Genomic DNA, 144,179 nt, shown 5'->3' with positions numbered 1-144,179 from the left:
TAAACTGGGCAGAAAATAATTGCTGTCTTGAACATTCACATGTCACAATTGTTGTTATCATGTCTTATTATATGGAACCTTCTAATGAGATTCTGTTGTGTAGTGTAGACTAGATGATGTTGTGTAGTGTAGACTAGATCCTGTTGTGTAGTGTAGACTCAATACAGTCCTACACTGCCACATCTTACAAGACCTTTGGAAATGATAAAATACCTGTCGTAATCGTATGAAAATATCTGCTGGGGGAATCCTGTTTTTATCTTCTTCCTCTCTGGTGCTATAGATGTGTTGTGTCTCGAACAACTCAACACAGCCTTTTAGTTTAGACCATTTGACCATTTGGCTGAGAAAAGTGCAGAGATTAAACGCCTGCATGCGCTCAGGTGCGTCCTCAAACCAGCCATCTGTTGGAGGTGTGTGTCATCAAAAACAGGGCTCAGGGAGACATTAGAACATCCTGAGGTGAACAGACAACAAAAAAATCTGCAACCCCGGTCACAGACTCCGTGAGCAATTATGACTGATTATTTAGTTACGAAAAAGCAATAGATGGCCACCTATTAAATGACACACATTAATCACCCTTAGTCTCAAAGGCTTTTGTCTTATTTACAGTACTTCAATGATATGCATCCATATGCTACAGTTAACAAAATGGCTAGCTAGATTAGGAAAAAACAACAGCATTATAAATCTCATATCCATCGTCTTCTAACTTCATAGTATAATTTTATGATAGTCATTTAAAAGTTATTTCGTAATAATTCTATAGTCATTTCGCACACATCTATAACATGAATTGCGTTGCTTAACATATATTATTTGCCTACAACAAATATTATATCACCATGATGATGATTATACACTATTTCATATTCACGATATATGCCTGGCTGGCAAGTAGCTTGTGTGGCTATTTTAGTAGGCTCACGTTATATGGTGGATGGCTAGCTAGACGACCTGTGTTGCTGCTTCCCTAACACATGTGCAAGTCCTGGCTGAAGAAGTGATGGAGTTGAGTCTGAGGGTTGGTGATACAGCCGCTCCTCCCTCCTCTCTCTGTCAACCAACCAGACTGAATATTGATAATATAAATCAGCAAGTTAGCAGGTCACTCACATTATGCTGCTGTGGCAGTGGTGTTGATATTTAAACTAGCTAGGTAGCTAGCTAGCTATACACTCGACCAGTGATTGCCTCTCAAGTCATATATGTTTGGATACTGAACGTGGCGCATCCAACGGACAGTGGGTTCAGAACAACAACAAAACATCTTTGGGGGGAAATTATACCACCACCCAAATGGGCACTTTGAGACCCGATCTGTGTGCATGTGCACATGTAACTTTAAGTGTGAGCGCAAGTGTTTTGGGACAGGGGCAGTTCACAGATGAGACAGGTAATGAAAAACAAGCAGGGGAGCTCCCCTGCTCAAATTACCCACAACCTCCACATGGCCAATCAGTAGCATGTCATTGCATACCTGAGAGACAGCATTTTGATGTGACACACAAGGAGAAAGTGGGGGATGAGGAGAGGGGGTGAGAGAGGTGGAAAGGTCAACGAGGAGTTGGGAGCCGTCAGGCTGTGTGCACCTTTTCGTATGTACTGTACGTGTAAACACACAGGCACACTTTTTTTTTTACTAAACTCCTAATGGTGCGACATCCATGCAAACGTGGCAGTTATTTTTTCTGGCATGTATTTAACCATGCAAACACCCGGAACAGTGCACGAACTGTTGCATTCCAAACAATTTGTTCCATCATGTCCATCTGTGAGACCTGACCTACTGTCAAGCGTGACCTCACATCGTACGCCTTCTTTAAAAGACTCCCGACCTCGTCACCTGCAACACCTCACCCCTGAATTCATTGTGTGTGTTTGTCTGTGCGTGTTTGTGTCATGATGTACCTAGCATACTAATCCGCAGTTACTTAATAAAGACCAATTTTATCTCGCCAGACACCAGCATAATCAATTATTTTATGAATCAACAGGCTATGCTGGTGTTGTCTCAGGATGTTATTAGCATTACATGTCAATCCAGCAAAAAGATAATTGCTGAAAATGACAAGTTAGCTGATACATAGGAATACCGTTGACATAGGGAGTCCATATGTGCCTGTACCAGTACACGACCAGATATTGCTGAGGTAAAGACTATGACAAAGTGAGAAACTGCTAAACTTGAATATCACACCTCGTCAGACATGGATTTCGAGTCAAATCAGCCGTTGCTTAACAGAATAACATGGCTTGTCATGTGAAAGGGAGTGTGGAAAGCTGTGAAAAAAGAAATGACAGCTACTCCAGTGGTGGTGGAGCTAGGTTGGTGGGTCGAACTGCGTGAGGGTTGGAGATGGGTTGCTATGCAACTGCGATTCAAAAGGCACATGCTGCAATCTGGATCACGTTTCAAAGAATGCATCTGCTGGTGTGACTCGAAGTAACGACAGTTAAAGATTGGACTTCCACTTGAAATGTCGACTTTTCTCAAAGAACAATTTGTTATTATTCATTGTTGTTCCTGTGTGTTTACATCAAAACAGATTATTGACTATGGTTACATTGAATGTATGAAAAAGGGAAGATAGAAACACTGACATATGAAAACATGTTATGTATGAGGAAACCACCTTGAGTTTCCCACCTATGAAACTATAGGTTCTCTGTCTTGGTTGCATTGACTTACGGAGGTATACAGTGAGCTCCAAAAGTATTGAGACAGTAATACATTTGTTGTTTTGGGTGAGAAGGCTACAGACGCACAAATATCAATCCCCCCCAAAAAAATGTTAACCTCCCCTGTTATTGTAATAGTGAGAGGTTTGCATGTCTTGGGGGTATGATATTTGTGCATCTGTAACTTTCTCACTCATCATTATTCACGATTCATTCAAGACTATCCGTAATCATGGTAGCACCCACAGTAATGTAGAAGTGTTTAGAAACATATTCTATTCTTATTTACAATAAAAGTGACTCCAAAACGACACAATACATTATTTACCATCCATTTTTATTGGACACAAAATAATCTGAAACAACCAAAACGAACAGCAAATGCATCCAACAAGTTTATAGAGTCACAAGCTTGATGTAATCATTGTGTGCTAGGAATATGTAATCAAATACTAAACTTTGGACTACTTTAAGAAATATAAGTGAATTTGTTCCAATACTTTTGGTCCCCTAAAATGTACAAAAAGTATGTGGATTTCCACCCAATATGGATGGAAATACCCTCAAATTAAAGCTGACAGTCTGCACTTTGCATTGTATCATTTCAAATCCAAAGTGCTGGAGTACAGAGGCAAAAAAATAAACAAAAAAATCAGTCACTGTCCCAATACTTTTGGAGCTCACAGTATATCCCTTTTCAAGTTCCTCCATAAGGATGCTGTGTAACAGTACTGTGATGTCAGAAGCAGAAATTCCCTGTAGATGCCTTGCTAAGCCCCCTTTATTTATTCAATCATTCATCCATCCATCCACTCACATACACCCACACATGCAGATAGTCCATGTCTACATCCCATTCACATAATGTGTATGTTGTTTTATACCACCAAGGAACACAGTTATACAGGGAGCGGGAGAGATTTGATTACGGTTCACCAGTTCATTTGGGTGGCCAAGGGTCCGGCGAATGAATGGCAGCACACATGGCCGGCTAAGGGAGGAAAACAGGAAGCAGCACCACCACCAGCGACCCTCCCTCCCCACCTCCTCTCTCGACACTTCCTTAAGAATGTACCTCTTGTTCGCCCTCTCGGCTGGAAACTAGGTTTCATCTTTGTAAACATCCGAGGTCACGTAACTGCCACTTCCCCTAACATCCCGGCCCAAGGACCACATGAAACGACTAGTTGTAGCTACCTCTCGCTCCATGTATGCACGCACGCATACATATGCGCACGTAGACACACACACACACACACACACACACACACACACACACACACACACACACACACACACACACACACACACACACACACACACACACACACACACACACACACACACACACACACACACACACACACACACACACACACACACTGCACTTTTTATTGGAGACTTGTGGCTGAGGTCTTCTGGGAAAAGGTCACCCTAATGGGTGAGGGCAGAGGCTCTAGAGATAAGGTGTGACCCTATGACGTTGTGTGGCGTGCAGCGATGTAATGCTTGCTGAGGTGGGAGTAGGCTGAAGTTGCCCTCTTGACTCAGTTTTGCATTTCACCCACTAATGGTTCAAGTTAGGATTAAGGGAGCAGAAGCTGATCCTAGATCTGTATTAAGGGAAAACTTTACAGAGCAGCTGAGGTGAAATATGGACTTTCCTGAACTAGCAGAGACAATTAAAGGTGCAGTGTTGACAAAACAACAAAAAAGAAAGATCGCCCATAGGCTACTACTACTACAGTTAAATTCATTTTGGATATCATTGTGGTAGCCACTAGAGTGACTAGACAGACAGGGAAGGGAACTCATATTCACGGTGAAGGATGTTAAAAATGGTATTGGTTAACAAAATGGCTGCGAAAATTGGAATTATAGATTATTTTTAATCTGTCCTCTGGATGGCAGTATTTCCTGCTTCATCGATAACTCTACCACAAAGCGCTGTCTGCCATTCCACATACTTCCTAGCCTGACTTGCATCATTCTGGGAGGAGTGCTCACAGAACATCATACTGTACATCAGAAATCTAGGATCTACAAACTGAAATTTTCTGTCAGAGAAATTAGTTTTGGGACATCTTCCATAGCCACACAGTTCATCTTGTCATTCTAATTTGATTATGTCTCTTTTAATTGTCAATTATGACAATAACAATGTCAGACAAGTAGCTCTTGTTCCTAAAGGAGCTCTCTTAGCCCCTTTATGTTGCTGTCAATCACTTCAATGTAAGAGTCTGTAGCCAACGAACAGCTTCCATGTCTAGTCTAGACAAGGCAATTTGCTTAGGATGAAGTGTGTGTGTGTGTGTGTGTGTGTGTGTGTGTGTGTGTGTGTGTGTGTGTGTGTGTGTGTGTGTGTGTGTGTGTGTGTGTGTGTGTGTGTGTGTGTGTGTGTGTGTGTGTGTGTGTGTGTGTGTGTGTGTGTGTGTGTGTGTGTGTGTGTTTGTGCGTGTGCGCTCGCTTTCTGTTCCTCTGTGTGTGACTCAGTGCTGAAAGACTAGTGGGTTTGTAATCACTTACTTTATTTTCCAAGACCCTGTTGCTTATAATATATCCTCTACAATCTACACTGAACAAAATTTAAACGCAACATGCGTTACAGTTCATAAGGAAATCAGTCAATTGAAATAAATCTATAGATTTCGCATGACTGGAAATACAGATATATATCTGTTGGTCACAGACACGTAACAAAAAAAAATAGGGATGTAGATCAGAAAACCTCCATTTGCCTCTCCTTCTCATAGAGTTGATTAGGCTGTTGACTGTGGCAAGTTGTCCCCATTCAATGGCTGTGCGAATTTGCCATATATTGGCGTGAACTGGACCCCGCTGTCGTACACGTCAATCCAGAGTATTCCAAACATCCTAAATGGGTAAGTATGCATGTCTGGTGAGTATGCAGGCCATGGAAGAACTGGGACATTTTCAGCTTTCAGGAATTGTATACAGGTCCTTACGACATGAGACCGTGTATTACCATGCTGAAACATGAGGTGATGGTGGCGGATGAATGGCAAGACAATGGGCCTCATGATCTCGCCACGGTACCTCTGTGCATTCAAATTGCCATCGATGAAATGCAATTGTGTTCGTTGTCCGTAGCTTATTCCTACCTATACCATCACTCCACCGTCACCATGGGGCACTCTGTTCACAAACCACTCGCCCACATGATGCCATACACGCTGTCTGCCATCTGCCCGGTACAGTTGAAACTGGGATTCATCCGTGAAGAGCACACTTCTCACTGAGGTTGGTTACGACGCCAAACTGCAGTCAAGTCAAGACTCTGGTGAGGACAACAAGCACTCAGATTAGCTTTCCTGAGACGTTTTCTGGCCGTTTGTGCAGGAACTCTTCAGTTGGGCAAACCCAAAGTTTCATCAGCTGTCCGGGTGGCTTGTCTCAGAAGATCCCACAGGGGAAGAAGCCGGATGTGGAGGTCCTGGGCTGGCATGGTTACATGTGGTCTTCGGTTTTGAGGCCGGTTGGACGTACTGCCAAATTCTCTAAAATGACGTCGTTAAAATGTAACTATCTGGCAAAAGCTCTGGTGGACATTCCTGCAGTCAGCATGCCAATTGCAAGCTCCTTCAAAACTTGAGACATCTGTGGCATTGTGTTGTGTGACAAAACTGCACATATTAGAGTGGCCTTTCATTGTCCCTAGCACAAGGTGCACCTGTGTAACGCTGTTTCATCAGCTTCTTGATTTGCCACACCTGTCAGGTGGATGAATTACCTTGGTAAAGGAGAAATTCTCACCAACAGGGACGTTAACAAATTTGGGCACAACATTTGAGAGAAATAAGCATTTTGTGCGAATGGAACATTTCTGGTATCTTTTATTTCAGGTCATGATACATGGGACCAGCACTTTACATGTTGAGTTTATATTTTTGTTCAGTTTATGATAAAACCTCTGTGATCAACCACTTTTGCATACATATCAAATATATCTGTTAAAGGTTTGACTGATGTGTGCCAGGCTGCTTTGAACCAAATACTACATGGGAAATCAGAATGTTCCAGAAAAATTCAGGCAGGTCCACACTCCACACATCCGGACACCCTCTTTCTTCATCTCCCCAATGCCCCACTTTCAGCCAATAGCACTCTATAGCTACTGTAGTTCAATAGTCCTAATTTAGGACCATTTCAATATACATAATCTGCATAGGCACATCCATTGTTTCCTACAACCTTTGCTAAACCATGGTTGGTGCTCTATAAGGAAACACTGAGAACTGCAGGTTTTGCTCCTGAAAACAACTGCTCCGGACTAATATACTACAATGATGCAATGGTCAAAACCTTGCAGGTGTAAAAACAAAATAACACCACCTTTTGTTTTTGTCGGGAGACAGAATTTATGTAGGTATCTTTCGTTCCACTGCCTCAGGTGTGTCTGGGTTACCAAGATATGTCCTCTACTTTGTTTACTCCCAGAATAAAACAGGAAACCATTCCAGTGCTAATTAGAGTGGAACTGAAACAACAGAGAAGCTACATCCGTTCCACACACTATAATGGCATTTTTAAAATGACCTTTATTGTCAATTTCAACTGCCTCTGGACAGTAATGAAAGCTATGATCGTTAATAACTGGGATACAGTGTGTCCCTAGATGCTACAGTCCCAATTTGGCGGGGGAGACGTAATCACGAAGAAACATGAAGGATGTCATCAGGAGAAAAAATTAACTGCGTTGAACACGTATATTACGATCACACATCTCATTTTGATGAAATTTGATTGTGGGTGATATTAACAGTTCACTGGAAACAATCATGGGTCGATCAATAATGAGAGGACTGTGTCGCTGCTCTCATTTCTCCTTTTCACTACCTTTCTCTCTCCCTCTCTCGCACTTGCTTTTGTGTTCTCTTGCTCGTGCACGGATAGTACAGTCTTGAGTCATTTACACATTTTACACACCTTCACGTGCGCACATGCACACGAGCGCTCGTACACGTACGTGCACACACACACACACACACACACACACACACACACACACACACACACACACACACACACACACACACACACACACACACACACACACACACACACACACACACACACACACACACACACACACACACACACACACACACACACACACTTGTACAGCTAACCTTGTGGGGACATACAATTCAGTCCCATTCAAAATCCTATTTTCCCTAACCCCTTACCCTAAACCTAACCCTAATCCTAACCCTAACCCTAACCCAAAAACCTCAACTTTATCCTAACCCTATACCTAACCCTAGCTCCTAACCCTAACCCTACAACTAACCCTAGCTCCTAACCTTAATATTTAACTTAATTCTAACCCTAACACTAATTCTAACCTTAACCCTAAACCCCCTAGAAATAGCATTTGACCTTGTGGGGACTAACAAAATGTCCCCAGTTGGTCAATTTTTACTTTGTTTACTATTCTTGTAGGGACTTCTGGTCCCCACAAGAATAGTTAAACACGTCCACACAGTCTTCACACACACACACACACACACACACACACCTTCCTCTCTACTCATCCACACACACGCACACTGACACACACATTAGACTTGTTTTAGTCTCCGATGAATAGATTTCCACAGTTAATGCTTTGATCGTGAAGCATTGATTTCTGGGGAGATGCTGTGTTCCGAGTTGCCCCGGGCTACATATAAGTTCTATTATTTATCCTTGACTGTCACAAGGCCTAGGCAGTGGAAGGAGAGAAAAACGTCCTCCCAACCACTTTGATCCGCCTTCACAGCCGAGAGGAAAGGCCCTGTGTTCAGTCACTCGGAGAGGAGAATATCCCTACTGTATAAAATTTAGATTTTGAGATGTAAAAGTGTTTCCCCATTTACAGTAGTAGAATGTTTAATGTTAAGTTTTGGTCCGCACTATTCTAGATCTAGAGCCGTTGCTGTTGAGAATGGTTTGGCTGTTGTTATTCTGTTCATTTTCAAAGGCTAAATGGATAAGAGAAGGTGGAAACTTCTGGAACTCTAGAACTGTATTGCTTACTTATGACTGCTATGCAGTCCTCATGGCCACTAATGATGTCCCACAATTAAAGGGGTGGTCTGAGATTGTCCCATTGATTCCTGAAGACTATTAATACAACAACAAAAAAGTAAGTGAAATATTAGATTTTGTCTGAAGGAAATTCAAATCTAATTTGACCTATGCACTAACAAGACTTTTCAGCATAAGCAGCTTGACGACTGCCGGAGTAATGCAGCTTTATTGATCTACTGCACTTCGACAATAGATGTACTTACATTGGAAAGGTTGACTAGGATTCAAATCTTCTCTCAAACAGCTTAATACATACTCTTAGAGAAGGTTTTAACCCACCCATGTACTTGGGGATGTAAAGATGTTTTTTCATGTAAGACATAATTCCACTCCTCTAAAGATTATGGGGCGGTTTTCCTGGTCACAGATTAAGCCTAGTCCTGGACTAAAAAGGCAAGATCAATGGAAAATCTCCAGACAAAATGATTTATAGTCCAGGACTGGGTGTAATCTCTGTCTGCGAAACGGCTCTTTAATCCTACATTTGACCAAGCCTAATATATAAGTCTACTGAGACCAGATAGTTGACATCTTTTGAACATATTTAGAAGCTATACGTGATTTATGTTCCTGTTCTTAACAATGGAGCAGTGCAACCTTATATTTTAGGTTGTGATAGGGTAAGACAGTTGCGCTATGCTCTTGAGACAATTATACATTATAGTATGTAAAGGGTCAATTAGTGATTGCTTCATAAATGTTTAGACTTTTAAAGTTATTTACACAAACCCATTGATTCTTGAAGAAAATAACCTATATAATAAATGCTTCATGAGTTCAGTCCAATAATTGTCATACCCCATCAGAACCCAAAATACTTGCTTGTTCTACTCAATCGTTTGTAAATAATGTAATTTGAAACAAACAGTGTTTAGCCACTTTAATATGGTTAAAATTGTCACTTTGTATCCATAGCTCTATCGATGAATTTGAGAGTGGTCACACTTCTCCACCCCCAATTATTCAGCTTTTTACCAAAACACTGATGGGGTTAGGGCTTTGTTGTTGTTTGAACTGCAGATTGCCCCTTTAAGAACCAATAGCTATATATCACGATTATGAACATTGAACAGATTCCCAGATGGCAGATTCATGTAAAACACACATGCAAAAAAAACATGTTTACATCACCAAGTACATTAATGGGGTAAACCTACTCTAACATAATTTTGATCGGACTTGAATAAATTGAATAATGCAACTGTGTAGTGTGTTTTTTAACCCTTAATACGGGTTAAACAAATGTCCAATTTGGGCACTGATAAGCAGAACTCAGGCTCTGTTCTTCACAGCGCTGTATGGGTTTTGACTACAGTATGTTTTAATTATTTTCAGACGATCTCCAAACTGTTCCCTTTCAATTGATACCATGAATAGTCATATTTCTTCTGTAAGAAACATTTCCATTTTGCCCTACCCATATAAGCCAATTTCTACGAGTGTAAAAAGGTTAACCGACACTCCTGTGCCAAGTATGGCCTCAAGGCAATTTGATTATCTTATCAAAACTGTCTGGGGAAACGTCTAATATCACAGTGTGTCCTTAGGCAAAGTATACACATCTTTTAAATATGGGAGAAATTATAGCTTTTCTTATAAGTCATGATTTGAGAACATATTTCCCTATGAGCAAGGTAGCTCAACGGTTGAAGGTCAAGGTAGTTTGTACCAGTTTGAAAACAAAAAAGTTTATGGCATATAAAATTTCAAACGTTACTTAGACCAATGTTTCATCAGAACATTAGGAATTTCCCCTGCATCCAAGACAGTTAAGCACATGTGACAAGGTTGAGAATCTATCAAAACATGACTCTCCGCAGTCCAGACCCTATTCATTAGTGCAGAATCAACCACTAATTTGCTAATCTCTCGTGTACAGATCTCTGTGAACATAACTGGTACCGCAGAATCTGTCGGGAAGGAATGGGAGGGAGAGAACGAGCAGCAGTAGTTCCGGTGTTTGGTTATTTGGGGAAATCATGATTTTTGCAGGTGTTAGCATCTTTTGTAAGGAGGGTGTCACGCTGGCATGAATGATTCGGGAGACAGGCGCAGGAATGCGTAATAGTTGTTTTTATTAAGCCCAAAATACGGCGTGCCGTGTAAGGGCACGGGGACGAAGACCAGACAAACACGTAACAAAAACCCAGGGTTGAAACCCAAACAAAAGAGCAAGCGAGTACCTCAAATAAATACAGACACGCACAATGATTAACGCAAGGTACGAGACCCGTAATCATCTGCGCAATCTACAAGGGCACGAAAGCCCAAGACACAAAGCACCAACGGACATTGTAACAATAATCGACAGCACCGTGGTGAACAAAGGGCACATATATACAAGCACAATCAGTGGGAATAGGGGCCAGGTGTACACAATGAAAGTTCCAGGGGGATCCGTGACAGTACCTGCCCAAGCAGGCCCAAGCAGCGCAACAAGCGCAAGCAGCGCAACGACACCGGCCTCGAGGACGATCACAGGAACGCAGTGCTGGTCGATCAGGACACAATGCAGCTGCCAAAGTTGCATCATCGTCGGACGGGCCAGTTGCCGCTGCCAAAGTTGCGGCGGCGTCAGACGAACCAGTAGCAGTGGCATCGGACGGCCCGGTTGTGGCGATGTCGGACGGGCCAGTTGTAGCTGCTGAAGTTGCGTTGTCGGACGGATCTGTTGTGGCGACATCGGACGACCCAGTTGCAGCTGCCGAAGTTGCGGCGCCGGACGGACGAGACCCGTAATCAGCTGCGCAATCTACAAGGGCACGAAAGCCCAAAACACACAGCACAGGTACTCACACGCATCAACGGACATTGTAACAATAATCGACAGCACCGTGGTGAACAAAGGGCACATATATACAAGTACAATCAGTGGGAATAGGGGCCAGGTGTGCGTGATGAAAGTTCCAGGGGGATCCGTGACAAGGGGGGACATTGCATTGTATTGATCTCTGAGATCTGTGGAATGTTCTGCTCCCTGACTGGACAGACAGCAGGTATTTTAACAAGGACTGAAAATATGTTGAGGGACATAAATGGTCATATATTCCAGTTCTCCGAGCCTGCCAGAAGGTAGAATGGTGTAAACACCTGAGCCAAGCACAAAATAGATTCCACATCACATACTGTATTGGAGGCAATGATGTCATTATTTCACAGAGCTAAGGTCTCATATTAAAGAAAGGTTATTTGATAGATTTACAGAGAACTGCGGGTCTGATATCGCTGGTGCCTGTAGACTTACAGAGAACTTAGAGTCTGATATTACTCATGTCAGATCTAATGTATATAGTTTGGGGTCCTCTAACATAAAAATAAATATTTGAGATAGACTGTTTGGCATTCATGTCCACTGACAAAGAAAGCGATGTTTAAAACAGTAATATCTGCTCCACAGATGCATTCGTTTTGAAAGCCATGACGGGGGGGATGATCAAAAATGTGTTTTGCAAGGCCAGACAATTTGATTGGAGATTCATTACAAAGATATATCACCTATAACACAGAAATTCTGCAATTCAGAATTAGTATTCAAGGGATAGATAGAAAACAGTGATTATTTTTAAATGAACATGATTGGTAGTGCTGTATCGTAAGCTTTTCTTGTGCTCTATAGTCTTCAAATGAAAAAGCAGAAATCACATATCTTAAAAGTGGTTGTGTAACTTTATTGCCACTGAAATAGCCACTGGCTGCTAACCCTAGCTGATGTCCTGCCAGGCTCGGTAATGCCTTTAGCAAGCGAATAAGAATAAGTTGTTTATTTTTTAACTCTATTATTCCAACAGTGTGATCAATCGTTCTGTTGTCGTGGGGACCACTGTATTAGAAGTGTTATCAATTCTGAAATGGATGTGATGGAACATAAACAAAATCCATTAGTGTTTAGACCCTAGCTCTGGGGACAAACACTTATACGAGACAAGCATAAGGACTAACAGGTAGTTTACTATTGTCACCAGCAGGTAACATAACATACAAAGGCACAGATAAGGACAGAGACAAAGTCAATTTGAATATACTGTATAAAACCTACAACAACCAACAGGTTGCTATACCAGGTGTGAAGAGAGATATAGCTAGAAGATTATAGCCATCGTTATTGTCTTTAAAGGCTAGCCGTCTCGCTCGCGGGACAACTTCCGGTGAAACTGGAGGACGCGCAATTCAAATAAATAATCATAAACATTATGGATATTAAACATTTAGGTACATACAAGTGTCTTATATCGGTTAAAAGCTTAAATTCTTGTTAATCTAACTGCACTGTCCGATTTACAGTAGGCTTTACAGGGAAAGCATGCCATGCGATTGTTTGAGAATGGCGCCCCACATCAAAATATTTTTCCACCGGCACAGGTTTCATAAATTCACAAATAGCGATTAAATATTCACTTACTTTTTGAAAATCTTCCTCTGATTTGTCATCCAAATGGTCCCAGCTACAACATTTAGTGTCGTTTTGTTAGATAAAATCCTTCTTTATATCCCAAAAAGTCTGTTTAGTTGGCGCCATCGATTTGAGTAATCCACTCTTTCAACATGCAGAGAAAGGAATCCAAAAAGCTAAAATACGTTTCCATTTAATCCTCAGACACCCTAAAATGTAATTAAACTATAATATTTTATATGGAAAGAAGTATGTTCAATAGGAAAACAATATTAGCAGGTGCGTGTCCTCTTCGTCGCGAGCATACACTGATTTCCAAGTCTGTGTCCCTGTACTAAAACTATTATTCTTCCTCGTTTTGGAAGAAACAAGCCTCAAACCTTGAACAAAGACTACTGACACCCAGTGGACGCCATAGGAATTTCCTATACGTTCCATTGGAAGAGCAACGGCTCTCAAAAAACTAAAATCTGGTTAGTTTTTCTTTGGATTTTCTCCTACCATATCTATTGTGTTATAGTACCCTACATTATTTTTACAAACATATTTCTACTAACTTCAGAGTTTTTTCTTTCCAATGGTACCAATTACATGCATGTCCTGGCTTCAGGGCCTGAGCAACAGGCAGTTTACTTTGGGCACGTCAGTCAGGCGGAAATGGAGAAAAATAGACCTTAGCCTGAAGAAGTTTTAATTAATCAAATAACACTTCAGTGATGCCTACAGTGTAACATTGGCACTGTCAATTTGAAAAATACAGTCACAAGAAGTATTTGAAACATTCTTCACAGAAATAACCTTTAAAACCAATTAAGGTTCTGTGGAAAAGCCTGCCTTATTGCAACTCACATCCCTTGGTGGAGAGAGTTCATGAGCTAGCACCCACAATAGTACTAATACTGGAACATGGCGTTGGTCATTTTTTTGTTTGACATTTCAATACAGTGTTACGAAATGAATTAGCCAGACTTCAGAAAAAAATGACCCTCGTTATCTCATTATAGGGGTTCTAACCTGTCATTATAGAGGTTCTAGCCTGCCTAACTAGTCCCTAACCTGATATAAATGTGTGCATTTAGAGTGCAAGTAAGAGTAAAAAGACCAGTGTTGTCTGTGTATGTACCTAGAAGACAGCATGGTCAAGGGTGAGCTCTGTCCAGTCTCTTGAGTCAGCCAGCCCAAGAAGATTAAGGCCGTTCAAATGGTGGCAAATAGTGATATATACTACACTGAACAAAAATATAAACGCAACATGCTGAAACATGAGGTGATGGCGGTGGATGAATAACATGACAATGGGCCTCAGAATCTTGCCGCGGTATCTCTCTGCATTCATATTGCCATCGATAAAATGCAGTTGTGTTCGTTGTTCTTAGCTTATGCCTGCCCATGCCATAAACCCACTGCCACCATGGGGCACTCTGTTCACAACGTTGACGTCAGCAAACCGCTCGCCCACACAACGCCATGCATGCTGTCTGCAATCTGCACGGTACAGTTAAAACCAGGATTCATCCGTGAAGTGCACACTTCTCCAGCTTGCTAGGGGCCCTTGAATGTGAGCATTTGTCCACTGAAGTCAGTTTGCAGAACTGCAGTCAGGTCAAGACCCTGGTGAGGACAACGAGCACACAGATGAGCTTCCCTGATACGGTTTCTGATAGTTTGTGCAGAAATTCTTCGGTTGTACGAACCCACAATTTCATCAGCTGTCTGGGTGGCTGGTTTCAGACGATCCCGCAGGTGAAGAAGCCGGATGTGGAGGTCCTGGACCGGCGTGTAAGGCCGGTTGGACGTACTTCCAAATTCTTTAAAATTATGTTGGAGGCGGTTTATCGTAGAGCAATTAACATTCCATTCTCTGGCAACAGCTCTGGTGGACATTCCTGCCCTCAGCATGACAATTGCGCGCTGCTTCAAATCTTGAGACATCTGTGGCATTGTGTTGTGTGACAAAGCTGCACATTTTAAAGGCGCCGCGTGGTCAATCCGACGTCTCCATTGGCCGTGCAGCATCTCCATACGGCCTCTGCAGAAGTCAGGGCATTCATACTTTTTGCTCCCAAAAATAAATGAAATAAACATCAAACAAACAAAGGAAAAACCATAGCATGGTCAGGAGATTTCTCAATCTGTCTCTGCTCCGTAATCACCTGCCAATAATTCACACCTGTGAGCAATCACTCACCTTGCTGGTGCTCAAAGCACATGCCCCTGGCTGCTGCTCCTTACGGGTGGGATAGGTATAGTGGAAAATGGACAGACTAACTTTACCCTAACCACAAAACTAGTAAAGTTTTTTTTTTTTTTACTAAATAAACTTCAGTGTCATAAAAACATCATCTATAAGGAAGCATGAATGCAGCCTGGCAGTTAGTTAGTTGACCAACCAGATGGCTGGGTGTGATAGCTGATAGGCTATACAAATGCAATACCGTGCCTCATTTACACCTAGACATGCTTCTGCTGGAGAAAATCCCATACGGAAAACCAGTGCCTGTGTCCTCAACAACATGATCGTCATCCACGAAGGCATCACCGAGGACTTGGATGAGGACCGTGCTGTGGCACAGGCACATAGCATCGAGCCAGTCCCTGATCCTGCAGACAACAGAGTGGCCCTCCGGAACCAGGCTGTCCAGAAGAGGGACAACATAATGCACCTGCTCTACAAAAATTTATAATTGTTCGTGCACAATGGAGAACATTTTTCTGGTGTCCATTTTTTTAAATAAATAGCCCTTTCAATGGTTGAGATGCATGAAATAGAATGTAATAGAATAAAATACCTTAATTCCAGAAGGAGCAAAAGCAGAACTGCCAGGGAAAACAGATAGTGATTGTTTTATTATATTGCATTCATGAATAACACAAGACTATAAACATAAGAAATTTGATTTGATTGACTTTAAAATTGAGAAACATTACTCACTGCTGATTCCTAATACGATTGAATTCAACAACAATCACTGCTCATTCTAAAAACCATTTACTTTGATTGATAATCACTGCTCGTTCAAAAAACGGACTTACTTCAATTAACAATCGGTGCGCAATCACTGCTCATTCAAAAAAAAAACACATGTACTTCAATTAACAATCACTGCTCATTCAAAAATGTATTTCACTGTTCATTCAAAAAATGTTTTTTACTTCAATTTCACAATCACTGCTCAGTGATACTCTGTAAAGCAGTGGTGAACTTTTCCAAGAGAGTGTTGTGGTTGCACTTCTCTTGGCTGTGTTTGGGTTTCAGTGTGAAAAGGGTGAGGGTTTGGTAATGTACAGTACCAAGTCAAAAGTTTGGACACACCTACTCATTCAAGGGTTTTTAGATTCTTCAAAGTAGCCACCCTTTGCCTTGATGACAGCTTTGCACACTCTTGGCATTCTCTCAACCAGCTTCACCTGGAATGCTTTTATAACAGTCTTGAAGGAGTTCCCATGCTGAGCACTTGTTGGCTGCTTTTCCATTTAAACCATTCCATTTCCTTTTCCTTTTCCCTCACTCTGCGGTCCAACTTATCCCAAACCATCTCAATTCGGGTTGAGGTCAGGTGATTGTGGAGGCCAGGTCATCTGATGCAGCACTCCATCACTCTCCTTCTTGGTCAAATAGCCCTTACACAGCCTGGAGGTGTGTTGAACTTGGTCTATTACTAAATAGGGCTATCTTCTGTATACCACCCCTACTTTGTCACAACACAACTGATTGTCTCAAACGCATTTAGAAGGAAAGAAATTTCACAAATTAACTTTTAACAAGGCACACCTGTTAATAGAAATGCATTCCATGTGACTACCTGATGAAGCTGGTTGAGAGAATGCTAAGCGTGTGCAAAGCTGGCAAAGGGTGGATACTTTGAAGAATCAAACATTTAAAATATATTTTGATTTGTCTAAAACTTTTTTGGGTTACTACATGATTCTATACGTGTTATTAATATTGTTGATATCTTCACTATTATTCTACAAAGTAGAAAATATTAAAAGTAAAGAAAAACCCTTGAAGGAGTAGGTGTGTCCTAACTTTTGACTAGTACTTTTAGACCCTGATTCTTTCAAATGCCCTCCAGCGGCCTGTCAATGTCATTCATGGACTGCTTGAAGGAGTTGCTTGCATAACTCTCTTCACAGAGACCGTATCCCCTCTGTTTTACCAAGGATGCTTATTTCCATAGCAACCATATCTCGGAGGCAGCTTGAGGAGCAGCACTTTGAAACGTGGTCATGCCATCCATGCATAGCTGACTGTCAAGTATGCCTGTTTGATCATCTTAGAAACCACTCTCTTTGATTCCACTTGAATAAAAGCATTGTGTTACTACCTCTACAAAATAGCCTTCAGTAAATAGCCAACAACTTCTGTATTTCTGAAAACATTCTCAGGGCTGTTAAAATAGTGACCTGCTGTAATGCTGAAATGCTTTATTACACTGGTGTGCTGTAATGATGTAGTTCTCGTCAATTGATTTAATTAATCCTTGGTAAGTCTTTAAGTTTCTGGCGCGACAATAAATTCACATCCCTCTGATGTTATTATGGCCTTGATAAGATCTTCTGTCTAGAAAACTGGATGAGGTGGGTGGTAAAAGCACACACAAGGGGGCTGTATGCAATGTCTCTATGTACTTAAAATGGTTGCTTTTGGCCCTGCAGAGAAAAGTAAAGTACAGTTTTTATGCAGCAAGGTTATAGTATACTGTATGTAAGTGTTTAAATCATGACCAATCCTGCTCCCCTGATATGGACGCCCACTGCGGAGATCTTTCTTTCAAAACACAATGGGGGTGCAGCAGCTGTTGCACATGTCAAACTCTCATGGCCCAATAAGTCAAGGGTGTGGCAGCCTGCCTCAATGAGGTTGTTTGGATATCTTCCACAATGGGATATTCCTTGAGGAAATATTATGGTTTCAGTTGCAGATGTTTTCAGCGTTTTTTTGCAGGACTAGAATTGCGTTGTTGGGTTGGGCCTCTTTGATCTGAAATTAAAAGCACCACAAAGGATTGCAGCCCTGGGTCAGTCCAAGCTCTGGAGCTCGGTTTTGAGTCCGAAATGAGAGCGGTTCCCACAGATGGATTTTCAGAGTTCCCCGTGGACCGTACCTTCTGTGATCCGTGTTCCGGGAATGCCACGGCCCGTCACCTTGATCCATCTCTGCCTTGGCAGCGCCCGCGACCAGTTGGCAGCGCCCGTGGAAATGCTCTGACCAGTGCCAACGGTGTCCAACCACCAATGCCTGGTCGCTTCCTCTTGCAGAGTTCGATTTTACATTAGCTGCATTTTGTCAACAAACATTTGCATCATGTGTATCTATGGATGCATTTAGATAGGCGGCCCAATTCTGATATTCTTTCCACTAATTGGTATTTTGACCAATCACATCAGAAAGACCAATTAATGAAGAAAATATCAGAATTGGACTGCCTGTGCATTAATAATACTTTGAATTGTATATTGAAAAACTATATGTTGTAGAGATTGGTTATAAAGCACCCACAAATCCACAGTCTGCATTGACATAAACAATACAGTATAATGAAACAGCTATTCAGTAAAGAACACTCACACACTTTGTGCGCACAAAATGTTATTAGTTTCACAATAATTGGTCCTTATGCTCATTAAGTTCAAGTTCCATGAAAGCATTATAAATAAAAATGGCTGCATTGGGCCTTTAAAGAACTACACACCAAAACACTGCTACTAGAGAAGCTTACCAGCATCTGGTGACTAACAGTTTGTCATTCCCACAGCTTCCCTAATTCTTGTCAAAGCAACTGTGCGTGGTGTGTCTCTCAGTGGCCTTGTGGGGCCCTGGAGGGTGTGGTGTATATGCAACAAACACTTGACAATGCAAAATATGGGAAGATAAAACGTCCCAGTATTGCTCTTACATAGCATCACACATCTCCCCTAAACACACTCCAATCAATACTGATCGCAGCTTTGTTTAATTGCACATAATTAAGAGGATTATCAAAGAGGTATGATCTCAGAGCACTATATAGTATAATACTCCTGGGAAATCGTGTGTCCTTCATTAGCTATTTGTAATGCTCTCTAAGATATCTGAGGGAAATATGACTGCAAACTAAAATCAAATATTATCTTGCTAATTGTTATAACTAATCCCTCAAGAGTTCTTGTAAGACAAAAATATGATCCAGAGGTTTCCTTTCTTTCATGTCTATTTGGGTATTTAAATGTTCTTATATAACATACCGGTACTATAGTTCTTTAAAGGCCCAATGCAGCCATTTTTATTTCAATATCAAATCATTTCTGGGTAACAATTAACTACCTTACTGTAATAGTTTTCCAAGAAAATGGTAAAAAAGAAACAAAAATAGCTTTTTAGCAAAAAACTATTTCTCAAGCAATAATTTTGCTAGGACTGTCTGGGAGTGGTCTGAGTGGGGAGGGGGAGGGATATGTAATCTGAAAGCTCGCTGTTATTGGCAAAAAAGTTTGGAACCACAGATATACAACACTGATATATGTATATGTTTGGAACTCTCTTTGGTATTAGTCTATATTAACTTATACCTCCTGGTAATGTCAACAGGCAAGCCAAAACTCCACCCATGCAAAATCTACTGATTATAAGGTCTTCTGTAGATTATATTTTAAACTAGCAACTATAAGGAAATAACACTGATCCAATTTCTGCACACTTGTACAGTGTTAGTTTCATCAACTGTTGTACAATTAAATGATAGTGCCCGAGAAGCCAGTGTTTGGAGGATATGGGCACGGGTGTGGTTAGGCCCGAGATGAAGTCGAGTTACCAACATAAACATATTTAAATATGTTATATTTTTATTAAAAACATTATTTTTATGAATTTATTCATACTATTTCATCCTTCTATAAGTCACGACACAAATCTAGGGTTGCTCGTTCTATCGGTTTGGTTGCCAGTGACGTGACCGAGATGTTCAGTCATTTTGTTCTGTATCTATGGACGCGACCCAGTCGTTCGTTCTAAATGTTACATTGCCATACTGGCTGGCAACGTTCTTATCCCTTGCTTGGTAGCTAGCCAACTACAGCTAACTTACAGGCACGTCAAAAAGTGCAGCCAGAATAACAGCAAAGTAGCTGCATTTGCATTTGTTTAAGATGTTTTCTAGTGACATTTATTTGGATACATCCATAACAATGATCTAATGATTCACGATTTTGCCTGGCATAGAAAATGTGCTCACTGGTCAGGGCACTGTTGTTCAGAGGAGCTAGCCAACAACACAGCTAACACAATCACTTCAAACTGAAGCTGGAAAGACTGCAAACTAGCTGCATTTCGTTTGACCTGTTTTCTATTGATGGTTCTTTGTATATATCCATAAAAATGATGCTGATTCATGATTTCTACTGGCTGAGAAATGCTGCCTGCCTGTCTGTCTCATCCCGACACGTTTATTACTATGGGACAGCTGTGGATCGAATTTGAATATTGAAACAATGTTACACATGTTGGAGAGACAGATAGCAAGATTTATACAAATCTCCACTTTTGAAAACTAAATGTTAGTTTAAAATAAATGTGAGATAATGTCTAGATATGTTTTATAGTTGAGATCAAGTTTATACATTGCCTGGTTAGGCTGATGAGACAGTGGCCAGTTTTGGAACGGAGTAAATATGCACTTTAACGTCATAGATTTAGCTGGTGGTAACTTGTGGAATAGACACAGGCTGGAATGCACTTTTAACCAATCAGCATTCAGAATTAGACCCACCCTTTGTATAATATGATACAAATCACAGTAAAACCGAATTTTAACTGAACTGGGCCTTCAATTATTTCTGTGTCATATACACTAGCTGTCACAACTTTATTTATTCCATTCCATTCCATCAGTCTGGTCACACAGAAGGAGTTTCTCTTCACAGAATGATATGAGTCATGTCTTGTTGTCGTGACCACCCTCATCTCAACAGCCCTACACAAATGCATCTCTTGCTCCTTTTACAGGAACTATGATGTGGTGTCACAGCTGTATTTCTGAGGGTCACTGTGCACACTTAATCTGCCTCTGTTCAAAATCATTTCCTGTTTGGTTTGTTATATTGCCATTTATACCCACCATTTTGGAATGGACGTTGAGAAACAGAACACGTCTGGTCACTAATGTTCTCTCTACTGTATGTATGCTAACCTACTTCATCATTTACTTATTCATCCCTTCATATTTGTGTGTATAAGGTAGTTGTTTTGAATTTGTTAGATTACTTGTTAGATATTACTGCATGGTCGGAACTAGAAGCACAAGCATTTCGCTACACTCGAATTAACATCTGCTAACCATGTGTACGTGACCAATAAAATTACATTTGACCATGGTAAAATCATTTTAGCGTTGAAAATTCCTCCTGAAATACAGATGACAAGCATACCTAATTACGCTTATGCTATACAATTGTCTGTCATCTCCCATTTTCAAATAATGTGCTATGGAGAAACATATGCTGTATCCTAATACGAAACCCTCCAAACCTCTGCATTTCTGACTCTCATTGTGACCGTTGAGTGCAGTGCTCATGACAGTCAGTGACAGTATAGCAAATGGAGACTGACATTTTGAGAGGTAATCCCTTTTGTCATAATAACACTGGGTTGTGTATCTAAGCAGATACCCTCGCAGGTCCCATCTGAGAGTGGTACAACAGAGAGTGTGAAGTAAGGCCCCACCGGCCATCATCCTGAATAATCGTCAGGCTGACACACACATCACAAAGTGACAGGTTGAAAAGGATCTTATGTTGTGAACCTCGGGCAAGTTCATCTTCTAAATGTCTATATCTTTTTTTTTTTGTCAAATCAAAAAAAAAACGTAGTTCTTGATTTTAAACACAGCATTCAGATCTTGTACGCTTAAAACATGCGAACATTTCACAATTTGCTTGCTCTCTCTGTTTGAAAGCGACTCTCCACTTTGAGCTGATCTGTGACCAGCTAACACCTGCCCTTGTCAGAGGGGAATGAGGCAACCTCACAGAGTTACACACAGGGATGCTTTATTGACACACATCAGAAGTGGTAGTAGGAAAGGTAGTGTTTTTGTTTTTTAAACGCACAAAGTTTGTGTCTCTGAGAGATGGCTGTGAAATGGTGTTATGAGTCACCCACCGGAAGGGCATTTGTAACACACCCCACTGGGCACACACTGGTTGAATCAATGTTGTTTCCACATCATTTCAATGAAATGACGTGGAACCAACATGGAATAGATGTTGAATTGACATCTGTGCCCAGCTTTTAATAGCTTCAAAACCTAGATGATAAAAATACAGTACAGGGAAGCTTTTACACAAATGAGTAGAACTGGTAGCTCGCTGATTGAAACGGACCACAGTGACTGCTATAATGTAATTTCAGTGGTCCTGCGCCGAGCTCTAGGGTTTGTGTTAGTAGTGCTGCTTGCGTCATACGGAGATCTAAAACATGTGGGGACAAGAGCATTATTAATTGGTCAAAGGTAATTTACTGTAGCATGGTTAAAATGTTTACCAACCAACCCGCTAATTAAAAGTTGAAAGGAGCCCGGGACCATAAGCTATTTAAAATGCCATGAGCAATTCCAACTCATCTTAACCTCACCCTGAGCCAAGAACTAAGAGGCCAATAAAAAGATTGAGTCTAATTTAAACCATAATTACCTGCATTTAAGCCTCTGGTTGGTACAGGGCATATTCACCCCAATTTCACATGGATATAGATGTATTCTGCTGATTGGCAAAATTATTCTCATCGTCTGAAGCAATGGCCATAATTTGAAGTGAAACGGCGACAGTGCACAGTGTACTTTTCATGGTGAAATTTAAACAATTTACTATTGTGTCTGCAGAGCCGGCACGAGGTATTACTATTTTCAGCCCCTGTGGGATTGTGTTCCTTTCCAAAGGGCACTGGTGTCTAATTGCCTTGGTGCCAAGGTTAAAGCTGAAAAACACAACCTGCTTTGAGGACTATTTTCGCAACAGTTTATCTCAAGCTACTATAATGTCCCCAGTCAGAAGTCCCCATTTGGAACAGCAGGGCTTGTTGTGTTCAGATAACACACAGTCCATTTCTTTATGTAAAACAAAACACTTCATCTTTTTTAATGAAAGCGTCAGGCCAAGCACAGTAATATAAAACCATACCAGAAAAACAAGAGATGTTATAAACACAAATAATCCCACTGACAATACAGCATAGTAAATACAACATAAACATTAGAGATAATTTGGAGGAAAACAGTTAGACAATACAGTATGAACAGAGGGCTTGGAGAAAGTTCAGGAATCGAGTGCCCTTGCCAGAAAAGTGACCTCAATAAACCCGTCCAAAATGGACAATTTGAGTTTACCATGCTGTGATCCAGACCTCGTTGACAGCATCATCCACGGTGGAATGTTTCTGCAGACAGCTGGACAGTTCGATACGTGAAGAAAATCCAGAAATCCCGTCATACATACTGTAGGTAACATTAAAGACAATGCCCAGGGAGGTCAGAAGCCTTGAGGATTCATATGTTTCATAGGCCCCACCCCAGGTGGGTAACGTTTTTGATACGGTTTACATTTAGTGATTCCAGAACAGTTTTATATTGGAGCGTTTGATCTCGTAGATCCGAGGCAGACTTCAAAAACGTTTTTATACATACTACTGAAGAGTTTGATTTGCTGTAAAAGCCTTACAATACAAAATTGCATGGCTATTGTCTGCAAGTCCAAAATAAGTAGAGTAGAACTTCTGATAAGTCTCAGAAAAGCTTAACATCGAGGTGTGTTTCTGCAATTTTACATCAAAGGCGACCATATTAGAGAGGAGATTGGAATTGCCATTGTCTCTTCGGATCGTGACAACGTCTTTCATCAGAAAAGGTAGGATCAAAGTTAGAAGCACTACCATTCGCTTAGATTTCCATCTCTGAAAATCGTCAAAACACTGGTGGCCTAAATTGGGGACGGACACTTTGATTGAATTCAACATGAAAGATTAAATGCCATTTCAACAAGTCATCACAATGTCTCTATGTCCCAAAATTTGCTCTTCCATATGTTATGCATTGTGAAGGCCTATGCTTGGCTTCAGTGTGAGGTGTTTGTCTTGGATGCTGCCCATCCCAACGAAGTCAGATGGGTTCCACCCAGACAAAGCTTCCCCCTGTGGAAAGTCTCAGATAAACTCTCAAGTGTATTTCACCACACCTAGAAAAACTCTGCTGACCCCAGTCCATCTTTGAAAACGTGGTAAAATATAGGACACATAATCTAATGGAAAAGTATTGTACATCTAATGGAAGCCCCCACCATACACACACAAACACTCACATGAATACACGCACACACACACACACACACACACACACACACACACACACACACACACACACACACACTCTTTCCCCACCGTGGCTAAACAGTGGGTGCAGAAACAAGACAGAATCAGCAGGTAAGCCCTTCTCCCCCGACGACTGTCGAGAGAATCACAGCTGGCGATTTATACACTTCAAAGTCCCCCATGGACTAGACAAGGCTTAGTGGAACACACGGCTGCATGGGGAAGGTAACATAAACTGAATGCAGAAAGACCTGGTTATATTCTTTATTTACCATACACTGCTACCACTGGCTTTATTGCAGTATTTAAAAAATGAAGCAGGAAAGAGGACTAACGGTTTTCTTTTAAAAGACTGGCACAGGAAGACAAATGCTTGGCAGTCATTGTTGAATTTCGCTTGTCCTCAAAGTTCTTTATTGCATACCATGTTTCATAAACGCTGGTATGTTCAAACAAACAGTGTTCTTTCTCACCTTAAAAGACCATGACAAACCCGTTTTTATCAGGTTAGGATGACAAAGAGTTTATTTTAGGCTCACTTAGGCTCAGTGCTGGATATGAAAAACTTGTCTGCGTTGTTAACAGGGAAAGGAAGCAAGAGAAATGGATGAAATATTCAGTGTAGACAGAGAGCTCCTTTGATGTGTGCGTCAACTAAGTCCAAAAGGCTATTTAAGGGGCGACCTCTAATTCCTAGTTTGTGCAATGCGCTCGATCGATTTCCCGCCAAGATGCTGTAAATAGACATTTGCTTCAGATTAGCTCCCTGACCATGGAATTGGCAGTGAATATATGCCATGTTCACGAGAACCTCACATAATTAAGAGGGACATTTTGTTGAGATTTTCCAGGAGCTGATTTGGAAATGGCTGGAAACTTTCCCTTAGAAAAGAGGCCGCCCCATGTCGTCAGGAAAGAGTGGTTTCCTAAGTTTGTAAACCTTCACTATTAGAGTAAACCGACTCTGGACGTTGTTTTTTTTCTGGCTGACCACATCACTGAAGTAGATTAAAGGACCAGCCCAGTAGTGATTCGACATGAATGGAACATTTAGTGGACGGCTGACTAGTGCTGTGTAGTGCCTTACATGTGGTCTATGACCCTCCTTTCAACCAGGTTTAAAAGAAAACAGTATTCGTAAAACATTTGACCAGGGGCAGTTTATGCGTGTGACTAACTACAGTGAGGCTATTTGTAATGCTCAGACAGTAGCCAAGACGAAGACATGGAAAGAAAGGGAGTTAGTGTTGGTTTGTGTTGCTCAAGAGGAGGTCATTGATAAAATGCTATAACTCTTTTCTGAGTAGGTTTTAGCCTGCATCAGTGTTCATAAAATAAAGGTTAAATAAAAAAATGACTCCCTGATTTGAGTGTAAGTTCTTGTTTTTAGGGTGTTCTCTTAGAATCAAATACATTTCTACTTTGTCAAATGCGCCGAATACAACTGGTGTAGACCTTGCCGTGAAACGCTTACTTACGAGTCACTAACCAACAATGCAAAGTTTTTAAAAAGTAAGAATTGAGGTCAGTGAAAGTTGAGTGATCTAGCCTACTCATATCTCCGTTGCACTACCCTGGAATGTGGTAATCCAAAATTAATTAATTAAATGTTCTAATTAATATGATTTGCTCTGTTACTGATGTTCTCCTTGTATAGGAACAAATTATTATCATCAAGGCACAAGGTGAGACCCAGATACAGACACAGGAGGCAGATGGTTGGAGTCTTACAATGTTTATTAATCCAAAGGGGTAGGCAAGAGAATGGTTGTGGACAGGAAAAAGGTCAAAACCAGGTCAGAGTCCAATAGGTACCGAAGGGCAGGCAGATTCAAGGTCAGGGCAGGCAGGAGGATCAGGCAGGCGGGAAAGTAGTCCAGAGTCAGGCAGTGGTCAAAACCGGGAAGACTAGCAAAAGAGAATAGAAAAAAGAGTACGGGGAAAAACACACTGGTTGACTTGACTAAACATACAAGACGAACTGTCACAGAGAGACAGGAAACACAGGGATATATACACCAGGGATAACAAGCGACACCTGGAGACAATCACAGGGACAGGTGAAACAGATCAGGGCGTGACAATTATAATCATTGACAAATGTTTTCAAGACAAATGCATAAAAAATATATATAAATAAATTGTGTGGAAAAAGCTGCAAAAAAACTGTCCTGATTCGACTGTTATTTTTCCACCTGAACTCACGCACGCACACACACTACCTCACAATAAACCTTTAGGCCTTCACGTTGAGTAATGCTACTCAGGATACTGGGGGTTCCTTTCCTCATTACTAAATGATGCTGTATAGAAAAAATCCTATTGAGTTTAAACAGTAACTGTTCAGTAGGTTTCCTTTAGGAAGGAATAACAAATGGCATGAAGTCCCATTAATCTCTGTCTGGTACATCACAGAGAACCCAAGTGTTTTGCTAATGTTGGGGTGCAATGCTAACAGAGCGAAGGTAGGTCACCCCCCCCCCCCCTCTCAGTCATGCCATGAGTGGGTGATGAAAATAAGGAAATGATCCTTGCTATTTTTGGAGGACTTTGAAGTGACAGTCATGAGGGTCAAGACCAAACTGGGAACAGCAGATGTAACTGTACAGTAAAGTTACACTGAGATCTTGTAAAACGCTGTCCATCAGAGTTAGCAGACACCAATTCTATGATTCCCCATTCAGGTGTGTTTGAATCAACTCTTCAAGATGACATTCATGTCTAGCGTGATGGTCCAATCTATTTGGGCTTTTCATTGCCAAGACGACTGTATTGTATGGCATGACATCTATAGAAGAGATGGCTACTCAGATCTAAGCGTCTTAAAGGTTGGTTAATGCATTACAGAATTCTTAGCAAGGCAGCAACATGCAACTTTCTTGTGAAATGAGAGTTGGAGAAGTCTTGCGTCTATCTATTGAACTGCCTACAGTGGGTCACAGTAGGTCAACGCTTTCTTGAATGTTTCTGTCAGGATTCTATTGTGGTCAGCGGAGCATGACGTGTTCGGGAGTGAATGGACATACGATTCCTTCTTTCGCAGTTATCAGACCACGGCTAATTTGTCAGAAAGAGGTAGAGAAACTTACTCAACTACCCACTAAGAAACGAAATCCTTATCACTCCCACGAAGACAAACAGAAAACAATAAACTCCAAATACAAAAAAAGTTTTGCCAGTAACTTACCTCTTCCAGAATGTGTGACGCAGATGGTTTACCCTCTTCCTAACTTTGACCTTGTGTCCTAATCTGTTTGATTTAGGATTGTTGTATAAAATCATTATGAGTCTAAGCACGCTACCCACGTCTCATCTCATGAACATTATTTCCCTGTGTTCACTGTACTCATAGAACTACGCAACAAACTGGAGACTTTCCTCATCCTAGAGATAAATCATATGAAATCACAAATAAACATGACATTCTTCCCCATATACCCTTGGAAATAACAGAGTCAGTTGTCTATATATATATTTTCCTTTTGAGTGAGGAAATACACGGAAAGTAGTGTCTGCTGGGCTAATTCTTCAAGTGTCAGAGAGAGTCTGGGTGTGCATCTATCAGTGTCAGTGGGGGTCTTAGACTCTTGGTAGCGGTGTCCCCTGGCCTCCATAGGGAGATCCCAGTGAATGATTAGTGCCGGGCCCCAGCGGCCCTTCTGACCTCCAGAGCCCAGGGCCATATGGAGCAGGCATCTGTCACGTGAGCAACCCCACGCAGACGACATGCACCACTTCATACGAGTGGCGTGGCAAACAACAGCCTGAAGCAGTTGTGTAGCACAGTTTTATAGCTAATCTCATGCTATTTTGCCATGAGTCTCAGAGAAAATGTTGCTGTTTTAGAGCAAATTTCCTGCTATTCTACACATTACTGCATTTTGTCATGGTGCTGTGAGGTCTTTTATTTTATTTTTGGTTTTGAATAGCTCTGGGTTACATCTAATTCTTTCCTGCCTGTGAATTTGATGGCAAATCAGCTCTTTCAAGTCTATAGTCATAGCTAGCTAGTTAGCTAGTGTGTTTTGAATACACCACCCTATTTTCGGTCGTTTCTACAGTCTCCTGACCCCTGACGAGGACTGCAATGGAAGGCGAGTAGGCAGTGAGGACTTCATTGCTCGGTCAGAGGATTACTCCAACGTTTTTTGCGGGCTCTAATTATTGAGCGACGAACTTCATCTCGTACAAGGCAGTCAGACGGCGGGGACGGCGATGCGCCGGTGAGACACCTTGAATGGAAAGTGAACTGTGCTGCCTGAAATGTACATACATCTGCCCTCCTGCCACTGGAGGACCTGCTCATCTCCTCCCTGTTGACAAACCCCTCCTTCTGCTTGAGCTATGTTGATACCCTTTCGACTGTCGTCCCATCTGTAGGGGATTGAAAGCAAAATATTAAATTCTAGCTGACAATTTTCATAGTCCAGACCTACTCTTCGTTATCAAATCAAATGTTATTTGTCACATGCGCCAAATATAACAGGTGTAGACTTTACCGTGAAATGCTTACATAGTTATAAAGTAAGAACTGTAGCTATATATTTTTTATTTATTTGGGCCTTGTTTATTTTTCTTTTCAAGCGCTTTGAGATTTTTTCTGTAATGAAAAGCGCTATAGAAGTTGAATAAATAATCATAATGAGGCTGAGAGAAAATGTAGCAGTTTTAAAGCTTATTTCCTGTAGTATTTTTTTTTAAACTCATGGCTTATGACGCGTTCATATGCTATCTGGGTGGCCCAACCTCTGGGGGACCCCCGGACGGGGGGGTGTGCTACACCAGTGAGCTGCAGGCTCCCTGAAACCAAAAGTAGGAGACCATAGTCATAACATCCATGATACTGCTCACATGCTTGTTTTCTTTAAAGGTAGACTCAGTGATATTATGAATATGCAGAAAATAAACAGCATAGTGGTTCAATTTCTGCAACAACTAAGAGTGTTGAAGCGCGAGGCTTAACTTCTCTTCTGTTTTGGTGCCCTGACTACCATGCTGTGAACAGAGTGACGCGAACCCGTGCACATGCGCAGATACTGTGTTTGACTGCGAGTGTGCAGTCTTGCATCTCGCTCATCTCAACATCTGCAATGCTGCTCGTGGCAACTTAATTTTGCTGAGTCACCTTAAAGATCTTTGTTCTCTGGCTGGGCCAAACACTATTGGTAGTATTGTGCCAATTGAATTGCTAGCCATTTGTATACCACATAGTAATGCAATGCAACAAACCCTTGTTTTCAGGTTACAGTCAAAAGGATAGTGTGTTGCGTTAGACTTGTGACAGGGCCACTGCCTCTTGCTGGACCCTAACTATACCCTCAGGTGATGTTGTGTACTAGCGGGAGTGACCAATATTCAATAGGACACGCTAACTGCTGCTCTATAATGGCGCATCTATATGTCTATATAAAGCTAGCATTGCAATCCATTCCATAAATCTCACAAATGTACCTATAATCATATCAAATCAAATTGTATTTGTCACATGCACCAAATACCTTACCGTGAAATGCTTACTTACAAGCCCTTAACGAACAATTCAGTTCAAGAAATAGAGTTAAGAAAATATTTACTAAATAAACTAAAGTAAAAAATTAACAGTAACACAAAATAACATAACAATAACGAGGCTATATACAGGGGGTACCAGTGCCGGTTAGTCGAGGTAGTTTGTACATGTAGATTGGGATAAAGTGACTATGGATAGGTAATAAATAGCGAGTAGCAGCAGTGTAAAAACAAATTGTAGGGGGGGAGAGGGGGTCAATGTAAATAGTCCGGGTGGCCATTTGATTCAGCTGTGTCCCAATGCATTAGGTCAGGGGCTAGGTAGCCATACACTACCAATGTATTGTGCTTGTGTCACTATATCAAGTCCAGCTTTGTTCTTGGACTGTCCAATGTTCTTGGTTGGCGAACTGGCTTTTGTTTAGTTTCTTGAGAACAACGGGATCAAAGAAGCATTAACAAATCAGGTGATTTACCAGGTGACGCTGGTAAATTACGCTACTGCTACTCTCTGTTCATCATATATGCAAAGTCACTTTAACCATATCTACATACTACCTAAATCAGCCTGACTAACCGGTGTCTGTATGTAGCCTCGCTACTTTTATAGCCTCGCTACTGTATATAGCCTTCCTACTGTTTTCCACTTTTTCTTTTTACTGTTGTTTTTATTTCTTTACTTACCTATTGTTCACCTAATACCTTTTTTGCACTATTGGTTAGAGCCTGTATGTAAGCATGTCACTGTAAGGTCTACACCTGTTGTATTCGGCACACGTGACAAATAAACTTTGATTTGATTAAAATGGAAAATCTATAAAGCCTGGACAGAGAGATAACGAAACAACGAGAAAGTCAATAAAGTGTTGTGTTTTTGGTATTTTGTGTGTTTGGTTTTTTACTTGCTCTTTCTAACTCTGGAGGAGATGCAAAGACCTGTCATTTCTGTGAGGGTGGAGGGGGAGACCAGTTGGTTTGACATCTGAGGAGAGGAGTAGTAAGGGTGACATCTGTCAAACATTTTAACCTATACTTACCTCTGTGCTGACAAAACGTTTCCTGGTCCATGGCCAGGAAACGTTTGGGCAAAAGTCTGTCCTCCTTCCTCTCTCCTCCGTGACCCAGAAACAGATAAGTGGTCGAGGAGTGTGTCAATTCCTCGATAGCCTCCTTTTGGTGAGGAAGCACAAGTGTATCCGACCACAGAAGAGTTCTGATATCTACCACACCCCCATTGAAACAGCTGTTGTATTGTCAGAGGTGAAAAGCATGCCCACATATTTAAACGATATGCTACTTATCTGTTAAAATCACTTTTTTTGGGATGCACTCCTGTAAATGTAATATGCCTGATGACGTGTGAGTGGAGAAGGAGCTTTTTATTTTAATACAAGTGCATTTTCGTCCACGTTCACTCTCCTCGCTGCCTCTTCTCGATTACCTTTGACCTTTTCAAAAGGACGCGAGAAAGGATGGAGGAGAGAGGAAGCAGGAGTTGAGAAAATCTATTTGAGAGAAAGCCAGAGATTAATACCAATTTGATGTCAGAGGGACATTGCATTTCCCAGTAAGGCAGCCGCTTGCTAGAAACCGCAGCTCTAGGCAGGCCTATAAATTATCAATTTCCAATTTAGCTTCTCCATCCATTCACAGACCTAATTAGACATTGGACATGTAGTCTGGAGATAGATACTCAGAACAGTTTTGCTGCTAGACAGTACATATAGGCTGTATTAAAGTGTCTCAGTAGAGTGCTGATCTAGGATCTGCTTTGCCTTATATATCTTAATTAATAAGATTATATGGACCAGTGGGATCAGCACTCCCACTCTGACATTCTTTATGAATATGGACCATGGTGGAAAGGTGTTGTGATGTTGTGAGTGCCGTCTGAAACTGTTCCAGGATCTGTGTCTTGGGGAGCCCATGGGAACAAAAGACTCCAACAGATGGGGCTTATTTTGTACAAGTCTTTTCAAACCGCAATGTATAGTATTCAAGGTGTGTTGAACTAAGAACTCAATGCTAGCAGTACCATGGAACACGTGTGAGGATGGAGAGTGAGGTCTGCACACTTGGGTTCATTCAAGTTTACGATTTCTTTAAACTAGATTTTTTTCATTGGTCAATTTTGTCCTGAAATTTGAGGCCAAGTAGTGGTTGTGGAACATGTTTTGTTACAAACGAAGACTATGAGAAAAGGGCCATTTGAATACCACACACAACTGACCGTGCTGTTTCGTGTGTTTTGCCAGCAAAGGGAGGTTTCCTCCTCCTGCGAAAAAAGAAAGAAAGTCTGTCTGGGGCTGAGGGAGGGAGTCTGTTTAATATTATAAACCACAGTGGGACTCGCAGGGTTTATGTAGTAGCATCTGGCGTCACAGCAGACGCCTGCCAGGCTGTACATTAGATCAGAATAATTGGCTGGGACAACTATCTGAGACGGACAAATGCGAACCTCCCCCTGGTTGACCTCATGACCCAAAAGGGTTGGATGGAACAACGCAGCACATTATTTTGATATGTGGTGATACAGGCCCTCCAGGGTGTGGTGACCCATAGAAACCAGACTGTTGAAAGGCATTTAGGGTTTGTGTAATGTTTGGAATGGTTTCGGTCATCGATGGATTTGAAGTATACAATGACACACAAAGGGAATAATCAAACCATTCCTTGGGTGTTTTTGGAAAGACAATACGCCATGCAGACAACCTGGCCTCCAAGCCTTTGGCACTGTACGATGGGTAGAGCAGGTTGGTTGCTGACGTTGCAGAGATGGCCCATCCCAGACTACATGTTACAGTCTCCGATCTTGACAGAGGAGTCATGGATTTATTCATCGTGCATGCGGGACAGCGTGCATTCACACAGTAAATACCAACACACACATGCACGCATTCATACAATACATACCTCTACAGTATGCACGCACGCACAAACAATTATCTTCAGCATGTCCTAACATCAGGGAGATCCTCTCGCTCTGCCTGTAAGCACAATCCATTCCAGAGTGTCCTATCTGCGCAGATATTTGATGAATAATTCTAAACCATATAAACATCATTTTTCAGTGAACCTGATGTCTATAAAATAGATGAAATTAACCGCAGTGGTGTATCGGAGTTTATACTATTTATTGAATTATTGAAAAATATATATTTTTATTGCCATAGGGCAGAGCGAAAAATGGACAATTTTGAAGCTAATCTCATGCTATTTTATACATTTCGCCATGAGGCTGAGAGAAAATGTTGCTGTTTAGAGCCAATTTTCCTGTAATTCTAAACATTTTGCCATGAGCCTGAGAGAACATTTTGCAGTTTGAAGCTAATTTCCTGTAATAAAAAATGTAATTAATCGTGGCTTCTGATGTTCATATGCTATCGGTGGGCCTGACCTGCGGGGGAACCCCAACTCCTAAAAAAATTATAAATATAATTACATTTCAATTATATTCTGTTGCCATGAGGCAGAGAAGCAATTGCAGTTTTATAGCTAATCTAATGCTATTCTACACATTTTGCCATGAGGCTGAGAGAAAAAGCTTGTGGGGCTGCGGGGGTGTGTGCTATGCCAGTGATGATCTGTACTACTAGTTATATTTCAACAGTAAGGCATGGATTCAATCAGATCGAGTGTTAACCAGTGTCAACCAGCATTGGCTGACATCCGCATATCAGATGTTTTGGCAGTGTTGAGAGGTATGAGCTGACAGAATCGGTGAGCGGGGCTACTCGTGTCACAAACCACTCCCTCCCTTATTACTACCGCGTTAGAAATTCAAAACGGTGCTAGAAAGTGTAGGCTCTATCGACGTTAGAAATTACGACAAAGTAGTCAAATTGTTTATATATAAAATAAAAAAATCCCTCCTGCCTGTGATGTTCTGATTTAGTTGAGGGCAGCTCAGCTAAATGTGTCTGTCGTCAATCAGTTGGTTACAGTTCTTAGAGTTTCTCATTACCCTCGTTTATACGGGAATTATTTTTTAACGCTCTCGCCTTTTCTATTTATTTAATGAATGCAGGGAGAAGTTATATCTAATTGTTTTGTTATAGAGTGTCAATAAAATATGCACAATGGAAATCAAATCAGACACTGCCTTAGCCATTCCTTGATCAAACAACAACTGTGAATGTAATTGTTTGATTATTTTCCGACCTCATTAATTGAGAGACAGGAGTAGAGTTCCTAGATTACTGGTGCATAAAACAGCTATTTACACTGATATCTGACAGTGGTGGGTTTTTCACATTGACAGAACCCACTGTTGATGAAATTCACAGTCAGAAATGTAATTTCACTGTTTTACATCCTATGACACTTTGTCCATGAAGTGTATAAGGTGTCACAACAGGCCTACTTAAAAAGGTGCTATCTAGAACCTAAAAGGGTTCTTTGGCTGTCCTAATAGGAGACCCTTTGAAAAAAAACTTTTGGTTCCAAGTAGAACCATTTTGGGTTTCATGTAGAACCATTTCCACATAGGGTTCTACATGGAACTCAAACGAGTTTCACTTGGAACCAAAAAGGGTTCTCCTATGGGGACAGTTGAAGAATCCTTTTGGAACCTTTTTTTCTAAGAGCGTAGGCCATAATCCTATTCTGTTAAATTACTTTGATATGCCACCAAATGTAATTCCCTCAGTCAATTTTTTCTAATAATACTAATGTATATTATTACAATAACAATATTATTACAATAACAATGAGAAACAGACACAATGCTTTATCTTGACACCAAATGAATGTCCTGCAGGGGACTATGTCAAAATACAAGTACCCATCTCCAGTAACACACTGACTGATTTATTTCTACTGACAGATACATACATCAAAATAGATCATGTTAAATAACTTTGGTACGCAGAGAAGAGAACACACCCATATTTGACATGGCGTGGACATAGACATGAAAATATTGAAGATGAACAGTCAACAACTGTACAAATGACAGAGAAACTACCATTTCAGCATACAAAAAAAGCATTCTGGACAATAACTTCCCTTTCATTGAACAAGTAAATATTGAGTATCCTTACTGTTCTACGCACTAGTTGGGGTTAAATGAAGTTATAAAGCAAGCAGATTTTACACCTTTGCTACGACGGTATGCACGTTGAAACGCAACAAAACAGTACCCACTTGGTTTAAGTGTGCAACTTTATCTCCTCAATGAATACAAGTATCTTTGGTAGAGAAATACAACAGTACAGAAAAACCATGAAAAATGAAATATTTACACATAATATAGTTTGCAACAGTAAGACAGTCAACATTACCATTATGTCACTCCAAAGATCTAATAGATGGGAAAACAAGGGGGATCCCTGATGAAAAGGACCATTATTTTCCTCTTTTATAGGAATAATAAAGTACCAGAGGGATTGGCATGAAGGAAGCTCACCTATGTACAGAAAAGTACTTGAAGAAGAAGGAGCCCATTTTCCGAGATACTCTCTGGCCACGTGTGTTGAATTTCAACAAGACCCCTTAAAGGTTTTGGCACAAAAAAAGGCACAAAAACAAAAGGACGCTAAATCGACGCTGCCAAAGATGTCCCTTAGCTCCGATCTCTGAGAAGCAAAGGGAGAGAGAGCCTTCAGAGAGTGAAGAATGAATAAGATTGGTCCATCATTCCAGTCCAGTCTCTCCATTTCCTGTCTCCAATGCACTGTCAGCTATAGGTCGTCCACAGCGGCAAGATCCATCCACAAGATGAGAAAGGACAAGCAAAGCAATCTCATTTGCTCCTCACTCTCAATGGAGATGGTTAGGGTTTGCCTGCAGCTTCAAGTGTCTCCTGGGATGCCGGTGGCACCGGTACACAGGTTTGAGATCAGTCCCAGTCGTCTTTGCAAACACAGTCACACTCCTCGTGGTGTTCCAAGGGCACATCGGTCATGGACTTCTGCAGGCCTCGGCCCCCGCTTCGGTGCTTCAGCAGGAGAACCTACAGAGAGCGGCAAGCCAGAGCTCGCATTGAGAGTTTGGAACAGGCCCTGCACCAAAACAACTTCAAACACATTTACACATCAAATGGATAAACTAGCTAAAATACATAGCAGAAATATCTTCATGATAAATTTGTTTTACACCACTAACCACGTTTTCATGCGAGTAAAGTCATACCATATAAAAAAAAATCATCACAGCTGTGATGGAAACAGGTAGTTTCGGTACAATTTTATAAATGCAGACAGATAATTTGTTCTTTTGACATGGTGGAATCTTTTTGTGTCTGTAAAATGTATTATGCGAGAGATGGTGGTGGATACGCCTTTATGAGCAAAAAGTGATATAATGACCATCATATCGAAGTAAACTTGGAGTCACGTGCTGTGTGTGGTCGTCCCACTATGACTCAGGAAACCATGCAGTTTATTAGGCTACAGATGCAGTACGTTATGATGAACTTTACAGGGTGGTGAAAGTGCACATGATCTTGATGCTCCTTTCCAATAAATATCGAGAGTATTATTCGGGTGACATGATATGATTGATGCTTGACGGCAATTCGGACAAATAAAATAAATCTCTTATCCATAATAATCTTAATGTAGACTAGCCTACCCGCATAGTATCATGCAAGCTGTTGGCTAGAGCGCATGTGTCAAGACCAGAGTACTCACATTTGCAATTTAACGCAATTTAATCTGTAGAGTTGAAAATGCGATGGAAACACATTGAACTTTATATTTGTATTCGGTACATGAAAACCTAAGCGAAAAAGTACATTGTGTGCACTACGTCATCACCCACTGATTTTTATCCACAACAGGTCTGTTAGGAGGAAACACACCAATATTTTCTTTGTGGGTTTTTGAATATCCACATAAATAACAGGATGTAATTTTGTTACGATACATTAGCTTGCATTTATTATGCTGATCTTCCTGAAAAATAATTAACTTCAAGTATAATTAGCACATTATGACCCTTGTCTGGAGTTGCAAAGTTAACTTCTAACAACTTTCCCATAATTCCCAACCAGAAATCCTGGTTGGAAGATTCCTGGATTTCCAGTTTATTCCCTTCTGATTCCAGGGATATTAAAATCTCAGAAAATTGGGAAAGTTGCCAAGCTTTTACCTCATGGTACTTCTTGACGACCCGGGTAGGCACACACTGGCAGTCAGAGCAACGATGCAAGCAGCAGGCACAGTTGCCCCCGCAGCGCTTCACCAGGAGGCAGCTAGGCCAGAAGATGGCGTCCGTCCTCTTGAGCTCCTCGCGCAGGGAGACGGAGAAGTTGCGCGGCGTGCAGCTGTACAGTCTCACCTCTTCTCTCAACAGGTTGAGATCCACTCCTGTTCAAGAAATAGATTAAGCTCACCACGTCAACCTAAAATGATTAGATACCTTTTTACTAAATTACAAAAAAAGGGGCATCAATTGCTAAACTGAGGTTAAATTGCCAAGATATCATTTCAAGATAAAACTGTCTGTGAAAGGTTATGCTCAACTGCAGCTGGATATATCTGTTTTTCCCTCCATCTCAACATGACAGACCTTTCTTCCACTGCAATTCCTATCACTAGAACCCCAGTTGTTAGCCGTTTGAGAAGCGGCAGTCGCTGTACCTCTGGATTTCTTGTTGTGGAGGAATGACTTCCCCAGGATGTGCCACGTGGGCTTGTATAGGTCTTCCATGTCAAGCTGCCATCTCTCAGGCTCCAGGTACTTCATGACCTCCTCCACGGTACCGAGGCCAGCCACGGCCTCAGACAACGCATCTGCGCTCTGCAGAGATGGAGTTACCTCGGGCTTCGACACACACATAAGAAAACCGGCACAAAGGAAGATGGGGAAAAAGTTTCAGAAACTTCAAGCTCATGGTCGAAACTGAATTAAGCATAATTGAATGGCTACTTTTAGAGAGCCCCATACAAAAATAGCTGCATTGAATAAGAGCTTTCAACTGAGTTACAGTTATTACCGGCAAAACCCCCATACAAAGTAACATAAGCTCTACATAATGAGTGATTGTGCTACAGTGCATTACAAAACCGAACATCAAAGCTCCATTCGTTTTTTGGCGTCTCCATAGATTCCACTTCTCTCAGCTATATTTTCATCCCGAAATAACTACAGCAGCAACAAGGTTCAAGTTAAGACTCGTCGGTTCCTATTGGGGGCAGCATTTGTTTTCTCTGACTGATATCTCTACCTAAGACACAGAACGGTGCAGTAGATTGATAGCTGGGGTATTGGTTTTCCCCCACATGAGACTAATCCTCCAGATACCTTTCTGGGCTGTGATACTCTGGCTGAGTCCCAAATTACACCCAATTCTCTATATAGTGCACTACTTTTGACTAAGGTCCATTGCCTCTGTTGAAAAGTCAAGCTTGCTGGTGGCTTTGTGTGGCAATACAGACCCAATCCCGTGTGACTGACAAGTTGAATGCATCACTGTGACACCAGCAAGCAAGCACTGCTAATATGGACACTAAATATCAGCACTAAAATCTTTACTTTATTTAGTACATTGATTACTAGTGGAATCCAACTCCCTACATTACCACAGTGTAGGCCTATCAAAAGCTTTGACAAAAATCCTATGTGAAATGTCTAATGCCTACATGACAAAGAAATCTTGAGCGGAGTCATAATAGAGGAGAAACAGGGATTTGATGGGGGGAAAAAAAAGTTCAGCTCAGACAAACTAAAAGAGATACAGAATGAATCAGGGAAAAGGACTCGCCACAGGATTGGTAATGTCACATTGAATAATGGAAACGATACGGGAACGTCTGTTCTGATTCACTGACAACGTAATACCATGTAATACACTCTGAAATTACAGTCAGCACTCCTTCGAAATTTGACTCCCTTTGGTGCTGCCACTGTATGATAAGATTACAGAGGAAGGCTAGAGTTTAGCAACATGGCCGAGGCAGAGGTCGGAAAATGTAGTTTATGCAAATGTGTTTATGCCGAGTGGTTTAGTGATCTGTTGATGTCTGTGTATGAACAATTTCACATTGAATAAAATAAATATGGAGAATGGCAGTTCTTAGGCAAGTAGGCAAAGTCAAATGTGACAGGAATATACCTCCAAATGCACTGGTCATGCGGACAATATTTACCATAAATACCAACACAGAACATCAAGAGCATGAAAGAATTGTCTCGGGAGACCAACCAAGGCAAAACATCTTGCCATTTGCTTTTCTATGAGAACAGTGGAGATTTTTGCTTCATAGTAGAAGCACGCAATGTGAATCCTGTTACTGTTGCCTGGTCTTGGCAGTGGATACGAGTGTAGAATGGGAGCCATTAATAGCGTGTGAATGCCGACAGTGCTACTCTCCTCAAATTAACGGGCACTCTGTAGGCACGGCCTCGGAAGCGGCAGCCAAGCACTCTTAAGAGACAGATGAAATGTGAAGCTTTGTGAAGAAGATGAGAGCCCTGACTAAAAAGGCATTGGGGAACAAAGCACTTAAAAAATGGGCCACCATAACTTTGGACTAGCATGAATTCTCTGAAATTGTTCAACTGTGGTATCAAGAGTATGGTCGTTCGGTAGTCTTAGTTTTCCCTCCAAAGTGTTCTGATGTAGCAGAAGTGATCATCTATTATGGGATGGTAGATATGGAAGCGCAGAGGGTTATTTCCCAATACAAATGTGTTGAAAATTGTCATTGGTGGAACAATGCCCACATCGACCCAAAAGTGAAAGTCTGAAGACCTTTTTTGAGTGATAGTGTTTGTAATTGAATGACCAGCACTATCCATCTGTTTCCTTATACTTGTAACTAACAGCACCACCACACAACACAATTGTATTTGTAATAAAAAAGCAAAGACAGACAAAACAACCAATATAAAATGTGATGGAACCGAGTCAGACTACCTGTATTTAGCCAATTATTTGCAAGGCTATCAAAATGTGCAAGTCATCAACTCGCCTCACTTTGACATAGCTAAGCTATGACATCTCCTTGCATAGCAACCCTGCAAATATTTTGCCTTATAACTGCAGTTAACATGTTCACATTCTATTTCTTTTATTTTTTATTGTGGTGCCTGATACTAAGTATTTCATCTTAGCCACAACTTCATCGGGTAAGAATTAATCTGAAGAGGTATAAAAACCCAGCACAGAATAGTGTCTATTGTATTCTGCAGCCATAGCTAAAAGATGTTTCAAATTGGTTGCAAGCTGTGTTAATCTTTTATAAGGAAAATAGCTTAGCAGGCAGACAAGGGGCTCAGACAGCAACTCCTGCCAGAAATGACAGAGTGGACAGTGTGTGTAGAGTGAGGAGTGGTAGAGCAGAACTAGACATCTGAGGCATGTGCAGAGGTGAATGGACACAGTGTACAAAACATGAACAACTCCTTCCTAATATTGACTTGCACCCCCCCTCTCGCCCACAGAACTGCCTCACTTCATTGGGGCATGGACTCGACAAGGTGTCAAAAGCGTTCCAAAGGGATGCTGGCCCATGTTGGCTCCAATGCTTCCCACAGTCTTGTCAAGTTGGTGGACATCCTTTGGGTGGTGGACCATTCTTGATACACACGGGACGCTGTTGACCATGAAAAACCAATCAGCATTGCAGTTATTGACACAAACCGGCGTGCCTGGCACCTACTAGCATACCCTGTTCAAAGGCACTTAAATATTTTGTCTTGCCCATTCACACATACACAATCCATGCCTCAATTGTCTCAAGGCTTAAAAATCCTTCATTAACCTGTCTCCTCCCCTTCATCTACCCTGATTTAGCAGGTGACATCAATAAGGGATCATAGCTTTCACCTGGATTCATCTGGTCAGTCTCATGGAAAGAGCATATGTTCTTAATGTTTTGTACACTCAGTGTATGTATATACACATGAACTATGCCAGGAGGTAATGAATAATGTCTGACAGGAACGTATAAATCCAGGAAAACATAAAACACGTTGAACCACAATCCCATTGTGCAAGCCATTGTCACTTTCTTGCAGGGTTGCATATTGTGGAGGAATGTGATCAGCTCCACTGCTGGGAAATATGACAAAAGAAATTTCATAAATATGTAGATATTCATTGTTACAGAATACTACACAAACAGTGAGCTCCAAAAGTATTGGGACAGTGACACATTTTTTGTTGTTTTGGCTCTGTAGTCCAGCACTTTGGATTTAAACTGATACAATGACTATGAGGTTAAATTGCAGACTGTCCCATTTACATTTCTAAAAAGGTGAACCGTTTAGAAATCATATAACGTTTTGTACACAGTCCCCCCATTTTAGGAGACCAAAAGTATTGGGACAAATCCACTTATATTGTGCATTCGGAATGTATTTCAGACCCTTTCCCTACAACTTGATTGGAGTACACCTGTGGTAAATTCAACTGATTGGACATTATTTGGAAAGGCACACACCTGTCAATATAAGGTACCACAGTTGACAGTGCATGTCAGAGCAAAAACCATGCCATCAGGTCGAAGGAATTGTCCATAGAGCTCTGAGACAGGATTGTGGCGAGGCACAGATATTGGTAAGGGTACCATAAATGGAAGAAGTTTGGAACCACCAAGACTCTTCAAAGAGATTGCCGCCCGGTCAAACTGAGCAAATGGGTGAGAAGGGCTTTGGTCACTGAGGTGACCAAGAACCCAATGGTCACTCTGACAGTGCTCTAGAGTTCCTCTGTGGAGATGGGAGAACCTTCCAGAAGGACAATCATCTCTACAGCACTCCCCTAATCAGGTTTTTAATGGTAGAGTGGCCAGACGGAAGCCACACATCAGTAAAATGCACATTACAGCTTGCTTGGAGTTTGCCAAAAGGCACTTAAGGGGACTCTCAGACCATGAGAAACAAGATTCTCTGGTCTGATGAAACCAAGATTGAAGTCTTTGGCCTGAATGCTAAGAATCACATCTGGAGGAAACCTGGCACCATCCCTACGGTGAAGCATGGGTGCCAGCATTATGCTGGGGGACGTTTTTCAGTATCAGGGCCTGGGAGACTAGTCAGGATCGAGGGAAAGATGAACGGAGCAAAGTACAGAGAGATCCTTGATGAAAACCTGCTCCAGAGTGCTCAGGTTCACCTTCCAACAGGACAACAACCCTAAGCACACAGCCAAGACAATGCAGGAGTGGCTCAACCCAGGTCTCTGTCCTTGAGTGGCCCAGCCAGAGCCTGGACTTGAACATCTCTGGAGAGACCTGAAAAATAGCTATGCAGCGACACTCCCCATCAAAGCTGACAGAGCTCGGGAGGATCTGAAGAGAAGAATGGGAGAAACTCCCCAAATACAGGTGTGCCAAGCTTGTAGCGTCATACCCAAGAAGACTTGAGGCTGTGCTTCAAAGTACGGAGTCTGAATACTTATTTTTAATACATTTGCGTAAATGTCCAAAAACATGTTTTTGCTTCGTCATTATCAAGTATTGTGTGTCGACCGAGGGGGAAAAAAACCATTGAATCCATTTCAGAAAACAGCTGTAACATAACAGAATGTGGAAAAAGTCAAGGGGTCTGAATACTTTCCGAACGCACTGTATGTTTATTAAAAGTAGTCAAAAGTTTAGTATTATGTTCCATATTCCAAAGACACAATGATTACATCAAGCTTGTGACTCACCAAATGCTTCTAACACGTTTGTAGTTTGTTTTGGTTGCATTTCAGATTATTTTGTGCCCAATAGTAATGAATGAGAAATAATGTATTGCTTAATTTTGGAGTCATTTCATTGCAAACAAGAATAGAATATGTTTAACACTTCTACATGATTACTGATAGTCCTGAATGAATTATGAATAATGATGAGTGAGAAATATATCATACCCCCATTCAAAAATTCTAACATCCCCTGTTATTGTAATTATGAGAGGTTGGCATGTCTTGGGGGTATGATATGTGCGTCTAACTTTCTCACTCATTATTATTCACGAATCATTCAGGACTATCCGTAATCATGGTACCACCCACATAAATGTAGAAGTCTTTAGAAACATTCTATTCTTACTGTATTTACAATAAAAGTGACTGTAAATGACAAACGAATCTGAAACAACCAAAACTAGCAAATGCAACTGTTGAGCATGTCATCTACATCTCCTCACTGTCATCTACACTGATTGAAGTGGATTAAAAAAGTGACATCAATAAAGGATCAGAGCTTTCACCTGGAGTCACCTGGTCAGTCTATGTCATGGAATGGTGTTCTTAATGTTTTGTACACTCAGTGTAATCACACACGATCAAAAGTTAGAGGAGGTGACTCCGGGATGCTGGCCTTCTTGGCAGAGTTGCAAAGAAAAAGCCATATCTCAGACTGTCCAATAATAATAAAAGATTAAGATGGGCAAAAGAACACAGACACTGGACAGAGGAACTCTGTCTAGAACGTCAGCATCCGGGAGTTGCCTCTTCACTGTTGACGCTTAGAGCCAATTTGCGCTGTTCTGTGAAGGAAGTAGTACACAGCGTTGTACGAGATTTTCAGGTTCTTGGCAATTTCTAGCATGGAATAGCCTTCATTTCTCAGAACAAGAACAGATGGGCGAGTTTCAGAAGTAAGTTACTTGTTTCTGGTATTTTGAGCCTGTATTCGAAACCACAAATGCTGATGCTCCAGATACTCAACTAGTCTAAAGAAGGACAGTTTTATGCTGTGCTAACATAATTGCAAAAGGGTTTTCTAATGATCAATTAGCCTTTTAAAATGATAAACTTGGATTAGTTTACAACGTGCCATTGGAACACAGGAGTGATGATTGCTGATAATGGTCCATGTAGATAATCCATTTAAAATCTGCCGTTTCCAGCTACAATAGTCATTTACAACATTAACAATGTCTACACTGCATTTCTGATCAATTTGATGTTATTTGAAAGGACAATTTTCTTTGCTTTTCTTTCAAAAACAAGGACATTTCTAAGTGACACCAAACTTTTGAACGGTAGTGTGTGTATGTACAGTTGAAGTCAGAAGTTTACATACACTTAGGTTGGAGTCATTAAAACTTGGTTTTTCAACCACTCCACAAACTTGTTAACAAACTATAGTTTTGGCAAGTCGGTTAGGACATCTTCTTTGTGCATGAAATGTAATTTTTCAAACAATTGTTTACAGACAGATTATTTCACTTATAATTCACTGTATCACAATTCCAGTGGGTCAGAAGTTTACATACACTAAGTTGACTGCGCCTTCAAACAGCTTGGAAAATTCCAGAAAATGATGTCATGGCTTTAGAAGCTTCTGATAGGCTAATTGACATAATTTGAGTCAATTGGAGGTGTACCTGTGGATGTAATTCATGGCCTACTTTCAAACTCAGTGACTCTTTGCTTGACATCATGGAAAATCTTAAGAAATCAGTTAAGAACTCAGTTAAGAAATTGTAGACCTCCACAAGTCTGGTTCATCCTTGATAGCAATTTCCAAATGCCTAAAGGTACCGCGTTCATCTGTACAAACAATAGTACGCAAGTATAAACACCATGGGACCACGCAGCCGTCATACCGCTCAGGAAGGAGACTTGTTCTGTCGCCTAGAGATGGATGTACCTTGGTGCGAAAAGTGCAAATCAATTTGAGAACAACAGCAAAGGAGCTTATGAAGATGCTGGAGGAAACGGGTACAAAAGTATATATATCCACAGTAAAACGAGTCGTATATCGACATAACCTGAAAGGCTGCTCAGCAAACAAGAAGCCACTGCTCCAAAACAGCCATACTACGGTTTGCAACTGCACATGGGGACAAAGATATCAATTTTTGGATTAATGTCCTCTGGTCTGATGAAACAAAAATCGAACTGTTTGGCCATATTGACCATCGTTATGTTTGGAGGAAAAAAGGGGAGGTTTGCAAGCCGAAGAACACCATCCCAACCGTGAAGCACGGGGGTGGCAGCATCATGTTGTGGGGGTGCTTTGCTGCAGTAGGGACTGGTGCACTTCACAAAATAGATGGTATCACGAGAAAGGAAAATTATGTGGATATATTGAAGCAACATCTCAAGACATCAGTCAGGAAGCTAAAGCTTGGTCGCAAATGGGTCTTCCAAATAGATAATGACCCCAAGCATAATTCCAAAGTTGTGGCGAAATGGCTTAAGGACAACAAAGTCAAGGTATTGGAGTGGCCATCATAAAGCCCTGACCTCAATCCTATAGAGAATTTGTGGGCAGAACTGAAAAAGCGTGTGTGAGCAAGGAGGCCTACAAACCTGACTCCGTTACACCAGCTCCGTCAGGAGGAATGGGCCAAAATTCACACAACTTATTGTGGGAAGCAACCTGAAACATTTGACCAAAGTTAAACAATTCAAAGGCAATGCTACCAAATACTAATTGAGTCTGTAAACTTCTGACCCACTGGGAATGTGATGAAAGAAATGAAAGCTGAAATAAAATCAATCATTCCCTCTACTATTATTCTGACATTTCACATTCTTAAAATAAAGTGGTGATCCTAACTGACCTAAGACAGGGAATTAATACGAGGATTAAAATGTCAGGAATTGTGAAAAACAGAGTTTAAATGTATTTGGCTAAGGTGTATGTAAACCTCCGACTTCAACTGTATATACACACATTTTATTTTATTTAACTAGCAAGTCAGTTAAGAACAAATTCTTATTTACAATGACGGCCTACTCCGGCCAAACCCCGACGACGCTGGGCCAATTGTGCGCCGCCCTACGGGACTCCTAATCACTGCCGGATGTGATACAGCCTGGATTAGAACCAGGTACTACAGTGACGCCTCTTGCACTGAGATGCAGTGCCTTAGACTGCTGCACCACTCGGGAAACCATTTTTATGTACCAGTCAAAAGTTTGGACACACCTAGTCATTCTTTATTTTTACTATTTTCTACATTGTAGAATAACAGTGAAGACAACAAAACTATGAAATAACACATATGGAATCATGCAGTAACCAAAAAAAGTGTTAAACAAATCAAAATATATTTTAGATTCTTCAAAGTAGCCACCCTTTGTCTTGACAGCTTTGCACACTCTTGGCATTCCCTCAACCAGCTTCATGCAGAATGTTTTTCCAACAGTGTTGGAGTTCCCACATATTCTGAGCACTTGTTGGCTGAATTTCCTTCACTCTGCGGTCCAACTCATCCCAATTCGGTTGAGGTCAGCTGATTGTGGAGGCCAGGTCATCTGATGCAGCACTCCATCAGTCTCCTTCTTGGTCAAATATCCCTTACACAGCCTGGAGGTGTGTTTTGGGTCATTGTCCTGTTGAAAAACAAATGATAGTCCCACTAAGCACAAACCAGATTGGGTGGCGTATCGCTGCAGAATACTGTGGTAACCATGATGGTTGTGCCTTGAATTCTAAATAAAATCAGACAGTGTCATCAGCAAAGCACCCCCACACCATCACACCTCCTCCTACATGCTTCACGTGGGAACCACACAAGCAGAGATCATCCGTTCACCTACTCATCTGTTCTCCACCAACGCCGGTTGGATCAAAAATCTCAAATCTGGACTCATCAGACCAAAGTTCAGATTTCCACCGGTCTAATGCAAATTGCTCGTGTTTCTTGGCCCAAGCAAGTCTCTTCTTATTGGTGTCCTTTAGTAGTGGTTTCTTTGCAGCAATTCAACCAAGAAGGCCTGATTCACAGTCTCCTCTGAACAGTTGCTGTTGAGATGTGTCTTACTTCAACACTTAAGCATTTATTTGGGCTGCAATCTGAGGTGCAGTTAACTCTAACGAACTTATCCTCTGCAGCAGAGATAGCGCTTGGTGGTTTTTGTGACTGCACTTGAAGAAACTTTCAAAGTTCATGAAATATTCCGCATTGACTGACCTTCATGTCTTAAAGTAATGATGGACTGTTAAATCAGATCAAATTATATAGCCCTTATATCAGCTGATATATCAAAGTGCTGTACAGAAACCCAGCCTAAATCCCCAAACAGCAAGCAATGCCGGTGTAGAAGCACGGTGAGTAGGAAAAACTCCCTAGAAAGGCCAAAACCTAGGAAGAAACCTAGAGGAACCAGGCTATGAGGGGTGGCCAGTCCTCTTCTGGCTGTGGAGATAACAGAACATGGCCAAGATGTTCAAATGTTCATAAATGACCAGCATTGTCAAATAATGTGTCAGAAAATAATGGCTGTCATTTCTCTTCGCGTATTTGAGCTGCTCTTGCCATAATATGGACTTGGTCTTTTACCAAATAGGGCTATCTTCTGTATACCACTCCTACCTTGTCACAACACAACTGATTGGCTCAAAAACGCCTTGAGGAAAGATATTCCACAAATTAACTTTTAACCAGGCACACCTGTTAATTTAAATGCATTCCAGGTGACTACCTCATGGAGCTGGTTGAGAGAATGCCAAGAGTGTGCAAGGCTGTCATTAAGGCAAAGGGTGGCTACTTTGAAGAATCTCAAATCTCAAATATATTTTGATTTGTTAAACACTTTTCATGATTCCATATGTTTTATTTCATAGTTGATGTCTTCACTATTATTCTACAATGTAGAAAATATTTTAAAAAATAAGAAAAACCCTGCAATGAGGTGTGTCCAAACTTTTTGACTGGTACTGTGTATTTAAATAGTATTATGTTTCTCCACAATAAGTGTCAAGGCACAATGGACCTCAGTCCCATAAAGAACCAAGGCCTACTTACTGGAGGTATCTTGTGAAAAATGGGTCACACTGACGCTGACATTTAGGGAGACAATGGAATTTCAGTTAGTTTTCCTTTTTCGCTCCCATTCAGAGAAACACTTTTTTTCCCCCGAGCCACGCTGTGTTTTAACAACCTCTTCGCCTGGTCCTTTTAAGCTTTTTCAAAATCTCTTCCCACGAACTACAATAATCTCTTCCTAAGAATTTCCCCTTTCCATGGAAGTGGTAAAGAGGAATTATTGCTTGTTTAAATATAAACAAGTGCTGCCCCCATGACCTGAGGTTCCAGTAGCGTTGGTTTACCACAGGGAAACAGAGTGCTGCTGTTCATTGGGGCCTTCCAGTGCCCGAGGAATGTTCAGCGAGAAGCCAGGCCAAAGCTAACCTTTCCTCTCGTGATTTCCACCAGTAAACACTATTGCTGGCCAACAATTGTCTGCACCAAGTCGAAACATGAATGACATGCCACCTTGTTCTTGCTCTCTCAATCTATTAAATCTCGCAAATATCTGTTTACGGATGGATGGACAGAGGCAGTATTTAGGGATGTATGTACTTATGCATGCTCAGTAGACCGGTAACTGCCAAAATGAAGGAAACACCAACATAAAGTGTCTGGAACTTTATTGGAGGGATGTGACACCATTCTTCCACGAGAGATGACATCATTTGTTGTTTTGTTGGTGGTGGTGGAAAACGTCGTATCAGGCGCCGCTCCAGAATCTCCTATAAGTGTTCAATTGGGTTGAGATCTGGTAACTGAGACAGCCATGGCAATTGCTTCACATTGGTCACTGAATGGTTTGATGAGCATGAAAACACTTGTGCCCTTTGGATGGCAGCATTATCAACCTATGGGTGCCAAAATAAATGGCCAAAATAGAGTCCTGCCCAGCATTTTTATATAACATTAAGCATGATGGGATGTTAATTCCTTCATAAACTCAGGAACCACAAATGTGTGGAAGGAACTGCTTTCAATGTACTTTTTATCCCTCATTTACTCAAGTGTTCCCATTATTTTGGCAGTTACCTGTACATAGGGTCCTATAAAATCTGTGCTGCGGAGAACGAGGACAGAAACACAGAATCCAGACATTAAAATGGAATTCAACAATATTCTAAAATGTATTGAACTTAGTAGGAAATCACCTAAATGTATTGAACTTAGGAGAAAATGCATTAATTTGCCATGACATGAACAAAATGCATCAGTAGTTTGTAATTTCCTTCAACTTTCTGAAGAGGCAAAGTGTGGTGTGTCCGTTTTTCTACCACTACCGTTTCCAAAAGCCTTCTCAATATAATATTAACTACAAAGTCGGTTTCGCATCAATTTGCATCAATCCAGTGGACATTTGTTTTGCAAACTCTGTAATCACATGAGCGCTACAGAAATATTGCTAACCAAACAACGGTCTATAGCTGGTGCACTGTTGAATTAAAAGGTAACTACACCACAAAATGTATTTGATTTTTCCCAAACCTCAAAAGTAGTCTCCTGATATGGTTGTGGACTTAAATGAATAATCATCTAAGTGTGACTGACAGAGAAAACCTGAAAAAACAGAAACCTACAAAAACTAAATGGAGAAAAAACTACATTTGGGAAAAACTAAATAGAATTGATTCAATCCCACTATAGGTTTCCATCCAATTGGCGACAGATTTTCATGCGAATATTCAAAAAATCTGCATAAAGAAAATGTGAATTTTCCCACCAGTGGTGTTTCCACCAAACTGACTTGTTGCGGTTAAAAGTCAGTGCGCGATGACGTAGCACACAAAAGTACATATCACGTATCGAATAAAAATCGAGTGTTCAATGTGTTTCCATTGCATTTTCCACTCTACCGATAGTTTTGTTAGAAAAACTGTTACAAGCATCGATCATCATGTCACCAGAATAAGACCCTCAATATTTATTGGAAAGCAGCATCAAGCGCATCATCTTGCACCACCCTGTGAAGTTCATCATAACTTATTTCATCTGCAGCCTAATAAACTGCATGCCATCCCAATGAGTCGTAGTGGGAGGACCACGCACCATATCATACCGAAACGTCCATTTTGAATCACATTGTGATTTTTTTTTATATGGCATGATATCACTCACAAACTGCGGATGGAAGCGTGGTTAGTGTAGTGTAAAGAAGTCAAATCCCAGGCAATCACCTGTGAAGCCTACACATTCATCAAGATCGGCGATTCCGTCGCGAATACATATTTTTCTGTCAGGTAGTGGATGCATTAGAAAGATTTAAATCCTATCCACATGGCTTCATTACACAGACAGAATCGCCTGTTCTATAGCTTATGATGGACGGTACTACCACAGACTCCAAAATGAAATGTCAAATGGGAAAGAAACAAATGACAACGCCCCGAAAATGCATCAGTACCATGGAGAAGACAGCAGGCAGTAGAATTGTAGGTTCTACAATATACTCCCCTCCATTGGACATTATAAATAGCACCTCACGATCCAGCCACACCTCTTTTGATGTGCACCCTATGCCGGAGACGAAGCCAAAACACACCTCCTTCCCTTCACTAGAACAGAACAGTTCTACAAGACAAATATACAACTGTAAATACCACAGAGGAAAAACAAATCTACAAATTGTAGACCTTAGGAGAACTTGCTTTTGGGAAGCAATGTTTAAGAGGCACAAATCCTACAGCAAACTGGAATCTTACTAGGTTCTGCATTTAGAGATTTGGAGTGCCTAAAGCATAGTGTTGTATATTGTGTAAGGTAATATTTGATAAGATAATTAGTATTTACTAATTTTAGCTCCGATTTAGGATTTATGTAGAATACAGAAAAGTTTACCTAGCGATTTATGGTTCAGATCTGAGATTGTCAAAATTATCTGTGATTTGTGAATAAAACATACTAGTAGAAGTACTGTAAACTGTCCTCATCTTCTCTACCCTCGTGACTTTCACGTACATAAATAAATGCATTCATTCCCCATCTTAGAACTTCTGTAGTGCTTGGATGGGATTCTAAGCAATGCAAGTTGATGTTGGTGGGCCAGATTTTAAGGTTTTGGAGTCACTATTCTCTATGGATTGACAGAAGTCAATCAAAACCGTCAAATCTGTGAGATCCTTATTCTCTGTAAATCTATCTGCTTTATAAAACTCTCTCCCAAGATATTTGGCTTAGAGATAAAGGAGAAGAATCAAACAAATATCAAGTATATCAAATATCTTTCAGACAATGTCTACGGTCCATCTTGCATTGTATGAGTGATGATTATATACACTGACTGTACAAAACATTAGGAACACCTGCTCTTTCCATGACAGACTGAACAGGTGAATCATATCACATTTTATTTGTCACAAGCGACGAATACAACAGGCGTAGGTAGACCTTACCGTGAAATGCTTACTTACAAGCACTTAACTCTATTTCTTGAACTGCGTTGTTGGTTAAGAAAATATTTACTAAATAAATATAAAAAATAAAATAAAAAGTAACAATAAGATTATATAACAATAACGAGACTATGTACTGGGGGTACCGAGTCAATGTGTGGATGTCTAGGTTACTGGAAGTAATTTGTACATGTAGGTAGGGGTAAAGTGAATAGTCCGGGTGGCCATTTGATTTATTGTTCAGCAGTCTTATGTCTTGGGGGTAGAAGCTGTTAAGGAGCATTTTGGACCTAGACTTGGTGCTCCGGTACCGCTTGCCATGCAGTAGCAAATAGGACAGTCTACGACTTGGGTGACTGGCCTTCCTCTGACACCGCCTAGTATACAGGTCCTGGATGGCAGAAAGCTTGGCCCCAGTGATGTATTGGGCCGTACGCACTACCCTCTGTAGGGCCTTATGGTCGGATGCTAAGCAGTAGCCAAACCAAGCGGTGATGGTGCAGCTGTAGATCTTTTTGAGGATCTGGGGACCCATGCCAAATCTTTTCAGTCTCGAGGGGGCAAAAGTGTTGTCCTGCCCTCTTCATGACTGTCTTGAAGTGTTTGGACCATGATAGTTTGTTGGTTATGTGGACATCAAGGAACTTGAAACTCTTGACCCACTCTACTTCAGCCCAGTCTGTTTATGGGAGCCTGTCGGCCCTCCTTTCCTTGGTGTCCACTATCATCTCTTTTGTCTTGCTCACATTGAGTGATAGGTTGTTGTCCTGGCACCACATGGCAAAGTCTCTGACCACCTCCCTATAGGCTCATCGTTGTCTGTGATCGGGCCTACCACTGTTGTGTCGTCAGCAAACTTAATGAAGTTGTAGTCATGCTTGGCTACACAGTCGTGGGTGAACAAGGAGTACAGGAGAGGACTAAGCACGCACCCCTGAGGGGCCCCGGTGTTAAGGATCAGCATTGCAGATGTGTTGTTACCTACCCTCACCACCTGGGGGCGGCCCGTCAGGAAGTACAGTTGAAGAGGTAGGTGTTTATTCCCAGGGACCTTAGCTTAGTGATGAGATTTGTGGTCACTATGGTGTTGAACGCTGACCTGTAGTCAATGAAATGCATTCTCACATAGGTGTTCCTTTTGTCCAGGTGGGAAAGGGCAGTGTAGAGTGCAATTGAGATTGTGTCATCTGTGGATCTGTTTGGGTGGTATGCGAATTGGAGTGGGTCTAGGGTTTCCGGGATGATGGTGTTGATGTAAGCCATGACCAGCCTTTCAAAGCACTTCATGCCAACCGACATGAGTGCTACGGGGCGGTAGTCATTTAGGCAGGTTACCTTCACATCCTTGGGCACAGGGACTATGGTGCTCTGCTTGAAACAAGTAGCTATTACAGACTCGGTCAGGGAGAGGTTGAAAATGTCAGTGAAGACACTTGCCAGTTGGTCCAGTACACGGTGCAATCCGGAAGTGAGCATAAAAGGCATTTAGCTTGTCTGGTAGGCTCGCGTCACTGGGCAGCTCGCAGCTGGGTTACCCTTTGTAGTCCATAATAGCTTACACGCCCTGCCAAATCTGACAAGCGTCTGAGCCAGTGTAGTAGGATTCAATCTTAGTCCTATATTGACGCTCTGCCTGTTTGATAGTTTGTCTGAGGGAAGAGGGATTTCTTATAAGCGTCCGGATTAGTGTTCCGCTCCTTGAAAGCGGCAGCTCAAGCCTTTAGCTCGGTGTGGATATTGCCTGCATTCCATGGCTTGTGGTTAGGATATGTACATGACCAGTCAAACATTTGGACACACCTACTCAGTGCAGGGTTTTTCTTTATTTTTACTATTTTCTACATTGTAGAATAATAGTGAAGACATCAAAACTATGAAATAACACATATGGAATCAAGTAGTAACCAAAAAAAAGTGTTAAATTCTAAATTCTATTTTATATTTGAGATTCTTCAAAATAACCACCCTTTGCACATGCTTGGCATTCTCTCAATCAGCTTGGAATGCATTTCAATTAACAGGTGTGCCTTGTTAATTTGTGGAATTTCTTTCCTTCTTCATGCATTTGAGCCAATCAGTTGTATTGTGACAATGTACGGGTGGTATACAGAAGATGGTCTTTTACCAAATAGGGCTATGTCCATATTATGGCAAGAACAGTTCAAATAAGCAAAGAGAAATTACAGTCCATCATTACTTTAAGACATGAAGGTCAGTCAATCCGGAATATTTCAAGAACTTTGAAAGTTTCTTCAAGTGCAGTCGCAAAACCCATCAAGCACTATGATGAAACTGGCTCTCATGAGGACCGCCACAGGAAAGGAAGACCCAGAGTTACCTCTACTGCAGACGATAAGTTCATAAGAGTTACCAGCCTCAGAAATTGCAGCCCAAATAAATGCCAGTAAGTAACAGACACATCTCAACATCAACTTTTCAGAGGAGACTGCGTGAATCAGGCATTCATGGTTGAATTTCTGCAAAGACACCACTACTAAAAAGGACACCAATAAGAGGAAGAGACTTGCTTGGGCCAAGAAGCATGAGCAATGGACATTAGACCGGTGGAAATCTGTCCTTTGATCTGATGAGTTCAAATTTGTGATTTTTGGTTCCAACCGCCGTGTCTGTGTGAGACGCAGAGTAGGTGAACGGATGATCTCCACATGTGTGGTTCCCACCGTGAAGCATGGAGGAGATGGTGTGATGGTATGGGGGTGCTTTGCTGGTGACACTGTTTTTGATTTATTAAGAATTCCAGGCACACTTAACCAGCATGGCTACCACAGCATTCTTCAGCGATACGCCATCTCATCTGGTTTGCGCTTAGTGGGACTATGATTTATTTTTCAATGGGACAATGATCAGTTGTGTTGTGACAAAGTAGGGGTGGTATACAGAAGATAGCCCTATTTAGTAATAGACCAAGTTCAACACACCTCCAGGCTGTGTAAGGGCTATTTGACCAAGAAGGAGTGATGGATTGCTGCATCAGATGACCTGGCCTCCACAATCACCCAACCTCAACGCAATTGAGATGGTTTGGGATGAGTTGGACTAAAGAGTGAAGGAAATGCAGCCAACAAGTGCTCAGCATATGTGGGAACTCCTTTAAGACTTTTGGAAAAGCATTCCAGGTGAAGCTGGTTTGAGAGAATGCTAAGAGTATGCAAAGCTGTCATCAAGGAAAAGGGTGGCTACTTTGAAGAATCTAAAATATATTTTGATTTGATTAACACTTTTTTGGTTACTAAATAATTCCATGTGTGTTCTCTCATAGTTTTGATGTCTTCAATATTATTCTACAATGTAGAAAATAGTAAAAATAAAGAAAAACCCTTGAATGAGTAGGTGTGTCCAAACATTTGACTGGTACTGTACGTACGGTCAATGTGGGGACGATGTCGTTGATGCATTTATTGATGAAGGCGATGACTGAGGTGGTATACTCCTCAATGCGATTGGATGAATCACGGAACATATTCCAGTCTGTGCTAGCAAAAAAGTCTGTAGTGTAGCGTCCGCGTCATCTGCCCACTTCCGTATTGAGCGAGTCTCTGGTACTTCCTGCTTTAGTTTTTGCTTGTAAGCAGGAATCAGGAGGATATAATTATGGTCAGATTTTCTCTGTGTGGAGTAAAGGTGGTCTAGAGTTTTCCCCCCCCTCTGGTTGCACATGTGACATGCTGGTAGAAATGAGGTAAAACGGATTTAAGTTTGCCTGCATTAAAGTCCCCAGCCACTAATTGCGCCACTTCTGGATGAGCATTTTCTTGTTTGCTTATGAACTTATACAGCTTGTTGAGTGCGGTCTTAGCGCCAGCATCGGTTTGTGGTGGTAAATAGACAGCTACGAATAATATAGATGAAAACAATTTTGGTAGATAGTGTGGTCTAAAGGTTATCATGAAGTAATCTACCTCAGGCGAGCAATACCTCTAGACTTCTGTATTAGACATCGCGCACCAGCTGTTATTGACAAACAGACACACACCCCTGCCCCTCGTCTTACCAAACGTAGCTGCGCTGTCCTGCCAATGCACAGAAAAACCAGACGGCTCTGTATTATCCATGTCGTCCTTCAGCCACAACATAGTGAAACATAAGATATTACAGTCAATGTCCCGTTGGTAGGATAGTCGACCGTAGATCATCCAGTTTGTTTTCCAGTGAATGCACATTGGCCAATAGAACCGATGGTAGTGGCGATTTACTCACTTGCCTACGAATCCTCACAAGGCAACCCGACCTTCGCCCCCCTGTATCTCCGTCTTTTCTTCACGCGAATGACAGGGATTTGGCCCTGGTCTCAGGTAAGCAGTATATCCTTCGCGTTTGTCCAGTTCGAGGTGAGTAATCGCTGTTCTGATGCCCAGAAGCTCTTGACAGTCATAAGAGACGGTAGCAGCAACTTTATGTACAAAATAAGTTACAAACAATGCAAAAAAAAAAAAAAAAGTTGCACAGTTGGTTAGGAGCCCGTAAAACGGTAGCCATCCCCTCCGGCACCATTGTATTATCCAGTTTGAGTGTGTCAAGAACTGCAACGCTGCTGAGTTTTTCATGCTCAACCGTTTTCCCATGTGTCTCAAGAAGTTTCCACCACCTAAAGGACATCCAGCCAACTTGAAACCAACTGTGGGAAGCATTGGTGTCAACATGCGCCAGCATGCCTGTGGAACGCTTGACGCCTTGTAGTCCATGCCCCAACAAATTGAGGCTGTTCTGAGGGCAAAAGGGGGTGCAACTCAATATTAGCAAGGTGTTCCTCAATGAAATTAATTTAGCAGAGATTGAACGGTCCGGGCATGCACAACTGCGTTAGTGAACAACTCAGGGAAATAAATAAAGTTCTGAGCAGGGTATCACACATCAAAGAGAAACATGGCTATTAAATCATTTCCAGAGGATATGCTTCATAAATTACTTTCCAGTATTCATTGACGTGTAAATTGAGATGGGATATGGGAGTGGAAGCACTGCAGCACCCAGCCAGTTGTCAATGCCACGAATGTTTTTCATGTACAAAAAATTGGCAGTATCAAAGGTCCCCTCTCAAAAAAGACAGATTTATGATATAGTGGATCATAATGTTCTCCAAGGTAGTGATAGGAATATCACTATATATATATATATTGACTAACAACAGTCTTGGTCAAGGAAGGCAGCATGGCTAGCAAAGGTTCTCAAATTCACTGGATTTGATGTTTTTAGTCTATATCTGCAGGACTTTGGAAATTCTACTGTGAAAAGTTCTAATCTAATGACACTTTGGATCATTAAACAATCCAAATGGATAATCTTTCAACTGGAACATGGCTGAAGCTGGTGACATCAGTTGTAGTCACATTCACATGGGCATGCTATTGGTCTTGACAGATGTCATTAAAGCGTAATGAACAGAAACGGCTTCCTCTGTATGGTCTTCTATTGTAGAAATGTGGGTTACAAGTACTAAACCACCAAATGAATTTTAATTATTATAAATGTTTAGGGCAAGTTGTATGAAATGCTCTTAGAATTAAGGTCAGGTCAGGACTGTATACAGTATGTATGTGTGGGTGGACTCCTTCAATTTAGCATTGAGGACTGCAGATTTAATCTAATGAATATAGCTGGATGTACACAATATACGGTGTAGAATATGGACTCACATTACATCACCTTTATGGTATGAAAGTATTTGATTGAATTTTGGGTGACGAAAGTGTAATGGTTCACGTTGAAGGCCCAATGCAGACGTTTTTATATCAATATCAAATCATTTCTGGGTAACAATTAAGCACATTACCGTAATAGTTTTACAAAGAAAATAACAGCTTTAGCCAAAAACTATTTCTCACGCAATAATTTTGCAAGGACTGTCTGGGAGTGGTCTGAGTGGGGTCTATATATATATATATATATATACACACAAAAATGATCAATGGAAAACAAATTTATCAACCCATGGAGGTCTGGATTTGGAGTCACACTCAAAATTAAAGTGGAAAACCACACTACAGGCTGATCCAACTTTGATGTAATGTCCTTAAAACAAGTCAAAATGAGGCTCAGTAGTGTGTGTGGCCTCCACGTGCCTGTATGACCTCCCTACAACGCCTGGGCATGCTCCTGATGAGATGGCAGATGGTCTCCTGAGGGATCTCCTCCCAGACCTGGACTAAAGCATCCGCCAACTCCTGGACAGTCTGTGGTACAACGTGGCTTTGGTGGATGGAGCGAGACATGATGTCCCAGATGTGCTCAATTGGATTCAGGTCTGGGGAACGGGCGGGCCAGTCCATAGCATCAATGCCTTCCTCTTGCAGGAACTGCTGACACACTCCAGCCACATGAGGTCTAGCATTGTCTTGCATTATGAGGAACCCAGGGCCAACCGCACCAGCATATGGTCTCACAAGGGGTCTGAGGATCTCATCTCGGTACCTAATGGCAGTCAGGCTACCTCTGGCAAGCACATGGAGGGCTGTGTGGCCCCCCAAAGAAATGCCACCCCACACCATGACTGACCCACCGCCAAACCGGTCATGCTGGAGGATGTTGCAGGCAGCAGAACGTTCTCCACGGCGTTTCCAGACTCTGTCACGTCTGTCACATGTGCTCATGTGCTCAGTGTGAACCACTGCTTTCATCTGTGAAGAGCACAGGGCGCCAGTGGCGAATTTGCCAATCTTGGTGTTCTCTGGCAAATGCCAAACGTCCTGCACGGTGTTGGGCTGTAAGCACAACCCCCACCTGTGGACGTCGGGCCCTCATACCACCCTCATGGAGTCTGTTTCTGACCGTTTGAGCAGACACATGCACATTTGTGGCCTGCTGGAGGTCATTTTGCAGGGCTCTGGCAGTGCTCCTCCTGATCCTCCTTGCACAAAGGCGGAGGTAGCGGTCCTGCTGCTGGGTTGTTGCCCTCCTACGGCCTCCTCCACGTCTCCTGATGTACTGGCCTGTCTCCTGGTAGCGCCTCCATGCTCTGGACACTACGCTGACAGACACAGCAAACCTTCTTGCCACAGCTCGCATTGATGTGCCATCCTGGATGAGCTGCACTACCTGAGCCACTACCTGAGTCTCATGCTACCACTAGAGTGAAAGCACCGCCAGCATTCAAAAGTGACCAAAACATCAGCCAGGAAGCATAGGAACTGAGAAGTGGTCTGTGGTCACCACCTGCAGAACCACTCCTTTATTGGGGGTGTCTTGCTAATTGCCTATAATTTCCACCTTTTGTCTATTCCATTTGCACAACAGCATGTGAAATGTATTGTCAATCAGTGTTGCTTCCTAAGTGGACAGTTTGATTTCACAGAAGTGTGATTGACTTGGAGTTACATTGTGTTGTTTAAGTGTTCCCTTTATTTTTTTGAGCAGTGTATATAGACGTTTTACCCTTTCCTCCTGCATGTGTGGCCAAATAAATATAAACAGTCTGGGTATCCCCAGAGATGTATACAGTGCCTTCAGAAAGTATTCATACCCCTTGACTTATTCCACATTTTGTTGTGTTACAGCATGAATTCAAAATGGATGACTTTTTTCCCCCCACACCCATCTACACACAATCTCCCATAATGACACAGTGAAAACATGATTTTAGATTTTTTTTGCACATCTCATTTACATAAGTACAGTTTTCACACCCCTGAGTCAATAGTTTATAAAAGCATCTTTGGAAGCGACTACAGCTGTGAGTCTTTCTGGGTAAGTCTCTATGAGCTTTCCACACCTGGATTTGCCCATTAAGCTCTGTAAAATTGGTTGTTGATCATTTCTCGACAACAATTTTCACGTCTTGCTGTAGATTTTCAAGTAGATTTAAGTTAAAACTAACTCAACCACTCAGGAATAATCACTGTCTTCTTGGTAAGCGACTCCAGTGTAGATTTAGACTGTGTGTTTTAGGTTATTGTCCTGAAAGTGTCTGGAGAGTGGTACTCAGTGATGTGTTGCATTTGCCCCAAACATAACACTTTGTATTCAGGACAACAAGTTAATTGCTTTGCCACATTTTTTGTGTGCCTTGTTGCAAACAGGATGCATGTTTTGGAATATTTGAATTCTGTACAGGCTTCCTTCTTTTTACTGTCAATTATTTTAGTATTGTGGAGTAACTACAATGCTGTTGACCCATCTTCAGTTTTCTCCGATCAAAGTAATTTAAACTAACTATTTTAAAGTCATCACTGGACTCATGGTGAAATCTCTGAGTGGTTTCCTTCCTCTCCAGCAACTGAGTTAGGAAGGACACCTGTATCTTTTTAGTTACCGGGTGTATTGATACACCATGCTCAAAGGGATATACAATGTCAGCTTTTTTAGGGGGCTGGACATCTGCCAGTCCTCGACTCCGCAGGACACACAATACTTGCAGTCTCCCTCAAGCAGTGGCAGAGAGCAACATATTTGTCTCTGCCCATCAACAACTGGACTCATTCCACAGGAGGATGGTGACAGCTTAAAATCGGTGGAATGGTATCAAATACATCAAACCCATGGTTTCCATGTGTTTAACTGCCATTCCATTCACTTCGTTCCAGACATTATTATGAGCCGTCCTCCCCTCGGCAGCCTCCACTTGCCCACTCATTTATTATCGCTGGACTTGTGGGATGGTGTGCATGCCCAAAGTGAATTGTGTGACATTTGTATAGTGTTTTTCATTGTTTAGTTACTACTATTTGGAGAATTTATTGTGTGGTGTAATACTCTGCAGTTGGCATATGCAATCTACACAGTCCTTTTATATGTATTACTGCTATATTCTGTATCTGTGCCTTGGTGTATTCATTCGGTTTGTGTGTATTCATTACCCGTTTCTGTCCCTTACAGAACCATTCTACTAGCATTCCCATGTACATTGCCATATACCTTTACAAACCATCCCCATGTTCATCTTCTCCTGTGTGTGAATACAGTTCCTGTGTGTGTTAACTCTAGGCTGCTTTATTCCCCTCTAACTGGGGCGGTGTCAGAAACCAGGAATATAAGTAGAGCCGGGTCGCTGTCTTTCGAGAAATGTCAGCTCATCTACCAAAGGGAACAGAGTCAATAAAACCAATTAAAAGAATGTGGTAATTATATACCAAATCCTGCCTCTTCCGCTGAAAAAAATAAAAATAAAGGTCAAACAGACAAAAACCGTCGCTGACCTCCTTTTGCCATTAGTTCTTGTCAGGAACAGAAATAATTTCACTGCACTGCAGGCCATTGCGGATTAATGAAGGGAAGAGCTGTTTACTAAGAGTGAGGCGCACACAACTGCAACATGACAGGTTAAAACAGCAGCCTTCACTTCAGTTTATCGCTGGGCATTTGGAAGTGAAAGGTGTGGGTATGAAGGGGGCTCTATATATGTGGTCTGGGATGAGGACAGAGAGAAAAAGGAGAGAAAGAGTGAAGGGAGGGGGGAGGATGGGGAGAAGGGGGGAGAGAGTAAAATAGACTAATAGGATGCGAGGCATAGGATGTACAAACAGTGAAAGCAATGTGATCCAAAGTTATGTGATCTTTCATGAACTAAATTGGCATTATTGCCACACATCCTGCCAATAGAGCCTGACTGAACCGAGAAAGAAAGGATGGAAGAAACAGCAAAAAAGAGCCACTCTTCCAGCTCTTAATCCATCTTTTATATCCAGTCGGAGGAGAGGAATAAGACATGGATTGAATCCAACCAGGGTCAGCAGGCCATGCTGTGTCTGAGAGTCTAGACGCCATCTGGGCCGAGCTCAATCTCAATCAACACCATTAACACTCCACCACCATCCACGTCTTTTTGAAACCTTGTCTGATTGGATCGACAGCATTGCCAGTGCTAGACAATCACACAGGTGCATCAAACGGCAATCCAGGTCACGATTTCTATTACAACAGCACTTAGCTATGAACTCAGGACAAAACAAACACGTCGAGAGAGGTTTACACATACAGAATAGCAGTGGCCGTTACATAATAGGTAATTATGTAAGGGAGCGTGTGCTGTTTATGTGCACAGAGGAAAGATGGCTTATCGCTTACCACGGGGAGCAGGGAGTAGCGAATGCTGAAGCCAGGCTCGGAGGGGAAGTACTCATCAGATATGAATCTCACCCGGATCTGACCACCTTTGGACATGTAGCTGGCAGGTACCTGGGACCCGCACCAGCGGCCCAGAATGGTGTCCTCAGACGGCTCCTCGATCTCCACAAAATCATACCTGGAAAAAGGCCAAAGAGAAAGAGAGACAGAGAAAGAAAAAGAACGAGAGAGAGACAGAGAAAGAAAAAGTGAGAGCTTTGGTGTGTAGTCCCATTAATTCACATTGGAGACGAGACAAAGTTGCCGTGTAATGAAAGCGAACATTTAATGCATATACAGTACCAGTCAAAAGTTTAGACACACCTAATCATTAAAAGGGTTCTTCTTTATTTTTACAATTTTGTACATTGTAGAATAATAGTAAAGACATCAAAACTATGAAATAACACAGAGTGTAGTATTCAAATAGCCATTACACAGCTTGGGAGGTGTTGGGTCATTGTCCTGTTGAAGAAAAAAAAAGATAATCCCACTAAGCGCAAACCAGATGGGATGGCGTATCGCTGCAGAATGCGGTGGTAGCCATGCTGGTTAAGTGTGCCTGGAATTGTGCCTTCTCTTTCATGCTTCACGGTGGGAACCACACATGCAGAGAGCATCCATTCGCCTACTCTGCGTCTCACAAAGACACAGCGGTTGGAACCAAAAATCTCAAATTTGGACTCCAGACCAAAGAACACACCGGACTAATGTCCATTGCTCGTGTTCTTATTGGTGTCGTTTAGTAGTGGTTTCTTTGCAGCAAATCGACCTTGAAGTTCTGATTCACGCAGCCTCCTCTGAACAGTTGATGTTGAGATGTGTCTGTTACTTGAACTCTGTGAAGCATTTATTTGGGCTGCAATATGAGGTGCAGTTAACTCTAATGAACTTATCCTCTGCAGCAGAGGTAACTCTGGGTCTTCCTTTCCTGTGGCTGTCCTCATGAGAGCCAGTTTCATCATAGTGCTTGATGGTTGAAGAAACTTACAAAGTTCTTGAAATTTTCCGGATTGACTGACCTTAATGTCTTAAAGTAATGATGTGCTGTCATTTCTCTTTGCTTATTTGAGCTGTTCTTGGCATAATATGGACTTGGTCTTTTACCAAACAGGGCTATCTTCTGTATATCACCCCTACCTTGTCACAACACAACTGATTGGCTCAAACGCATTAGGAAGGTAAGAAATTCCACAAATTCACTTTTAACAAGACACACCTGTTAATTGAAATGCATTCCAGGTGACTACCTCATGAAGCTGGTTGAGAGAATGCCAAGCGTGTGCAAAGCTGTCAAGGCAAAGGGTGGCTATTAAGAATCTAAATGTTTCCATATGTGTTATTTCATAGTTTATGTCTTGACAATTATTCTACAATGTAGATAAAAAAAAAGAAGAAAAAAAAAGAAAAACCCGTGAATGAGTAGGTGTGTCCAAACTTTTGACTGGTACTGTACGTTACACACAAAACTGGGAATAGCTGTGTCGATCTAAAGGGGTTTTATGGTTCCTTCACTGAAGCTGGGTGTTTCCTTAGCCATGTAGCACAATCCTATTTCATAAATTGCCTGTGACTGCTTCAAATCAAATCTTATTTGTCACATGCGCCGAATACAACAGGTGTAGTAGACCTTACAGTGAAATGCTGACTTACAGGCCCTTAAACAATGCAGTGAAGAAAATACTCTTTTTTTTGGGGGGGGGGGGGGGTAAGAGATAAGAATAGCAAATAATTAAAAGAGCAGCAGTAAATAAAATAGCGGGGCTATATACAGGGGGTATCGGTACAGAGTCAATGTGCAGGGGCACTGGTGTCGAGGTAATATGTACATGTAGGTAGAGTTATTAAGGTGACTATGCATAGATAATAACAGATTAGCAGCAGCGTAGAAGGGAGGGGGTGCGAGCAGTTGCCATACCAGGCAGTGATGCAATCCGTCAACATGCTCGCCCATGGTGCAGCTGTAGAACCTTTTGAAGATCTGAGGACCCATGCCAAAACTTTTCAGTCTCCTGAGGGGGAATAGGTTGTGTAGTGCACTCTTCACAACTGTCTTGGTGTTCTTGGACCATGTTAGTTTGTTGGAACTTGAAGCTCTCAACCTGCTCCACTACAGCCCCATTGATGAGAATGGGGGCGTGGTCGGTCTGTCTTTTACTTTAGTCCACATTCATCTCCTTTGTCTTGATCACGCTGAGGGAGAGGTTGTTGTCCTTGCACCACATGGACAGGTCTCTGACCCCCTCCCTATAGGCTGTCTCATCGTTGTCGGTAATCAGACCTACCACTGTTGTGTCATCAGCAAACTTGATGGTGTTGGAGTCGTGCCTGGCATTGCAGTGATGAGTGAACAGAGAGTACAGGAGGGGACTGAGCACTCACCCCTGAGGGGCCCCTGTGTTGAGGATCAGCGTGGCGGATGTGTTGCTACCTACCCTTACCAACTGGGGGCGGCCCGTCAGGAAGTCCAGGATCCAGTTGCAAAGGGAGGTGTTTAATCCCAGGGACCTTAGCTTAGTGATGAGCTTTGAGGGCACTATGGTGTTGAACGCTGAGCTGTAGTCAATGAACAGCATTCTCACATAGGTGTTCCTTTTGTCCAGGTGTGAAAGGGCAGTGTGGAGTGCAATAGAGATTGTATCATCTGTGGATCTGTTGGTGCATTATACAAATTGGAGTGGGTCTAGGGTTTCTGGGATAATAGTGTTGATGTGAGCCATGATCAGCCATGATAAACCTTTAAAAGCATTTCATGCCTTCAGACGTGAGTGCTACGGGTCGGTAGTCATGTAGGCAGGTTACCATAGTGTTCTTCGGCACAGGGACTATGGTGGTCTGCTTGAAACACGTTGGTATTACAGACTCAGGGACAGGTTGAAAATGTCAGTGAAGACACTTGCCAGTTGGTCAACCCATGCTCGCAGTACACGTCCTGGAAATCTGTCTGGACCTGCGGCCTTGTAAATGTTGACCTGTTTAAAGGTCTTACATCGGCTGCGGAGAGCGTGATCACAGTCATCCGGAACAGCTGGTGGTCTCATGCATGTTTCAATGTTACTTGCCTCGATGTGAGCATAGAAGTTATTTAGCTCGTCTGGTAGCCTCGTGTCACTGGGCAGCTCTCGGCTGTGCTTCCATTTGTAGTGTGTAATAGTTTGCAAGCCCTGCCACATCCGAGTGTTGGAGCCGGTGTAGTACGATTCGATCTTAGTCCTGGATTGCCGCTTCGCCTGTTTGATGGTTCGTCGGAGGGCATAGCGGCATTTCTTATTAGCTTCCGGGTTAGAGTCTCGCTCCTTGAAAGCGGCAGCCCTACCCTTTAGTTCAGAGCGAATGTTGCCTGTAATCCATGGCTTCTGGTTGGGGTATGTACGTACAGTCAATGAGGGGACGACGTCCTCGATGCTCTTATTGATAAAGCCAGTGTCTGATGTGGTGTACTCCTCAATGCCATCAGAAGAATCCCGGAACATATTCCAGTCTGTGCTAGCAAAACATTCCTGTAGTTTAGCATCTGCTTCATCTGGTGCTTCCTGCTATCATTTTGCTTGTAAGCATTTGCAAAATGGAGGGTGAGGGAGAGCTTTGTACGTGTCTCTGTGTGTGGAGTAAAGGTGGTCTAGAATTTTTTCCCCTCTGGTTGCACATTTAACATGCTGATAGAAATTAGGGTAAAACTCACTGCATTAAAATCCACAGCCACTAGGAGCGCCGCCTCTGGATGAGCGTTTTCCTGTTTGCTTATGGCGGTATACAGCTCATTGAGTGCCAGCATTGGTCTGTGGTGGTATGTAGACAGCTACAAAAAATACAGATAAACTCTCTAGGTTGATAGTGTGGTCTACAGCATATGAGATACTGTACCTCAGGCGAGAAAAACCTTGCGACTTCCTTAGATATTGTGCACCAGCTGTTGTTTACATATATGCATAGGCCCCCGCACCGTGTCTTACCAGAAGTTGCTGTTCTATCCTGTCGATAGAGTGTACAACCCGCCAGCTATATTTTCTTAATGTTGTCGTTCAGCAACAACTCGGTGAAACATAAGATATTACAGTTTTTAATGTCTCATTGGTAGGATATGTGTACGTTCAATTTTCCAGCGATTTAACGTTAGCTAGCAGGACGGAAGGCAAAGGCAGATTAGCTACTCGTCACCTGATCCTCACAAGGCACCCTGATCTTTTTCAGCAAAATCTCGGTTTCCTTCTCCAGCGAATGATGGGGATCTGGGACTGGTCGGGTGTCTGTAGTATATCCCCCCCGTACCGACTCATTGAAGAAAAACTGTCTAATCTGAGGGGAGTAATCGCAGTTCTGATGTCCAGAAGCTCTTTTCAGTAGCAGCAACATTTACCTAGAACTAACGCTGCAGATAGCAATACTGAGTGATTTGAAGTCATAGTCAATCAATAATATAATTATTTTAGCAAAAAATGTTATCTTTAATTTTCAATCTGTAGAAGCTATGAGAATAGAAAGGTTCAGTACTTTTGTGAAGCATGACAGCACAGTTGAAAAATATATGGCAAATAGAAATCCAAAATGGATGGTGTTAAGAGATAAATGGGAGGGGTTGAATGGAGCTGAAGGGTGGGACTAATAACAACAAAATAACCAATGTAAAGCATACGGGGTGTGTAAAATGTATATAGGCTCAGAAATGTTGTGAAATAGCAGTTACAAATAGAATGGATGGACATCAGAAATAGAGGAAGGACTAAAAACAAACAAAATATAACTATTGTAAAATAGATTGTGTCTGTAAAATGTGTATAATACAGATGAACTGAGGGTAGAAGCCTAAGTGTTATTGTTTATTAGTTTCCTCCAATCGGGGGGAAACTAATAAAGGAATAATAAAGGTATATTCAAGAATAATAAAGGTATATTAAAAAAATAAAAAATAAAATTATAATATATATATATATATGCAATATCAAAGCTGATCCACCCCTCAATTTTTTATAATAAATTATATTTAAAAAAATATATATATTTTGTACAAACAAGTTACGAACAACGCAAAAAAAACAATATAGCATGGTTGGTTATGAGCCGATAAGACAGCAGCCATTCCCTCCGGCGCCATCTTGATTATTGTGAAGTCAGCTTTGTCCCTCTCGAGCCCTAATACAACCCCACTGAGCTGCATCTGCCCTACACGGCCCCCTCTTGTTTTCACTTTCCTCCCCTCCCGCCCATCCATCCAGTTCCCTCTCTCTGAGGAGAAGGAGCTATGCTATCACTGAACGGTTTCGAACGGTGGGGCCTAATGCTCACAGTGTCTCCGCGGGGAGCAATGGGTGGCTCCACAATTTAGTGTCGATATTGAATTAAGAAAAGAGCTGAGCATTTCCTGTGTAATCGTTCAGCGATCAACCTGAGGTGGGTTGGGGAGGAGTGGCATTAGCAGCAGTCGCCTTCGGTTAGCGATAATGGGCCTGACGCAGACAAGCCTATTAGGCTAATGCTAAATGCTGTAATCACATACAGTGCAGTGAAAAAGTATTTGCCCCCTTTCTGATTATCTCTATTTTTGAATATATTTGACATGGATTGTTATCAGATCTTCAATCAAAACCTAATAATATACTGAACAAAAGAGCTGATCAGGCTGTTGATTGTGGCCTGTGGAATGTTGTCCCACTCCTCTTCAATGGCTATGCGAAGTTGTTCAATATTGGTGGGAACCGGAATACGCTGTCGTACACTCCGATCCAGAGCATCCCAAACATGCTCAATGGGTGACATGTCTGGTGAGTATGCAGGTCATGGAAGAACTGGGACATTTTCAGCTTCCAGGAATTGTGTACAGATTCTGGCGACATTGGGCCGTGCATTATCATGCTGAAAATTGAGGTGATTACAGGGGATAAATGGCATGACAATGGGTCACTGAATCTCGTCACGGTATCCCTGTGCATTCAAATTGCCATCGCTAAAATTACATTGTTTTCGTTGTCCGTAGCTTATACCTACCCATACCATAACCCCACTGCCACCACCGGGCACTCTGTTCACAACGTTGACATCAGCATACCCCTCACCCACAGAATGCCATAAACATGGTCTGCGGTTGTGAGGCAGGTTGGACGTACTGCCAAATTCTCTAACGGCTTATAGTAGAGCAGGTATTCCCAAACAGGGGTACGCCAAATAAAAATGCGATTCACATTTTTTCCTTCACATTTTCAAACAGTCCATTTCTATTTTCCAACAGGGCTATACATTTGGGTGAGTTTTTGTTCCTTGCCTGAGTAGCCTCGTTTCAAATGTTGAATTTTATTTTTGATCATCTAGTGTTCAGCGAAATAACAACACAATGTCATATTCAGGTAGCCTCATCAAATAATTAACATCCAATCACATTAACCGTTACTCTCTCGCGGGAAATCCACTAACGGCCGTATGTAGCTAAACAAAGCTTCTGCTATTCCGTTTGCTCAAAAATGTATTAAATGGTAAAAAAAAGTAAGGTCCGCATCCATAGACACATAACAGCTTTACTGGTAGTACTGCTACTACCAGCAGTACTACAACTGCACCTGTCAACGACACAAGTTGTTCTGCTTCCACGAGCACATCCAATGCTAGCATCAGTAATTCTACATTTGTTGTTAGCCCAGCTAGCATGGACACTGACAGTTGTGAATCTGATGCAGCCGAAGAGCTACTGCCCCCTTATCCGGGAAAGCACCGAACAGACAGGGACGTTGGACCATTTAAGAGACGCATATCTGATGAGAACTACATTAATTTGGGGTTCACTTATATTGGGAGTAGTGCCTTTCCTCAGCCACAGTGTGTTATATGTGCGAAAGTACTCTCACAACTCACTCTTGCGCAGTCATTTAGAAAGAAAACATGCCAACTTGCAAAAATAAGCCACGGGAGCTTTTTGAGCGAGAATTAACACGCCTTTCGAGTAGTAAGACATGTATAAAAGCAACAGATACCATTAATAAGAAGGGTCTAGAAGTGTCTGATATGGTGAGCTACTGAGTAGCTAGGACAGGCAAGCCCCATACTTCTAATTCTTCCTGCTGCCGCGGATATGGGTGGGACAATGCTGGGGGAAAAGGCCAAAAAAAACTATTTAAACAATGCCTTCATCAAATAACACTGTTTCACTATGCATAAGTGACATGACAGGAGATGGTTTGAAACAATTACTGCTTCGCATACAAGCCAGTGAATTGTATGCGTTACAGCTGGATGAGTCGGACGTGGCGGGCCTGGCACAGATCCTGGAATATGTCCGTTCCGTTTATGGGGGGGGGGGGGGGGGGGTCAATTAAGGAAGACATCCTCTTCTGCAAACCACTGGAAACCCGGACATCAGGAGAGGATATTTTTGAAGTACTGGACAGCTTTGTGATATCAAATGGACTTTAGTGGTCAAGATGTGTTGGTATCTGTACTGATGGCGCAAATGCCATAACAGGGAGACATAGTGGAGTGGTAACGCGCGTGCAAGCAGTTGCTCCCGACGCCACTTGGGTACACTGCAGCATCCACCGAGAGAGGCTCTTGCTGCCCAGGCAATGCCTGACAGCTTGAAAAGACATTGGACACTACAGTGAAAATTGTTAACTTTGTAAAAGTAAGGCCCCTGAACTCTCGTGTATTTTCTGCACTATGCAATGATATGGGCAGCGACCATATAACCAGCGCACTTCTGTATGTTGTAAAAGCGTTACCAAGGGGCATAGTATTGACATGTTTTTTAAAAATTGAGAGACGAGCTTAAAGTTATTTTATTGACCATCATTTTCACTTGTCTGACCGCTTGCATGATGACGAGTTTCTCACATGACTGGATTACAGGTACTCTCCACAACTATATTAATGTGCAGGACAAAATTGAGGCCATGATTAAGAAGTTGAAGCTCTTCTCTGTCTGCATTAAAACTTCTTCAGGCTAGGGTCTATTTTTCTCCACTTCCTGTCTGACTGACATGCTCAAAGTAAACTGCCTGTTACTCAGGCCCTGAAGCCAGGATATGCATATAATTGGTACCATTGGATAGAAATAGAGGTCAACCGACTATGATTTTTTCAACGCCGATACCGATTATTGGACCAAAAAAAGCCAATACCGATTAAATCGTCCGATTTATTATATATGTGTAATAATGACAATTATAACAATACTGAATGAACAATGAACACTTATTTTAACGTAATATAATACATCAAAATCAATTTAGTCTCAAATAAATAATGAAACATGTTCAATTTGGTTTAAAAAATGCAAATACAGTGTTGGTGGAGAAAGTAAAAGTGCAATATGTGCCATGTAAAAATTTTTACGTTTAACCTTTATAGAGTCACAAACCCGGATCCGGGATCCCCCCCATCAAAAAAGCTGACTAGCATAGCCTAGCCTAAAGCCACAGGGATATCATATAATCAAATGTTCATGAAATCACAAGTCCAAGACACCAAATGAAAGATACAGATCTTGTGAATCCAGCCATCATTTCCGATTTTTTTAATGTTTTACAGGGAAGACAAAATATGTATTTTTATTAGCTAACCACCATAGCAAAAGACACAACTTTTTTTTGTCCACCATTTTTTTTCCTGCATCAGTAGCTATCACTAATTCGACTAAATAAAGATATACAGTGAGGGGGAAAAGTATTTGATCCCCTGCTGATTTTGTACGTTTGCCCACTGACAAAGTAATTATCAGTCTATAATTTTAATGGTAGGTTTATTTGAACAGTGAGAGACAGAATAACAACAAAAATTACCAGAAAAATGCATGTCAAAAATGTTATAAATTGATTTGCATTTTAATGAGGGAAATAAGTATTTGACCCCTTCTCAATCAAAAAGATTTCTGGCTCCCAGGTGTCTTTCATACAGGTAACGAACGGAGATTAGGAGCACACTCTTAAAGGGAGTGCTCCTAATCTCAGTTTCTTACCTGTATAAAAGATACCTGTCCACAGAAGCAATCAATCAATCAGATTCCAAACTCTCCACCATGGCCAAGACCAAAGAGCTCTCCAAGGATGTCAGGGACAAGATTGTAGACCTACACAAGGCTGGAATGGGCTACAAGACCATCGCCAAGCAGCTTGGTGAGAAGGTGACAACAGTTTCTGTGATTATTCGCAAATGGAAGAAACACAAAAGAACTGTCAATCTCCCTCAGCCTGGGGCTCCATGCAAGATCTCACCTCGTGGAGTTGCAATGATCATGAGAACGGTGAGGAATCAGCCCAGAACTACACAGGAGGATCTTGTCAATGATCTCAAGGCAGCTGGGACCATAGTCATCAAGAAAACAATTGGTAACACACTATGCCGTGAAGGACTGAAATCCTGCAGCGCCCGCAAGGTCCCCCTGCTCAAGAAAGCACATATACATGCCCGTCTGAAGTTTGCCAATGAACATCTGAATGATTCAGAGGACAACTGGGTGAACGTGTTGTGGTCAGATGAGACCAAAATGGAGTTCTTTGGCATCAACCCAACTTGCCGTGTTTGGAGGAGGAGGAATGCTGCCTATGACCCCAAGAAACCATCCCCACCGTCAAACATGGAGGTGGAAACATTATGCTTTGGTGGTGTTTTTCTGCTAAAGGGACAGGACAACTTCACCGCATCAAAGGGACGATGGACGGGGCCATGTACCGTCAAATCTTGGGTGAAAACCTCCTTCCCTCAGCCAGGGTATTGAAAATGGGTCGTGGATGGGTATTCCAGCATGACAATGACCCAAAACACACGGCCAAGGCAACAAAGGAGTGGCTCAAGAAGAAGCACATTAAGGTCCTGGAGTGGCCTAGCCAGTCTCCAGACCTTAATCCCATAGAAAATCTGTGGAGGGAGCTGAAGGTTCGAGTTGCCAAACGTCAGCCTCGAAACCTTAATGACTTGAAGAAGATCTGCAAAGAGGAGTGGGACAAAATCCCTCCTGAGATGTGTGCAAACCTGGTGGCCAACTACAAGAAACGTCTGACCTCTGTGATTGCCAACAAGGGTTTTGCCACCAAGTACTAAGTCATGTTTTGCAGAGGGGTCAAATACTTATTTCCCTCATTAAAATGCAAATCAATTCATAACATTTTTGACATGCGTTTTTCTGGATTTTTTTGTTGATATTCTGTCTCTCACTGTTCAAATAAACCTACCATTAAAATTATAGACTGATCATTTCTTTGTCAGTGGGCAAACGTACAAAATCAGCAGGGGATCAAATACTTTTTTCCCTCACTGTATATAGCCACTAACCAAGAAACAACTTCATAAGATGACAGTCTGATAACATATTTATGGTATAGGATATTTTTTTTTAGAAAAATGTGCATTTTTCAGGTATAAATCACAGTTGTACATACATTGCAGCTGCAATCTGAAATAGCGTTGGAAGCAGCCGGAATAATTACAGAGACCGACGTCAATTACCAAAATACTCATCCTAAAACATTTCAGAAAAATACACAGCCTACAGCAATCGAAAGACACAGATCTTGTGAATCCAGACAATATTTCAGATTTTCTAAGTGTTTTACAGCGAAAACACAATATATCGTTATATTAGCATACCACATGAGCTAACATCACCCCAGCATTGAATCAATGCAAAAGGGGTGATAACGTTATCGCCACCAAAATATATTAATTTTTTCACTAACCTTCTCAGAATTCTTCAGATGACAGTCCTGTAACATCATATTACACAATGCATATAGAGTTTGTTCGAAAATGTGCATATTTAGCATCACAAATCGTGGTTATACAATGAGAAAAGTAGCTAAACTGGGCAGAAAATGTCGGGCGCCATCTTGGAGAGTGACTTAGTCTAATCATTAAATAATCATAAACTTGACTAAAAAATACAGCGTGGACAGCATTTGAAAGACAAATTAGTTCTTAATGCAATCGCTGAATTACATTTTTAAAATTAACCTTACTGCGCAATACAAGTTGCGCCAAAGCGAAGCTACCCCCCAAAAAATGGCAGCTTATGCGTTTACCATTTTTCAACAGAACAACGATTTATCAGCATAAATAGTTCTTACTATTAGCTGAGCTTCCATCAGAATCTTGGGCAATGTGTCCTTTCTCCGGTCTAATCGTCTTTTGGTCGAAAGATGTCCTCTTGTCCTGTCGAAATGGCCACTAACGTTCGGCATGTACAGGGAAAGTGTCCAACTCTTGAAAGTGCGTCACAAAGAAATGCCAGAAAATCGCAATAAACTGATATAAACTGAAATAATTTGGTTCAAAATAACAAGATTATGATGTCTTTAAAGATTATATCGAATAAAAACATGACCGGAATTATCTAAGGAGCTAAAACCAGAGCTTCCACAACGATATGCAAAGCGCCTCTTCGCGCCCGAGCGCAGATCCCAAAGAATGGCCACCGTGATTCCAATCAATTTATAAACTTTGGGAATTACACAGAGACTCCATTTCAAGTCTCCCTATTCGCTGACACCCAGGGGAAGGCGTATGCAGTGCATCTCAACCAATAGAGGACAGGCAAATTAATACACAGGTCTCAGAGCAGCCAGTACAATTCTGAATTCTGACATACACATAGGAAAATTGCTCTAAGTCGAGTTCTGTTTCACCCACAGACATAATTCAAACGGTTTTAGAAACTAGAGAGTGTTTTCTATCCAATAGTAATAATAATATGCATATTGTACGAGCAAGAATTGAGTACGAGGCAGTTTAATTTGGAGACGAATTTGGACTATGTCGAAATGGCACCCCCCTAGTGGCAAGAAGTTCCTTGCTCAGAACATGAGAACATATGAAAGCTGGTGGTTTCTTTTAACATGAGTCTTCAATATTCCCAGGTAAGAAGAAGTTTTAGGTAGTAATTATTATTAGGACTATACCGTTTGTATTTCATATACCTTTGACTATTGGATGTTCTAATAGGTACTTTAGTATTGCCAGCCTAATCTCAGGAGTTGATAGACTTGAGGTCATAAACAGCACAATGCTTGAAGCATTGCGAAGAGCTGCTGGCAAACGCAGGAAAGTGCTGTTTGAATGAATGCTTACGAGCCTGCTGCTGCCTACCACCACTCAGTCAGACTGCTCTATCAAATCATAGACTTAATTATAATATAATAATACACAGAAATACCAGCGTTACGTCATTAATATGGTCAAATCCGGGAACTAATATTTCGAAAACAAAACGTTTATTCTTTCAGTGAAATACGGAACCGTTACGTATTTTATCTAACGGTATTTTATCTAAAAGTCTAAATATTGCTGTTACATTGCACAACCTTCAATGTTTTGACATAATTACGTAAAATTCTGGCAAATTAGTTCGCAACGAGCCAGGCGGCCCAACTGTTGCATATACCCTGACTCTGCGTGCAATGAACGCAAGAGAAGTGACACAATTTCCCTAGTTAATATTGCCTGCTAACATGGATTTCTTTTAACTAAATATGCAGGTTTAAAAAAATATACTTCTGTGTATTGATTTTAAGGCATTGATGTTTATGGTTAGGTACATTCGTGCAACGATTGTGCTTTTTTTTGTAAAAGCGCTTTTGTTAAATGATCTACCGTTTGGCGAAGTTGGCTGTCTTTGTTAGGAAGAAATTATCTTCACACAGTTCGCAACGAGCCAGGCGACCCGAACTGCTGCATATTCCCTGACTCTGTTGCACAGAACGCAAGAGAAGTGACACAATTTCCCTAGTTAAAAGAAATTCATGTTAACTTCTTGCCACACAGATCCCTTTTACAGGATCATTTTCGTAAACAACCGCTGAATTGGCAGCGCGCCAAACTCAAAAATAATACTACAAATATTTATAATCATGGAATCACAAGCGAAATATACCAAAACACAGCGTAGCTTGTTGTTAATCCACCTATCGTGTCAGATTTTGAAAATATGCTTTACAGCGAAAGCAATCCAAGCGTTTGTGAGTGTATCAATCACTGCTAGAAAAGCTAGCCTTAAATTAGCTTGGTCACAAAAGTCAGAAAAGCAATAAAATGAATCGCTTACCTTTGATAATCTTCGGATGTTTGTACTCACGAGACTCCCAGTTACACAATAAATGTTATTTTTGTTCGATAAAGATTAGTTTTATAACCAAAAATCGCCATTTGGTTTGCGCGTTATGTTCAGAAAACCACAAGTTCGTTCTGGTACTGAAGGGCAGACGAAAATTCCAAAAAGCATCCGTAATGTTCGTAGAAACAAGTCAAAGTTTTTTTATAATCAATCCTCAGGTTGTTTTTAACATACATAATCGATCATATTTCAACCAGACGGTAAACTGTTTAATTCTACAGAGACAGAAAATGTCGAGCCAAATCTCTCCTGCGCAGGAACCAATCAAGGGACACCTGGTCATCCACTGACGCGTTTTGATAAATCTCGCTCATTTTTCAAAATAAAAGCCTGAAACTATGTCTAAAGCCTGGTCACAGCCTGAGGAAGCCATTGGAAAAGAAATCTGGTTGATACACCTTTAAATGGAGGGGCAAGCAATGGAACAAGGATTAATTTTTAATTTTTTTTTAAGCACTTCCGGGTTGGAGTTCCTCAGGTTATCGCCTGCAAAATCAGTTCTGTTATACTCACAGACAATATTTTGACAGTTTTGGAAACTTTAGAGTGTTTTCTATCCCAATCTGTCAATGATATGCATATTCTAATATCTGAGCCTGAGAAATAGTCTGTTTTCCTTGGGAACGTTTTTTTTTCCAAATATAAAAGTTCTGCCCTCTAGCTTCAAGAAAATTATGGATACTAATTTGAATTGAGCAATTACGCAACTACTTCCCCGAAACGGATGACAAACTGGATTCGTTATCCCTTTCATGCCCTGCCTCCAGTCCACTTACCGATGTCTGAACAAGAGAAATTGCAACAAGCGGTTCTGTGAAAATTTTATTTAAATCAGAAGCCACTGCCAGGTTTCTGGATTGGGCTGCGCTCAGAGTATCCTGCCTTGGCAAATTGCGCTGTTAAGACACTGATCCCCTTTGCAACTACGTACCTATGTGAGAGTGGATTCTCGGCCCTCACTAGCAGGAAAACTAAATACAGGCACAGACTATGTGGTAAATTATTTAAGACTAAGACTCTCCAATACAACCCAACATTGCAGAGTTATGAGCATCTTTTCAAGCACACCATTCTCATTAACCTGTGGTGAGTTATTTGTTCATCTAAAATTGTGAATAAGGTTTTATATGTAAGATGGTTAAATAAAGAGAAAAATGATTGATTATTATTATATTATTATTTGTGCCCTGGTCCTATAAGAGCTCTTTGTCACTTCCCACAAGCCGGGTTGTGACAAAAACGGGACTATAAAAAGTGTGGGAACCACTGTAGGTTGAGAAATTAACATTACATTCTCTGGCAACAGCTCTGGTGGACATTCAGTCAGCATGCCAATTGCACCCTCCCTCAACTTGAGAAATCTGTGGCATTGTGTCGTGACACAAAACAGCACATTTTAGAGTGGACTTTATTTTCCCCAGCACAAGATGCACCTGTGTAATGATCATGCTGTTTAATCAGCTTATTGATATGCCACACTTATCAGGTGGATGGATTATCTTGGCAAAAGGAGAAAATGCTCATTAACAGGGATGTAAACAAATTTGTGTACAACATTTGAGAGAAATACGCGTTTTGTGCATTTTGTTAACATTTCTGCAATCTTATTTCAGCAGATGAAACATGGGAACATCACTTTACATGTTGTGTTTATATTTTTGTTAGGGGTAGATAAAGGGAACCTGATTGAACAAATAAATATTTTATACCCATTTCATTAATTTAATAAACAAAGTTATGCAACATCCTGTAATTGCCTTACATTAAACTGGTTGTGCCACCTTTAGCTGCAATGACTGCAACCAAATGCTTACTGTAGTTCTTTATCAGTCTCTCACATCACTGTGGAGGAATTTTAGCTCACTTTTCCATGCAGAACTGCTTTAACTCAGCGACATGTGTGGGTTTTTGAACATTAACTGCTCGTTTCAGGGCCTGCCACAACATCTCAATCTGATTTAGGTCTGGACTTTGACTAGGTCATTCCAAAACATTACATTTGTTGCTTTTCAGCCATTTGATGTAGATTTGCTTCTGTGTTTTGGATCATTGTCTGCATGACCCAGCTACGCTTCAGCTCACGGACGGACGGCCTGACATGCGACTTTAGAATGCTCTGATACAGAGCAGAATTCATGGTTACTTCAATGATGGCAAGTTGTCCATCACAATACCACCACCATGCAGGGGTGGAAAAAGTACTCAAATTGTCATACTTGAGTAAAAGTAAAGATAGCTTAACTTCTCTAGGGTAGGGGGCAGCATTTTCACGTTTGGATGAAAAGCATACTCAAATTCAACTGCCAGCTACTCATCCCCAGAAGATAAGATACGCATATTGTTATTAGATGTGGATAGAAAACACTCTGAAGTTTCCAAAACTGTTTGAATCATGTCTGACTATAACAGAACTTATTTAGCAGGCGAAACCCCGAGGACAAACCATTCAGATTTGTTTGTTGTTGAGGTCACTCTCTTTTCAATGAAGTTTCATTGGGAAACCAGATTTCTAAGCGACCTGCTTGCAGTTCCTACGGCTTCCACTGGATGTCAACAGTCCTGAGAAATTGGTTGAGGTTATTCCTTTGTGTAATGAAGAAGTACAGCCACCTTGAACGAGAGTCACACAACGTGTCAGGTTTGTTAGAGGCGCGAGACCAGAAAGCATGCTACACATTGTTTTCCTCCGGTATTGAACACAGATCATCCCATCCTCAATTTGATCAATTATTAACGTTAAATACCTAAAGTTGTATTACAAAAGTAGTTTGAAATTCTTTGGCAACGTTTACAGGTAACCTTTGAGATATTTTGTCGTCACGTTTGAGCAAGTTGGAACCAGTGTTTTTCTGGATCAAACACGCCAAATAAATTGACATTTTGGATATATATATATAGACGGAATTAATCGAACTAAAAAGACCATTTGTGATGTTTATGGGACATATTGGAGTGCCAACAACAGAATCTCGTCAAAGGTAAGGCATGAATTATATTTTTATTTCTGCGTTGTGTCGCGCCTGCAGGGTTGAAATATGCGTATCTCTTTGGTTTACTATTGTGCTATCCTCAGATAATAGCATCGTACGCTTTCGCCGAAAAGCCTATTTGAATTCTGACATGTTGGCTGGATTCACAACCAGTGTAGCTTTAATTTGGTATTTTTCATGTGTGATTTAATGAAAGTTTGATTTTATAGTAATTTTTCATAGTTAATTTTAATTTGGCGCTCTGCATTTTCTCAGGCTTTTGGCCAAGTGAGACAGTAGCGTCCCGTTTAAACTCAGATTTTTGTATATAATTATGAACTTTACCGAACAAAACATACATGTATTATGTAACATGAAGTCCTATGAGTGTCATCTGATGAAGATCAAAGGTTAGTGATTAATTGTATCTCTATTTCTGCTTTTTGTTACTGCTCTCTTTGGCTGGAAAAATGGCTGTCTTTTTCTGTGACTTGGTACATACATAACATAATCGTTTGGTGTGCTTTCATCGTAAAACCTTTTTGAAATCGGACACTGGCTGGATTTACAACAAGTGTATCTTTAAAATGGTGTAAAATACTAGTATGTTGGAGGAATTAAAATTATGGGATTTCTGTTTTGAATTTGGCACCCTGCAGTTTCACTGACTGTTGACGAGGTGGGACGCTACCGTCCCACATACCCTAGAGAAGTTAATAGAAAATTAGTAAAAGTGAAAGTCACCCATGTAAAATTCTTGAGTAAAAGTCAAAGTATTTTAAATCTACTTTTATCAAAAGTAAAACACTTGAAATTCCTTACAGGATATTAAGAAAACCCGACGGCAACATTTTCTTTTTTTTAATAAAAATTTACGGATAGCCAGGGGCCCACTAACACACGGACATAATTTACTAACGAAACATGTGTGTTTATTTAGTCCACCAGATCAGAGGCAGTTTGGATGACAATGGATTTGACAATGTTCCTGTCCTGCTGAGCGCACAAAATGTAACAAATACTTTTGGGTGTCAGGGAAAATGTTAAATATATTTTCTTTCAGAATGTAGTGAAGGTAGTCAAAAATATAACGAACAAATACCCCCAAAAACCACATCGCTAAAGGTTGCTGAGTTAAAGCAGTTCTGCATGGAAGAGTGGCCCGAAATTCCTCCACAGTGATGTTAGAGACTGGTCAACAACTACAGGAAGTGTTTGGTCACTGCAGCTAAATGGTGGCACAACCAGTTATTGAGTGTAGGGGGGAAATACTTTTCCATACAGGGGCATTGGGTGTTACTTCATTCATTTAATAAACAAGTTATGCAAGTATACATTTGTTATTTGATCACTCAGTTTCCTTTTCTAATATTAGGTTTTGGTTAAAGATCTGATAACATTTAATGTCACAAATTATCAGAAATATAGAAAAAAAAAAAAAAAAAAAAAGGGGACAAATACTTTTTCATGGCACTAAGTCTTTTGTTGAGCTGTGGTTTAACTTTTTAAATAAGCCTGTGCTCATTAGCGAATGCATAGTGTTCCACTTACAACGATGCCTCTTGGCGCCTCAAAACAGTTACTTTGCGTATACCTTGTACAACATTTTTTGTATTACAGATGATTCAAACGCAATCATCAGTACTTCACTTGGGATTACATTACCACTTTGAGGAGTTGAGTAGAAAGGAAAAAAAACAACAACAAAAAACAGGAGAAATGTGCATCTGTGATTGTGTGTTGAATAATGTATTGCGGCGTAATAGGTTTTGTTGGCCGATTTTGTTCACGTGAAATGTCAGAATAATAGTAGAGAGAATTATTTATTTCAGCTTTTACTTTTTTCATCACATTCCCAGTGGGTCAGAAGTTTACATACACTCAATTAGTATTTGGTAACATTGCCTTTAAATTATTTTACTTCGGTCAAAGGTTTCAGGTAGCCTTCCACAAGCTTCCCACAATAAGTTGGGGGTATTTTGGCCCTTTCCTCCTGACAGAGCTGGTGTAACTGAGTCAGGATTGTAGATCTCCTTGCTCGCACGCAATTTTTCAGTTCTGCCCACAAATTCTCCATGGGATTGAGGTCAGGGCTTTGTGATGGCCTCTCCAATACCTTGACTTTGTTATCCTTAAGCCATTTTGCCACAACTTTGGAATTATGCTTGGGGTCATTGTCCATTTGTAAGACCCGTTTGCGACCAAGCTTTAACTTCCTGACTGATGTCTTGAAATGTTGCTCCAATATATCCACATACTTTTCCTTTCTCATGATGCCATCTATTTTGTGAAGTGCACCAGTCCCTCCTGCAGCAAAGCACCCCCACAACATGATGCTGCCACCTGTGCTTCACGGTTGGGATGGTGTTCTTCGGCTTGCAAGCATCCCCCCTTTTCCCCCAAACATAACAATGGTCATTATGGCCAAACAATTCTATATTTGTTTCATCAAACCAGAGGACATTTCTCCAAAAAGTACAATCTTTGTCCCCATGTGCAGTTGCAAAGCGTAGTGTGGATTTTTCATGGCGGTTTTGGAGCAGTGGCTTCTTCCTTGCTGAGCGTCCTTTCAGGTTATGTCGATATAGGACTCATTTTACTGTGGATATAGATACTTTAGTACCCGTTTCCTCCAGCATCTTCACAAGGTCCTTTGCTGTTGTTCTGGGAATGATTTGCACTTTTCGCACCAAAGTACATTCATCTCAAGGAGACACAATGCGTCTCCTTCCTGAGCGGTGTGACGGCTGCGTGGTCCCATGGTGTTTATACTTGCGTACTATTGGTTGCACAGATGAACGTGGTACCTTCAGGCATTTGGAAATTGCTCCCAAGGCTGAACCAGACTTGTGGAGGTCTACAATATTTTTCTGAGGTCTTGGCTGATATCTTTTGATTTTCCCATGATGTTAAGCAAAGAGGCAGAGTTTGAAGGTAGGCCTTGAAATACATCCACAGGTACACCTCCAATTGACTCAATGTCAATTAGCCTATCAGAAGCTTCTAAAGCCATGACATCATTTTCTGGAATTGTCCAAGCTGTTTAAAGGCACAGTCAACTTAGTATATGTAAACTTCTGACCCACTGTAATTGTGATAGTGAATTACAAGTGAAATAATCATATATGTAAACAATTGTTTGAAAAATTACTTAGATGTCCTAACCGACTTGCCAAAACTATAGTTTGTTAACAAGAAATTTGTGGAGTGGTTGAAAAACAAGTTTTAATGACTCCAACCTAAGTGTATGTAAACTTCCAACTTCAACTGTATGTTGACTATGACATGGTGTGTAGCAGTAAGTGGTCATGATCTGAAGGTTTGGCTTGGAAAGGTTTTTTCGCCTGGTAATAGACAAGTCCACAAGCGAAGGGAAAAGGTGAAAAAAGGAGAGCATAGATAGTTTTAAGAATAAATTATATAACGAGCAAAGTGATCATGCTGTTTTTTATGTGGCTGCTATGAAAGTGAACTGTGTTTGCGTTTGATCAGAGGTGTATTCATTCCGCCGATTCTGCTTAAATTATTTTCTTAAACGGAAGCAAACAGAACGAAATGGGGATAAACATACCTGCATTTGTCCAATTGAAACTCTCATTTGCAACTGGTGGACTAATAATTACACCCTAGATCAGCTAGATGGGCTCCCGAGTGGCGCAGCAGTCTAAGGCACTGCATCTCAGTGCTTGAGGCGCCAGTACAGTCCCTGGTTCGAATTCAGGCTGTATCACATCCGGCCGTGATTGGGAGTCCCATAGGGCGGCGCACAATTGGCCCAGCGTCGTCCAGGTTTGGCCGGGGTAAGCCGCCATTGTAAATAAGAATTTGTTCTTAACTGACTTGCCTAGTTAAAGGGTAAATAAAACATTTAAAAATAATAAAAGATGCAGGCAAGCGTGTGCAAGGCAATATGTTTCACTGTCACCTTGATTACAAAAAAACTCAACAAGTGCACCTACGTTGTAAACTTTCATTCATAGGCTAGGCTGCAGTAACCTCATCATGGGTGTAGGAAAATTTTTACTCTCATGTAGTAGTCTAAACCTATCGATGTTACATTGAGCTAGGGGAATGGAAAATGAATGACTGTCATCAAATATGCTGTAATGGAAATAAGGCCATGCTCATTAGAAAAAATTATCGGCACTGATTAGCAGTCAATATTCAGCCTTTCCTGACACGGTTTAGATGACTGAAGCAGGACGGTGCACTCTAGGATCAAATCGCTGACACCCCCCACGGTGGCAGATGGCTCATCTATAATGCAGTGCAACCTGCTTATTACATAGTTACATATTTTCCGATCCAACATGTTCAACATCCCGTTTTGGATTTGCAAATCCACCGACGTACATGTGTCACTCTCACACATTGTTCATAGATATACAGTAACAGTTCTCGAGAATGGTTAAGTAGCACTGTAGCCAAGTGTCTCAAGTGTCCGTGTTGCTATGCCAAACGACACGTCGCAAGAGGCGAAAAACACTCAAATATGACTTCTCTCTTTGGTGGATTTGGGCAGAATGTTTTTTTATCCCCCCCTCAGACAAGCATAATAGTAGATGAGCATCTGAACTACTGAAGATCTTACTCATCTTGAGGATGACCACTCGCTGGAGGTGCTCTCACTCCCTTTCTAGCACTTTCTCTCCACCCTTTTATTCGTTTTATCCCCGGCTACTGCTGCCGATTAGAGAAGCAAGGATTTGAGGATTTGTATTCTCTTATTTATTTACTGGTTATTGTGATGTGAGGCGTAGGGTAGAGAACCTTAGCAACATAACGCTTTGTATGTGAATGTTTTCCTTTCAGATATTTCAGCTTGGAATGGATTCCTATGGGGGTGCACTGAATTCATTTTTCAACAGACTAGGAGAGAGACCGTGGATGTACACGACAAGTCGGAAGGAGGTAGAGCTAACAAGAGGGTGTTTGTAAGAGAGGGAGAGAGAGAAGCAGAGGGGAGGAGGAGACCGACAGTGACTGGGAGAGAGAGCGAGAAAGAGTATGTGAGAAAGAGTATGCGTGTGTGTGAGAGAGACACTTGTGAAGATCTGTCTGCTTCTGCTTGTGTGTGCATGAAGTCATTTGTTTGCCATCCCTGCCAACCTGATCAAATTAAACATGTTCTCTGCCCCTGCTTGAAAATGAAAAATGCGGGAGGTAGAGAGAGGTAGACGTGGCAATGACTTGCATGACCCTGCATGAGGATGTTATTGTCTGCTCCCCTCCTCGGGAAACTAGTGCAGTCTTGTATGGAAGTAGGGCCAGAACAAAGGCTGCAAATCCTCACTTTTCCCCAATGTGCGAATCCTCCTCTAGGCGATCAACCACCACAGTGACTCCACTCATCAAAATACATCCACCCACCCAAGATGGCTGAACGTGGGGTCAAATTACCAGGACTGAAACCTCTGGATGGTTCTTCTGACGCCAGAATAAGCTCTGCCTTTTATGTCATCATATCATAGGTGAGATTAAGGGCTATGGCAGGGAGAGATGATCTAGGATCAGCCTGAGTATGATGACAACACATCTCTGGGGATCTGGCTGGCTGTGGCACTGTCATGTCATACATCATAACTGCAATCAGGGGACTCTCCAACAATAGCCAGCCACTCTCTATCCTCTCTCCCTCTCCTTACCAACCAATAAGTCAGACCTGCTGTATTGATATCGGGACGCTAAGTATAATACATGAAGGAAATCGATTACAGACCGGTTCAGCACTGCTGGTCCTAATGAATAGTAACAGAGACAAAGATAGCCGGTAATTGAAAAGGAGGTATTAAATCAAATAAGGGGGGGGTATAGGACCTCACGATCATTTTGTACAATCACATGGCCCGTCCGCAGGGAACTCGCCGCCGACAAAATATGTGCCCATGGCGTATGGCTGCGGCAGCCTTGGCAAAACAAATCACTCGGTCGCTGTGCTTTTCGATACTCATCAGCAACCACATGGGGAAAAAGGCAATTTCACAAATGGGCCCGGTTTGACTATAAATCTTTAAAAATGGACCACAACACAGCCACGACATATCATGCTCCCCGGGCATAGCCTCTGTATGCTAACTGAACTGGGGAGTGTCCAAGCTGGCTAAAGCATAGAGAAAGACGAGGTAAACTACTACCACTGTATATATAGTTACAAAGTATAGGCATACATTCTGCATAGTTGCAGTATACTGCATCATATTGTAATTGTACATCCTGTATTTAAATGAGTGATTAAATTGCACGGTACATCCATCAGGTATACCCTACGGCGAAACAGATCATGCAGACATACACTACATGACCAAAAGTATGTGGACACCTGCTTGTTGAACATCTCATTCCAAAATCATGGGCATTAATATGGAGTTGGTCCCCTTTCGCTGCTATAACAGCCTCCACTCTTCCGGGAAGGCTTTTACACTAGATGTTGGCACATTGGAAGCAAGTCCCCGCAGCATTCAGCCACAAGAGCATTAGTGAGGTTGGGCACAATCATTTAGAATGTCATTGTATGCTGTAGCGTTAAGATTCCCCTTCACCGAAACTAAAGAGCCTAGCCCGACCCATGAAAAACAGCCACAGACCATTATTCCTCTGCCACCAAACTTTACAGTTGGCACTATGCATTGGGGTTGGTAGCGTTCTCCTGCCATCCGCCAAACCCAGATGGTGAAGCTTAACCTTTATTTAACTAGGCAAGTCAGTTAAGAACAAATTCTTATTTACAATGACGGCCTCCCAAAAGGCAAAGGGCCTCCTGCGTGGACGGGGGCTGGGATTAACAACACAAATACATTTTAAAAAAATAGGACAAAACACACATCACGACAAGAGAGACAACACTACATAAAGAGAGACCTAAGACAACATAGCATGGCAGCAACACATGAGAACAACATGGTAGCAACACAACATAGCAGCAGCACAAAACATGGTACAATCATTATTGGGCACAGACAACAGCACAAAGGGCAAGGTAGAGACAACAATACAAAGAGCAAAGCAGCCACAACTGTCAGTAAGTGTCCATGATTGGGTCTTTGAATGAAGAGATTGAGATAAAACTGACCAGTTTGAGTGTTTGTTGCAGCTCGTTCATCACACCAGCATGTCCACTGCTCCAGAGCCCAATGGTGGCGAGCTTGCCATTGCGCATGGTGATCTTAGGCATGTCTGCGGCTGCTCAGCCATGGAATAACTATGTCCACCTGTACATAGTATTATAGGGCACTATTGCTCTAATCCATCTAGTGGTGAACTTGGGTACTGTAGATTTAAAATCAGTACACTTCCTGTTCAGAGCTCATTCCGACTACAAGCATTCTGAAGAACGGCAACATGCATTAAGAAAGATGAAGCTCACAGTTATGTTGCCTTTCTTCAGATTGCTTGTAGTGGGAATAAGCTCTTAACAGGAAGTGTACTGATTTAAAGCTACAGTACCCAGAGTTAACAAAAGCATTTAGTAAGCTGACATGATAAGAGAACAAGGCTACATAGAAGAAGTGCATCACCTTTACCTCTGCTTTTCTTCTAGCTACTAAAGGCACACTTACATTCTCAAGCGGAGAAAGCTGCAATAGCAGCCATAGCTGAAGCCAAGGTTCTCTAAGCACCTGCCGATGATGAAAACAGAGAGCCACGACGTCTGATAGAAACCCAGATGGCACCTCTCAGCGCAACTCAACGCACCCGTGAGTATGTACAGTCACACGCAATCATGTACACTGCCTCACAATTAGTGCAAATATGTACAAAAGTATTTCAGTAGATTTCTTGCGTTTTTGTGTGGCTTAATTTGTGTGAAAAGACACATCATCTTAAATTTATAGGTAAATACATTTGGAGGGGCAAACTTCGGAACAATCTTTTTTTGTGTCCCACATTTATTTAATATACAGTTGAAGTCGGAAGTTTACATACACCTTAGCCAAATACATTTAAACTCAGTTTCACAATTCCTGACATGTAATCCTAGTAAAAATTCCCTGTCTTAGGTCAGTTAGGATCACCACTTTATTTTAAGAATATGAAATGTCAGAAAAATAGTAGAGAGAATTATTTATTTCAGCTTTCATTTCTTTCACCATTCCCAGTGGGTCAGAAGTTTACATACACTCAATTCATATTTGGTAGCAGTGCCTTTAAATTGTTTAACTTGGGTCAAATGTTTCGGGTAGCCTTCCACAATCTTCCCACAATAAGTTGAGAGAATTTTGGCCCATTCCTCCTGACAGAGCTGGTGTAACTGAGTCAGGTTTGTAGGCCTCTTTGCTCGCACACACTTTTTCAGTTCTGCCCACAAATGTTCTATAGGATTGAGGTCAGGGCTTTTTGATGGCGACTCCAATACCTTGACTTTGTTGTCCTTAAGCCATTTTGCCACAACTTTGGAAGTGACTTGAGGTCATTGTCCATTTGGAAGACCCATTTGAGACCAAGCTTTAACTTCCTGACTGATGTCTTGAGATGTTGCTTCAATATAACCACATAATTGTCCATCATCATGATGCCATCTGTTTTGTGAAGTGCACCAGTCCCTCCTGCAGCAAAGCACCCCCACAACATGATGCTGCTACCCCGTGCTTCACGGTTGGGATGGTGTTCTTTGGCTTGCAAGCCTCCCCCCTTTTCCCCCAAACATAACAATGGTCATTATGGCCAAACAATTCTATTTTTGTTTCATCAAACCAGAGGACATTTCTCCAAAAAGTACGATCTTTGTCCCCGTCTGCAGTTGCAAACCGTAGTCTGGCTTTTATGGGGCGGTTTTGGAGCAGTGGCTTCTTCCTTGCTGAGCGGCCTTTCAGGTTATGTCGATACGGGACTCATTTTACTGTGGATATAGATACTTCTGTACCCGTCTCCTCCAGCATCTTCACAAGGTCCTTTGCTGTTGTTCTGGGATTGATTTGCACTTTTTGCACCAAAGTACGTCCATCTCAAGGAGACAGAACGCGTCTCCTTCCTGAGCGGTATGACGGCTGCGTGGTCCCATGGTGTATATACTTGCGTACTACAGTTTGTACAAATTAACCTGGTACCTTCAGGCATTTGGAAATTGCTCCCAATGATGAACCAGACTTGTGGAGGTCTACCATTTTCTTTTTCTGAGATCTTGGCTGATTTCCTTTTGATTTTCCCATGATGTCAGGCAAAGATGCACTGAGTTTGAAGGTAGGCCTTGAAATACATTTACAGGTACACCAAATGACACAAATTATGTCAATTAGCCTATCAGAAGCTTCTAAAGCCATGGTATAATTTTCTGGAATTTTACAAGCTGTTTAAAGGCATAGTCAACTTAATGTATGTCAACTTCTGACCACTGGAATTGTGATAGTGAATTATAATTCAAATAATCTGTCTGTAAATTGTTTTAATGACTCCAACCTAAGTGTATGTAAACTTCCGACTTCAACTGTATATAAAAACTGTGTTAACCCAATATTGTTAATCAACCAGGTTGACACCCCCCAAAAAAGTTCATGTTTTATTAACTTCTCTGGGATACGTGGGACGATAGCGTCCCACTTGGCCAAAAGCCAGAAAAAATGTAGCTCGCCAAATTCAAATATATTACTATAAAAATCAATCTTTCATGAAATCACACATGAAAGACACCAAATTAAAGATACCCATGTTGTGAAACCAGCCAACATGTCTGATTTCAAAAAGGATTTACGGCGAAAGCACACCAAACGATTATGTTAGCTCAGTACATAGCCACAGAAAAACACAGCCATTTTCCCAGCAAAAGATAGTCACAAAAAGCAGAAAGAGATAAAATTCATCACTAACCTTTGATGATCTTCATCAGATGACACTGATAGGACATCATGATACACAATACATTTATGTTTTGTTTGATAATGTGCATATTTATATCCACAAATCTCGGTTTACATTGGCGCCATGTTCAGAAATGCCTCCAAAATATCCGGAGAAATTGCAGAGAGCCACGTCAAATAACAGAAATACTCATCATAAACTTTGATGAAAGATACATGTTGTACATATAATTAAAGATACACTTGTTCTTAATGCAACCGCTGTGTCAGATTTCAAAAAAACTTTACGTAAAAAGCACACCATGCAATAAATCTGAGACGGCGCTCAAACATAACAACATTTCTCCGACCATGTTGGAGTCAACAGAAATACGAAATTACATCATAAATATTCCCTTACCTTTGATCATCTTCATCAGAATGCACTCCCAGGAATCTTAGTTGCACAATAAATTGTTGTTTTGTTCGATAATGTCCATTACTTATGTCTAAGTAGATACTTTTGCTAGCATGTTTAGTGCACATGTCCAAACTCAGACGAAAACTTCAAAAAGTTATATAACAGGTGGAATAAACTGGTCAAACTAAGTAGAGAATCAATCTTCAGGATGTTGTTATCATATATATCCAATAACGTTCAAACCGGAGCATTCCTTCATGTCTGTAGAAGTTATGGAACGCAAGGCGAAATCATGAGGAAAGCGCATGACCAGGAACTGGCATTCTGCCAGACCAATGACTGAAACACCTCCCATCTGGCCCCACATCACACTAGAGGCTTCATTCCACGTTCTACAGACTGTTGACATCTAGTGGAAGGCGGATCCATATCTTACAGGGAATTGAATCGGCGATGAGTTGAACATTGACCCAGTCTCAGAATTCTCACTTCCTGTTTGGATTTTTTCTCAGGTTTTTGCCCTGCCATATGAGTTCTGTTATACTCACAGACATCATTCAAACAGTTTTAGAAACTTCAGGGTGTTTTATATCCAATAGTAATAATAATCTGCATATATTAGCATGTGGGACAGAGTAGGAGGCAGTTCACTATGGGCACGCAATTCATCCAAAAGTGAAAATGCTGCCCCCTATCATAAAGAAGTTAATGTCAATAGTGTTTTCTATGCTTGTTTTCACTTAATACTTTGAAATACTGCTGCTCTTTTAGTCAGAAAGGCCCTTTTCCCCCCATGTAAGCCTACACGATTTTCTTCATAACTATTTTATATTTCGTGGAGTCTACATTACAATTTTCTTCATGATGCATTGAATACAAGGCTCCACTTTTGTGTACATTACACCATTTCTTTCAGAATGCATTTTATACAAGGCTATGTCAAATTTTATGTAGTATCGATCTAGGTATTTGATTGGGGAATGGGGATACAGTCCGTAATACACACACACTCTGTTTGTACTCATGTTATAACAAACGATTGACTTTTGTATGAATAATTTTTTATAAAATATTTCTATCTAGTTGTCATGTATTAATTATCTGTAACTGGTTTAATGTTTGTAGTTTGCATGTTTCAGTAATGATTAACATGGTTAAATAGTTGTACATCTCTGCTTGATTTAGCCTTTAGAATATTTGGCATTTTTATACATATTCTGTATTTCCACTGAAGAAATAAATAATTAACACACTACTGTAAATAAATGGAACCTACCCGTTATAAAACGGCAATCACTCTTCGTAAATACACTGCCGTTCAAAAGTTTGGGGTCACTTAGAAATGTCCTTTTTGAAAGCAAAGTACATTTTTTGTCAATTAAAATAACATCAAATTGATCAGAAATACAGTGTAGACATTGTTAATGTTGTAAATGACTATTGTAGCTAGAGTATAGAGTATTAATGTAATATCTGCATGGATTTATTGATGCATCGGTTTGTTTTATCTGTAGTCTTTTATGATCAGTGATTTACATGCATGATCATCTGTTGTAGTTAATTTTATACATAGTTGTTTTCTATTTTTTTATGTTCATGATCAAATATTATTGGGTCAGACTGTATATATTTAGGCGTAGGCCTAAATAGGCGTACAGAAGCCCATTATCAGCAACCATCACGCCTATGTTCCAATGGCACGTTGTGTTACCTAATCCAAGTTTATCATTTTAAAAGGCTAATTGATCATTAGAAAAACTTTTGCAATTATGTTAGCACAGCTGAAAACTGTTGTGCCTGATTAAAGAAGCAATACAACTGGCCTTCTTTAGACTAGTTGAGTATCTGAAGCATCAGCATTTGTGGGTTCGATTACAGGCTCAAAATGGCCAGAAACAAAGACCTTTCTTCTGTAACTCGTCAGTCTCTTCTTGTTCGGAGAAATTAATGTTATACTATGTGAGAAATTGCCAAGAAACTGAAGATCTCGTACAATGCTGTGTACTACTCCCTTCACAGAACAGCGCAAACTGGCTCTATCCTGAATAGAAAGAGGAGTGGGAGGCCCCGGTGCACAACTGAGCAAGAGGACAAGTACATTAGTGTCTAGTTAGAGAAACAGACACCTCACAAGTCCTCAACTGGCAGCTTCATTAAATAGTATCAGCAAAACACCAGTTTCAACGTCAACAGTGATGAGGCGACTCCAGGATGCTGGCCTTCTAGGCAGAGTTGCAAAGTAAAAGCCATCTCTCAGACTGGCCAATAAAAATAAAAGATTATGATGGGCAAAAGAACACAGACACTGGACTGAGAAAGATTGGAAATAAGTGTTATGAACCGACGAATCTAAGTTTGAGGTGTTCGGATCACAAATAATAACATTCGTGAGACGCAGAAAAAATGAAAAGTTGCTGGAGGAGTGCTTGACGCCACCAAGCATTGTGGAGGCAATGTGATGGTCTGGGGGTGCTTTGGTGGTGGTCAAGTGGGAGATTTGTACAGGGTAAAAGGGATCTTGGAGTGATAGCCTTCCTTCTTCATTTTGCAGTGCCATACCTTGTGGACTGTGCTTAATTGAAACCAATTTCCTCCTACAACAGGGACAATGACCCAAAGCACAGCTCCAAACTATGGAATAACTATTTAGGGAAGAAGCAGTCAGCTGGTATTCTGTCTATAATGGAGTGGCCAGCATAGTCACCAGATCTCAACCCTATTGATCTGTTGTGGTAGCAGCTTGACCGTATGGTACGTAAGAAGTGCCCATCAAGCCAATCCAAATTGTGGGAGGTGCTTCAGGAAGCATGGGGTGAAATCTCTTCAGATTACCTCAACAAATTGACAACTAGAATGCCAAAGGTCTGCAAGGCTGTAATTGCTGCAAATGGAGGATGCGTGGACAAAAGCAATGTTTGAAGAACACAATTATTATTTCAATTAAAAATCATTATTTATAACCTAGTCAATGTCTTGACTATATTTCCTATTCATTTTACAACTAATTTCATGTATGTTTTCATGGAAAACAAGGACATTTCTAAGTGACCCCAAACTTTTGAAAGGTAGTGTAAATGGTGAGAAATGCTCAGTCTGAAGCAATTCGGCTATAGTTTTCACAGCCCTATAAGGATACAAGTTATATCAGCTTAAAAAAGGGTTTATTTACAACCTATGGGGTATAAGATGTTAAGAATGGTGTTATAGGAGAGTCTGAAATTAAATTAAATACCCTAAGCTATGTTCAATGTTAGCAGCAATTTCCAATGACAAATGCTTAGTCTGAAGCCATCCGGCTATGGGTTTCACTGCCCTATAATAATGATACAAGTTATATCACCTTAAAAGGGTTTATTTACAACCTCTGGGATATAACATGTTGGGTAAAGTGCTATAGGAGAGTCTGACATACTTGAGTTCAGTCTTTGCCAATGAGAACAAAGAGGGGCCTAGCTCCGTCCTTCATGACTGGGAAAATCCTCGATTCTAGGCCGTAGAAAATCCTACATCATCTCATTAGATCAGAACGGGATGGATCAACAGTTCATATTACAGGTTTGCATAAAAAAAAAAAGGATAGTGTGTTATCCAGAAAAAAATCAACTTACATAATTTGTCTACCCATATGATGTGGATCATTGTCAGGTTATTTGATATAAGCTTCATTAACAAAAGAACACCATGGTTGTAATAATAAACAGGTCGTTTGTAAATGTGTAAAATGTGTTTGTTTTGGATCCACACTGGTAAGTTAACCCTCTGTATAATTTACAAAAGTTTTCTGAATAACTGGTCAGGGAATAGCACTTTCCATTCAGCTTCAGGAAACATTGATGTAAGGCTTGACCACACCTGTAGAGACTAATTCTATACGTTACCCCATTGTTGCGTATCCATTGTTCACTAGACACACAAAATCTGCTGAAATACTTTTTGTACATATTTGCACGAATTGAGTGTGAGATTGTGTTGACACTGCTCAACGGTCTCGTGACACAAAGCCATTGCGACCATCGAAGGTCAAGTTAGCAGTGGTCAACATTGATACAGCTAGACGTTACAATACAGAAACAGACTTACGGTGTGAAAAGTCAAGTAGGGACCTGTCAGTCCTACAGGAAACCAGCATAACGCCGACATAATCTCTCCACTTCAGAACACCATTACACACTACAGGGGAGAGATTATCAATGTAGGAGAACAACCACATAACAAAAGAGGGTCCAACCAAGCCCGCCTGCCGTCTCGCCAGCCACAGTCTGCTGCCTCCAGAGAAGATTCACCCAGACAGTACTCAGCCAATACTTCAGGAGCTACAGATGTAACCAAGTACCTGATACGTTGTGAAAATGGTGAATTCTGGCCTTCTGAAGTTTGACGACCACCCAGAAAACTATTGGGCCTGGAAATCATCCTTCCTTAGCAGCACCCAGGACTTAAATATGACAACCAGAGAAGAGCTGGACCTACTCTCCAAATGGCTGAGTCATCTGAGCAGGCCAAGAGAATAAGATAGGTGCATGTAGACAACGCAACAGCAGGGCACACAATTTTATGGCAGAGACTTGAAGACTGCTATGGTTCACCTGAAGAAATTGAAGACGCACTTCTGAAGAAAATTGAAGATTTCCGGGGATAACAAACAAAGACAACCAGAAGCTGAGAGCTTGGGGACCTGCTTCTAGAGCTGGAGTCAATCCTATCATAGAGAAGCTTCCTACAGCGTCAAAATACAAGGAAGATAAATAGGGTTGCATTCCCACCTTTTTCCTTCTTTGCCAAGTTCATCCTAAACCAAGCAAAGCCACACAATGTTCCAAGCTTTGCCTTCTTGAATACGAGGCTATAGCTCTTCAAAGACTGAGAACCCACCTATGAAGCACAACAAAACACAGAACACCGGTGTCCATAAGGAAGACAGAAGTCTCATCTGAGTCTGAAGCCAACCAGACTCTCAGGGAAGAAAGTTGAGGACCTAGACAGTGTTGTTGCACAACAATAATCATCCGATGAGAAAATGCTGCAGTTTCAGGAGCAAGATACTAGATAAGCTTAAGTATAGTCTCAAGGACAACCACATATTACAGATTCTGTGATTCAACCAGTCATCTCACAAAAGATGGTGGGAAAGGGGTGCTGTGCAAAGAATGTGACAGTGATAGACATCCATCCACGCTGCATCCGGGGCCAGCCTCATGGAGAACAGAAAACTCCGCTACCATCATGGCGGAAAGCAAGAGAGCGCAACACTTGCAGTAACCTCAAAGTGTACTGAGATCTGTGGAGACGCATTCAGCTCTAGGTCATGCTCCAAGATATGCTAAGACAAAGTGTATCCCGCAGGCCATAGACAAAGGCGTTCAGAACGTACGCTGTCTGAGACTAACAAAGTAACAAGTCTTTAGCAAGAACCAAGTTCTTCGACTTCTTTGCTGTCTGAGGCGATTCCGCTCCATACACTCTGAAGACATGTTCAGCAGTTGTGGAGACATCTGGGAGGAGCGCAAGCAACTACATCTTCGAGTCAATGGACGGCAAGACAGAGCTCACGCTCATCACTCACATAGAATTGGACATGATGCCAGACGACAGATCAGAGAACCCCCTCACCTGAAGTTGCACGTCATCACCCTCATCTGAAGCCAGTCACAGACAAGATTCCAGTACTCTTCCCAGGCCCAAGCAGAAGGAGGATTGCTGTAAGAGATCTACTGAGAATGCACAAAATCAGATATCAGTACAATGGGCCGCATAACGCACACTACGCGCAATGTCTAGACCTAGGCTGGTTCATCATCGGGGAGTTACGCATGTTTGGACGGAGCTCACAAACTAGCGAAAGTGGGCCTTCACAAAACAAACGTGCTACACAATGGACGCACATCATTCCTTAGCCCTTGCGCTAACAGCATCCAGATCAAAGAGAGACTGGTTAACACTGTGCCAAGGGATCACAGAGCTGGATGGAGGCCGCCATCCCAACCAGAGATAGACGACCTCGGAAGTGTTTGAAGGAATACAACGATGACAAGTCGGCCCCATCTGTCAAAGATCACATCTTCCCACGAAATCATGGACAGGGAATTCTTCATGGACGAGTTGAACAGCTGGGTTTGAGAAGATTCTTCTCTATCCGAGGACCTGCGAAGCAACTCCACTCAGGTCCTGGCACAAACTACATTGGAGCCTGCAAAGAGCTGAAGATCAGCACAGGGGACTGAGTACTTACATTCAAGATCAAGGATGCACAGGGACCTCTTATCCTCCTCATGTGTTACATATGGGAAGAGCTTGGGAGAGGACGTTGGGAGTCGCTCACTGCATTTTGGATGACATGCTCTTGGAACACACAGTTCTCACCACACTAATGGCTGAAGTCATAGCCATCATGAACGCTCAATCCTTAGTTCCAGTGTCTACAGATCTGGAGATGCCAGCAGTCCTGACACCTGCAATGCTGCTGACACAGAAGAAGAAAATAACAGCACCCCCAGGCGACTTTGACCTCAAAGATCTCTACAGCAAGCAATGGAAACAAGTTCACAGTCTCGCAGACACATTTTGGAGATGGAGACAAGAATACCTGGTGACTCTCCAGTCACACAGAAAAAGGCAAGTTGGCAAATCTAACGTGCAAGTTGGAGATGTCATCTTACTGAAGGACACTCAGGTCCACAGAAACGAATGGCCTGTTGGACTCGTCATCAAAACTGTACCCAGCAGTGACAAAAGTTTGAAAGGTTGAAGTCAAAGCCATGAGACAGGGCACCCTTAAGGTATACTTCAGACCTGTCTCCGAAGTCGTCCTACTCCTCAAAAAAGTGATATAAAAGTTATTTTTTATTTCACCTTTATTTACCCAGTTAGGCTTGGTTGAGAACAAGTTCTCATTTGCAACTGAGACCTGGCCAAGATAAAGCCAAGCAGTTTGACACATACAACAACACAGAGTTACACATGGAATAAACAAGAATACAATCAATAATACAGTAGAAAAAGTATATATACAGCATGTGCAAATGAGGTAGGATAAGAGAGGTAAGGCAATAAATAGGCCAGTAAGTAATTACAATATAGCAATTAAACACTGGAATTATAGAATGTGCAGAAGATAAATGTGCAAGTAGAAATACTGGGGTGCAAAGGAGCAAGATAAATAAATAATATACAGTATGGAGATGAGGTATTTGGATGGGCTATGTACAGATGGGCTATGTACAGGTGCAGTGATCTGTGAGCTACTCTGACAGCTGGTGCTTAAAGCTAGTGAGGGATATAAGAGTCTCCAGCTTTAGTGGTTTTTGCAGTTCATTCCAGTCATTGGCAGCAGAGAACTGGAAGGAGAGGCAGCCAAAGGAATAATTGGCTTTGGGGGTGACCAGAGAGATATACCTGCTGGAGTGCGTGCTACGGGTGGGTGATGCCATGGTGACCAGTGAACTGAGATAAGGCGGGGCTTTACCTAGCAGAGACTTGTAGATGACCTGGAGCCAGTGGGTTTGGCGACGAGTATGAAGCGAGGGCCAGCCAACGAGAGCGTACAGGTCGCAGTGGTGGGTAGTATATGGGGCTTTGGTGACAAAAAGGATGGCACTGTGATATACTGCATTCAATTTGTTGAGTAGAGTGTTGGAGGCTATTTTGTAAATGACATCGCCGAATTCGAAGATCGGTAGGATGGTCAGTTTTACAAGGGTATGTTTGGCAGCATGAGTGGAGGATGCTTTGTTGCAAAATAGGAAGCCGATTCTAGATTGAATTTTGGATTGGAGATGCTTAATGTGAGTCTGGAAGAAGAGTTCACAGTCTAACCTAACACCTAGGTATTTGTAGTTGTCCACATATTCTAAGTCTGAACCGTCCAGAGTAGTGATGCTGGGCGGGTTCGGGCAGCGATCGGTTGAAGAGCATGTATTTAGTTTTACTTGCATTTAAGCAGTTGGAGCAGTTAGAGGCCACGGAAGGAGAGTTGTATGGCATTGAAGCTCGTCTGGAGGTCAGTTAACAGTGTCCAAAGAAGGGCCAGATGTATACAGAATGGTGTCGTCTGCGTAGAGGTGGATGAAAGAATCACCAGCAGCAAGAGCGACATCATTGATGTATACAGAGAAGAGAGTCGGCCCAAGAATTTAAGCCTGTGGCACCCCCATAGAGACTGCCAGGGGTCCGGACAGCAGGCCCTGCGATTTGACACACTGAACTCTATCAGAGAAGTAGTTGGTGAACCAGGCGAGGCAATCATTTGAGAAACCAAGGCTGTTGAGTCTGCCAATAAGAATGTTGTGATTGACAGGGTCGAAAGCCTTAGCCAGGTAGATGAATACGGCTGCACAGTAATGTGTCTTATCGATGGCGGTTATGATATCGTTGAGGACCTCAGCGTGGCTGAGGTGCACCCATGACCAGCTCTGAAACCAGATTGCATAGCGGAGAAGGTACGGTGGGATTCGAAAAGGTCAGTAATCTGTTTGTTGACTTGGCTTTCGAAGACCTTAGAAAGGCAGGGTAGATATAGGTCTGTAGCAGTTTGGGTCTAGAGTGTCTCCCCCTTTGAAGACGGGCATGACCGCGGCAGCTTTCCAATCTATGGGAATCTCAGACGATACGAAAGAGAGGTTGAACAGGCTAGTAATAGGGGTTGCAAAAATATCGGCAGATCATTTTAGAAAGAGAGGGTCCAGATTGTCTAGGCATATTGTATTTAAACTAAGTGAGGACTGTTCTGATAACTATATGTCTATCTATACATAGTATTATAGTGCTCTATTGCGCTACTCTGTCATCTAGTGGCAAACGTGGGTACTATAGCTTTAAATCAACTAACTTCGTGTTCAGAGCTCATTCCAACGGAAACATACAGATAAGCTTGATCTTCCTTATCTTTATCCAAGGCTTAGTAGGTAAGTCTTTAAGTAGGCACCTTTGGTTTTTGAGTCATTAGTACATGCTTTCGTTAATTCAAGCTGTGCTTTCTAAAAGATTAACATTTTAAAATGTTTTTTCCTAGGCTTTAGGGTCGCGATGATGCTAAGCTAATGTGTGCTAACTAATCGCCATAGGAGAATACATTGGGTGTTAGCATGTTAGCTATCTTTTTGACATGCAACTTAGCTTCCTTTACTTTATATTGTTGTGTATCTGGCTAATGTGAGTGCCTAGGTATCTCTATGTTACAAGATGATACCGTTGTAATTATGTTATATGTATACATAATATGTGTATTGCTGTTTTAGTCATTTTGTGGCACTTTTCCAGTCAGGTAAATTGTCATCCTTTCTGCAATGTCATGTTGACTAGCTAGGCCTATTGTATTGTTAGCTCGTGATGGTTCATGCAGGAGTCTATTCTTTGTGTACGCATTTATGTATGAATGTGTACAAATCATTTTCTAATAATATTTTCTTTATTCTGTACTTTACAGTTTTGCAAAAGTCATCTCACTAAACATTAAAAATGGTACTCCTTCCTCCGGGGTCTCTATTGGGAGTTATAAGCTGTTTGCCAAGCTTTATACTTACACATTGTGAGGGCAGAACACTTGATTCTACTTCACAATAACAGCACTTACATTTGACCGAGGCAGCTCAAGCAGGGCACAGATTTGACGAACTAACTTGCTGGAAAGGTGGCATCCTATGACGATGCCATGGTGAAAGTCAATGAGCTCTTCAGTAAGGCCATTCTACTGCCAATGTTTGTCTATGGAGATTGCATGGCTGTGTGCTCCATTTTATACACCTGTCAGCAACGGGTGTGGCCGAAATAGCCAAAACCACTAATTTGAAGGGGTGTCCACATCCTTTTCTATATATAGTGTAGCTATGTTGTCTATATGTTGAATTTGTAATATAAATCGTAGTTGTATTCACAATATGTTATAGGCATATTTCATATGTGTTTACGCTTATGATCTTACTTGCATATTCCATCCTCTGGGTCTTCCAGGCCAAACCTCTCGTCGAAGGATAACTGGATTCTCATGTTGTCATTGGAGGCCACTAGTCTCCAGACCAACACGGTACTCCTGGGGTAGGTGAGTGGGAAGTCCGGACTATGGATCACTCCCTCTCCTGTGACGGGGACGATCTTCTCATGCTGGGAATCTTGGACTCCTTCGAAAAATATTTGGGAAATGTTACTTTTATATTATGTTTACATTGGTAGAAGAGTTGTTTGAGATAAGATGAAACATTGTGTAAAGATGAATAGGAATGGTCAACTTCATCCCTGCTGGGGTTGTAATTGTGGTTTATTAAAGATGTTGGCCATTTCAGGACATGGTAGAAACCTACTGATGCACAAGGCTAAGAAAAAAAAAACTGTTTTTGGATGGCAATGTATTGGAATAATGAAATGCCATACTTACAACAATAAACCTTGTATCCATTTTTGGGAAATGCAAATGGGGTGGCAGCCCCACAACCTCCAATATAATACAATGTAAACACAGGAAAAAAAGTCATGATGATACAGAAGTAAAAATATCTCTGAGGAAAGAGGAAGAATGCACAGACTGTTCTGCCAGGCTAAATATGCGAACACCGAACTGATAAAGAATAATTTATTCGACAGAAGCTATGAGTTACCAGCTAAATTGCTTCTTTATTAAATATTGATCGCCAGAGCCTCTGATAATATTTTAAAAGTAATAAAGTGGAGTAATAAAAGTATAACTTAATAAATGGTTATGAGACCTCTGTATTGAAATGTGGACACGGTCTTATGTTCTGCCAACGCAGCACTGTTTCAGAGAGTTGATGTGGATCAATGAAATAATCCTCAAAGGAATCGACACACACTAAGTTTTTACTCACGAGAAGTTGGTTTCGGCTGGTAAGAGCGCAAGTATGAAACTAGGGAAGAAGCATGGAACATGTAAGGTCTGCTTGCAATGTCATTCTCACTATAGTCTCTGTGACAAATAATCTACTTTTGTTGAAGGAAAAAAATTAATTAAAACATTGAATGGTCAGAGGGGCAAACACTAAAGCAGGGTCACTTATGATTGGGGCCGTCATACTGTATATGAGTGGGCCAAAATAACTGTTCCAGTTTGCTATTCGGCATAGTAAAGCATCAGTCCACTGCCGAAACACTGAACATCACAATATCTATTAAGCTTCATTTATTTAGTGAAGTAAATAATTGCCTGAACACTACTGTTTGACAAAAGATCAAGTGTTGCTTCAAGAAGCACGTGTCCTTCCCTATAGGGGCAAAGTATTTGAGTGACTTTTACAACCACAGCAGAAGAAGAGAAAACATCTCAAAGCTTCCCTAAAGAAGCACCTCTCCGAGACACTATCATTTACACAAATCTCTCACCGCTGTCAGCGGTTCCTTATTTTTTTTTAAATTACAGCTACAACACACTGTGATTCAGTATCTTGTCTCCATAAACTCCTAGAAGGACTTAACGAGCTACCCACAACGGGCCGGTTTCCCCCGGGACCTGCGGCCAAGGGGTCTTAAAATCACACCTCTCACGCTGCCCCTCTCTCCATCAGGGCCAGTCACCTCAAGGAGAATACACTGTCAATAATGTGTCTGTCTGCCAGCCTACCGGCCCAAAATTCACTGCCTGCCTCCCACCTGACCACCCACCACGACAATAATAGCGAGCTGAACCAATCTCCTAAGAAACAGTGTTGTTATGATGTCACATACAGATGTATCAGGGAGATCGGCTTTAAAAAACAGGCAACTTTGAGAAAGAGGAAAGCAAGCTTTTCCAGATGAACAATTGGATTTTAATTGCGCAGGATAGCATTTCCGTTCTCTAATCAAGAGTCAGGCAAAGGGAGACTGTGCAGAACCGTCTCACAAATCTTACATCTTGTCATGTTAGTATGATTTAACAAGGAAGGGTAGGCTATACATCTGTAACACAGTGGTTTCTGCCAGTGTTGGTCAGATGCCCCCAGATCACTATTACAGGGAGCAATAGCAGGGAGTTTTCCGAGTGCTGACTGCGTTGTCTGGACAACGTTGCTGACCAAGGGAGTCGTCGACAACAGAAAGACATTGTGTGTAAGTGTCTGATCCAAGATCCAACTCGATTTGATCCACTGTGATACAGGTTGTACATCTGGCACGAAATACAGTGCTGTCAACCACAAATATGAGATAAATAATGGGGATGACACAGCTTGGTGAGATAACACATCAGACACCGTCAAAAGATTTTGATGTTTCCATTTAGGGTTGGTGGCACGCCAGGTAGGAAAGGGAGAGAATTACGTGAGACACAAATTATAACGCATGTCAAGACTTCTCAATGAAGCCGGTTCTTTCACTGAAGTAAAAAAAATTGTAAAAAAAAAATACAACTTGGCTTCCAACACCAACCACAGCGAGGAAAAAGAAAAGCCACCTTGTTTGGGTAGGCAAGCTGTTGCAGCAAAATGATTCTTTCACTCCCTCGGAGATAGAAAACGGACAGTTTGTGCAATATCATTCCAGACAAAAGAGCCTATTACCCTTCAAGCGGTATTTCATGGCTGTACACCTCAGATACACCTCTTCCAGAAGGCAAAAAACCTTATGTTCTCAGTCAGAGATAAACAGATCATCCTTGTTGCGTCAGCCAACTTTTACTTGATGTCTTTGATGTCAATAAAAAAAGGTTTTAGAGCTCTTTTCACCTGGGAGGTGCAAGTAACGGCATCATCGGGCCCATTTGATTGACTGCTCGCTTGCTAGTCATTGGTTGGCCGGACCACTAACGGCTATAAAACCAACAAGCCGATAGGCTCTTTAATCCTGTTAAGGCTTTCCATCACAATGGCATCTCTTTGATTACCTTCGTATTACAGTGCGGGACACAGAGGCTCATAAAATAGCCCACTGATGGTAGCCCACTGATGGTACAGTCACAGTGTGGTTTACTGTAATAAAGGGGGAAAATATGTACATCTTCTGTCATGTCTGTGTTAAAACATGAATTAGAACTATTCCCTTGAACAAGACGTTCTAAAAAAAATTAAAAAATACAGCATGAGGCCACAAACCATCTTTGTATTACACACACGCATCCCATTCAGCATTTAGCTGATTTTCCCCAAGGAATTATGTTTGGGAATGGTTCCCGAATGCGTGTGTCTATTTATAATTGCACCAAGTATGTTTTTAAAGGAGGTTGGTTGTTCACCTACATTAAAACCATGTGTATCCTACTATTCATTTCAACCACTTTCAACCTCCACTGTTTTAGTGGCACACACACACGGTCCTCTAGGTCTGTCCATTTCTGTGTGAAAACCCAGACTTCCAAATGACCTCTCTCTCCAGGTTAACCAATGTCACATAATGATCAGAGGCCCATCCCAGGAGTGAATTACCTCAAACACGACTTTTCCTTGACCCACATTCTGCGAGGAAAGTATAACCACAATTATGAGAGTAAGTGAGTTTGAATAAATAGGACAAATAAATAAATATACATACACACAGTTGAAGTCGGAAGTTTACATACACCTTAGACAAATACATTTAAACTCAGTTTCACAATTCCTGACATTTAATCCTAGTCAAAATTCCCTTTATTAGGTCAGTTAGGCTCACCACTTTATATTAAGAATGTGAAATGTCAGAATAGTAGTAGAGAGAATGATTTATTTCAGCTTTTATTTCTTTCATCACATTCCCAGTGGGTCAGATGTTTACACACGCTGAATTAGTATTTGGTAGCACTGCCTTTAAATTGTTTAACTTGGGTCAAACGTTCTGGGTAGCCTTCCACAATAATTTGGGTGAATTTTGGCCAATTCTGCCGGACAGAGCTGGTGTAACGGAGTCAGGTTTGTAGGCCTCCTTGCTCGCACACGATTTTTCAGGCCGCTCAGCAAAGTAGAAGCCACCGCCTTAAAAAAAACAGACTACGGTTTGCAACTGCACATGAGGACAAAGACCGTACTTTTTGGAGAAATGTCCTCTGGTCTGACGAAACAAAAATAAAACTGTTTGGCCATATTGACCATCAATATGTTAAAAGGCGGAGGCTTGCAAGCCGAACACCACCATCCCAACCGTGAAGCACGGGGATGGCACCATCATGTTGTGGGTGTGCTTTGCCGCAGGAGGGACTGGTGCACTTCACAAAATAGATGGCATCATGAGAACGGAAAATTAGGTGGATATATTGAAGCAACATCTCAAGACATCAGTCAGGAAGTTAAAGCTTGGTCGCAAATGGGTCTTCCAAATGGACAGTGACCCCAAGCATACTTCCAAAGTTGTGGCAAAAGGGCTTAAGGACAACAAAGTCAAGGTATTGGAGTGGCCATCACAAAGCCATGACCTCAAGCCTATAGAAAATTTGTGGGCAGAATTGAAAAAGCGTGTGCGAGCAAGGAGGCCTACAAACCTGACTCCGTTACACCAGCTCTGTCCGGCGGAATGGGCCAAAATTCACCCAAATTATTGTGGAAGGCTACCCAGAACGTTTGACCCAAGTTAAACAATTTAAAGGCAGTTTGTCTTTGTACTTTGTTCACACGTTACTTGGTAAACCATTTGGGCCTATGCTAACACTATTAAACATTATCCTTTCGATGGCCAAAACAGAGGACAGTGAGAAAGTGCTCACATGAACGCACACACTGAGAGACTTGAAGGGACACCCACACTAACGTACAATTACCTACAGTCACAGTCCACAACACTTTAGGTAGTTGCACTCTGCATTCACATGGACAATCACACTCAGGAGCATGCACACCCACCCACCCACAATGTAAAAAGGCACCCACTGGACTTGGTGTTTGCGTCCTATCACAATGGAAAATGAGATTTAAAAAAATGTTAAAAATCTGGCTTTGCTGTTACATTACTAAATTCTCATGTTTTCATTATTATATCATGAATGTCACATTACAGAAAGCCTGTAGCAATGAGCTTATCTAACAGACATGGTGTAATATATGTCAGACATAACTTTTGCTCCCCTAGTAGACCAACACTATTCATGTCAGACCACAACACACTTCAACTCTGACAAAATGGTAAGCATTCCGCTCAGAGTATAAGGCAAGGTTCTCACAGAGGTTACATTAATTCTCAATTTCAGTTGGCAGTGGTCAAAGGTTAATTGTATCCAATTGCATTCACATGAGTTTACGCCTGTTAAGTGGACACGTAACAGTATTTTCACACGGAACAGCAATAAATCAGACATTTCAACACCGTGACACCTGCGCCCTCGCCTGACTTGCCTCGGTTTCCGACGTCAAGCCGAAATCGGTCGTGACAGCAATTTCCCTTCCTATAAAACGACACGAGAATCATTAGGGTACTAAATCAAAATTGTTTTTAATTTGACCCGCGTTACCTGCTAATCAAAAGTCTCTATGAGTCCCTAAGCGACAGGGTCCAAGCCGCTTTGCACAGGTGATGAAACAATACCCAACAATTCATTCTCGTTTTTCCCCCCGCTGCTTTTGGGCCAAAGCCATGGCTCACACATCTGTTGCTTAAAGATTCCAGGGCCAGCTTTGGGCTATTTATTGCCTTCAGGTTTACAGTTGGTCAGGCAAAAATACGCCATAATAAGGCATGGTATTTTTTCATACCACAAAAAATAACAACTGCTGCCATCTGTAATGATTCAATCTGACTGGCATATGCTTCTGTATGAGACCAAACAAAGCGTAATTACCCACTTAAAGTGCAGAGGTCACTGATGCTACTATGGCGGCTGCTGAGGCATGGATGACAGAGCACAGAAGCCTGGCTGAGTCATGGCACTGTATAGGCCTAGACACTGTGCGTGCCTAGGCCTATAGGGTTCATATCTGTTTTAGTCCGAGTGTGTGTTTGTAGTAAGTGAGTGCATTTGTGTTGGTTTTAGTCCACAAAAGGCATCCTCATCCTACTAACTGCGTCTTCTAAACTTTTGACAAACCTTCAACTCACAACATTTTATCTCCTGGCAACATATGAAAACCACTATGGCTAGTGTCAATTGCAAAATCAAAGGTAAAAATCATTGAGATTTGATTGACAGCATGACTCAACCCTTTTGACACCCTGCGGCCATAGCTCATCTCTGTTCATTACTGACAGACATACCAGAGCAGACAAATACCGGAGACCTCCTAAGACTATCGACTATACGCCTCATGAACACAGTAGACTCACAGGTCGGTAAATCTTCAACAGTAACTTCAGCTGTAGATGAGGTTATACACATCTGTAGGTTTCACAAACTTGTACAGTTTTTTTGTCATGTTTTGACATTTGATTTCCTTCACTTGGACAGATGGAAAGAGGGAGGAAGCAAGGGCTTTAAGAGAATAAGAAGCTAAATCTAAATAGCGGGATTTGAATGTTGGTCTGTCTGGAAGATCCATCACTCGGCAGAAGACCCGTTAGCCAGGACGCAGCTGATGTTGTAATAAAGTGATTTTTCTTTCAAAAATGCCTTTGGTCCAGTCACAAGAGTTTCACAATTAGAAGCCTTACGGCCCTATAGTACAGTAAGCACCCTAGTCCAGTGCTCCCCAACCCTGGTCCTCGAGTACCCCCCAACAGTACACCGTTTCATTGTAGCCCATGACAAACAACTCAGTCAACTCATTAGGGGCTTGACAAGTTAAATCAGGTGTGCTTGTCCAGGGTTACAATAAAATGTGTACTGTTGGGGATACTCGAGGACCAGGGTTGGGAAACACAGCCCTAGTCAAGTAAAGTAAGCACCCTGGCCACGTGAGGGGGACATCTCACCAGTCTACCTCAGATGTACTTCCCCCTTAGGCCCTTGGAGTACAAACTAATACTTAAAGGCCCAAGCTATGGGGCCGTGCCAGCAATCGGAAAAAGTGACTATAGCGGGCAAGAATCAATAAACCAAGGGACATGTAGAGGACGGCTCGGCGGGATTGTCGAGGATGAGCCTCGGCTCTACCACCTTCCCTCTGTGTCAAAACATGTGACCCACTTGTGGCCATCGGTTAGCACGTCCTGCTGAATCATGGCAAAACATCTGCGGACGCTATCAAATCAAATTTGATAAACAGTGAAATGCTTAGTTACGGGCCCTTCCCAACAATGTAGAGAAAAAAATACACAATGAGTAACGATAACTTGGCTATACACATGGGGTACCAGTAGCAAATCGATGTGCATGGGTACGAGGTAATTGAGGTAGATATGTACATATATGTATGGATAAAGTGACTATGCAGCAGCATATGTGATCAGTCGAAAGAGTTAGTGTAAAAAGGGTCCTTGCAGATATTTAAATAGTTAACCATTAGCTACCCAAACTATCTATTTAGCAGTCTTATGGCTTGGGAGGGGGGGAGGGGGGGGGTTGAAGCTGTTCAGGGTCCTGTTGGTTCCAGACTTGGTGCATCGGTACCACTTGCCATGTGGTAGCAGAGAGAACAGTCTATGACTTAGGTGACTGGAGTCAGACAATTTTTTGGTCCTTCCTCTGACATTGAGTGATATAGCCTCGCTACTGTATATAGCCTGAGGGCCCATGCCGGATCTGAGGGGAATGAGGCGTTATGCCTTCACGACTGTGTTGGTGTGTGTGGACCATGATAATTCCTTAGTTATGTGGACACAGAGGAACTTGAAGCTCTCAATCCGCTCCACAACAGCCCCCTTAAATTGGATGGGGGCATGCATGGCCCTCCGTTTCCTATAGTCCACGATCAGCTCCTTTATCTTGTTGACGTCGAGGGAGAGGTTGTTGTCCTGGCACACTGCCAGGTCAGTGACCTCCTCCCTATATGCTGACACATCGTCGTTAGTGAGCAGGCCAACCGCCGTCAAGTTGTCAGCAAACTTTAAGATGTTGTTGGAGTTGTGCGCGGCTACGCAGTCGTGGGTGAACAGGGAGTACAGGAAGGGACTAAGCACGCACCCCTGAGATCCACCCATGTTGGAGGGTCACCATGGAGGTTGTGTTTTTGCCTACTATCACCACCTGGGGGCGGCCCGTCAGGAAGTCCAGGATCCAGTTGCAAAGGGAGGTGTTCAGTCCCAGGGTCCTGAGCTTAGTGTTGAGCTATGGTGTTTAACACTGCGCTATAGTCAAAGAACAGCATTCTCACGTAGGTGTTCCTCTTGTCCAGGTGGGAGAGGGTAGTGTGGAGTGCAATAGAGATTGCGTCATCAATGGATCTGATGGGGCGTTATGCAAATTGAAGTGTGTCCAGGGTGTCTGCGATGATGGTGTTGATGTGAGCCATGACCAGCCTTTCACATCTGTATCCATGAAAAGCTTTGAGTGCCACAGAGCGATAGTCATTTAGACAGTTTACCTTGGCACAGGGACTATGTTGGTCTGCTTGAAACATGTAGGCATTACAGACTGGGTCAGGGAGAGGTTAAAAATGTCAGTGAAGACACTTGCCACGTGGTCAGCGGTCAGTATGCATCCTGGTAATCCGTCTTGTGAATGTTAAGGTCTTACTCACGTCAGCTACGGAGAACAAGATCACACAGTCATCTTGAACAGCTGGCGCTCCCATGCATGGTTCGGTGTCACTTGCCTCATAGCAAGCATAGAAGCATAGCCTTTAGCTCAGTGCCTATAATCCATGGTTTTTGGTTGGGATATGTACATACGGTCACTGTGGGGACGACGTCGTTGATGCACTTATTAATGAAGCATGTGAACTGATGTGGTAAACTCCTCAATGTGGTCTGATGAACCACGGAATATATTCCCAGGGTTCGTACAGACAGTGGCAAGTCAAATTCACGGACTTTCAAGTACTTTTTCAAGCACTAATATTTATTTTCAAGGGCCATCAATTGTTTCTAGACGCCACCAGATGGCAGCCACAACCTCATGAAAAAACCCAACTAACTTACTATTCATCACTAAATTCTACTCAATAATACGTGTTTCACTACTTATTTACTACATACAGGAGTGTTAAGTCAGCACTGATGTTGACTTATTTCGTTATATGACCTGTAACTCAGTAAAATCTTTGAAATTGCTGCATTTATATTTTTTGCTCAGTGTACATGCTAACAATATTAAATTGTCTTTATATTTCACAAACCTTTAGGTCCCACAGGCTGTCCCAACATATAATAACATGAAAGTGAATTATAACAGTGTAAAAGCCAATTTTTCTCTAAAATGTTCTATTCTATACCCATTTAAAAGAGAAACAAGTTATTCATGTGTTTGAAAAGATTAAAGATTCTCTCAGGGGACCCTATTTAAATGTTAGGGGACCCCACCTGGGTCTCTGACCCCAAGTTTGGGAACCACTGTACTACAAACCTGTCGCCCTGCTTGCTTCAAGCATGAGCTTCTCTGTGATGGACTGATTTCTTTGGACGGACTTATTTTTCTTTTGCATTTATTAAGTCTCACATAATGAATAACAATTACGCTAAATCATGTGTTACGTTGTTAGATATGGATAACAATGTAAAAGACTTCTGCTGGGAGTGACAGTGACAGCTTGTGAACTGTAACCAGTCCTCACATTCAAACATTTTTTGGGACACTCAAAGCTGATATCTATATCTTGTTAGCTAAATCAAAGGCAGTCTAGTTATCCAAAAAGGTAGATCAGGCCATCCAAATGCTAAAACAAACTGCCATTGTTGCGGGTGGTCAGATTTGCCTTCATTTCTGCATTAGCTATGAGTAAATATCAAAAGATAATTCTTGATTCACAGGATATGTAATAGGTTAGAAGGAGAATGGGAGGTTCGAGACGTGCCTTACAAAACGCAGGGAGATAAGTCTAACCCTCTGTCTGGCTCAGCACCAGCCGGTTTACAGACAGGCCACATCTTTTTTTTAAGTTCCCTCCACAGCTGTAAGATCTTATGGCAGAGGCCGCGCCGGGCCCCTTTGTAGTCTGAAATGGGCAGCTGGATGTTTGGAGTAAATTACAGTTTTATCTGGGCAGGCCATATTGGCACACAGCTTGCCTCTCAAGATTCACATACTGCGAAAGGCTGATTAGAGATCCAGGTTGTTGGACGGAGTTGGAGACTGAAGACAGACGGCTGATCGTAGACCCACTTTTTACATAGAAGCTCTCTTGGCCCAAAAACAGAAAACTCAATTTAAAAAAGACCATTTTGAAATAGTTCACAGTGGAGGTCTTGATAACATGTAAACTTAATATCTAAGAGAGGTGGGTCGACCTTTCAATATTCTTGAACACAGAAAGTGCACAACTTTGGGCTTTTATATCTTGGATTGCAGCTTGGACATTACCCACATGCACACTCCATAGAGAGCCTCAACTTCACACATCTGCCTCCCACAGTCCATTACTTGTAAGAATAGTTTAGAAATAAAAAACTCTACTTGTGACTTCTCGCCAAAGTCCACACTTATTTCATTGCCCTAAGTCATGCCCTTGAAAACAGGTAGCATTACAGCCATGAAGCAAAAGCCACCTACGGTAGGCAGATATTGCAAAGTCGGGAAGTTTATGTTTGGTAAATGTAGGTACATCAAAAAAACTGTACTTCCGAGCAACCCTTTGATAAGCTTGGAGCTATGCAAGCGGATCTGGATGAAGCTTTTCAAACGGTCTAATGTGATTTTCAGCAGCGGCAAATTGAATGATTAATCCTAGCCCGGGAAAGGGGAGACAAGCGCCAAAGAACATTTTAATCTGTGCAATTAAAAAAACAAATGTTATGGCTTTGCTTTTGTCTCTAAGATATAAATCTGCTTCTTTAAGAGGGTTCCCCTGTACTTCTAATTAATGGCCGCCCCGCCAGGCTCCCACAAGCCAGAGTTCAGCTGTCTGGAGAAGGGAAGCAGCGTGGACATTGTTTGTACAGTACCAGTCAAAGGTTTGGACACACCTACTCATTCAAGAGTGTCTTTATTTTTACTATTTTCTACATTGTAGAATAATAGTGAAGACATCAAAACTATGAAATAACACATACGGAATCGTGTAGTAAACAATATTTTTTAAATAAATAAAAATATAATGAGAGAGAAAGAGATTCTTCCAAGTAACCACCCTTTGTCTTGATGAAAGCTTTGCAAACTCTCAACCAGCTTCATGAGGTAGTCACCTGGAACGCATTTCAATTAACAGGTGTGCCTTGTTAAAAGTTAATTTGTGGAATTTCTTTCCTTCTTAATGCATTTGATCCAATCAGTTGTGTTGTGACAAGGTAGGGGTGGTATACAGAAGATAGCCCGATTTGGTAAAAGACCAAGTCCATATTATGGCAAGAACAGCTCAAATAAGCAGAGAAATGACAGTCCATCATTAGTTTTAGACATAAAAAGTCAGTCAATTAAAATTAAAATCCACAATACTAACTTGACAGAGTGAAAAGAAGGAAAGAAAGCCTGAAAAGAAAGCCTGTACAGAATAAAAATATCCCAAAACATGCATCTGTTTGCAACAAGGCACTAAAGTAATATTACAAAACATTTGGCTTTGCAATTAACTTTTTCTCCTGAATACAAAAGGGTTGTGTTTGAGACAAATCCAATACAACATACAGTGCCTTGCAAAAGTATTCATCCCCTTGGTATTTTTCCTATTTTGTTGCATTACAACCTGTAATGGTTTTAATGTAATGGACATACACAAAATAGTCCAAACTGGTGAAGTGAAATGAAAACAATTACTTGTTTCAAAATAAATCTAAAACTGAAAAGTGGTACGTGCATATGTATTCACCCCCTTTGCTATGAAGCCCCAAAATAATATCTGGTGCAACCAATTACCTTCAGATGTCACATAATTAGTTAAATAAAGCCACCTGTGTGCAATTTAATTGTCACATGACCTGTCACAATCTCAGTATATATACACACACCTGTTCTGAAAGGCCCCAGAGTCTGCAACACCACTAAGCAAGGAGCACCACCAAGCAAGCGGCACCATGAAGACCAAGGAGCTCTCTAAACAGGTCAGGGTCAAAGTTGTGAAGAAGTACAGATCAGGGTTGGGTTATAAAAAAATATACAAAACTTTGAACATCCCACAGAGCACCATTAAATCCATTATTAAACAAATTGAAAGAATATGGCACCACAACAAACCAGCAAATAGAGGGCCGCCCACCAAAACTCACGGACCAGGCAAGGGGGGCATTAACCAGACAGGCAAGAAAGAGACCAAAGATAACTCTGAAGGAGATTGGAGTATCTGTCCATAGGACCACTTTAAGCCGTACACTCCACAGATCTGGGCTTTACGGAAGAGTGACCAGAAAAAAAGCCATTGATTAATGGAAAAAAAAATAAGCAAAAATGTTTGGTGTTCACCAAAAGGCATGTGGGAGACTCCCCAAACATAGGGAAGAAGGTACTCAGGTCAGATGAGACTAAAATTGAGCTTTTGGGCCATCAAGGAAAACGCCATGTCTGGCGCAAACCCAACACGTCTCATCATCCCGAGAACAACACCCCCACAGCATCACTGTATTACTGAGTACCACTCTCCATATTTTCAAGCGGTGGCTGCATTATGTTATCGTTATGCTTGTATTCGTTAATGACTGGGGAGTTTTAAAAAAAACAGAATGGAGCTAAGCACAGGCAAAATCCTAGACGAAAATCTGGTTGTCTGTTTTCGACCTGACATGATGTATTCACCTTTCAGCAGGACAATAACCTAAAACACCAGACCCAATCAACACTGGAGTTAATTACCAAGAGGACAGTGAATGTTCCTGAGTGGCCAAGTTACATTTGAGTTGAAGAGCTTGAAGAATTTTTTTAAGAATAATGGGCAAATATTGCACAATCCACATGTGGAAAGCTCTTAGAGTTACCCAGAAAGAGTAACAGCTGTAGTCACTGCCAAAGGTGCTTTTACAAAATATTAACTCAGGGGTGTGAATACTTATGTAAATGACATATTTCTGTATTTTATGTCAAATAAATTTGCAACAATTTATAAAAACATGTTTCCATTATGGAGTATTGTGTGTAGATGGGTGAGAAAAAATATAAAATGTAATACATTTTGAATTCAGGCTGTAAGAAGGGGTAGGAATTGTTTCTGATGGCACTGTAGCTGGAAAACATAAGTAGTGAATTTCAAGTGTAAATTGATCACCTATCTCGCTCTGCACAACAATGGATCGTCACTTCACAAAGCTTCCATTTACTCCGTGTGCTCTTTAAGTGATAATTCCAGAAAAGTCGGTATTTGGAGGATATATTAGCACGCGTGTTAGGCCCAAAATGAATTAGAGGGCCGGCAAACCATGCCAATATATTCTCCAAACACTGGCTACGGGTTACCAACATATTCAAATAATGACTGACATATCTTCATTAAAAACATTATTTTGATTAATTTATTCATACTATTTAATCCTTCCAGAATATATAGTTGTGACACAAATCTAGGGTTGCTACCCAAGCCTGCTGGCAGTGTGGTTGCCAAACCCAGTCAGTCTTTTTGTTCTGTATCTACAGATGCGACCTAGTCGTTTGTTCTAAATGTTCCAATGCCTTTGCTTTCTAGTTAGCCAACTACGGCTAACTTACAGTCACATCAACAGTGCAGCCAGAATAACAGCAAAGTAGCGGTTACAATGAGCTAATGAGGCACGATTTCCCCTGGCAAAGAAAATGTGCTCACTTGTCAGGACACTGTTGTTCAGAGGAGCTAGCCAACAACACAGCTAACACAATCACTTCAAACTGAAGCTGGAAAGACTGCAAACTAGCTGCACTTAGTTTAGTTTTTAACCTTTTTTCAGTTTCACATTTCTTTGTATATATCCATCAAAATGATGTCAGCTGATTCATGATTTCGACTGGCTGGGAAACGCTGCCTGCTTGTCGGTCTCGTCCATTACTATGGGACAGCTGGAGATCGCATTTGAATACTTAAACAATGTTGCAAATGTCAGTGAGAGAGACAGACAGCAAGGTTAATACAAATCTCTGCTGTTGAAAACTAAATGTGAGATAACGTCTAGAAGCGTTTTATAGTGGAGACAAAGTTTATAAATTGCCTGGCTGTGCTGATGAGACCGTGGATTGCATAGTCAGACGGAACAGAGTAAATATGCATTTTAACGTCAGATTTAGCCGGTGGAATAGACACTGGCATTCAGGATTAGACCCACCCATTGTATAATTGTAAACAAACATACCATGCGACTGGCTCAATCAGCTGCTGAAGAATGCAACCTGCTTGATCTATTAACCTAGTGCACAAGTCGACTGCAGGAACAAGCTAAAAACAGTTTAAACGGTATCGATGGTAGAGCTGGAACGAAAAACCGAACAGTATCGACACCGAACGAACCGTCCACTTATCATGGACGTTTTGCTGATATCGTTCATTACGATAAATAACCTATAGGGCCCTACTAGAGAAATTTGAAGTTTAAAATGCATTACATTTACAAAAATGGGTGATTGTTGATGGGACAATTGAAAGCTACAACATTTAACGCAGTAATAGTAGCAGCTATAAGGGTAAATGGTGGTATTGAAAATAATACTGTGGGTATTTCAAAATACCCCAGTATACCGCCCAAGCCTACTATGTACTATACACATTGTCAGCTCTATGATCCATGCTGGGTGACAGGTCACATATACAATCAAATACACCTCAGGATTTTTGTTCCACTTGGTCAAGTTTGAACCCTACTGACTGTTTGACTGTTGAGCCATTGTAGAATAGACATATTATTGAATACCCTTAACCTTTTATCCCTAACCTCACACAGTCCACCGACCCCAATCCTGCTTTACTTTAACCCTAACCCACCAATTAGCCCCTACAGTACATTATGCATATGGCCTTCAATTAACCAATGATTTGAACTCATCCACAACCTCCGCAAAAAAAAGTTACGTACTCTCACTGTCAACTGCGTTTATTTTCTGCAAACTTGTGTAAATATTTGTATGAACATAAGATTCAAACAGACATAAACTGAACAAGTTCCACAGACATGCGACTAACAGAAATTGAATAATGTGTCCCTGAACAAAGGGACGGGGTCAAAATCAAAAGTAACAGTCAGTAACAGGATTTGCCAGTTCTTGCTGTGAGATGTTACCCCACTCTTCCACCATGGCACCTGCAAGTTCCCGGAGATTTCTGGGGGGAATGGCCCTAGCCCTCACCCTCCAATCCAACAGGTCCCAGACGTGCTCAATGGGATTGAGATCCGGGCTCTTCGCTGGCCATGGCAGAACACTGAAATTCCTGTCTTGCAGGAAATCAGCCATACTGCTCGTTCTATGCGTGGTGGCATTGTCATGCATGTCAGAATGAGCATGCAGGAAGGGTACCACATGAAGGAGGAGGATGTCTTCCCTGTAACGCACAGCGTTGAGATTGCCTGCAATGACAAGCTCAGTCCGATGATGCTGTGACACACCGCACCAGACCATGACACACCCTCCACCTCCAAAATCATTCCCGCTCCGGAGTACAGGCTGCAGTGTAACGCTCATTCCTTCGACAATAAACGCAAATCCGACCATCAGCCCTGGTGAGACAAAACCGCAACCTGTCAGTGAAGATCACTTTTTGCCAGTCCTGTCTGGTCCAGCGACAGTGGGTTTGTGCCCATAGGTGACATTGTTGCCGGTGATGTCTGGTAAGGACCTGCCTTACAACAGGCCTACAAGCCCTCAGTCCAGCCTCTCTCAGCCAATTGCAGACAGTCTGAGCACTGGAGGGATTGTGCGTTCCTGGTGTAACTCAGGCAATTGTTGTTGCTATCCTGTACCTGTCCCGCAGATGTGATGTTCGGATGTACCGATCCTGTGCAGGTGTTGCTATATGTGGTCTGCCACTGCGAGAACGATCAGCTGTCCGTCCTGTCTCCCTGTCTTAGGCGTCTCACAGTACAGAGAAGCAATGTATTGCCCTGGCCACATCTGCAGTCCTCATGCCTCCTTGCAGCATGCCTAAGGCACGTTCACACAGATGAGTAGGGACCCTGGGCATCTTTCTTTTGGTGTTTTTCAGAGTCAGGACACTAAAGAGGCCTTTCTACTAAGTTTTCATAACTGTGACCTTCTTTGCCTACCGTCTGTAAGCTGTTAGTATCTTAACGACCGTTCCACAGGTGCATGTTCATGAATTGTTTATGGTTCATTGAACAAGCATGGAAAAGTGTTTAAACCCTTTAGAATTAAGTTATTTGGATTTTTACTAATTATCTTTGAAAGACAGGGTCCTGAAAAAGGGACGTTTCTTATTTTGCTGAGTTTACATACATCGTTTACGGTGACTAATGTCTGAGGAGGATTCAGGTGTTGTTGTGAAACCAAGTGAAATGTCTCATTTTGTAAATTTCAATTTCTGTGTACTTTAGGCTGTAAATTAGTGTTTTTCTACATTCAGTTCCCTTTTTAACAGACTCCACAGGTCATTAAAGGGGCAGATCAGACAAAAACATGTGTTTTATTTATATTTCCACAATTTGAGGTTGGAATAATACTGTGAAATTGTGACACTTATGATATTGCACTTATTGTAAAAAAGACTGCCTGAAACTTCTGCTTGTTATTTCTTTTTTTTTGGCTGGCTGGGATTTTTTGACCGCCTGGTGACGTCACAATTTCACAGTATTATTCCAACCTCGGTGTGGAAATATAAATAAAAACACATTTTTGTCTGATCTGCCCCTTTAATGACCTGTGGAGTCTGTTAAAAAAGGGAACTGAATGTAGAAAAACACTCATTTACAGCCTAAAGTACACAGAAACAGAAATTTACAAAATGAGACATTTCACTTAAATGAATAGACCAATAACAGAGTTTTCCATCCTCTCTGCCAATAACAGCTAGTTAAGGTTACACATCCCTCCCTTTAGGCTCCTCTCTTAGATCACTCCCAGACAGTCCTAGCAAAATTCTTGTTTGATAAATTGTATTTTGCTAAGAAACAATTTTCATTTGGGACCATTTTTCATTTAAAAAACAATTACAGTAAGGTACTTAATTGTTACACAGAAATAATTTGGTATTGCGATAAACATGGCTGCATTGGACCATTAAACTTCTGACTTTCCAAACTGCTTGTTTCTCTCCAAAAATAAGCCATTGCATAAGGCAAACAGTCTCGAGAAAAAATATTGCAAAAGCAGAATTATAACAGCAGCAGACAGTTTTGATATGATCTTTAAAGATTAATATTCATGTGCGGTTGCAATTATGGAAAAATGGCTGTCTAATTTCATCCTAGATGTACGCCTGGGAAACAGAGGTTCTCTAAAGCACCTTTAAAAAAGGTGCAACATGCAGAAAATCACTCCGCCATTTCCTGGTTGCTAAAATTCTAATAGTTTGCCGAATTAAGTTTGTGAAATTAGGAGAGAATGACTGTACCATCTAAACCGCTGTGAACTATATTTTTCAAAACCGAAAATATTGTATTTTCAGCTGTTTGAAGCTAGTGTACAAAACCAGAAGTAAATTTGTGAATTTGGTCGGTTCATCCAAAAAGTTACATATTGCAGCTTTAAATTCAAAAGCAGTCTTAAAACTGCTAATTTACATCTTGGTAAACATTTATAGTTTTTGTTATGAGAAGAAACTGCAGTTGAGTCTAGAGATGAGGAGCTCAACTATGACCTCTAAATGACCCCATACAAGCAGATGGCTGGTCCAAAAAGGTACAGTAGCAATTGCTTTAGGGTGAAGGGGACAAAGGGCATGTCTCAATGTCCTGATGTTGCTGCTGCTCTTCCTCTAATCTATTTCAACTGAACAAACCTAAAATACCTGTGAAATAAATATGGTGGATGTGTTGTGAAGTAGCGCTCACCTGTCCAGTTCCTTCACATCAATACAGAGGACACACAAGGTGAGGAAGCCTCAAGGAGAGGACTACTGAGACACACCCATTGTACACTATAAACTTAGAGGAAGAGGGTAAATATTACGGAACTATTTTCATTGACTGAAGTACTTTTTTCCTTCATTAAGCCAACTATTATTCCCTCAATATTTGTTCTTTAATCATGTCAGGTTTGTGATAATACCGCCTTTTTTTACACGCCGGAAGGTAAGATATATCACAGGTGTGAGGTGTTAACGTGTTGTATGTACAGTACATGAACATTTCTGACACACCCTGACTGCTCAACAGTTCCTCTAGCTACTTGAACTTTATGGGTGCAATCAAGATGATAGATTGCAATATAAATCAGTAAATTGTGCAATCCTCTTGATTAGTAATTTATCATCTTGAGGAAGTTAGTTTATTGAGACTAAGAAATCACAGAAGTAGATTACAATTACATTTTAGGAAACTATTGCAAAAACAACATCCATATGTCATGCCTTAAAATGTAATAAAAATAATATTGAGGCATTTGAATTTAGCACCTGTCACACTTTCTGAGATATTGAAGGATCTGTCTTTGAATCGAGAAAACAGGCAGAAAATAAACAGCCAGAAAATAAACAGCCTTGTATAACTGATTAATTTCACGGTTTCACACCTTTGACATTATACCGGATACTCCTCTCTTGCTAAGGTAAAACTCATGTTTAGTACCTTCACTCTCACGTCCCTGCACTGACATGGTTTCAAGTGGCATGAGGTTCATTCTTATTGGGGAAAATTTCTACATGCTCAAAATTGGGAGTCTTGTAATGTCACCAAGAACATTGTGGACTTACTACAAACAAATCCCTTTCGAATACAGCCTCAATGTCTTCTTAAACTGATTACAATCAATATTACCTGAAAAGTTATTACTTAGCCCACTTCTAACCAATTATTGCAGTATTTGCATGATTACAGTACGTCAGGGTAATGATTAGGGCTGTTATGGTGATCATATTACCGCCACATCGGCAGTCACGAGTCATGGCCGCAGGCAAAGTAACTAGGCTTCTCCAAGCTATGCTGCTGCTGATGGTCATTGGTAGCATACAGTACCAGTCAAATGTTTGGACACACCTCATTCAAGGGTTTTTCTTTATTTGTACTATTTTCTACATTGTAGAATAATTAGACAAAAACTATGAAATAACACATGAAATCATGTAGTAACCAACAACAACAAAAAGTGTTAAATCAAAATATATTTCATGATTGAAAATGTTCAAAGTAGCCACCCTTTGCCTTGACAGCTTTGCACACTCTTGGCATTCTCTCAACAAGCTTCACCTGGAATGCTTTTTACATATTTTGCATTACTCATCTCATATGTATATACTGTATTCTATTCTACTGTATCTTAGTCTATGCCACTCTGACATTGCTCATCCAAATATGTATATATTCTTAATTCCATTCCTTTACTTAGATGTGTGCATGTTGTGAAATTGTTAGATATTACTGCACTGTCAGAGCTAGAAACACAAGCATTTTGCTACACCGCCAAAACATCTGCTAAACACGTGTATGTAACCAATAACATTTGATTTTGATTTGTTTAACACTTTTTTGGTTACAATATTCCATATGTGTTATTTCACAGTTTCTGTCTTCACTATGATTCTACAATGTAGAAAATAGTAAAAATAAAGAAAAACCCTGGAATGAGTAGGTGTCCAAACCTTTGGCTGATACAGTATTTCAAAAAAGGAAGCGTTAGACAGGATTGCCAATACATACTGACCAGCTCAAAAAATACAGAAGTGTGCTATATGGCAGACTAATCCAAACTCATCTCTCTGCATGTCCAGCCCACTCATTGTCTCAGCCAATCATGGCTAGCGGGAAGATTGCTGTCTTTTTCTGTGGCTTAACCAACTAGGTTCGTAATTCAACAATTTTATTCGTATTTACAGATGGAATACAAATGTGTTAAGTCACATGAGAAAGTTCACATGTTTGAGAAAGCATTTCTGCCAAAAACCAATTTTTTTAATAAATGTAAAAAAAAGTTTCCATTCAAATGGCTCTCCTGTGAAGCAACATAAGCCTAGTTTCCTGAAACGAGTCACAAATGTGTTCATTAATGGTCAATTACAGTGAGACCGACGGTTATTTGCTTGACAATCACCGGCTAACAAAATGCCATGACCGCCACAGCCCTACGGTGGTTCTTTCTTTAAAAAAGTTGTTGCGTACTGCAGCACAGCTTGTTGGGTGCCGCAGAATTATTTGCCACGTTATTTAAGTGTCAGCCATTGTTGCCAGAACAACGCAATTTACCACAATCTGCCACCATCTACCGCAAACGGTCCCGGCATAAGCTCAAAACTTTTAAAGGAAAAACCACCGTAGTTATGATTATGTTGGTACCCCAGGGCCACAGTATATTGATTACCATCACGGTGCACATAGCATCTGACTCGTTACTGGGACTAGCAAAATCGCCAATCTGTTTCAGATACAAGCCAACTCAATGACCTAGGTCTAAATGTCTGCATAATGCCTGTCAACAAGTGGGATGGGAGACGACTTGAACAAACGTTGGCTGTCAAGCTGAGTAGAACGAAAGATGAAGTTTGACAAACGGAGGTGACACATGATAGATTGGGCTTGTCAATGGCATCTCATTAACCAGCAGGGCTCCTGGGCGATTTCAATACTGTCAACGATAAGCGCTAAGGAGAAACAGCTGAGCAGATGTTTGCCTTGCCGTTGGGGAGGGGAAAAAAATGCCTACCACCTTTAGTAATAACCGACTGACCTGTCACTACCACAATTTATACAGATGGCGATTGGTTGATAAATTAGGCCTCCCTTCAGGCACTGCTGTTGCTCAATCTTTACCCAGTTGTTTGTCATCCTTTTTTTGGCCCCGACTGCATTATCATGGTAGCTACGCTTGCACTAGCAGACTTATTGACATAGGGATAATAGCCCGTAGCTATTGTTTCCAAATGTAATCACCTCATGATTGATACAATCCTTGTGTTCTTGGCATTAGGAGTGAAAAGCCTGAGACAATGTTTACCTTAAAAAAAAATCTGCATCTGCTGCCAATGTCATTCTGCATTGTCAGACAGCCATGCCTGCCAATAAGACGGACCCATCCTTGCTCTATTACAATCGGCTAAAACAAATGTCCGCTAAAACAAATGTGCCTTCATCAAAAAAGGAGATTCCTGACTATCTTGACAGGCCATTCGGTCTGCACCGCGCACCACATGTATCTCCAGAACACAGTTGCTCAAATCATCAGTAGTCGCAAGAGCTAGCTAACAGCCCAATGTACATTTTCACATTGGATACCCCCTCCCAGGGGACCTAGTGTGGCTACTGCCAGGGGTAGCATGTGTGTAGTGTACAGGCACAGAGGCTTTCGCCAGAGACTATGCTGGCACCTCCCTCACTATGACCTGTTAGGGTCTGCCGTCCTCACCAACGTTATGTGGAACCCACTGTGTGACTGGGGGGAAGGAGTCTTGTGTATTGTGGTGGTGGGAATGTTAAGGAGCGAGCACAGACAAGAAAAGTTCACTCCCCTGGCAACATGGCCGGCACCACGGAGTAAATAGCCTAAACTTACTACTTCACAGGTGAGGCATTTGACCGTAAACATTTATTTTTTATCAAAATGTGTTTTTTGGCAGAAATGTGACCCGTTTCAGGAAACTTGGCGCATGTCGCAGGTCACTAGTTCACAGGAGCCGTTTATGTTCCAACTATTTTGATCAAAATGCATTTTTTGGCAGAAAAACATGTGAACTTTCATTTGCCTTAACACCAAACTTGTATGCCATCTGTAAATACGAAGAAAACTGTTAAATTACGAGCCTAGTTGGTTAAGCCACAGAAAAAGTCAACCTTCCCGCTAGCCATGATTGACTGAGATAATGAGTGTGCTGGACAAGCCAAGAGATGTTTGGATTGGTCTGCCATATTCTGTCTATTTGAACTGGTCAATATGTGTAGGTAATCCTGTCTAACAAGGCTTTTTCTAGTTTTATGTATATGTATCATATAATAAAAATCAACAAGACTTTACTATGCAACTATCCATTTCAATAGAATGTCACTGCAACAACTGTTTCAGAGCACTCTCGTCTGAATGTGCCACAGTGCAGAATAACTGATGACTTTACGAACGGCCATATTCAACAGGTGTTGAGCTGTGTCAGTAAACGTCGGGGAAAAAGCGTAATTAAATTGTTGCCAGGAGCACTGTTACAGTCACCAACGCTCTAGATAACATGAAAACAGCCTAACCAGCTCTGCTAGTGCGAGTAAAATGGTCAGTTGGTGGGAACTAAAGCTTAAAGATGATTATGGCATTGCAAATCGTCAGTGTTAACAAGAGTGACTTGACACAACAGGCCAAGCAAGCTGTACAAACAAAAACTACATCTTATTTAATGAAAGTCTGCCGTGAAGCACTCATCCATGTATGCGGACGGGTAAGAGTCTAGCTACAGTTTCAGATACTATACGTTTCTAATTTTGTCAAAAAGTTGTTTTCATTGCAAGTTAAAGCCTACTGGTAGCTAGCTAGCTGACGTTAGGTGGCTGGCTCGCTAGCTAACATTACGTTTATGATCCGTCTGTAGTAATGTTCTCAGGATGCCATTTCGCATTGCTGGTTATAGCCTAATGTTAGCTAGCTATCTAGCTAACATTGAACCTATTTGGTTAACTTTATCTAGCTTTGACAATCAGTTTATATTGCTAGTACTCTATGAATTGAGATTACCGTTCATTGTTAAGCTAGCTAGCTACATGTCTAAACAAAAGACCAAGTTAAAGCTTACTGTTAGCTAGCTAGCTGACAACCTATCAAGTTAGCCAGGTGTGTATGACGGTGACTACGGCTATCTATTGTATAATAATGCTAAAATATTTGTATGTGGAATTTGTCTTTCAGCATCAGTAGAACACGCCTAACTCTCCTCCACCAGTAACACTGAAGAATGGTCTAATGCCTCAAATCAAAAAGACAGCTGGCCCAAGCAAGCACAGGTTACAGCTGAAGCATGAGGACTTGCAGCGAGTGGTGAACTTAAACAACTACGCAGAGGATAACTCAATAGTATTACCAGGACGCCACCCAGGACAAACACTTTGGTAGAAAGCTGCTGCCATCCAATGTGACAAAAGCAGCAGTGTGGCATCTCCAAAGGAATTGATGAGAACACCTGGTATGTAAAGCATTAACACATTTTGATTATTTATTTGACCTCCAACATGATTGGCACTTTGTCTGAGATTGCTGGTGTTGTGAAGGACAGCACTTTGACAGGGGTCAACATCCCACAGCTGGTTGGACTGGAGGATGGTACGATGCTGGTGGAAAGCTATGTCTGGCAACAACACCTGACTCCGTACTTCAGGCCACTGCCACAGATCAACAAGTACCAGCACTTCAGGTGAATATAATTTATTTAATTGTATGGGGTTATTCTTCTTATCTAAACTTGGTAGGTGAATTGATGTTGCGCAAGGTTGTAATGTCTTCACATTTTATTTATTTCTGTTTTACAGCTTCGATGTTCTGTAGCCTAGTGTTGTTGACGCCAAGGAGCAGTTCAGACTCAGTCGGGACCAGGTTTCAGCTGCTGCGCAACGCTGACATCCTTCCTCCCATAGATGGTCTGCCTGTACAAGCACCACCTGGACTGGACACAGCTAGACAAATGTATATTTCTGAGAATATCAGAGAGTTTTGCAATGAAAAGGCTATGAACATCACATGCCATGCACCAAAGGGCAGGACAGAAACAGGCATATATATTTTAATAGAAAGGTTCCAACATCGAATCCCCGAGCTGACATGGTAAAAATCGGTCCTTCTGCCCCTGAACTAGGCAGTTATAACCCACTGTTCCTAGGCCGTCATTGAAAATAAAAATGTGTTCTTCACAGACTTGCCTGGTTAAACAAAAGGTCAAATAAAAAAATTGTACAGTTTGGAAAATCGTAAAAATAAAGAAAAACCCTTGAATGAGTAGGTGTCCAAACGTTTGACTGGTACTGTGTATCAACTGTAGCTCAGTAAAATAAGAAATTGTTGCGTTGATATTTTTGTTCAGTATAATCTGTAACACTGTAAAGACATTGATTTATTATAAAAGCTAAATTGATACGAATACCTGTCATTAAAATTAGTCATTTGTGGAATATTAAGTTTTGTTCATTGTGTAAAAGCACTATTTTGCTATGGAGATGCATGGCCTTATTTCTATTACAGCATATTGGATGACTGTCATTCATATTCAATTCACCCAGCTCAATGTAACGTCGATAGGTTTAGGCTACTACATTTTTCCCTATACCCATCATGAGGTTGCTACGAATCCTAGCCTATGAATTAAAGTTTACAACGTAGGTACGTACACAGGTTGAGAGAAAAATGTGATTAACGAAGGTGAGTGTGACACATTCAATATTGCCTTGCATACTAGCTCATCTAGGGTGTACCATCAGTCCATCAGTTGCAAACAAGAGTTTCTATTGGACAAATTCAGGTATATTTAGCACCATTTTTCAACAGAATTGGCAGAATGAATTCACCCCTAATCACACGCACACAGTTCACTTTCATACCAGTCACATACAAGCAGCATGAACATTTTGTTAACTGTATAATTCCTTCTGGCATCTACGCTATCCCCTCCTCTCACCTTCTCCCTTTGCTTGTGGACTAACAGTCAACCCAGCATGAGTTTTTTTTATGTGCGTGATAGCACTCACTGCCCCAAAATGCGATTGTTACACAACAGGACAGTTAACCCGTGCTGCCCTCAAACCAAGACACACGATGCCTGCTAATTACGTATAGGCTATATTTCAAGTTTTATATTCTAACAGTTTGAATTGAGGTGTGTTCTGCCTCCTCATTAACTCACATAGAAGTAGCCCATTTCACTATTGCGTACAATTTATGTTTGAGTCTTTACTGAACTGGACAAACTTCTCTCTTCAATGAGAGCCCAAGCATCTCCCCAGTGTTTCCCCAGATCAAATATGCAGACATTTCCGCAGTCTAGCACCTTCTTTTTCACCCTGGTACATTTTCTGGTAGGCGCTCGCATTGCTTTTATTGTTGTTTCCCTTACAAATGATACTTTGATAAGTGCCTTATTTTCTATATATCGTGTTGTCTTTCTACTGTAGCATACCGTATGTCTGCATGGAGCATAATGCATTACTGTTTAATTCACGTTTTAAAAGTGCTGGTGTAATGCATATACATTCCGATTCTTGCATAGATTGTAATGGAAACATACGGTGTGTTTAAAATACTTTGAAGGTTGTACTGATTAGGATGAGCTAATGCTAAGCTATTTTCTGGCTATGTGTGGTGCCATGTTTGTTGACATTATACAATGCATTCTGGGTTTCAGGTAAATGTCTGTCAAACCAAAGAGTAGCAGTACTAGTAAAATGAGGTGAGAGATGGTTTGTTCATCTTTCAAGTAAACATCCGGAAGTGAATGATGGTAGATGACCAATCCCCCTTCAACATGCATACCGCAAACAGACCTATCGTCTCCTCTTCTTAGCTTTGGTTGACCCAAAAAACAACAGATGGCGGCGCACAAACTACCAATTGTCGGATTACACAATTATTTTGATCAATGGTGAGCTCACCTGTGATGTGATGAATTGGATATAGTAATTTCTATTAGCTAATTCACATAATGGTTTCTGTCAGCCGAGGGGTTGGCTAAATACGACCGTTTGTGTTACATCAATCTTTCTTCACTTAGCGCAAGGACTAATGTAGGCTACATTTCCTGATTTGAATGATTGTATTATGCTGTCGACACTGTGAATGTCTGACCATTGAGGACATAAAGTTGTAAGGACTGTTTGTGAAAAACAAAGTGGGGGAAAAATGAAAAAAAGTGGCCAGCTCAAACGCTGACTGTTGTGTCAATTGAAACTGAACATTCTAATCACACCGGTTTGAGCATATGCTGCAGGAACCCCAGTAGAATGATCACACCCGTGTGTTGGTACGCGTCAAAAGGGTTAATGTTTCACTATTTAAATGTTTATGAAATTCACTGAGAAGGATGGTCCTGCCCTTCATCTTCGGAGTTGGATATACTGCTAAAGTTAGCCAATGAGGTAGCATGACTGAATAAAGTGTTAACAAATGGTTAAGGACGTGAGTCACAATAGGAAGATACAAATGTTGTGCCGGTAATATGGGTCAGATCTTTTGACCTGGTGGGGCTAGAAGCAAGCCGTTTTATCTGTAAGGCATAATAATAATACTTTTCTGGGACATTAGTTAGTGTCATGTCTCCCAAAATAAAAACGAATGGTCGCACAGCTAAATATTTAGTTGCATATCCAACCAAATTGGTTGTACTGTAGAGCCCTAGTCACGTGTTTTGTTGTTGTTGTAAATACAGCACAACGGGGAGAAAGGGCATCATTCACGAGTACTTGTGCCAATTGTTTGCATTCTGGTAGATGCCCAATTGGCTTTTTTGTGTACTAAACCGGTACTATCGTAAATCCTGGGATCAGAGAAGGACGGTATGATGATATGAAAATCTGGCTACCACCCAACCCTAACGTCCACTACAACGCCCCCGCCAGACCTACCACTTAAATCCCATTTTGATCCAGGAAAAACGTTGCCACCGCTGATGAAAAAAATCCTAGGGGAAACACTACAGAATGCAGTGATTTCTGTTAGATGAGCCAGATGCAAAGTCAAAATTGGCTATTGAAAGAAAGAACAAAACAAAAATGTCCTTTTTGGTGTTAATTTAAGGTGACGTTTAGGCATTAGGGTTAGCGGTGTGTTTAAGGTTGGGTTATGTTTAAAATCAGATTTTAAACTTTGTGGCTGTGCCAGCTAGTGACCACTCTGCAGAGCTGACTTCAGAACCAGATTCATGTTAAAAAAAATACTAAACTGCTTGATTTTTTGTTGATAAATGTATCTACACTCAAGCTGGGCAATGTCCCCATTTAGCCTACACCTATAGGGGTTTTAGTAGTTCTCGGATTTATCCCCCGGGGAAAGATCCAACAGCAGACATGAGGAGAGACGAGACAAAACTAGACAGTTATAGAACATTGTGTTGTAGGACAGCTGAGCAGACTCAAGGTGTTGTAGAACGAGTTTCTAGTGAAAACACATTCCAGACCCTTGTTCTTTCTATTTTGGAAGAACTGTGATATGACAGGCTAGCCAGCTGCTGCTATCCCCAAGCTATGCTAGCTAGCTGCTGTCAGCTTGGCTAAACACAAGGTCAGCGCAGATTTTAGCCTAAGCATAGAACTGAATTTGCAGACCATCAAGATGGCGAGTCAGTCAGGAGGGGAGAAGTCCTCACCTTAAAAACTTCTCTCCATAGCAAAGCTAGTTTAGCTTACCTCGCCATCACTACTCACTAAAGCCCTTGTTTGTTGTGATTGAATGGCAAAGACACATCTAAGAAACACCAAACTACATCCCAAACACAGCTCTCGTTTGGCTTCAGTCATGGCCGCTACCATTTCTTAATGAGCAATGTGAAAAACGAGGCCAGTTCAGTTCCACTTTAAAGATGGAGTACAACTACACAATTAATCATAATAGCTTCCCTCCTCACTCATTCCCTGACTGACCTAGAGTATATGAAGCCCAGCATGTGAGAACAGCTGATGTGGGGCTCCTGTAAAACTCTAACAGTATACAAGCTCCATACGTGACCTCACGAGGCAGTGAAATACAGTACTAGTAATCCTTTTCCATGTTCCAACAGACAGCTCAAACTAGCATAAACTCCAGTGAGAAGTTGATCTTGCTCTGATATCGTAATTAATGTGCAGCAGATTACACATCACTACCTCTCAGAATTAGATCAGAAATTGTCAGTTGAAATAACAAATGCCTCAATGTACAGGACTTTATGACTATGACTTACCTTCAGACTGTTACACCGGAAGAGGAGAACATTCTAGTGCAGGGTTCTCTTTTTAAAATGTTGTATATATAACACAGTAAATATAGATATTAATGACAGATTAAACACATTTTGGCCAAGGGATCCATGGAATAAATATACAATAATATTATTGTATTACAATCTACAATGCTTGTTCTTAACCCTGGGCAACATGGGCCTGGGAGGCTCACAGGGGTATTGGTATCCACAGTACTCCACCAATTGTACATTTAACTCAATATCTCTTGTATCCCCCCCCCCCCCCCCCCAACAGTTTAAAAAAAACAAATGCACTGTAATTTAACCTTTAAAACTGCTAACTTCTCTCTCAGCCTCATGTCAAAATGTGTAGAATTACAGGATACTGGCTTTAAAGCTGATTAAAATACTCTGTGACAATTTTTTATTTGCTTGACAACTGTAACATTTTCTCGCCAATGTCAAGTGATGGGCCTTAAAAATGTTCCTTCCCGGGGCACGAGACTTGGTTCGTTGGGCCTGCACTGCCATGGTCGAGTAGAACTCTTTGTACGCTATTTTATTCATGAGGGGGTCCCTGATGAATTTGCTATCACAAAAAGAGTCCCTGGCCTAAATACGTTTGAGAACCACTGTTCTAGTGGAGCAACATACACATTGTTCCCAGACTGCTGGGTTGGTAGTCCTGCCACCCAGGACCATGCAAAAAATGATACATTGTTATTTTTTGGTGTGTGGGGGCTGGTGGATGCATACATAGGAGTCATGCCTGTGAAACACTCAGATTTATTCAGGAAATCCACAGGTCACAAAGGAAGTTGTCAAAAATAATTTATCAGAACGGCAATTTGTGAATACAATAGTCTGGGTTTGATGCCTGGCCAATGATTGAAAGAAAACACATGCTTACATAAAATCAAATGAAATTTGATTTGTCACATGCGCCGAATACAACAGGTAACAGCGAAAATCAGCAGTGTAAAAACTGACTTGCCTAGTTAAATAAAGGTTTAGAACAAATTATTATTTACAATGACGGCCTACACCAGCCAAACCCTCCCATAGCCCGGACGACGCTGGGCCAATTGTGCGCCGCCATATGAGATTCCCGATCACGGCCGGTTGTGATACAGCCCAAGATTAAACCAGAGTCTGTAGTGACGCCTCTAGCACTGAGATGCAGTGCCATAGACTGCTGCGCCACTCCTCGCTGAGCCACTCAAGAGTAGAAGCTGTTAAGGAGCCTTTTAAACTTGGCACTCTGGTAGAGCTTGCCGTGCAGTAGCAGATAGAACAGTCTATGACGGGTGACTAGAGTCTTTCACAATTTTTGGGGCCTTCAACTATGTACTAGGCGGTGTCTTTGGAAGTCAGAAGTTTACATACACTTTAGGTTGGAAACATTAAAACTGGTTGTTCAACCACTACACACATTTCTTGTTAACAAACTATAGTTTCAGAAAGTCAGTAAGGACATGTACTTTGTGCATGACAAGCAATTTTTCCAACAATTGTTTACAGACATATTATTTCACTGCATCACAATTCCAGTGGGTCAGAAGTTCACATACACTAAGTTGACTGTGCCTTTAAACAGCTTGGAAAATTCCAGAAAATGATGTCATGGCTTTAGAAGCTTCAGACATCATTTGAGTCAATTGGAGGTGTACCTGTGGATGTATTTAAAAAGGCCTACCTTCCAACTCACTGCCTCTTTGCTTGACATCATGGGAAAATCAAAAGAAATCACCCAAGACCTCAGAAAAATTGCTGACCTCCACAAGTCTGGTTCATCTTTGGGAGCAATTTCCAAACGCCTGAAGGTACCACATTCATCTGTACAAACAACAGTACGCAAGTATAAACACCATCGGACCACTCAGCCGTCATACCGCTCAGGAAGGAGACGCATTCTGTCTCCTAGAGATGAACGTACTATGGTGCGAAAAGTGCAAATCAATCCCAGAACAACAGCAAAGGACCCTGTGAAGATACTGGAGGAAATAGGTACAAAACTATCTATATCCACCGTAAAACGAGTCCCACATCGACAAAACCTGAAAGGCCGCTCAGCAAGGCAGAAGCCACTGCTCCAAAACCGCCATAAAAAAGCCAGACTACGGTTTGCAACTGCACATGGGGAAAAGGATTGTACTTTTTGGAGAAATGTCCTCTGGTCTGGTGAAACAAAAATAGAACTGTTTGGCCATAATGACCATCGTTATGTTTGGAGGAAAAAGGGGGATGCTTGCAAGCCGAAGAACACCATCCCAACCGTGAAGCACGGGGGTGGCAGCATCATGCTGTGGGGGCGCTTTGCTGCAGGAGGGACTGGTGCACTTCACAAAATAGATGTCATCATGAGAACGGAAAATGATGTGGATATATTGAAGCAACATCTCTAGACATCAGTCAGGAAGTTAAAGCTTGGTCGCAAATGGGTCTTCCAAATGGACAATGACCCCAAGCATACTTCCAAAGGTGTGGCAAAATGGCTTAAGAAAAACAAAGTCAAGGTATTGGAATGGCCATCACAAAGACCTGACCTCAATCCCATAGAAAAATTTGTGGGCAGAACTGAAAAAGTGTGTGAGCAAGGAGGCCTACAAACCTGACTCCGTTACACCAGCTCTGTCAGGAGGAACGGATCAAATTTCACCCAACTTGTTGTGGGAAGCTTGTGGAAGACTACCCGAAACATTTGACCCAAGTTAAACAATTTAAAGGCAATGCTACCAAATACACTCAATTAGTATGTAAACTTGACCCACTGGGAATGTGATGAAAGAAATAAAACATTCTCTACTATTATTCTGACATTTCACATTCTTAAAATAAAGTGGTGATCCTACCTGACCTAAGCATTAATTGTCAGGATTTGTGAAAAACTGAGTTTAAATGCATTTGGCTAACGTGTATGTAAACTTCTGACTTCAACTGTAGGTCTTGGATGACAGGAAGCTTGGCCCCACTGATGTACTGGGCCGTTCGCACTACCCTCTGTAGCGCCTTACGGTCGGATGCAAATCAGTTGCCAAACCTGGCTGACGCAACCGGGTCAGGACGCCTTCGATGGTGCAGCTGTAGATCTTTTTGAGTATCTGGGGACCCATGCCAAATCTTTTCACATCTCTTGAGTAATTAATATTCTGTGAACATTTAGCATAGTGACCAATCCCTCACTAACCAGCTCTGCTCTTCTTGTACCAAAGCAATACTACTTTGTTCCCTTCTCTGCAAAATGTAAGCACAGAATCAACAGCAAAATGTTGCATCTGCCTCTCCCAATCCATCTCTATATTAGAAGCCACTGCTGCACTACTTTTTGGTACTTATTCAGGGTCAAGCTCCTTGTCAATCAACTACAAGGTAACGCCCAAGCCCGGCATATTGACAGAACAAGACACTTTCAAATAGTACTCTGACAGGGGGCGATGACATCTGCCAAAATACACTGCTCAAAAAAATAAAGGGAACACTAAAATAACACATCCTAGATCTGAATGAATGAAATATTCTTATTAAATACTTTTTTCTTTACATAGTTGAATGTGCTGACAACAAAATCACACAAAAATGATCAATGGAAATCAAATTGATCAACCCATGGAGGTCTGGATTTGGACTCACACAAAATTAAAGTGGAAAACCACACTACAGGCTGATCCAACTTTGATGTAATGTCTTTAAAACAAGTCAAAATGAGGCTCAGTAGTGTGTGTGGCCTCCACGTGCCTGTATGACCTCCCTACAACGCCTGGGCATGCTCCTGATGAGGTGGCGGATGGTCTCCTGAGGGATCTCCTCCCAGACCTGGACTAAAGCATCCGCCAACTCCTGGACAGTCTGTGGTGCAACGTGGTTTTGGTGGATGGAGCGAGACATGATGTCCCAGATGTGCTCAATTGGATTCAGGTCTGGGGAACGGGCGGGCCAGTCCATGGCATCAATGCCTTCCTCTTGCAGGAACTGCTGACACACTCCAGCCACATGAGGTCTAGCATTGTCTTGCATTAGGAGGAACCCAGGGCAAACCGCACCAGCATATGGTTTCACAAGGGGTCTGAGGATCTCATCTCGGTACCTAATGGCAGTCAGGCTACCTCTGGCAAGCACATGGAGGGCTGTTCGGCCCCCCAAAGAAATGCCACCCCACACCATGACTGACCCACCGCCAAACCGGTCATGCTGGAGGATGTTGCAGGCAGCAGAACGTTCTCCACAGCGTCTCCAGACTCTGTCACGTCTGTCACATGCTCAGTGTGAACCTGCTTTCATCTGTGAAGAGCACAGGGCGCCAGTGGCAAATTTTCCAATCTTGGTGTTCTCTGGCAAATGCCAAACGTCCTGCACGGTGTTGGGCTGTAAGCACAACCCCCACCTGTGGACGTCGGGCCCTCATACCACCCTCATGGAGTCTGTTTCTGACCGTTTGAGCAGACACATGCACATTTGTGGCCTGCTGGAGGTCATTTTGCAGGGCTCTGGCACTGCTCCTCCTGCTCCTCCTTGCACAAAGGCGGAGGTAGCGGTCCTGCTGCTGGGTTGTTGCCCTCCTACGGCCTCCTCCACGTCTCCTGATGTACTAGCCTGTCTCCTGGTAACGCCTCCATGCTCTGGACACTACGCTGACAGACACAGCAAACCTTCTTGCCACAGCTCGCATTGATGTGCCATCCTGGATGAGCTGCACTACCTGAGCCACTTGTGTGGGTTGTAGACTCCGTCTCATGCTACCACTAGAGTGAAAGCACCGCCAGCATTCAATAGTGACCAAAACATCAGTCAGGAAGCATAGGAACTGAGAAGTGGTCTGTGGTCACCACCTGCAGAACCACTCCTTTATTGGGGGTGTCTTGCTAATTGCCTATAATTTCCACCTTTTGTCTATTCCATTTGCACAACAGCATGTGAAATTTATTGTCAATCAGTATGGCTTCCTAAGTGGACAGTTTGATTTCACAGAAGTGTGATTGACTTGGAGTTACATTGTGTTGTTTAAGTGTTCCCTTTATTTTTTTGAGCAGTGTATGTACCCTCCAGAGACGTTAGCCAAGGTCAAAATTGTAAGTCTAATGGAATTCAGTTTGCTTTCAAAACAGCCAATATCCCCACAAACAGCTTAAGTCCATTCAAGTGCAGGGCTGTTCCAGCAATGTACAAATCCTCAAACACAGCTACAGGTAATCCAAATGTCTTCAGTTTGGAAGTGCCAATATGAGCTGCACTCGAGACGAAGCCACCGCAAGAATGATAACGCGCTAATTACCCAATAGTATGTTTTACATTCTCTCGTTTAGTCATTTCAGAAATGCTTTCTCCTCAAGACATTTTCCAAGGAAATGTATGCCTAGACCCATGTAATGTTCTTTTAGTTATGTAACACAGTAGTTACATGTAGCCTATTTCACCTCAACGTTTTTGAAAATGCCAATGGATTACGTCAAGTGTGCGTGGCAATGAGCACATAAACCACCGGCAGAAGTGCAGCTGAGAAACAAGAGAGACTTGAGGAAAAGATGCTGCAGAGGAGTAAATGACAGGTATTTGCACTGACAGGTAATCCTAATTTGAGACGGACATACTCATGTCTAGACTGCATCTTCTCTCCCATTCAATGTCAATGTTAGCATTGGGCTATTTACAGTGGCGCGTTTATAAGAGCACATTTATCTGCTCTTTATGTTTTTGTCTCCTCTGGGGAAACTCTGTGCTTGGACTCGGTGCTCATTTCCATACTGAATAGATTTTCAGCTGTAGGCCTAATCCGTCGAGGAAATAGCTAAAGAAGTGCTCACTATATTGCATGTGCTGGAGCAATTGTAGGCAACTGATAACATTCATTAAAATCTACTGCTATCTAAGATTCTGTCATGAATTGATTTTTCAATGAGGCATTTCATTTTGCAGCAGATAAGGAAAGAATGTTCCTGGGATTGGTTGGCTCTGTGTATCACGACAGTTATTTGGTCACTGTTTCACAGGTGGAAATTGTTACATTGAAAGGGTTCAAGCTGAAAACAAAAACTGTATTATGTACATGTCACTGCTATTCATAATTTACATGAATCCATAATTGGCATCGACAATCAGCATGCTGGCTATAGTTTGGGGCTATAAGGCCTTGACTGGTAGATTAATTAAAAGTGGAGAATCCACAGGTGTTTCCTATCCACATAGTATAGCAAGATTATTCCACACTTACAATTTAAAGGACAAGAAGGGCATTTATTGTCATACTAAAAGAAAAGGCACGCACATTACACACACCTTTGGCTGGATGGGTGACACTCCTCACAGGGACATATCGATGACAATGTCAAGATTTTTTGAGCTGCGTACTGACCTCAAGAGGATATTGATTCTGCTGAAAACAATAGGTCCTTACAAAGTATCAGGGGCAATGTTGATACTGCAAATGAGAGAGAAGCTACTGCCTGCCTGGAGGCTTTCTCAGCCAATGCAGAGCTTTAAAAACCGTGACCCAGTTCCCTTGAGAAACTCCCTCTTGCCTGAGGAGAATGTACACTCGCTGCCCAAAATGACAAACAGCAGGCAGGCGGTGGCATGCTCGCTTGCCAAATTCAGTGCTCCGACGTTCAAGTTGTGCTGACAGCAAAAATATAGACACTGTTATTCACTGTTAGTCCTCACTTGAGACTGAAGTGGTGTGGGGGAAATAAGTCTACATGGACTGCTTGTGGCGACGAGACAGACTGTTTAGTGTCTCAGTGCGGGAAAGCGCTTGTGTGGTCAGTATACTTTCAGGTCTATTTGTATTGCAATTTCATTGCAAGTTACTTTAAGTAAAGTATCATCCAATTCGCTCTTTTTTTTCTCTCGACTAGACCGTAGTTGTCAGTGTAGGCCAACTACTTTAGTGCGAGTAACAGTACATTCGTTCTTTGTTAAGATTTGTCCATTTACAACTTACTCTAACTGAAAACAACTTTTCCCAGAGAAACTTATATTATTAAAGAATAACTGTATATTCCAAATCCTTTTGGTGCCATTTCACCAGTTTTACAGCTATACCGTAATTTCCAATTAAAATATAAACTACTATGGAAACCATTTAACACAACAGACTGGCAATGTGAATCCAAGCTGCCAAGCTGGTAGCTGCCAACAGCATGGGCTAACAGCTATATAAACCACCCTAGTAAATCCAACCAGCAAATGTTGGGTAATAATTGCCTGATAGGGAGAGGCGTTACTTCCTAAACAGAGCAAAACATGCAATATGCTGACTTCAACAAATCCCACGCCACACAAAAGACTATGGCTTTGATGTGAGGAAATTATGCTTGGCTTTGTATGAAACTACAGTAGAGTAAGTAAAAAAAAATTACATGGAGAGGTTTGGTCAAATCTCCAGATACATATGGGCTAGACTAGAGAGTGACTTGAGATTTGCACCAGTAACATGAATTTTGATGCAAATATCCATCGACGTCAATGCATGAAACTAAAGTTACACTTCCGTGCATACATCTCAAGTCCCAAGTTCTCGGTCTGTAGCGAACAAACATACCACCCCGTGTTTTTCTCCCATTATGCATGTTGGTTACAGATTGCCTGTTGACTTGTTCTTATTGGGACCTTTTGAATGCACACTGCACTTCTCTATCCCCATTCCCCAGACATTTCACGTTTTTACGTGAAAAACTGCACATTTCCCTATTGGCCTGTGAACCCTGAGGTAATACGTACATGCAGGTAGCGGTAGAAATAACTAGGCATCCAGGATAGATAATAAACAGAGTAGCTTGTGTGAAGAGTGTGAAAGTGTGTCTGTGGGTCATCAATATTCATGCGTGTGTGTTGGCATGTCAGTGTAGTAAGTGGAGTACAGTGAGTTTGCATAGAGCCAGTGCAAGAAAAAAAGGGGGTCAATGCAAACAGTCCAGGTAGCCATTTCTTTAACTGTTCAGCAGTCTTATGGATTGGGGGTAGAAGCTGTTCAGGAGCCTTTTGGTCCCAGACTTGGTGCTCCGGTACCGCTTGCCGTGCAGTAGCAGAGAGAACAGTCTATGACTTGGGTGGCTGGAGTCTGGCTGACCAAAAGATGATATCCTATGTATCAGGTTGCATAACAAAAGTCAACAGCAGTTCCCTTGGAGAAAGTTATCGTAGTAGAAGGACTGCTCTAGCAACCAAGCTAAGACTGATGGTGGAGGAATTGCACTAGCTACCAAACTGAGACTAAGAGTAAGGGAGTCGCCCTAGCAACCATGCGGTGACTGATAGAGACATATATAAAGTCATCAGCCATCTGCAGCCAAGACATAAATTACCCCACACCGTAACTCTCCCAGCAACCACCACTAAACATGCCAGACAGGTCTAGCTTTTCCAGCAGACCAATATCAAATTGTGGCCGAGCATCAGCAATCAACCACACCGGAGCTCTGGTGAAACACTCACACATCAGAGTCAAAAGTTACCGCTAGCCAGGGCCTTTATTTTCATTCCATGTGTGGCCACTGTTTTAAGAGCAGGTTTTATGGTTCAACACCCCACTTGTTTTTCTCCAAGGCCAGATTGATTAGATGGGGATCCTGGGGCGAGGCTTTGATCAGGGGCCCCACAGGGCCCAACAGAAGGACGACACTTCCCGCCCTTGACCTCCATACGCTAACAAGTAGTTAAATCAGAAATGAAGTGGTGAAGCGAGAGGTTTCACTCTCACCAAAATAGGCCCAATGGGTTTCTATGGGCTTAATATGCAGACCTATGCTTGTCGCCTGCCTATTGTTAGGGCGGAGACATGAGCATCTCATCATTATACACAGATCTCTGGTTAAATGCAGATAGAAGAGCCGGAGCCGCATGCAGGAATGTGAAATATGCAAATGAGCTGTTTGGGATGACGGTAGAAGAAGACAACGACTACTGAAGCTTAAAGTAGAGTGCCATATGAACTGCCACAGCACGAGGGGGCTCTGCATTAGAAAACGACTTTGGGTTTGTAATGACTTGGTAAGGATGCTGCTAAGTGTAGAATAAACAAAGTTTTAGAGAAAGTGATTCAGTATCAGTGTAAAGCAAAAACCTGCAAACTGTTTACATAGAATACATTAAGGATGGGCAGAGTACATTGCGAGGTCGCGTCGTGTATGCTTCATCAAATAATGCTCAATTAACTGCAACACTACCTAGGTGCAAGCGCATAGGCTATTTATGCACTTGCGGGCGCGCGCGCGCGCGCACACACACACACACACACACACACACACACACACACACACACACACACACACACACAGCTTGATTCCAAGTTGCACATGCTGGAAAGAATAAATAATTAATGTATGTTTGACCATGTTTTTTTTACTTTAAAACTGGGAAATTACTAAATATAATTGTTTTATTTGACAGTCTAAATCAGTGGGGTTCAAAGGGTAAGTAAATGACATCACCTGGAGTGCCTACCACTGAATGAATGGAGCCTTTTATGATCATAGAGAAAACCTCTCAGGGAACAAGACACTTCAGAGGGTTTTCCCCCTTTAAACACACATGGGCACACTTAAAAAGGTAATTTCCACTTCCTATCCCGGATAATGGTGTTTGAACTGAATAATTTATTTATTGCTGTTTAAACTCAAGCAAGATGTAGCTTTAACCTGCTCCTCTCACAAAGCACATTAGTTTATGAGCAGCAATGCAACTCTACACACATTCCAAAACACGCAACTTACCGTTTTGTTCCTTTAAACTTGGTTGTTGGAATTTGCTGATGTGACTTGATTCAGCTTCTGAGCCATGTTTTTGGAGAAGCGATACAAGTAGGATTAATAATGGAAGGATCATTTGGATTAGTGGCAGAAAGCGATTACAATGCACTGTTCACGGGACGTTTTCTATCACCATGCACAACAGTTGTTTGGACGACACCAATGCTGTTTTGGAGACATTTGCAGCGGATAAACGCAGAGTAAAATCCACATAGACTCAAAAACTGAGTCCTTTGAGAAAAACAATGTACGTCATAAAAATCCTGTAATATCCACAATAGGAAAACGTTGAAACTAATGGCCGTTTTGCGCTAGTCTTATTGGTTAGGATGCGCACCTGTTGCCTTTATGGACAATTTGCTTGGACGTTAGAAAATCGTTGCTGCGCTTGAAATAATGTACATATCCAGCTTGAAGTTCCATCAAATGAAACATTAGTTACATATTGAGTGAAATATTGCGTAAATGCTGAAATGTACAACTTTTTTGCCCAAGGAGACGTGCGATACTGTAGCCTGCCCGCGACGTTCAGTTTCCAAAATCTCTGCCGTCTGTAATTCCAGTCCAAAGATTAGCAGGCATTAGAATAAACTTCACATTCATCGCAGATACCACGAGTGTGCAGCGCAATTTGATACAATTTGTAAAGTGGATGATATTGCAGAGCACACATGACTCCAGTTGTTTGGTGAGGTTGCTGGAGACTGGAGCGATTAGCTGTCGCTAAAACTGGGACTACCGTAACTGTATTTTTGGAGACGCAGACTGCCAACTGACGACACAACAGGTGCTATACATAAGTAAACTTCTTACCAAAGGAAACTCCCCAGGAAGTTAACTATTTAGTTGCTGCAGCTCTCCTGGTGCATGGTGTTAGAATAACTTCTTACACTCCCCACATCTGTGAAGTCATTAAACTGATCCTTCTGTTATTTTTTTTCATAATTCCCTGACAAAGTATTGTCTACAATAACAAACCATGTGTGTCCATAATGTGTAATGCATTGTACCTGTATTTAACAATTCATTTCATTCTTATCTACTGTAAATTAGATAAATAATCTATATTATGATCACATCATAAATTAAATAAACCAGATTTTCATAAATACAGCATCCACAAATGTCACATTAGAGTCAATGTAAAAAAAAGCTATGTTAACACAATAGACCACAATGCAAAGTAATGTACAAAATAAATGAGTCCTCTTTTCCCCTCTTTGTTGTCGTACCACTTGCTTTTATGCTAATTCCTTGTGATATCATGCCATTAAGGTTTAATATCATTTTAATATTGGCAGAGGCACTGTAGGCTACAGAATAACTTTCCCATTTCAGCAATGTGAATACTGTAACACAACCTGGACTCATTCCTTAATCTCGCCATCATTGCCCAGAACTTTTCATAATGGGGAAGGTAAAACAATGCCAAATGCCTATTTGGGGAAATGTTTAAGAACGCTCAATTTGCCATATCAAAGCTGTAGACACCACTGTTACCATTCCCCCTTATGTTCCCAATTTCTGCTCTGCAATTCAAAGCTGTACCTCATCATGTGCTTTTTATGTGGTTACTCTCATCTCATTGTCAGTGGAAAGTGTGTGTGTGTGTGTGTGTCCCTGTGTAAGTCTACCAGTAGACAAAACAATCAAAGGAAGTTGCAGACACATTGAACCTATTCACCAAGACACATGATGCAATGGCAGAGCAATTTAGCCTTGTCTCACATTTCTGAGATATTACCGCCTCAAAGGAAGGCGAAAGGAAATCTTAAAGATGGCTCCACCTGAAAGGTTTGAATGTTTTTAATCCAAAATAATGGCGGATGAGAGATTGCATGACTGTGATACACCGGTTGGTGTGTTGCCCCCAGGAAGAGTGGCACATAGAGGTCCTCTTTTGCCTGCTGCAAGGGCCAAGTCCCTTTGTGTAAAGGAGAGTATCACATTCCACCCCTGCAAAAGCCTGCAGCAGATGTCAACACTTCACATTGTGGAATCTTTCTTTCTCTCTCTCTCTCTCTCGCTCTCTCTCTCTCTCTCTCTCTCTCTCCCTCTCTCTCTCTGCACACACACACACACACACACAGAATCAAGCATGCACACAAGCAGACATGCAACCTCTCTCTATGTCTCTCGTGCACATGCATATGCACACACTCAAGCATGCACACACGAACACATACAACCTATCTCTCTCTTTTTCTCTCTCTCTCGTGCACACACACCCATGCATGAGCACACGCATGCAAGCATGCACACACTCACACACCCCCCCCTCCCCTCTTTCTCTATCACACAGGCAGGCACACACAGGCACACACTCTTTCACCCCTGGAGGTTTTGTCTGTGAAATCTTGGTATTTTGTCTCCCTGTCCACATTCGATTGCTGCTTCCATGGTGGTCTCGTGAAACACAGAGGGTTTGATACAAAAAAAAATCATAAACAGAGGAAATTAGAAACAAGAGAGACTTTTTGGTCACTGCAAGCGTACAAAGAAATGCCAGACAGGAGGGATGGAAATGTATGCAACAGAAAATTCACTGTCGTTAGCGGAGCTAAATCCCATTACAGTCGAGTTGCCTTTTTAGGACGCACACCGCCAAACTAACAAATTCCCCATCACCCATATTACGTTATGTGTTCGTCACGGTGAATGTGAGATATTATTTTGTTAGAGGTGAATTCAAGTGGAAACTTTATGAATGGACATTGCTACACAGTGTTCAAGCGTAGTACATCATCATACCTCGAGGCAAGGGCGTCATGCCCATAGGGGGCACAGGGGCACGTGCCTCCTCAGATTTGTCCTGTTTAGATTTTTTTATTTTTTATTATAATAATACAAAATAATACATAACATCTGTGTTCTTCTGTGTAACAGTACAAGCCACCTAGCAATTTTATGAAGATGACTTTAGCTAGCTCAGATACAGTAGGTTCCCAATCTCCCAACCTCATACAGTAACTAGCTACCAAGAAGCTATTTCAGGCTATCAATCAAGTTAGAGTAGCTAGGTTGTCTAACTATCTTAGCTGGCATGCCTGCTGGCAAGGTTGGTAGACTAGAAAAGCAAGCAATAACTAAATGTACTGAATAAGGCTCACATTCATTTCAATCTTTTACCCAGATCTTAGCAGAGATGCAGAGGGGCATATATTGTTTCTTTTAAAAAAGAACCACTAGTCAGGAGAATACAGACAGTTCAAGAGGTACTGTATGCTTAGGTATGCAGAACAATAACCATAATAGTTTTTTTTACAGAGACTCAATGGCTCTAGATTGCAGGAAAAAGTTGTTTCCATCCCACAGCCATCCTCATGTAATTTGTGCCTCGTCAGCTTTTTGGGGTGCATGACCCCCCTACCTTGAGGTTCGGTTTATGCTATTCTGATGACTTCATTTGTATGGTGAAAAATGTTTTACCAGCCTCAGCTTTCGAATGCTCCGCTGAGCCATTACCATAAACTGGTGAGAGATTTATTTTTTGTCCATTTTTGTCTACGTGTCTATTTTATAGGTAGGTGGTCAGGTATCCCAGTCATTTAAAAAATGACATATGTAATCTCGTTGAAGAGTTTAAAAGGCCCCTACATAATTTATTAAAGGCTTTGACACCAAATTGTATCGCTGATAGTCTGTGATTACGGGCATGGTTACTGTACCATGTCATGCCAGCATAGTTAAAGATGCTCTATGTTATAATGCCTTCTGCATATAGACATACATGTCAATGCTGTAGTAAAATAACAAAATTGCATGAATGAAAAAAACATAGCACCATTTGAAACTACAAAGAAAGAATCACTAAATTGTTCATTAGAGCACCTTCAAAGTCAGATGTTGATCTACACATAAAACCAAAACTGTGACCCCTTTGAATCTTACAGTATGTCGCGGTTGCTAATGTCCTCCAGCGGTGATATATTGGTGTTTTGCTTTGAGGCTAGATCCCCCTGTTGGTGGCCCCTGAAGCTGCATCTCAGTCATGACCAATGGCTGACAATGGATCTGGTATTGCAGACCATTAATCATGGGCAATTTATAATCGCAAAGAAGAGTCGTGTATGTCATATAGTTACAGAATCCAATCAAATATAAGGAAAGTGGGATTCGATTTTCATAACTGTTTGTAATGTGTTCCCCCTGTATTCTGATACAAGAAGTAAAAACTGCCAATATGCTAGGCATGTACGGCACGGTAAACTCTTCATATGTCGACTCAATCGAAAAATGCCTTTAAAAATGGAAATGCCTATAACCCTTGATTGGACTGAATCCCAGCCTAAGAGTGTGGTGGTGGGGGGGGGGGGGGGGGGGGGGGGGGGGGGCTTGTGATGGAGTGTGAGACAAAGAAGAGATAACGAGAGAAAAAAGCAAGTGATCAATAACGAAAGGGAGAACTCAGCAACTAGGAAAACGTCAATTATGTGCATGTTAGCGTTCTTAGAAAAACCTGCGTACCAACAGCCTTAGCTAGACCTATCAGTCAACAGCCCTCTCTCTAAGGCGTCAAGAATCCACTTTTTACTACACTATGCATCTTTCTCTAAATAAGTCCCATTTGTCATTGAGAAAACTACCAAAACGATTTGTCTGGTTGAGATCTAAATAGTGTCTTGGTAGGTCATCACCACTGATCCATTTCCCTCTCAACGTCTTCAGCCTTAGTTTGCATCTACAGCATATAGGAATATGATCCTCTTCTGCTGGTGCCTTTGCCACCTCAATCATCATTCAAGTCTTCATCCTCTTTGTCAGCACTATTTGCCACATGGTAAGTGCTTGTCCCTGTCAAACTCCCTATCATATTTCTCGCTGTTGTTACTCCGAATAACTAGACAGGCACACACATGTTTCATGCACATGCGCGTGCACACAAACACACACGCATACACACACCTACCTTAGAATTTCAACTGAACAGCTGTGAATCACCTTTTGAAAACCAAATCCTCAGGGCTAAATGAAGGCCTCTCAAACCAGCGAAGTGGTATACCTCTACCTCTGTCAAGGGCTTTATTTTCATTAATTCACAGAACGTGTCCACACAAAGTCCTTACTTACTGAGAGCAGAATATGGCCTGCTTGCCAGATATAATACCACATAAGATTTGCTAAACCCTACTGACAAATTTTTGGAATGGCACACCGTTGAAAATTGAACATTTTCTCAAACACAGAAGTAGCTTTGTACTCCAAAGTAATTTAATTGATTATAACATTAGAACCATGCACTCCGATATAAATCATTAATCATAATTCAGCTAATGTGAATGATTTTGTATATGCAAATGGCATGGCCTGTCAATCCCAGTCAATCCCACCAATATTACAGGGACTAAAGTGGGGAACCTGTCCAATCATCCCCAGAATCATTGAATAAAAAATGAACTGAAGCCCTCCCAGCAAACCAAAATTGATTCTGTGAAAGTTCCTAGAACATGTGTTATGTCGTGGCAAATGTTCCCATACCATAAAACTGTTCAGTCATGCTGATGATTACAGAATGTTTGTATAAAATATCCATCTGATGTTCCTAGAACACAATTAATCGGTTCTTTCAAGGTTCCCAGAATGTTTCATTAGGTTGTGCGAACAGTCTGGACATCACAAAAGATATACTCCCAAAACACAAAAAGTTCAGTTGTGAAAATTATTCTACAATGTTTATTTTAGAGTGCAAAGAACATTCACCTGATGTTACAAGAATGTTTACAGAACACAGTTTGTCTGTTCTTTCAAAGGTTTGCAGAATGTTTATTTAGGTTTTGGTAACATTGTGGGAATATGACACCAGATACAGTATGTTCCCAAAACACTAAAACTGTTCAGTTGTGCTGACATTCAGATAATGTTTGTTTCAGGGTGCACAAACATTCCTTTGATGTTGCAAGAGTGATGACAGAAGGGCCTTCCTGAGTTCTTTAAAGGTTCCCAGAACATTTAATTAGGGTTGTGGGAACAGTATGGGTACATTACAAGAAATAGGTTCCCAATACACAAAATATGCTCAATTGTGATGACATTCATACAATGTTTAAGTTAGGTTGTAGAGGACAATCCTATAATGTAAGATTGTTGACAAAACACCTGGTCTAAGTGTTTTAAAGGTTCCCAGAACATTTCAAGTTATCTGGGATGTTGCAAGAGTATTCTTGTGATATTCACATAGGTTGCACAGAACATTCCCATAAATGTACGTTTTTATGACGTTCATGCATATTTTATTTTGATTTTACATAATATTCCATTCATGTTCACACAATATACATTTAACCCTGTCTTGCAGGTCCTCAGAAAATTTCAATAACATTTAGAAAATGTTAGATTTAAGTTTTATCTAGCATTACCACAACATTCTCAGCATGCACATTTGTAGCTCATTAAAGCAAAAGAAAGTAGATGGTAATACATCCCCATTACGTTTCTCTCCAGATTTAATGACAATTAGCAATTGAGGACTGTATTGTTGGCCCACTACAGGGTTATCTACACACATGGCAGTTTAATTAAATTAATTAGACAAAGAAAAACATTGTAGAATTATCTGGACAGTTATTTTTGTTTTGGGAAGTATCATGTTTCAGGAGAAGACCCAGATGCAGACAGTGTCGAAGTAACAACACTTTATTAGTAGAACAGGGGACAGGCAAAATGACAGGTCAAGGGCAGACAGAGGTCAGTAATCCAGATCAGAGTCCATAAGGTACAGAACGGCAGGCAGTCTCGGGGTCAGGGCAGGCAGAGGTCAATCATCCAGGGTGGTGTGACAAGGAACAGAACGGCAGGCAGTCTCAGGGCCGGCAGAATGGTCAAAACCGGGAAAACTAGAAAAAGACAGGAGCAAGGGGAAAACCACAGGTAGACTTTCACCTGTCTTTGTGATTGTCTCCACCCCCTTGAGGTGTCGCCCATCTTCCCCATTATCCCCTGTGTTCTCTGTTTGTCTGTTGCCAGTTCGTTTTGTTCGTAGAACCTACCAGCGTTTTGTGTCCCTGTTTTCTAGTTTCTCGGTTCTGACCGTTCTGCCTGCCCTGAGCCTGTCTGTCGTCCTGTACCTTTGCCCCACTACTCTGGATCACCGACCTCTGCCTGACCTGAGCCTGCCTGCTGTCCTGTACCTTTACACCCTCTCTGGATTATTGACCTCTGCCTATCTTGGCCTGTCATTTGCATGCCCCTGTTATAAAACACTTTTACTTCGACACAGGCTGCATCTGGGTCTTACCTTAAAATGTGATAGTACAAACTGGCCATGACTGACCCAGCAGACTCAGACCAGATCCACAACTCCCTCGCCTCCCAAGAAGCCATCATTGGCCACAAGGCGTTGCTTCGTGGTCTGATGGAAAGGTTCCAGGCCGTGGCTGAATGTCACGACTAAGTATTGGACACATTGAGGGAGCAATTCTGTGGGTTGTCTACTAGGCAGCCAACCACGACGTTAACCTCCCAGCCCCTCAGTAACCCAGCTGGTAACAGAGCCGTCACCACGGTTTCCCGGGAACCCCGCTTACCACCCCCGGAGTGCTTCAATGGAGAGTCGGGCACCTGTCGGGCATTTCTCGCTTAGTGTTCCCTCGTCATGGAGCTGCAGCCCTCCTTCCCCTCAGACTGCTCTAAGATAGCGTACCTCATCACGCTGATGTCCGGGAGGGCCCTCGCCTGGGTGCCGGACATTTTGGAACAACAGTTGGCCCGTAAGCTTCAGTCTGGAGAGATTCGTGGCAGAAGTGAAAAAGGTTTTCGAGGCTACGTTGTCCAGGAGAGAGGCTGTCCGGAAGTTACTCCAGCTTCGGCAGGACACCCTCAGTGTGGCAGACTATGCGATGGACTTCCGCACGGTAGCAGCGGAGGGTGCCTGGAACCCAGAAGCGCTGTTCGACACATTTCTGCATGGATTATCGGAGGTAGCTTGCAGTCCAAAAACTACCGGCTGATCTAGACTCACTCATCGTTTTAACCATCGGGATCGATGGTCGGCTACGGGAACGTAGGAGGGAGAAGAGGTCTGATTGTGGTCCTAATCGCTCACTCAAGTATCCCACCTTGCATCTGATGAAATCGGGAAGTCCCCGGCGTCTACGTCCCCGATTACCCTAGTTCCTCCAAGAGACTGCCAATTCACCTCTTCTCGAGCCGATGCAGCTCGGCATGGCTGAGCTGTCTCCAGTCGAACACGTACGCAGACTTGACACCCAGAGTTGTCTGTATTGGAGGTACTGCCGGTCATTATGTGTCTACCTGTCCCTTCAAGAGACCTAGCTCATTCGTTGGAGTGAGTACTCTGGTGGGTCAAAAAATTTAAAAAAAATCTTGTCCCCTTACTCCCCCTCTCCATGCCATCCTGCTGTGGGGCGACCAGTCCAAGTCTCTCCAGAGGTACTCATCGACTCGGGGGCCGATGTGTCTTATAGACATTACCCTGGCGTCCGAGCTGGGCATCCCCACTCAACCCCTCTCCATTCCCATGGATGTTAGAGCGCTGGACGGGTGCTCTATAGGCCGGGTCACCCACCATACCACCCCCATCAACCTACGAGTGTCAGGGAACCACAGCAAGACAATCCAATTCCTGCTAGTGTAGTCTCCGCAGGTTACCGTGGTATTGGGATTCTCTTCGCTCCAGCGACACAATCTCTCCATTGACTGGGCTACTGGTGCTATCGTGGGCTGGAGCCTGTCCTGCCACACTCATGGCCTGAAGTCAGCTCTGCCTGCCCTGGGACATCTTCCTGGGGACTTGGAAATTGCCCCGGACCTCTCCACCAGCCCCGCGGAGTACCAGGACCTCCAGGAGGGGTTCAGCAAGGCCCGGGCCACTTCACTTCCGCAGCACCGACCGGTATCCAAGAAGGTCAAGGCAGATGCGCTGGCACGCCGCTATAGCCCCGCGGCTACACCCCCAGAATCCGAGACCTTTCTCCCCGACTCCAAGATCATTAGTGCCTTTGCTGTTCGTCCTCTGTTGCCCCGTACCCTTCGTATACATCCTACCTTTCATGTGTCCAGAGTTAAACCCATGTCTCACAGCCCTTTGTCTCCTGTTTCCTGGCCCACCCCTCTCCCCCGGATCACCAAACTATGCCTGACCTGACCCTGAGCCTGCCTGCTGTCCTGTACCTTTACCCTCTCTGGATTGCTGACCCCTGCCTGCCTTGACCTGTCGTTTGCCTGCCCCTGTTGTAATAAACGTTGTTACTTCGACACAGTCTGCATCTGGGTCTTACCTTAAAATGTAAACCAGTAATACCTCTTGGCTAGACATACAAAGGCACGGATCATAAACCACATACTGTAGTTTGCTTTTCTTTGATATCAGACCGTGTGTGATAGAAAGGAGTGGCTCCACCTAAAAGGTCAGCT

General features: G+C 41.7%; 1 protein-coding gene across 1 annotated transcript; it reads right to left on the bottom strand.

The window, feature by feature from the left end:
• Positions 1–34,802: 34,802 nt before the first annotated feature.
• Positions 34,803–135,580, bottom strand: LOC139581120 (platelet-derived growth factor C-like). The gene is made up of 6 exons (XM_071410571.1): positions 134,772–135,580; positions 97,266–97,461; positions 61,067–61,244; positions 37,598–37,781; positions 37,107–37,324; positions 34,803–35,967 (listed from the first exon to the last, which is right to left on the bottom strand). The coding sequence occupies exons 1-6, from the start codon at positions 134,881–134,883 to the stop codon at positions 35,854–35,856; spliced, it is 1,002 nt and encodes a 333-aa protein (XP_071266672.1). The 5' UTR covers positions 134,884–135,580; the 3' UTR covers positions 34,803–35,853.
• Positions 135,581–144,179: the final 8,599 nt, after the last annotated feature.

Source organism: Salvelinus alpinus, chromosome 7 (assembly GCF_045679555.1).
Source record: "Salvelinus alpinus chromosome 7, SLU_Salpinus.1, whole genome shotgun sequence".
NCBI classification, from domain to species: domain Eukaryota; kingdom Metazoa; phylum Chordata; class Actinopteri; order Salmoniformes; family Salmonidae; genus Salvelinus; species Salvelinus alpinus.
Note: the sequence above shows the minus strand (reverse complement) of the source record. Positions and strands in the feature narration are given on the sequence as shown.

Coding starts and splice junctions, on each gene's coding strand:
- LOC139581120 (XM_071410571.1), bottom strand. CDS start 134,883: ATGATCCTTCCATTATTAATCCTACTTGTATCGCTTCTCCAAAAACAT. Junction 61,245..97,265: donor CCAGAGGATGGAATATGCAA/GTAAGATCATAA, acceptor GCCTTTTTCCAG/GTATGATTTTGTGGAGATCG. Junction 37,325..37,597: donor CCACAACAAGAAATCCAGAG/GTACAGCGACTG, acceptor TTTCTTGAACAG/GAGTGGATCTCAACCTGTTG.